At 44.2% G+C, this 106,718-nt stretch overlaps 10 protein-coding genes across 15 annotated transcripts; 3 read left to right on the top strand and 7 right to left on the bottom strand.

Moving 5' to 3' along the window:
- The first annotated feature begins 2,738 nt into the window (after positions 1-2,738).
- pkmb (pyruvate kinase M1/2b) lies at positions 2,739-12,011 on the top strand. Its single transcript, XM_079743114.1, has 11 exons — positions 2,739-2,814; positions 3,912-4,066; positions 4,530-4,621; positions 5,818-5,949; positions 6,267-6,453; positions 6,776-7,046; positions 7,301-7,451; positions 7,927-8,079; positions 9,540-9,706; positions 10,904-11,085; positions 11,395-12,011. Exons 2-11 carry the CDS (start codon positions 3,922-3,924, stop codon positions 11,499-11,501), a joined length of 1,587 nt encoding a protein of 528 aa, XP_079599240.1. The 5' UTR covers positions 2,739-2,814; positions 3,912-3,921; the 3' UTR covers positions 11,502-12,011.
- A 3,071-nt stretch (positions 12,012-15,082) lies between these two features.
- Positions 15,083-26,312, bottom strand: LOC307080160 (potassium/sodium hyperpolarization-activated cyclic nucleotide-gated channel 3-like; the record flags this gene model as incomplete). Its single annotated transcript, XM_079742792.1, has 8 exons — positions 15,083-16,686; positions 16,853-17,017; positions 17,808-18,048; positions 18,356-18,502; positions 19,996-20,214; positions 20,723-20,884; positions 21,601-22,024; positions 25,651-26,312. 8 exons carry the CDS (start codon positions 26,310-26,312, stop codon positions 15,083-15,085), a joined length of 3,624 nt encoding a protein of 1,207 aa, XP_079598918.1.
- A 3,492-nt stretch (positions 26,313-29,804) lies between these two features.
- Positions 29,805-41,259, bottom strand: nptna (neuroplastin a). Its single transcript, XM_079743627.1, has 9 exons — positions 41,010-41,259; positions 37,096-37,443; positions 35,918-36,092; positions 35,241-35,335; positions 33,796-33,929; positions 32,680-32,953; positions 30,460-30,481; positions 30,087-30,163; positions 29,805-29,914 (listed from the first exon to the last, which is right to left on the bottom strand). The coding sequence occupies exons 1-8, from the start codon at positions 41,098-41,100 to the stop codon at positions 30,103-30,105; spliced, it is 1,200 nt and encodes a 399-aa protein (XP_079599753.1). The 5' UTR covers positions 41,101-41,259; the 3' UTR covers positions 29,805-29,914; positions 30,087-30,102.
- A 1,745-nt stretch (positions 41,260-43,004) lies between these two features.
- On the top strand, positions 43,005-49,985 carry LOC307080760 (ubiquitin-conjugating enzyme E2 Q2-like). 2 transcript variants are annotated; one of them, XM_079743632.1, is made up of 13 exons: positions 43,005-43,233; positions 44,743-44,847; positions 44,975-45,097; positions 45,187-45,243; positions 45,386-45,526; positions 45,671-45,755; positions 46,055-46,115; positions 46,212-46,302; positions 46,403-46,461; positions 46,696-46,744; positions 46,879-46,974; positions 47,126-47,192; positions 47,284-49,985. In XM_079743632.1, the coding sequence occupies exons 1-13, from the start codon at positions 43,075-43,077 to the stop codon at positions 47,313-47,315; spliced, it is 1,125 nt and encodes a 374-aa protein (XP_079599758.1). In that variant the 5' UTR covers positions 43,005-43,074; the 3' UTR covers positions 47,316-49,985. The 2 variants fall into 2 exon arrangements, with proteins under 2 accessions (XP_079599758.1, XP_079599757.1); XM_079743631.1 differs by having other exon boundaries at positions 45,386-45,541.
- A 363-nt stretch (positions 49,986-50,348) lies between these two features.
- Positions 50,349-61,382, bottom strand: LOC307080763 (secretory carrier-associated membrane protein 5). Of its 2 annotated transcripts, XM_079743636.1 has the most exons (8): positions 61,126-61,382; positions 57,417-60,676; positions 56,313-56,381; positions 55,972-56,091; positions 54,961-55,117; positions 54,464-54,565; positions 53,864-53,981; positions 50,349-53,105 (listed from the first exon to the last, which is right to left on the bottom strand). In XM_079743636.1, the coding sequence occupies exons 3-8, from the start codon at positions 56,317-56,319 to the stop codon at positions 52,890-52,892; spliced, it is 720 nt and encodes a 239-aa protein (XP_079599762.1). In that variant the 5' UTR covers positions 56,320-56,381; positions 57,417-60,676; positions 61,126-61,382; the 3' UTR covers positions 50,349-52,889. The 2 variants fall into 2 exon arrangements, with proteins under 2 accessions (XP_079599762.1, XP_079599763.1); XM_079743637.1 differs by having other exon boundaries at positions 59,714-61,382.
- A 9,995-nt stretch (positions 61,383-71,377) lies between these two features.
- Positions 71,378-79,289, bottom strand: chchd3b (coiled-coil-helix-coiled-coil-helix domain containing 3b). Its single transcript, XM_079743624.1, has 8 exons — positions 79,117-79,289; positions 76,278-78,303; positions 75,693-75,786; positions 75,217-75,397; positions 74,346-74,429; positions 74,139-74,209; positions 72,388-72,526; positions 71,378-71,973 (listed from the first exon to the last, which is right to left on the bottom strand). Exons 1-8 carry the CDS (start codon positions 79,195-79,197, stop codon positions 71,950-71,952), a joined length of 2,700 nt encoding a protein of 899 aa, XP_079599750.1. The 5' UTR covers positions 79,198-79,289; the 3' UTR covers positions 71,378-71,949.
- A 338-nt stretch (positions 79,290-79,627) lies between these two features.
- On the bottom strand, positions 79,628-83,147 carry slc35b4 (solute carrier family 35 member B4). Its single transcript, XM_079743633.1, has 10 exons — positions 82,912-83,147; positions 82,547-82,660; positions 82,331-82,433; positions 82,183-82,232; positions 81,978-82,059; positions 81,768-81,828; positions 81,489-81,598; positions 81,114-81,189; positions 80,896-80,971; positions 79,628-80,470 (listed from the first exon to the last, which is right to left on the bottom strand). Exons 1-10 carry the CDS (start codon positions 82,986-82,988, stop codon positions 80,215-80,217), a joined length of 1,005 nt encoding a protein of 334 aa, XP_079599759.1. The 5' UTR covers positions 82,989-83,147; the 3' UTR covers positions 79,628-80,214.
- A 546-nt stretch (positions 83,148-83,693) lies between these two features.
- Positions 83,694-85,897, top strand: golt1bb (golgi transport 1Bb). Its single transcript, XM_079743638.1, has 5 exons — positions 83,694-83,828; positions 84,152-84,243; positions 84,445-84,623; positions 84,729-84,810; positions 85,343-85,897. The coding sequence occupies exons 1-5, from the start codon at positions 83,804-83,806 to the stop codon at positions 85,379-85,381; spliced, it is 417 nt and encodes a 138-aa protein (XP_079599764.1). The 5' UTR covers positions 83,694-83,803; the 3' UTR covers positions 85,382-85,897.
- A 3,065-nt stretch (positions 85,898-88,962) lies between these two features.
- Positions 88,963-94,070, bottom strand: ldhbb (lactate dehydrogenase Bb; the record flags this gene model as incomplete). 2 transcript variants are annotated; one of them, XM_079743635.1, is made up of 8 exons in its annotated part: positions 88,963-89,130; positions 89,291-89,414; positions 89,651-89,768; positions 90,189-90,362; positions 90,796-90,969; positions 91,209-91,323; positions 91,698-91,834; positions 94,019-94,070. In XM_079743635.1, 7 exons carry the CDS (start codon positions 91,824-91,826, stop codon positions 88,963-88,965), a joined length of 1,002 nt encoding a protein of 333 aa, XP_079599761.1. The 2 variants fall into 2 exon arrangements, with proteins under 2 accessions (XP_079599761.1, XP_079599760.1); XM_079743634.1 differs by lacking the exon at positions 94,019-94,070 and adding an exon at positions 92,278-92,338.
- Positions 94,071-95,760: 1,690 nt separating this feature from the next.
- Positions 95,761-101,704, bottom strand: tmpob (thymopoietin b). 3 transcript variants are annotated; one of them, XM_079743628.1, is made up of 6 exons: positions 101,134-101,704; positions 100,826-100,943; positions 100,332-100,493; positions 99,204-99,307; positions 98,834-98,940; positions 95,761-97,744 (listed from the first exon to the last, which is right to left on the bottom strand). In XM_079743628.1, exons 1-6 carry the CDS (start codon positions 101,368-101,370, stop codon positions 97,315-97,317), a joined length of 1,158 nt encoding a protein of 385 aa, XP_079599754.1. In that variant the 5' UTR covers positions 101,371-101,704; the 3' UTR covers positions 95,761-97,314. The 3 variants fall into 3 exon arrangements, with proteins under 3 accessions (XP_079599754.1, XP_079599756.1, XP_079599755.1); XM_079743630.1 differs by having other exon boundaries at positions 100,332-100,415; XM_079743629.1 differs by having other exon boundaries at positions 100,826-100,940.
- Between the last annotated feature and the right edge of the window lie 5,014 nt (positions 101,705-106,718).

Here is a 106,718-nt window from a genome sequence, read left to right as displayed (position 1 = left end):
CTTGCTCTACCCACTGCACTGAGGACAGCTGATGCCAACCACCACATATGAGGCTCAGAGCGAGACATGTAGCGGGGGACATTGTTCTCTTAAAGGCACACGCAACCTTTATCTTCTTTGAGTCATGTCTGTCAGCATGGTGCGAGTTAATTTTTATGGTGAGTGGAGGGTGGTGTTGGAACCTTTAAGGGCTGAGAGACATATTTTTCTGCGCGCTAACTAATTTGCATGGCTGATTAAACATGAGTTCATTTGGTCTAACGAGGCATGTAACTGAAACAATGCTTTGTTCTACATTAGTTTCGCACCCGATCGTTCTGTTATCATAGCATTCGGAGCTTGCCTTCTTGACCCGTGAAACTATACAAATACGACATAATTATCAAATGAAGTAAGGTGCGACAATTAAACCAGCAATGGTTCTATAGAAAATGTACAGTGTATGGTTTATAAGACAGACCTCTCCCCTTGCTGTATCATCAGAGAGCCATATGGTCTTTTACAAATGTGTGCCTGTGGGCTAGTGCACCATCCACACAGTTCTCCTCCCTTCAGCCCAGTAGGCCTATTGGGCTGACCCAGAAAACGTTTGCCATTTAATTTGTGTTGAATTCCACTTCCAATAGCTTTCTTCAAAATAGACAGGCTTACTGTGAGTAGGAAACCGATATTTTAAAAGCTTTCATAACACAATAATATTGCAGAAAACCTTTAAAGGAAATATGTGTTCTAGGGATGTATTGGTCTTAGAGTTGAGAGAGGTGATAAAGAGAGAGTTGGTAAATGAAGCAGCCGTTGTGCTCATATTTAGGTCCACTGTTTTGCATTCCTACCTATAACTAGTCTGTTTCCCTGCATTGACCCCTGTTAGCCGTCTCAAAGTGATCACATTTGACACAAATTTGACCGACACTTCAGTCATGCATGCTGAGACATGCATTGGGTGTATAATAAGTCCACTTATTTTGGACATCACTGATATGTCACTGTACCTCTGACATTGCCAACAGAATTTTTAAATTGACAAAGATGTTTGATTACAATTTACTTCTTTACCAAACTCATCTGTTCATTTTGTTGTCTATGTTTGTGTTTGTGTTTGGCCTTGACTTGATCGACATGCAGTACAATTTAAATAAAGTTGTCTCTGGTTTCTTTCATTTGTTAAAATAAGCCAGTAATACTTGAGTCATCTGAATAAAGTATATGTCGAGTTTAGATTTATTAAACATGGATGGAGAGGAAAGAAACAACACCAGTTGCCAGCAAACGGTCAAGTGGGATAGCCAGGATGGTTAAAGGAGATAGCCAGGGTGGCCATCTGGCTGTCACTCAGTGATCCTCGGCCCTGCTTCCCTTTAACAACACCAGAGAGACCGTCTTAGAGCTCGGAGCAACGTGATTGGTTGGAGGTATCGGGAGCCTAATTAGTATAATGCTATGGTCAGCTTAGGCCCTATAGAGTGACATACATCTGAGGGACGTTGTTAAACACTCAATTTACCCACACAAATAGAAGAAAATAGACTGCAATAGAAAATAATAGGTGTATTATATTGTCTAACATTGTATTGTCTTATATTGTAATATAATAGACTTTGGACAGGATCCTCATCAAACAAGATACTATGGTATTCAGAGAGTTTTTGTAGATATCTATTTTACTGATTGTACTTCTTTAACTCCCCAAAAGATTTAAAGTATGTCCATGGCATTTGTATTAACGTTATGGTACCATTTCGTCCATAGGGGGCGCTGTAATTCACGTTCAAAATGCCAAACGACCAGCCCTGCAGCCCTGCTGAAGGAGCATTTCTAAAACTTGGTATACATGCCTTTTTAGATGCTAAACATTTTTGACTCTTCGACCAATTCTGTCTATAGGGATAGAACTGTCTTTACAATTAAATTATTGGGAATACTTCTAAAATATGCTTCTAAATTACCACAAGTGCAAATGCCACACAAGTTATTTGTCACACAAGTTGTGTGACACAACTAATACGTATATGCTCTATGGACGTGTCGGATTCAAAACTTACAAGGGGTTTTTGATTGCAAAAAACATGGTAATTAACGAAAATGATTCCATGATACAAAAGTCCGCTGCATAACGTGCCAGGAACTGGAAACTTGTGCACATAGGACACCTCATCTCCCTTAACAAGTGTAGGAAGTCAGTATATTTAACAATTATTCGCCGAAGATTATTCGCCTACCTGAGATAGCGAACCAATCAAATTGCGCAATCTTAGGAGGTTCACGTGTATCATATATTAGAGAGAGAGAGAGAGAGCGAGAGAGAGAGAGAGAGAGAGAGAGAGAGAGAGAGAGAGAGAGAGAGAGAGAGAGAGAGAGAGATCAATTTTGAGAATAATTTAAGAGAACATCTAAGACTTAAGACGTACTTGTGATCCATCTTATTCAAAAGACATCTAAAAAGCTAGCTGTTGCCTTATGTTCATAGCCCAACATATCGATTACGCTCATGGCATGTAGGCCTACAGATCCCTCTGGAGCCACATGCCAGTGTTTTTTTTTTGGTCAATAAGACAGCGTACTTATTTATTTGACTTAGGATACAAACTTGTCCTACCTGGTATTTCAGGTTTCAGATGTGAACTTTTACACGAAACATTCAACAAAACAATTATAGGGGCATCGAAAGTGAGTCCCTCCCAAGAGCTACTCCAATATCATCGGATGGATACTGCTGCCCCCTGTCGCAGTTGAAAGTAGTCCCGGCCAGTTGGGTGAATAACTGTGAAGCGCGCCTAAGCAATCGGTGCATTGGTCCCTGCAAGTTCCCAGTAGGTGAGTCCATCTCTTATATCACTTTTGGGTTCACATCTTTTTTGTTGTTGTTGAAGGACTTTTATTTTATTCCGAGGAATGGCTTTTATACCTCTAATTTCTTCCCTATGCAGGTTTGTTTAATAGCGCATTTATTATGTCAAAATCAATTACTAACAATGAAAAAGAAACCCGCCGTCTCTATTAAGAACATGATCCTTATCTCACCTGTTTATGAAATATGGGTACATAGTTTGGAGAAATTGTAGTGTATCTATGTATGCGCTAAAATAAAAACTTCCTCGTGAGAAAATGTAGACATATGTTGAAGTAAACTGTTGCCCTAATCCAAAGATTCACAGAAGGTCGCCAGTACCAACCATTATGATTTTCATTGGGAGATCTAACGGTCTCTTAATACTCTTACTAGCTGAACTTGACTTTAATCTCGATAAAATATAGATTTATAGAACTTGAATTGTACAACTTGATAGTACAGAGCACTTGCATTATCACTTTCATTTAGGCCTGTGACTGCAGTATACATTGGATTCGTGTGAAAGGTACATATTATATTTTGCGTGCAAACAAGTCCCATATTTCTTTGAAGATGAACATCATATCAACAGACATTGTGTGTGAGTCTCCCTTAACCAGCACTGCTCAGCTTACATGTCCAGTGGAATGCAGAGTAGCTTGTCTGCAGTCATGCAGGCCAGTATAGACCTACTGTTTATGTTGCGCTTTGCAAAGGGCATTTCTGTCAGTCACCTAGGTGAAGTCATTTTAATGGCCTGTTTATGTTTCATGCATCTGTAGCATCGACAAGATCTTTCCGAACTCATTCTAGAGCATCCCTGGTTTTCTGGTCTCTGCTGGATGCCATAATGACACCTTTTCACTCTGTGATCATTTCTGTCACATCCTGGACTGGGAATTTAGATAGAAAGCCATAGTAGTGGTCACTGTCAACATCAAGCCTTTAAGAAGGGGCCTGCCAATAAGGCCTCAGATATCAAGGTTTCAATAGTTCCATGTCTACAAATAGTCCTATACCGACCTCAGCTCAGCACACCGTGGGTCTGACGGCACCCTGTGGTCTTCCTGTGTCCCACCAGGTATCCAGTCATGGCTAAAGAAACCGGCGCCGCCATCATGAAGACCCAGCAGCTCCTTGCTGCCATGGCCGACACCCACCTGGAACACATGTGCCTCCTGGACATCGACTCGGAGCCGGCTGTGTCCCGCAACACTGGCATCATCTGCACCATCGGTACACCCCCATGCACACATACACAATCACACACACAAACGCACGCAAGCAAGCACGGACGCACACACAGACACACACACGCACAAACCCAAGCACACACACACACACGCACAGACCATCCCCCCCCCACGTGTGTGTCCGCACACGCGCGGACACACACCCTCCTCTGTTTGAGTACCCAGTTATAATAAACCCACACTTATAGTAACATAAGATAATACTTTAGTCCCCAGCATTGATAAAGTAAAATAAGAATACACATTCAAAATGGAAAACAAAACGCCATGTGCAAAATAATTCTAATACAATATACAGAGGTAAATAAATACATTCTGATTCATGACAAAATTACAAAAAGGATGCCCATGTACCTTACATTCCCTGCCGCCATCCAGGGTCGGGTTGGGTTTTGGAGTGTGTTTTATTTGCGGACACCTGACCTTTCCTCCCCGTCCCCACACAGGGCCGGCCTCCCGGTCTGTGGAGATGGCCAAGAAGATGATCAAGGCTGGGATGAACATCGCCAGAATGAACTTCTCTCATGGAACCCATGAGGTCAGTCTGGAGTGATACACTTTATCAGTCGACATTTATCAATTCAAGCATCATTTTGTTGATGAGTTTGTTGATTTCCGGCGGTCGTCAATAGCATCATCACTAGTATCGCCATAAAGTATTTTTTTTAATTTCTCCATGAAGTTCTCTCCAAAGTTGACCTTAAGCATGTCCCAGAGTCCAAATCGGTGGCTGCGAGTGAGAGTGCTATTCTTACATTTGCCCTTCAGCGTCTCGTGTTGGATGTAGCTTAGCAGTATCCAATTGGATAGGAGCAAGTATCTGGATCTAAAACCACCCACCTTTAGCCTTTAAAAGTCATGCCTTTTTACCTTTTTAAACGGGGTGACACTGAAATGATGATACCACCACCAGCTGTGATACTACTAAAGAGAGTACATTGAGTACTTGATCATCAACCCTCCAAAACCATTCGCATTCCATGATACTTAATGTATTATACTTGATAATTAAGTTTAATGAATTATTATACTTTTATTTATATCTGGCCCAGCTAATTTCCACACTCAGTATCTCTAAAGCACAACTGAATGGGGAAAGTATCAGTCTAGGACCCCACAATAATGTAGATGAAAAAGTTGTTAAAGGAGGACGGATGAAATTGGACCCCCGTTTCCTTGGTGTGTCAGTTGTCGGTACGGCTATTATTAGCCTAGCTCGGCGGGTAAGCAGTGTTCAGTGGACCCAACGGCTATCCCTCATTAGCCAGGGACATTATGAGCTCTTTCCAAACTACTAATTAGGTTTAGTTTCAGTTTTGTAAATTAGCATTGTGCAATTATTTGTGATCTGAGGTTTAGCCTTATGACCACACAAAGGGATCAACCACACCTCTTAGAGTCTGTTGAAGGCTGTTCTTTGAGTACTAAAATTAGACAATGGCACGTGCCAATGTCATGTGTCGCAGTTTCCTAGGCTAGCGTTTTTTTGTATGTTGTTACGTGATATGACCTTGAGCAGCCGTGTCTGTTCCTCATCTAATGAAGAAACTTTCAGTTTCTTGAGTCAGTTTCTCAATAGTTAAACAGTACATCTGTGTTTCTCTCTCATACCTGAGTCTTTAAGAAAGCTTAATAGTGCTCATGATTCAAAAAGGAACTGTTACATAATCTATGCAGTCAGTGCAAAAACCAAATCAGCACGCAATTTAATAAATCCTTTCTCCAAACATTTAGTACCACGCCGAAACCATCAAGAACGTCCGTGACGCAGCAGAGAGCTTTGTCCCCGGCTCAAACGAGTACCGGCCCGTGGCCATCGCTCTGGACACCAAGGGACCCGAGATCAGGACTGGACTCATCAAGGGGGTGAGTTCAACAACCACACTTAGAGCACTGCTTGAGATAGCTCCCGTGGGCTAGCTACACACAGCTACCACGCCTGATGCTGTTCTTCATCACAATCTCAGAAATAAATACGTTCACTATCCCTGTGTCCGAGGGCTTACTGTCTTTTGTTCTGTTAAGAGAGGAACCAATAATAACAAACAAAACAAAATAATGATTCCATTTAATGGTGTAAAATGTTGCCCAGGACGTGCAACACACTGAAAACACGTGAAAACACTGAGCTTTTTTACCGCAGCCTGCTGTTGACTGAACGTTGTTGTTGTGCAATGGTTTAGAGCGGTACTGCCGAGGTGGAACTGAAGAAGGGGGAGACCATTAAGCTGACGTTGGACGAGAAGTACATGGACAACTGTGACGAGACACACCTGTGGCTCGACTACAAGAACATCACCAAGGTGGTGGAGCTGGGCAGCCACATCTTCATCGACGACGGCCTGATGTCCCTCAAGGTCAAGGAGATCGGTAGGTCACGTGAAACCCATTCCTAGCCTTAGCAGCTGTAACTCTTTCACAATTCCACTCAAATCAGAATCGTAATTGCTTTTATTATATCTTATATACAGAGTCAAATTATTATGCTTCGTTCCTCAACTGCCACATAGCAGCAACAATACAATATAAAGTAAATAGATACAAATATGTAAATATATGTAAAAATAAGTGATCAAGTGGTACCAGCCACCAACCATTGATTCCACTGCAAAACGCAGAAAAGTGGGACATTGATTAGTAGTAGTATTATTATAGTTGTTATTAATATTGTATATGTCCCTGTGACTAAAAGGCAGCAACTTCCTGCTGTGCGAGATCGAGAACGGCGGCCTGCTGGGCAGCAAGAAGGGCGTGAACCTGCCGGGCGCGGCCGTGGACCTGCCCGCCGTGTCGGAGAAGGACATCCAGGACCTGCAGTTCGGCGTGGAGCAGGGCGTGGACATGGTGTTCGCCTCCTTCATCCGCAAGGCCGACGACGTGCACGCCGTGCGCAAGGTGCTGGGCGAGAAGGGCAAGAACATCAAGATCATCAGCAAGCTGGAGAACCACGAGGGCGTGCGCAGGTGGGGGCCAAAGGTCAAAGGGTCAAAGGTCACGCTATAAGATATATGGAGTCACGGCCCCCGGGGCAGAGGTCAAAGGTCACACCTGATATATGGAGACACGGCCCGGGCAGAGGTTAGCATGTTATTGACAAGTGTTCTCAAGAAGGACGCCCATCCCCCTACCTGCTCCTTTGTAACATGTATATGAATGTAAGTTGATGAATGGAAGATGATGACATCGTACGCCATTGATTCCTTATTGATTTGTAAAGGTTTGACGAGATCCTGGAGGTCAGTGACGGCATCATGGTTGCCCGCGGCGACCTGGGCATTGAGATCCCCACAGAGAAGGTGTTCATCGCCCAGAAGATGATGACCGGCCGCTGTAACAGGATCGGAAAGCCCATCACGTGTGCAACACAGGTGTGTGATCGACGTTATCCGCTGTCGTGAACCTGGAACCTGATTGGCTGAGGACAAGATAATGACTTACAAAGAATAAGACACATGGGCTGCACTCGAGAGTAACGCCTCGTGCCCACTGCACCGTCAGTCAAAGGACGTCGGAAGGCGTGGCTGGCAGATGGGGAAGCTTTCCAGGGTCATCAGAGCCCGAGTAGTGTCACAGTGCTTAAATTTGCATATGCAATCTGATTGGATGACGGATCCGTCGCTGCCAAAAAAGTTGAAAATTTTTCAACTTTTTGACGGTGCCAACGGATCCAACGGAACGGATGGATCCACAATGCATTGCGCGTCCGTCCCCATTCAAAGTCAATGGGGATCCGTCAACAGACGGTGCAGCGGGCACGAGGCGTAACAGTGTGTGACGTCACTGTGATGTCACTGCTGCTCACTAAGCTGCGAACATGTATTTGTCCGTGTCTGGTTCTGTTAGATGCTGGAAAGCATGATCAAGAAGCCCCGGCCCACCCGCGCCGAGGCAAGCGACGTGGCCAACGCCGTGCTGGACGGCAACGACACCATCATGCTAAGCGGGGAGACCGCCAAGGGAGACTACCCCCTGGAGGCCGTGATGATGCAGCACAAGGTACGCTAGGGCGCACGCACACACCAACACACACACACACACACACGCACACCACCACCACTCACACAGCACAGGGTACGCTAGTGCACACACACTCAGACGCACACGCACATGCAAACGCGCACACACATGCCAGCGCTGATCACACAGCAAAGGGTACGCTAGTGCGCGCACACACACACACACACACACACAGACACACACACACACACACACACAACCATGTCAGAATAAGGGGCATCCAGAAGTAGCATAAGTGCTGATTAATGACTACTGTCAGTAGGTGGTGAGGGGGCAGGTATTAGTCATTAGGCAGAGATGTTTGGCTGAGATCAATCGATTCATACAACGGAAATGCTGCATGAGCATGTGTCTAAAAACAACTGGCCGTAATGCAGAGTGGTTATGAGAAACAGGGAAGTGAGGTTGGGGGATTTGTTTTAAAAGATTTTCAGAAACGATATGCATCAGTATGATTCATTACTTTGGTATGGGGTGTTTCTATTGATGAAAGATGCAAGGCCGAAGCACTTGAAGGCGATGTAAAAACCAAACAATGCATCAAAAGAAATCCTTAGACATTTGCATCCTTCTTGCTGAAAAGTTTCGTATTTCTAGATTATGTGATAAAAAACACATCATCGTTACTTACCTTGGTGCGTGCATGGAATGTTGACTAATATTTTCCACTGGATTTATGACTAAATGCTCGTACATGATGTGTTGAACCAGCTTTGTCTCTGTTTCTCTCTCACCACCGCCTCACCCCACCTATGTGTCCACTACTGTCCACTCTCACCCATGCTTGTGTGTGGCTTTGTGCTGCTCGTTGGCTTTGTGTGGCTCTCTGGATCTGCAGCGCAGAACCACAGCGCTACCCGGACGTTAGTCTCAGGGTCCGCTGTGCATCCCAGGTATGCAGGTTTCCCCAGCAGCACTTACTGACTGTTTTGTGTTAACCTAACCCTTTCATAACCAACTGTCCTTATATGTTGCATCACTAAAACCAATACTAGGACAACTACAACAGTGGTGGGATTGAGGCAGTACAAGGCATATTATAGGTTTTAAAGTGTGTTACAATGGTATATTGTATTAAACTAACATCTAAATAAGTTTAAGATAGGGGTTTATTATAATTCACAAGTCCTCTCTCCCCCTCCTTCTCTCTCTCCCCCCTCTCTTTCCCTCCCTCTCTCTCTCTATCTGTCCCCCTCCCTCTCCCCCTCTCTCCCACTTCCTCTCTGTCTCTCTCTCCCCTCTATCTCGCTCCCTCTCTCTCTTTCCCCCCCTTCCTCTCTCCCTCTCTCCCCCCTCTCTCTCTCTCTCCCCCTCCCTCTCCCCCTCTCTATCTCTTCCTCACCTCCCCCTCTCTCTCTACCCCCCTCTCTCCCCCCTCTCTCTCCCTCACCCCACTCCCCCTCTCTCTCTCCCTCGCTCCCTCCCTCTCTCTCCCTCAGATCGCCCGTGAGGCCGAGGCGGCCATGTACCACAGGCAGATGTTCGAGGAGCTGCGCCGCACCTCCCACTTGACGCGCGACCCCACAGAGGCCATCGCCATCGGCACCGTCGAGGCGTCCTTCAAGTGCTGCGCCAGCGCCATCGTGGTGCTCACCAAGACCGGCAGGTCCGTACCCCCCCCCCCCCCCCCCCCATCACCCCGAAACCCACTTCCAGGGCAATTCTAACCCTCCGGCTCCATTCCAAACCGTTTCCCTACCTCTCGCTCCCTGTGGCTCGTTCACTTTATCTTCGAGTGTAGGAGCAGTCAGTGAGCGGAGCAGTAGGTAAAGTAGAACAAGCAGCTTGGAATTGGGACAGCTAAGCGGTGGATTTGGGACAACTTTCAGACTTTCTTTATGGCCGTACTTCTTTATGGCCACATTTCTAATGGCCTGGTTGAAAAATCCCCAAAACACTTTCTGTGTGGGAATACATAAATCGCAGAGTAACATTAAAGTAATCAAAGGGCTTGTAAATCAGGACGTGAAAATCGCAATGACCGCCTCCATTTCGGCAGTATAGGAGCATAGGAATGTTATCGGTAATGATTGTGTTTTCAGCATTGAATTGAATGATTGATTGATTATGGGGAGACATTGTTGTGTTTGAAAGCACCCCAGGGTTTCTCATTCGAAGCACGGTAAAATAAATAATAATAATTAGCTAATAATTAGCCTAGGTTATTTACTACACTACTACTACACATAACCGCACCACGAGGCATCAGAAAATAGCGCAGTATCGCCAAAAGAAGTCCCATGATGCATTCTGCTGTACGAGCCTTATTGGAATGCATCCTCTGAGTCGCGGTCTTTCCTCTGACGAGTGCCTGATCATAAGTCCCCAGGCCCCCTAACAGAAGGCTGGCACAGGAGAGCTGCTACATGGCTCCCACGCTGACCTTTGGAGATCTGAACCCTAGCATTTCCCCAAGCTAATTTTATCTCCCTCTGTATATCACCCTCCCTATTGAGTTCACGCATGCAGACACAGCCTGTCCAGCCTGCTGGTACACGTTATTCCACAACAACAGATACTGCCGTATACATTTGTTTTGTTGCACTGAACAGTATGCATACATGCTTTGAATTATTTCTGCAAACATTACAAATATGTAAAAATACATATATTTTGTACGTTCAAATGTGTATCTAGGCACTGCTACATGCATTTGTTTGGTTGCAGTGAATAAGGTGTATAAACGCCTCGAATCTATTTCTTCGAACATATATCATTACATATATATAAAAATACATATATTTGAATATGGACTAAAATGTGTATCTAAGCAGTGCCTCCCATTGGCTGGTTTGGCCCACAGGTCAGCCCACCTGCTGTCACGGTACAGGCCCCGCTCCCCCGTCATCGCCGTGACCCGGTGCGGGCAGGCGGCCCGCCAGGCCCACCTATACCGCGGGATCTACCCCGTCCTCTACACCAAGCCCGCCAACGACGTCTGGGCCGAGGACGTGGACCAGAGGGTCAACTTTGCCCTGGAGTATGGTGAGAGAACGTCGCCATGACAACCACCACCGCTGTCCTATGCAGCTTGTTCAAAGGGGAATGGTTTTACTATTAGCTATTCAGTAATTAATCGGAATTTGGTTAACCAAAGCGAATTACAGGGAAATTAGATACTTGAGATAAGTAATTTGAGAAGCAAGTTGCTTTCAGACGCGCGGGATCGAACCCAGTGCCTTTCGGCTGTGGGTGGAACATCGTAGCAGAGACACTGACATGTCTAAGTTGGGAATCTTTAATTGCGTTTTTAACATCTCTCTGAACTCTCCTCCTCTGTTGCGTGACCTCCAGGCAAGCACCGCAACTTCCTGAAGTCTGGTGATGTCATCCTGGTGGTGACAGGCTGGCGCCCGGGCGCAGGGTACACCAACACCATGCGCGTTGTCCTGGTGCCTTGAACCACACCCTGCCCCCCCCCCCCCCCCCCCCCCCACCCCCCCCACCCACACACCCACACACCCTCCACGCCCCCTCCTGGGGCATTAGAAAAGCCCTCCGTCCCTCCTCTCCCTTCAGTCCAACTTCTATAGAGGACCACTGTCCCCTCCACCTCCACCAGGCCGGTCCCAAGCCTTCTGAGACAGTCACCCCACACAGCACGACAGCACAAGGCCCACCCGATTGTAACCCGCAGTCCTCTTCCACCTACCCACCCTGATTCCACTTGTGTGTTCTGCAGATGTGTTACTCACTGTCTGGGTCCTCTTCCATTAGTGTGTGTCTGTCCTGAGGCAAATACATGCAAATTATTTTATGATGTTCTGTCATCTTTATTTTGTCCTGTTAGTTTGTGTCTGATTGAGTTTGCACTGTTACCACAGAATGCCATGTCAGACCTTTTGGTTTGGAAGCTGGGAACTTGAGGGGAACATGTGGTTGAGTTCTAATGCAGACATTTGTTCAGTTCAGTGGCCATCTGGATTGTGACATGTTGACATGACATGGATTTAAAAATAAACATTGACATCAAATGCTTTCTTGTTGTTATCTAACTATCAATCTCTCTGTGTGTCTATCGATCTATCAATCTCTCTGTTTGTCTACCTATCTATATATCTATCGGTCTGTCTTGTCTGTCTGTCTTGTCTATCTATCTGTCTTTCTCTCTATCTATCCATCTATCTAGCTATCTATCTTCCAGTCTTGTTTAGACAACACACTAAGTGAGTGTTGATATCTGAAATACATAGTTGATGTTTTGAGTAAACTTCCCCCTGCGGACTATTGATTCTACATTAAGAGAGACACCGGATCCACCGAACCTAAAACAAACACACCATCTAGTGTTGAGTTCAGGGATCAGTCGTTCAGCTCTGCATCCCAAGGCCCCAGCATTTGTACGAACCAGCTCTGTAAATTAATCCCCGGTGGGGATCGCTGTGGTAGCGTGTCCGAGCAGCTTCTCTGTAATGAACCACAAAAGGAAATTGCATGGAATAACCCAGACTTTGTCCATGTCAGTGATAGACAATGCTGTAGCTGAGAATTGCTCCTAATCCACCCTAAGCTTAGGGACCTCCGCATGATACATGATTCTCTCTCATGTAACATGTTATAATACACATGTCGATATATTTAAATACAGAATAAAATCTGGTTCGGCAGCCGTATGTACCATATGTTATTTTATTGCATTGAATTCAATAGCTAAAATAAATGTATAAGACCGACAACACACACTTGATGGAATAATGTGATTTGGTAAGTCAAAAAGGCAGCCCAAAATAATACAAATGAAATAAGTGCTCGAATAAATAAATATATGTTGACTTGTTGATACCGAAAGCCAAATCCCACGACACGGGCAGACTCTCCCAGTTGAAATAAAAAAACAACACAACTAATAAATAAATAAATAAATAAAAATGGGCTCAATGTAACACAATATTAAACTCATGCCAAAGCCCTCTCCAGATGCTGCAGGGAGGAGGGGGAGAGCGAGGGAGAGGGAGAGAGTGGGCATGGAGGGGGGGGGTAATGAGGAGTGAGGGATTGATCTGGTCCACTGGTGGTGACCAGCTCCTGACTGATTTGATCACTCTATTCACTGCAGGGTCACCCGCCGGCCCCTCAGGCCCCGTCGCTTAGCAACCAGGAGCCGTTGGTCCCTGGCGGGTCTTCCCCAGAGAGAGGCCTGACCTTTTGACCAACTGATGGCGGTTCCTTAAGTCAATCAGCGGCGCCGGAACAGACGCAATGTTAACGACATGGAATTAAAGATCTAGAATAAAGGTGTTAAGGATGTGTGCAGTTTTTTGGGAAAGCGGGACTCCTTGAGAAAAATAGTAATCAAAGTAAAAAAAAGCTATCAGAGTATAGACTCAACATATCTTGCCAGGCGTTTTTTTTTGTTTTTTACAGATTTCAACTTTGTAAGATGAAAACAATATTATACAAATATGCAGCAGGATGATTCATAGAGGGGCCTTTCTCATGAGCGCTACGTCACTAAGTCACCAACACTAGCCCTTTAGATTGGTGCGAGAAACCATTCAGATCAATCACAGTGCAAAGAGCTGGCAGCAACCGGACGGTTTCTTTCCTCCATTCCTCCCGCACCGACCCCTCTACAATTTCCCTCTTAAAAGGAAATGTGCTTAATTTCACAGTATAACATATTTTTAATTCGAAAAAACAACCCAAAACATAAATATGCTGATTATTGCATACAGTGCTCACTGGACACCAAGCTTTGGTTCAGGCATATATATTCTATTCCTTCGTTTTCCACCGGGACATTACCTAGTAACAGTTATGGAGTAATCTCCCACGCCACAGCGAGAGAGAGAGCACTTCAGCCCGACGACAAGGTGACGTGTGCAAGTGACCTCCCTGCCATCAACCTACAACCTCATATCATTCAGCCTCTATCATACAGCCTCTATCATACAGCCTCTACCATCAGCCTCTATCATACAGCCTCTATCATACAGCCTCTATCATACAGCCTCTACCATCAGTCTCTATCATACAGCCTCTATCATACAGCCTCTATCATACAGCCTCTACCATCAGCCTCTATCATACAGCCTCTACCATCAGCCTCTATCATACAGCCTCTATCATACAGCCTCTAACATACAGCCTCTATCATACAGCCTCTATCATACAGCCTCTACCATCAGCCTCTATCATACAGCCTCTATCATACAGCCTGTACCATCAGCCTCTATCATACAGCCTCTATCATACAGCCTCTATCATACAGCCTCTATCATTCAGCCTCTGTCATTCATTCTCTCTCACACTTCCTCTATCATCAAGCCTCTATAATACATCTTCTGTCATATCATCTCTATCTATTAACCCAACCGGAAATACACCCACCATCACCTCTCTAACACATCCTTAGATACCACTTCTCTTCTCTTTTAAAGTGCATAACCATCTGTCGACAATAAGTGACATTCAAAACTTCAATGCCGTTGGTCTTTGAAAAGTGAATGCGCTACCAAAGCATTTGCGTCACAGCTATTGCAGTCAATACGTTGGAAGACATACCATCGCCAACAGAGTCGCAGTGGGTGAGCTCTGAAGTTGTGGAGCAGAGGCGCACAAAAGTCTGTTTCTCTTTGAACCTCCATTCACACCACATGAGAGGACAGAGGAAGGAAAGCAGGGATTCCTGATCATCCCTAAATAAAACACCGTAGCTCAAAGGTTACACCAAAAAAATAATCATACAAGAGCATTTTTAACAAATAACATACAACATTAGCTGGCTATGAGTCAATACATTATTTCATGAGGGATTCGATTTATATACCTTATTACCATATTCAAAGTAACAATATCCTGTAGAAAAATACCCAGCATTGTCCATTAATTTCCTCTGTCCGACCACTCTGTATAGAAAAAAAGAACAACGTTGCTTTGTAATATAGCTCACATCCCACATACCGCCACGTCCTTAAAAACAAAACTCGAAAAACAGTTGAACAAAACATCTCACCACGACACGGGAGGGTGCGTTTCAACGTCACAAGTTGGAGGGCAGTTTTGAATGTGTGTGTTCTATTTCTATGGTCTCTGAGGGTGACGTGCGTTCGGGCGACCGGTGGACCCCCAGGTACTGGTTGTGTGGCTCGGCCCCTTGCTCCAAGAGAGCTCCACACACGGGGCTCGCCTGACCGCTGAACTGAGCTTTATTGCTGGCTGTTGCTGATGTAGAGAAGGTAATGTACGACGGACCCCCGGAAACGTCGGCAAAAGAGCTCGTTCCGACAGCCCCCTGGTATGAGCCCGAGATGGTCTTTATCTCCTGGCTGTGGAGATCCACCAGAGTGGACTCTGGCCTCTCTCTGGGGCCGCTGGCCACCCAGGGGGGGGATAAGGTCTGAGGAGTCAACAGGGGGCCGTAGGAGCTGGCGGGGCTGGAGGGGGAGTCCGCCGGGGGCCCGTTCCTCGCCCTCACGGGGCTCTGGATGCTGGGACTGGGGACCGGTGGCGTGCAGCAGGGGGATCCCTCCTTAGAGCCGTACTGGGCCAGCGAGGCGAGGGCCGAGTGCTCCGGGAGAACCTGGGGCAGGAAGGCCGACTGGAGGCCCGTCAGACCCTGGTGCGTCAGCAAAGCAGAGGCCCCGTACACATTCCCAGATCCGGCCAACGGTGGCTCTGCCGCCACCCAGTGTCCACCTGCGGCGTGCTGCACGTTGGTGACGATGGGGAAGGGAGAGACGCTCAGACCACTGGACGTGCTGCTGGCCGCCCTCTCGTGACAGGCGGCCGTCTGGGGAGTGCTGGCGTGGTAGCTCTGCTGGTGGCGAGAGCTGTGCTGCATCTGGCCCAGGACGGGGCTGACAGGGCCGGAGATCAGCGGGGTCACGATGGAGGTCGAGGGGGCGGGGAATCTCCCCGGCAGCCTCCCTGGTGGGCCGTGCAGGTGGAAGGAATCCGAGGGCCGGGGATGGGGGTGAAGCTGAGCGGTGCAGGAGATGGACGTCAGGGACGCCTGGCTGATGGGGAAGGCTGAGGGCATGCTGCACTGAGGGGCAGGAGGGTGGTGGGGATAGGTCTGGTGGATGGACTGAGGTAGAGGTGACGATAGAGGGGTAAAGGCCTGAGATCCGGACGTGTAAGCGGGCCGAGAGGGGAGTGTGGGCGACGTGGGGGCCACCGCGGAGAGATTCTGCACCCCGAGGGAGGCCAGGACCGAGGCACTCACCCTGGTGGGTGACCCAGAGACCACAGCGGCACCGGCCACATTGGCGCCGGTGAGGTACCTCCTGGGAGGTCCCGAGGGGTCCCCGAAGGAGCCGCAGCCCTGCAGAACGGGGTGGTGGAACACGATGGGGGGCAGCTGGGGATGGTGGGCCAACGCCAGTGCCAGGGGGGTAGTGGCCGCTGCAGCCTGCAGGGGGGCTTGGAGCAGCGGGGCCCAGATCACGGAGGTGGGGGAGGGGGAGGCCGGGAGGGTGCTGAGGCTCTGGGCAGCGGCGGCTGCCTTCTGGATGAGCTGGGTGCACTGGGCCATGTCTCGGTCGTGCTGGACGATCCTCTGGATGATCTCGTTCTCCTGCAGGTTGAGGGTGCCTGCGCTCTGGTGGTGCAGGACTTTGGATTGAAGCACAGAGTTTCTCTTACCTGTGGAAAGAGAAAATAATGACACGTTTTTTAAACTGGGCTTTATTTTAAATACCATGAGGTATTACTAGCTTGGTTGCATTCAGGCCTGTTGGGAGGCATTATCGCCACAAAGGATCAGCAGTGTCAGCTGCTAAGCTTTGTGATGTTATCGCTGAGATCTTACCGATGCGGTCTAGGCGGTCGAGAGCCACGGTTTCAAAGGCCCTCCTCATCATGGGGTACTCCTCCAGGACCTCGTTGAAGTTGTCCACGGACAGGGAGTACAGGCGGCAGTAGTTATCGGCTCGCACGCTGGCTGTTCTTCTGCCTCGAGTCAGCAGGCAGATCTCTGCATTGAGGAAGGGTTATCTTTAATGGTAAAATAGTGAATGAGATGACATTCTCCATACTGAATGTTCTCTCTCGATATTTTGTCGGTATGCCTTATCACCTATTCATACTTCGGAAGCGGTGAATGCGAGGCAAAGCGTGTTAGATTGTCGTCAGTGCTTTTCACAAAAAAAACTTTTTGGTGTTAACTTTTCATCGTCGTTTGCCATTGCTCCTGAACTTCGCAGATGGAGCACTTAATACAATTTTAACAGCTTACAGTTTGTCCTGACCTCATCTGTCCAGCCAGCTCAGAAAATAAATAAATAACTAATGGAAGACTGCTCCATTTTGAAACGCGGACACATTTCCAAGGACAGATGTATTAAAGAGTAAGGATAAAGCCAAAATTAGCTTTCTCTTTTTCCATTTACGTTCACCAATGCTGTACATTTAAACTGTATGTTTTTTTTGTTCAATACTGTGTGACAACTTGCCTGTGAAGAATAGCTTAAATGCACAGTGTTAACATTCTGAACCCAAATGGAGGAGAGAGACTTCACAAAGCTTCACTCTGCACTAAATCCCGCTTTTAAGGAGATGATGGCCGCTGTTTTCCCACAGTCCGACAGAAGTTAATCTGCCGAATCAATGGCTTATGTTATGGGAGGAAAGTCCCCTTGCAAGCTTTGGGAATCCTATCCCCTGTTCGCAGGCCATGCAAGACCCCATGGATCAAATCCCTAGCTCAAAGATAACCGGGATTGCAACTCTTGCAGAGTCAGGCCAGACAAAGACAAGTCAAATACCTCCGAAGTAGGAGCCATCGGACAGCTTGGTGTCCTTGCTGTTCTTGGTGAGGACGCTGACCACCCCGTGCTGGATGAAGTACATCTTCTGGCCAATGGTGCCCTCCCTGATGATGTAGTCGGCGGGCTGGAACACCTCAAAGCGGAGCTTGGTCAGCATCGACGTCACAAAGTTGGGGTCAGCGTTGGCGAAGAGAGGCATGGACGCCACCAGCTTCCGGCAATTGAAGTTAATGATCTCCTGCAGAGACAGACCCGGTTAATGTGGGGACAGACTAGTTAAGTCGAATGTTAACATAAGATCAGGTTATTCCTATCCAAGAGTGTTGCGACACCTAGCGAGCTCGCCTCCTTGCCCAATACACACTGGGGTTGATCACAAATCTCTGCAGCCTACCTGTTGGCCTTCTTGATCAAAGATGGCCTACCTGCTCCTTAATGTCATGGGTCTGAATTGACTGTCAGTCTCCTAGGATACAATTGTCCAAACAACTCGATGATGTGATGATGAAGAAGATGAGGATGTGGATGGATGGATGACATCGGACCTCTCGCAGTGGCTCGTTCAGCTCCTCCAGGATGCTCTCCTCGTCGAACATCTTGCCCTGGTAGCGGTGTTCGTAGTAGTCGTGGATCCTCTGTCGCATGCCGGCGGGAAGCTTGTGGAAGGACATGTACTGCTCCACCTGTTTGTACTGAAGCACAACAACACGTGGTTTGAAATGATTTTTGTTGATGGTTATTTTACCAACAGCAAAAACATACATAAATATATACATAAATAATAATATAAATTGACAATGAATGAATTCATTGATAATAATGAATATTTGTATTCATATTTGTTTAAAAAATATTTTTGATATAATTATATATCTTATATATCTTTATAAATAATGTTTGAATTAATATTGAGGAATAAATGCTAATTGAGAATCTGAAAAAAGAAGAAAAGAAGATTAAAGGAAACAAAGAATGAGAGAAAGGAAGAGATCTGTTATATTAGTGAAATCCACCTGATTTCTGTATGAGTGAAAGTCTATTTGATTTCTGAATTAGTATAAACTGCTTGATTTCTGTGTTAGTGAAAGTCTACTTGATATCTTTATAAGTGAAAGACTTTCACTGAAAGTCTACTTGATTTCTGTGTTAGTGAAAGTATACCCAACTGCAAACATCTTGAATCCCAGCCCAGTTTAGGTGTGTGCTCCGGTGACATTTGAACACAGTATGTAGGCCTGGTAGTGGCTGGCAGACGGCTTTAACCACCGCGTTCATCAGCCTCACATCGGGTCAGTAAAGACCTAACAGCTGTGGTTCCCTCACTGTCACCTTTTTTGGCCTGTGACCCAATTCGATTTTTGCTGGATCAACACATGACGTTAATATTAATGTTCTGGCGAAACCAAAAAAAATGGTTTGCTAAAATGGAGATTCAAAATCTAGTTCATGTGAGTAAACTTATGCAACCCCATAAGAATATAAGGGGACCCCAAATGGGCCCTGTCCCCAAGGTTGGGTACCATTGTCTTAGTATTCCTCTTGCTCTACCTTCCTTCCTTACTAAGACTCTTTACATCTCTGTCCTTGTTTACAGGCATCCCACAGCCTGCCTCATTTAAATTCATGTCTCATTTACCCAAATTGGACCTATTTCATATTGGTGTAACGGAAGGTGCGCACAGATTCATGCACATTAATAGACCCATAATTAATGGCATGAGTGACAGCCAAAGGAACACCTGTGTATATCGCTATGGAAATCCAGTCGAAGTTTGGATTGCATTTGGATATTGGCTGAATGTTTATCGTTCCTATTTGGCAGAAATAAAGTTGATTTATTTCCCAGAAAACCTCCATAAAAAGTGGCTTATCTCCAGACAACTGTTGGACACATCTGAATAACTAGATAATTAAAAAATAATAAATGGCTAATCATTGTGTTTGAGGTCCTAACAGAGGTCTCAACAAACATACTCATTTGTTGAGTCACTGTCTTTTATTTATTGAACTATGAAACAAGTATCAACTTATATATAATGTGAGTGAGGGATATAACACGGTCGAGACATTTTAATAATAAAGTCTTCCTGGTGACTTGAAAGAATCTCACTGTGACATCCAACAAGGATTAGATGTCGGATATTGATTGGCCATGTTTTCCACACGGCATAACCCAGAGGCTTACCTTCTCCTGGTACTGACGCCGCGATGAGTCCAGGGACTGAATTAGCGCGGTGGCGTGCCCCACGAACATGGCGAAGCAGGTGGCGCCCACGATCATGCTGAGGATGGTGAGCCACACGTCGGCCATGCCTATGGGGGGGTAGAGACCGTAGCCGATGCACAGCATGTGGCTCATGGCCTTGAACAAGGCGTACGAGTACTGCTGCCCCCACGTATCGTTCTGCGGACAGAGGGGGCGGGGTGGGGCGGGGAGAGGGTACGGACAGGAGGAGAGTAAGGCTCTGGTCGTCTTTGCGCTAATGCTACTTTTCCAACAGGACAAAAGTGACTGAATGTGAATGTTTGTTCTCTTAACGCCACTAAGCTGAAAAGCACTGCTTTAAAGCACTGCTTGTATTGTATTACAACCAAAGCTTGAGATTAACATTTGGATGCTTTCAAATTGTGCTCCGAAAATTGGTCACTTTAGTTGAGCTCGTCGGTTGTGGTAACCCCACTTTAATTGCAATTGCCTGATATTGTATGATATATGGGCAAATTAATTGTTTCATTGGTTTCCTTGGTGATCCTGATTGTTTCTGAAACACTCCTGCAACCCTGTTAGTTTACACAAGAGGCTTATAGCAAAGAACTGCATCGCCAGTGTCGTAGTGCGTCATAAGAAGAGGGCTGTTGCTGTAACCACTACATGTTCAGGAGTCGGCCATCTCGTGACCATCCACACTGACCACCATCTTGTTTCTGGTGACCCAGCAGTCGGCGGGGAAGTCCTGCAGCATGGGCACCAGGAACTGGAGGCAGCCGTCCCAGTGGCACAGCAGCAGCATCATCCCGATCAGGTTCATGATGCGCACCATGGCGCTGGCTAGGTCGTAGGTCATGTGAAACACCTGGGACACAGTCACAGACCATACGGATGAATGCAAGATTAATACCAACCGTACGACAAATCAGAGCAGCATGTAGCGACGCAAGATTAAACAAATCGTGTTCATCTTCTGTGCTATGTCGCAGATGTTATATAATCATCTGCAATCATCACTAATGGCCGCCCTGCTTGCATTTGATTAGAGAGACCCTATAGAAAGACCATAAAGGGAGGGAGGCGGGGTTGGGGGGGGGGGGGGGAGCTGGAGAGAGATATGAGACAGACAGTACAATATAATAGAACTGTCATGTGACTAGTTCCATTGAATGGGGAATCCTTACTCCCACCTTTACTCTCAGTGGTGCATTTCTCTCTTTCCTGAACTTGCATAGCAATAGTCGTATAAAAGGGATAGGGCGAATGGGATAGCAAAGATTATAGCTATAGCTTACCTCTACAGGTCCTCCTTGTGCCTATACTTTAAGCCTGCTCTGCCCCTTCATTGACATGTATCTGAATGAACTGTAAGGCGCCTCAGATAAAAGCGTCCGCTTCCCTGTAACAGTACACAGCGGCATAATACTCTCATACAGGATTCAGTGTTCCCTGTTAAAAGGCACGGTTGTTGAGCTATTCATCTTGGGGCGAGACAACGAGAGCTGTCACTGTTTAACAGAACCCCAAGGGCCGACTAAACGGCGAGCTACCCCGTGACGCCCAGGCCCAGGCACCCCTCACCTCCTCCCACTGGTGGATGTAGCGGATGAGCCTGGAGAGGCGCAGCAGCCGCAGCAGGCTAAGGATCTTGGTGAAGCGGACGATCCGCAGCGCCCGGGCCGTCTTGTAGAAGTCCGAGTCGATGCGCGTCTCCACGATGAGGAAGATGTAGTCGACGGGGATGGAGGAGACGAAGTCCACCACGAACCAGCTCTTCAGGTACTTGATCTTGATCTTCTGCGGGTCCAGGATGATCTCCGTGTTGTCCTCCTTCACGATGCCCGTGCGGAAGTTGAGCACCAGGTCCAGGAGGAAGAAGGTGTCCGACACCACGTTGAAGACGATCCAGGGGGGCGTGTGCTCGTCCTTGAAGAAGGTGATGCCCACGGGGATGATGATCAGGTTGCCCACCATCAGCAGCAGCATGATCAGGTCCCAGTAGAACCTGCAACACAGAGGGACACGCACTCTGAACACGATGCGGCATGGTTTCCCTCTTTCTCTATCTTACACATTTTTGTACTTGCTGTAAAAGCAGTACTTGCTGTACTTTGCTGTAAAATATTCGGCGTGATAAGTGATCTTAAGTGATCGGCTTGATACCATCCGAATCATCCGTAGACACAGAGTTAAAATGAAGAAGAAGAGGCGTTATTAATCGAAGTATTGTTGGCATGTTTGGTAGTCAGTCGCGTGGTGCACACAAATAAACACAATGTGATAAAACACAAAACTTCACGCCTTGAGACGACTCAACAGTATTTGGTGACCAGATGTCGTCTATTCCCGTCGCAAACATTGAGAGCCTTTGTTTATTAGCATTGGCCTTATTAATAATCGCTGAGATAGAAGGCATGAAGATTAACCAAAAGGGGTACAATCATTCATATACTCTGTAGCCAACAGGTTCATTATCATGCTGAACTTGTCTCATGGAGAGCTGTTGTTTTCATATTCTGTAACAGATATGGAAGAGCTTGACTGCAAAATGTGTGCCTTCATAAAAGCATGCATTTCACTACAGCCGTGCAATCATGATCCGAACCGTTCATCACTTAAGGTGTTGAATGGCATTGATCCTGCACGCCAACAATATATGAATCAATGCATTCATCAGAAGGCATCTAAAATGTAATTTGACAGCCCCAGTGAAAGCTAATTCGATTGAGTGCATGCCTTTGCGTTCGGCCGTGAGCTGTTATTAGTTCTATTATTTAACCAGAGCCACAGTGATAGCGGTAAACAGACAAGATACTGACCTATCAGAGGGTTTCACTGAATCTGGTTCACTGTAATTCGATAGCAACCGTGTCGACACACACACCTTAACCACATTTGTGCTGACAATGTACTAGTGTACTATAACGCAGAGTGATTCAAATTTTATTGGACTTTATTCCCTGCGCTGAGACATAAAACAACCGAGAGTTAAGAATTAAAAGCGTCAAGCACTCATTTAGAATGCGGACCTCGATGTTCAAACCACCACATTAAAACTTCATTTAATGTGGATTGCCCCCCCCCCCCCCCCCCCCCCCCCCCCCCCCCCCCCCCCCTCCCATCAGTGGAGGCCTCCATTAGCGCTAATCAGCTTTCTGTTGTCCACTGCCAAACAAAGCATTTGGAGTCCTGCCTCTCGTTCATCCGACCCGTTGTCTCTGTGGTGACACACTGGTCCTAATTGCACATCCCTTCTTTGGCTAAATCTACTGTTATCTCCCTCGGGAACCCGTGTTATCTCCAAGAGTCAGCCCGGCATCGGCCAGATGTTGGGTAGTTAGCGGCATTACCCCCGCCCCGCCCACGTCACCGTGCCCAACGGCACACACGGGAACAGCTGGAGCTCCGCGAGGGGCCAGAGGGTGCATTATACTGATGTCCCAGGCAGTCTGCCCTGCATGCGGGGACACCCGCTGACAGCACGCATTGTCCTGCTCTTTTGTAGCAGCCACTCATCACTGTGCGGACTAAGGCCGGATCAAGCTCAGCAGCATCAGTGGGACCTGCCGCTGTTGCCGTACGCAGGAGCACTGGTTGCACTGAGCAAGACATCCAGACGTAGGTGTCTGTAGATGGACCAGTCGCTGCAGAACCACCGATTGTTATGTGCTACTGAAGAACAGAGTGCGTTTCAATGTTCCAAGTGTACGGGCGCGCAGCCAGAGAAGGCCGTTTAAAACAAGTGAAGTGAAAACAAAAAGGCTTAAAACTGGGGAAAAGGAGCTTAGATCAATCAGGACAGCTGAAAAAGGGATCACATTTGTACAAGAGATACTTAACTGGGGCTGCCAGAGAGCAGTCAGAGCACGACAGCCTGCAGTCGGCTCAGTGGCTTACCACACACCTGGACAGGCCCAGCTGACCAGCAATCACATTAACAATGTTTGCATTAGTGTGCCAGCGGAGCGCTGCGACTGGTGCTGGCTGCAGGCAAGGGACCACTTAACAATGGACAGTGGTTGCCCACAAATGAATGAATGCTGTTACATTACAATGCTCTCCTCATATATCATACATATTAAGGTGTATTAAAAAATATACATGCATGCATGTGAAATAAAACAAATTCATAATGTTGATAAGCCAGCACTTAACAAACCCCCGGGATAAAGACATTTGGGGTCTCAGCTGTGAAGCCTGACCTGAAACTAGGTAAAGTAATGACACCACACACTCACACATGCGGGCGCGCACACGCACACACTCAACATCTGGTCAGCTGGACGTCCTGATTTCTCGTTTTCATTTCAATCCCTCACTTTCTCTCTCGCCTTTCTCTCTCTCTCTCTCTCTCTCTCTCTCTCTCTCTTTCTTTCTCTATCCCTCTCTCTCCCTCTTCTGTGTGTGTGTGTGTGTGTGTGCGTGTGTGTCTGTGTGTTTTCTGCATTCCCCCCACCCCCACCCCACACCATCTCTGCTCCATTAGACTAATTGCGGCCTAATAATCTGCAATGATGTTGGGCTCTAATATCTCCGATGTTCATGCTACCCTCTTTTGATTACCCCCCCCCCCCCCCTCTGGTCTCCCACTGTAATCCTGGGCAGTCGCACAATGATCAAAAGTCTCATTCAGATGAGTGCACTGACAACTGTGCAGGTGGTGACACACATCTGCATGTACGACTGGCCAGCGGTACATGATGACGGTGATCATGCTGCTGATGATGATGAAGCTGCTGATGATGATGATGATGCTGAAGATGGTGATGAATAAGATGATGATGATGATGCTGCTGCTGATGATGATGATGATGAAGACGCTGATGAGGAGGATGATGATGAGGATGGCCTCAAGGTTAAATGTTATGAAAAATCCCTTCATGGCACTCATGAAAAATGAAACGAAAAAAAACATGCAATGGGATTCTGTGCAGCATGCGACGAAATGCAGATCATGGGAGATTGTAGAGCAATGCATATGCACGCATAGTGACGGGCACAGCACAGCAGAGACGCACACACACACAAACACACACACACACACACACACAATCATGGACACATGTCTACACATACAGAGCCACACACAGGCAGATATCACACTCACTCTCAATATCACTATGAATTATGCTCAATACCACAATGGACACACATGCAATTTAAAACACACATATATACACACACACGCACACACACACACACACACACACAAATGGAAACAGTCATAGACATACAGACCCACACACACAGGCGGATATCACACTCATTCAATATCACAATGAATCATGCTCAATTACACAATGGAAACACATGCACACTAAAATACACAAATGTACACACACACACACACACACAAACACACACACACACACAGACAGACACACACACACAAACACAGACACACACAAACAAACAAAACTCGTCATGGAAAGGAAATGCTATAGCTTGGCTCTAAATGTGACTAAGAGCAGGGCAGATTCTTTACCATGGTCAAATTAAAGAAGTCACACTGAATATTTTTTAAGGCAATAAAACCAATTGGCAATAATTCTGCATCCCTGACACCTGTTAACAGATTTGATGTCAGCGAATGTACTGCACTATATTTGCATATGATTCTTTACCAATTACCTAAAATCACTGTAGGGGTGGATTATCCAGAACCCAGCAGACTTTACGCGTTCTCTCTCGTGCTCCACGGCCCGCTCGCTCCCCAACATGCGCAGGGAGAACTTGTTGACTCCCGGTTGGAGCATCGCTCCGAACTGCCGGTGCATGAAGCCGGCTTGGTACAACCTTTCGTCCTCGGCGGCGATGTTTTGCTCGGACCCCTCCAACTTGATGAAACACGTCTGGTCAAATACAGACGACGAACCCGGCGTTGCAACCGGGTCCCCCAATGCCTCTTGCCCATGGGTCCAGGGGCCGTGCTCCCCCGGTAAGCCCTCGGTGATGCTGGCGTCTGCTTCTGGGATGAGGCGCCGGTGCTCCGCCGGATCGGGTCCGAGGGGGTGTCGTCCAGAGATTGAAGAGATGCTCGCTCTGAAAAAGCGACAGTCTCCATTCAGGTTGGCCCTCACACTGACGTCTGTCTCCATGTCTACACTTGTGGTCTCTTGGTTGCTTTTGCAACTGCTTGCGGGAGACCGAGAGGGCATGTGTCTCAGACCAATACTTTTCCTCTTCATGTCCTTGTCGCCGTTGTCTCCTTCGTACACCACGCAGGGCTTTTGCCCAATATTTTGCGGCAAGCTATAAAGCCGTTTGCGCATGGAATTCTGAAATTTCTCCATCTCTGCCACCACGGACACGAGCGACCCTAAGGAGAACCTGTGAAGACACAGTGATCGATCATGAATTGAGTCTGGGAGCACTGAGGCACCAAACAGTGACGGCGCATCCGCAGGACAGGTCGAATATTCCTGGACACTTCCACCCCTCTGTCTATCCTAAAAATAGTTCAGACGTGCAGATGTGTCCTCCAGTGCACGCTGGGCTGCTTGAATCTTGAACGGTGGTCATGTAGTGCTGGACACGGCGGCAGTGGGAACGCATGTTAATCCAGCAGCAGGTGTATAGTCCGAACCGCGTGCGAGCGCATCGGGATGCAGCATGCTGAGCATCGGACGTGCTGAAGTGGGACTTCAATGACAAAGCATGATCCCCCCCGCCCCCCCTTCCCACCCCTCTCCTAACCCGCACAAATACCAGAGCTGAGAGCTGTCATCAGCACTGTCACTCACACACAATCACGCACGTACACAATCACGCACGTACAAAATCACACACAGAGACACACACACACACACACACACACACACACACACACACACACACACACACACACACACACACACACACACACACACACAAAGACACACGCTGGTATCGGCATTCAAACAACGCTGCTTTCATCACCGTGGTTGCTCCTCCAGAGAATAACTTGAATATCAGCAGCTCTCGTCCATCGGGTTGCCATAGGAGACGTCCGCGCACATCACCTGGCTGTCTGAGAGGATGCTTCAAGGATGAGGTCTAGATCTTTAGAAACTATGCTTTAATTGTTGTCCGACATCAGCTGTCACATAACAGCTCATGCAGGCATACTGGTGTGTCCGATGATCTGGCTAGTCAATGTAGTCAGGGTAGTTTATCAGAGACGTTTGGAAATCATTTGGATTAGACCAAGAAAGCCCACACATGCCTAAGTGAAGTGTTCAGGTACAAATAAACAGTATGCTAAGACACAGGTTTATCAAGTAGGCCTATAGGCTGCTTGCCCACATTTCAAACGATTATTTTATCACTCATGCATATCATTGTCATAACAAGGTGCATGACAATGATATGCATGTTCTAATGGCCAATAATGATTGAACAATTATAGCCTATAAAACAATACTTTCATCCATGGTAATCAGCCATAAAAATACCTTTCGTTCTGTATAGACCTAAATGGTGTCTGATATATGGATATATAGCAATCCATATGTTTTATGGATATCTGTAGGCTTAGATCTATGTTATACGGATATTTTCTAGATGTCACGTGGGTATTAGTAGATCTGAATGATACATGGATATTTATTTAGAAATATATTTCCAAATTAATCATGCCTTAACTTCCTTTATTTATACACACATACACACACGTTTATCTATATATATATAATCATACATATATATAAACATACATGCATACATATACAGCATATATGTTTTATTTTGCATAATTGAATCACCAAATGTTGGCCTAAGCCTACACTAAAACCGATTATAAGAAGACAAGTCAGGTTTGCATGCTATGCATAATGCAATTCACTGTTTCAATTCTTTGTTTACACTTCATCCTGGCCTATCGGTTACTTACCATGCATCACATCCAAATGTATAACCTACATCGCCTCTTTGAGACACTTTACAGAAAAAGAACATGTCTAAGCGAGGCCTAAATAGTGACCTCTAGTGGTAAATAACAGCAAATGATTGCGTTAGCGTAAAGGTCTACCACCTGCAGCATATAATGCTGATGGTCTACTGATTTGGTGTTAGTACTTATGTTCCTAATATGCCAACCAATGCGTTATTGAGGAGATTTAAACCAAAAAAATGCAAAAATAACATTTTAATTTGTTATAATTGTATAATATATATGGTATAATAGTTGAATAATTGAAAAGGCCTGGAATATCTTTGTCTCTGATTGTTTAAATTTGTCTGCTGAGTCTTTTGAGAATTGTTGTGTAAACTTTTGTTTTGCTTCATATTAACATCTAATGCCCTCACTTAATCGTAAGTATACACTGTTTAGGTTTGCTAATTGATAAATTGATAAATGCAGAGTATAATATGACTATTCTCTTCACCCGAGTACCATAACAATAATAATTTTAGTTCTTTTACATCAAATGTTCAACAATTTTAAATTGGCTTATCTGCAATTTAGAAAAGCAATTACACTAGAGAAGCCTAATTGCGAGATACTTTCACCACAATCACAATTAATATGAACAAGATGTATGATCAATGTTTGTTCTATAGCTGACTAGCTATTAGATAATATTATTGCTCAGAGACTCGATTTCACTTTCTCTATTTCCCTAGAAATTTGGATATCGATAAACAAAATGGTTTCCCCTTTGCTTAGCAAAATATGCATGTTCAATTATACATGTTTGGCCTAGGGGGCGCCGTTTCCACATATAACAAACTAAAGGTTAGTACTCAATACTACTTTAATGGGGAACAGACAGCTCTTGTTTTCGTTTCCCAGTGTGCAGAGTGTAGTAAATGTTCATATCAACGTTCAAAACAACATCACCCATATATACACACACATTGAGAATGCATGACACAATATATTTTTTCATGTTTTATTTTTAAAAATGAGATCTCGGGAATGATTTACATTTGCCAGCCCTGACACGGGTCCTCTTAAAACTCTTTCCTTATAGCTAAAGAGAAGTCATGCAGCCGTGAAGTATGTCGGCGACGCTCTATCTAACTAGTTTAAAGCTTTATCACGGATAATTAAAAGCTGCAATGTCATTTATAATATATATTGATATGAGCCCTAATTGCATAGGATAATCGCCATGCTATACAATACACATGATTTAAAAAACTCAATATGTTTGCATGATATGAGTACAGATTTTCTTAAGTTTATACTGTTTTCTACTATTCTCAACATTTAAGTGCATTACCTGCATACTTTTCATATTAACCGCCAACATAGTTATAGTGATTTAATACATACAGTGTGTTCATGAAGTAAAACAAACGATGGTCAGAGGGACAATGCAAAGCCCTTAAAATGTAAAGGTAACAATCGTATGATAAAATGAAACAGGTAGCTTAGAAGTTTATAAAATGGTATGCAGTGAAATGATAAAACTGTACACAGCTGTCATACCAAGTTACGGTGGCCTCGTGTTCTCACGCGGTCCGAGCTGACCTTCCTCTACGTTGCCCGGTACAGATTATCTTAAATGAGCCACTCTCGAAAAAATAAATAAATAAGAAAAAGCCTTTTCTGTATCAAACAGAAGGTCCAAATCTTGCATGCATTATTCCTTTAGGACTGGTCCAAAAAAAAAAAATGAAGAAAATAAAAGGGTGACAGAAAAGCAAACCTGAAGAAAACTCTATAAATAAACATCAACAACGGCATGCAGCAACCATGGAGTGAACATGAACAATGTCATGACAAAGTAGGCCCCCCCCTCACTCAATAAACTCATAAGGCATGCCTTGTAAAGTACAGCCATTTAATCTCCCCCCCCCCCCCCCACACACATCCATACTTTAATGGCAGATATTTATTATTAACTTAAAAATCCTATGCACTTTCATCTTGTTTACCTTCATGTGGTCAATACATATTTTATAATATCTGTAAAGAAAACAGGAGACGAGAGAAAGTAACGTTAGTATAGTGTTACATCGACATCACCAGCCAAGCTTTCAACCACAACCGACGGTGAACCGGCACCCGGGGCCGGTTCATGTCAGGCGGGGTGTGGGGTTTATGTGTCTCGGTGCAATGGGAGGTTTGAGAGCCTTACTTGGGGGACATTCGGCTCAGTTAGTGTTCCTCTGACGGAGATTCTTGTCTTTGTGGTTGTTGGTGGAGTTTGTTTTCCTGAAACCAGAAGCCATCGATACGCATTTCAACAATCCGTAAACACCGAAAGTGGGTTCTATTGGTCGCTGATAAACTGAGCAGAAAAAAATACTCTGGGTAATGACTCTGTCTCGGGCTAACGGTTGTAACTTCTTTCAACACAATTTAGAGAAAAAAAAGTAATGAAATAAATACATTATTGCTGCTTGACCAAACTACAGATGGAACGTAAGAGCAATTCAAACTGCGACAGAAATAAACCGTCACGGACCAAAAATATTAAAAGCAGGTTATTACTGTTTGGTTCCACTTACATTGGCCCGGCTGGTTCGTCATCTGAAGCAACAAGGGAACACAGGGAGAAATGAAGACCACACATACAAACAGAAAAGGGGATATAGAAGAGTTACCAAAAGAAACAACTAGAATAATCATAAATAATCAAACGTCAAAATAAACAACTCAATGAATATATAAATAATAATTATAATGAAAAACAAAAACAATGTATGCATGAATTTACTCCTTATTTCTGTACTTTAGCTCAAGCATGACACACGGCAGCATGCTACAGCAGGGGCTGTAACAGCGCACACCTGGGCTCAATGCCCTCCGTCACTCAGAGGTTGCCTTCATGCTCATGGGAGGACAATGTTCAAAGGAAGAGGCTGTACAGTGAACAGGCCTTGTGTATGAAGACACCATTAAACTGGCATGAAGTCACACACAAGCGCCGCGGATGAGTGGAAAACCAGCACAAAAAGCACAAGTCAGAAACCAATCAGCATGTTATGCACAATTAGGCTCAGGGCAGGCAGAAGAAGGTGTAGACGTTTAGAAGTCGTTTTTCTTTCTCATGCACAGACACTCATTGCTCACAAAGCGATCAGCCGTTTGTATCGACGACGACGCTCTTACAAAAGTCACCATAGATATAGTGAATCAATACGGAAGTTGGTAAAAGCAAAATACTTGCGGCTTATAAGAATGAGCATGCTACCATGTTGAGAGGATGTAGAAACATTGGAGAAGCCGCTAATGTATCCAGGTCTGGAATAAACGTGTGTTCTGCATTTTATCTAAATATGTAAACACTAATGTAAGGGAATTTAAGTGTGGGATCTGTTTTCTGAGGCGCTAAAAGCAGTTCTATGGATTATGATGTAATGCAGTCAGTTGAGAGCAGAAGATGACACTGAAGGCTTGTTAAGAAATTCACGAGGCATGCACAATCTTTCACTTACCACAAAAATGAGTTTTGGGTTATGCGATTTGGGAAGGGGGGAGGATGGGAAATAATATAGTAATCTGTTAAAAAAAATGTCAACACCCAAAGCCATAACCTGATTACTATTCCTAGAACCACAGCTAGAATGCTTTCTAATGTGCTGCACTTCTGAGAAGAAAAACACAACGAAGATCCTCCCCCCCCCGCCAAACCGAAGCAAACCAGTCTACCAATCTGGCAACAAACTGGCGCTGCCCATGAAATCAATAGTAATTCCGTTGAGGACTACAATGAATCAAATCTTCTGTGATGCATTGTGTCTCCTACCCACTGCTCATCATGTGACAACGCTGCAATGCTGTTTGAAAAGAAAAGGTCATCAAAGTATCACTAGTGCATACATTTAAAACACGGCCAGGGGCCTGAGAGGCGAGGCTTGGGGCACCCAGGGCCTACTGGCGGGGCTGGTCGCACTCAGAACGCGGTCCCACTTGGATCACTTGTAGGGGGACGGACGGACGGACAACGAGTCCCTTGAAAGCCATAAATAATTGAATTCTGTCCGCCTCTCGCTACCGTGGGGTGTCATGTGTCTGATGAATATTAAATGGATGAAACAGGTTACGAGGCATGACCTGATGCCGCTGTCCCTCTGTGTGTGCATGCGTGGGTGCGTACATGTGTGTGTGTCTGTCCCTGTGTGTGTCCATGTGTGTGTGTGTGTGTGTGTCACTGCTTGTGTCACTGCGTGACCCTGTGTGGGTGTGCGTCCCTGTGTGTGGTGTGTGTGTGTGTCACTGCATGTGTCATCGTGTGTACCTGTGTGTCCCTGTGTGTGTGTTGATCGCTGTGTGTGTGTGTGTTTATCCCTGTTTCCCTGTGTGTGTGTGCATGTGCCACTGTGTATGTGTGTACGTTGTGTGTTTGGTGTGTGTTTAGCCAACATGGTCAGACCGGATGATTGAGTGCAGAGCGGGGCGTGTGTATCAGGTGACGGGGGTAAGACGGCATTCCACTGTGGAGGAGATTACATCAGTGGACACCATAAGGCGGAGCTCCATCGCCCGGGGCCTCACTAGGGGCCCGGCAGAACCAACACACCCCACTGGCTTCGGAACCAGAAGGGCCAGTTACGCCCTCAGTTACGCAACACATTATACTTGCACTGTGTGACTCACATTTATGTCTTTAAACGTTTCGCTGTAATGTCTGCAAGAGAACACCATCATCATCATCATCATCATCATCGTCATCGTCATCATCATCATCATCGTCATCATCAAGAACACCCCTATGAATCACTCACCATCCTGAATGTCGTCGGGCTTCTTGCGCTTTTCGTAGACCACGATGATGACCACCAGGATGATGACCTCGGCCAGGACCCCCAGCAGGGGCCACAGGGGGGCCAGGTGGCTGCGCACCCGCAGGATGGAGGTGATGGAGGAGGTGCCAATCATGTTGGTGGCGTTGCACTGGTACTCCCCCGGGTCCAGGCTGATGTCCAGGTTGTCGATGCGGAGCTCGGTGTAGTTGTCCTTATTGCTCACGGAGAAGCGGCCGGACGAGTTGTCAATTTCCTGGGAGGAGGAGGAGGATGATGATGAGGAAGGTTAACGCCGGTAGCTCAAAGGGAGCTGGAGGCAAAGTCTTAGATCAGCTGGGAGTTTCTCTGGGAAGCGCAATAGTGTGTGTGTGTGTGTTTGTGTTTGTGTGTGTGTGTGTGTCAGAAAGGGTTAGGGTTGATTAGTCTTAGTTAAAATAATTACCCATTAAAAAAAAAATAGAAATATTTCATTGAGCTTTAGAGAGATTTTTTTGATCCACTTAGTTTTACCTACATTTCATGCAGCGAATCAAATGGTAAGTGTGTCTGCTTAATTTGTTTTTCCAATTGAGCTTCCGACATAAACACAGCTGGACTCCAGTTTACTGCAATCTACTAGAGAAGTGCTCTGTGTTGTCTTCTAAAGAAGTCAAACTTTAAACATGAGAAAATTGTTATTATCATTATACTGCACCGTTCCAGTGTTGGACAAGCATTGATTTGACACTTGAAACAAAACACCTCAACAAATATTACTGAATACATACTGTGCTACTAAATTGTACATACTACTTAACTTCTATTCTACTCAATTTCTACACTCATACAGTGCTTTGTGAAGTGAACACATCTACGCCCTTGAGCGTTCAACATGTATCATAAGCGGCGTAGTGATACGCACAACACAAACTTGTGAACCGGCACACCGCGTCTCGGCGCTGAAAGCCCCTTCATGCTTATTTTTGCCTCGGCACCTGCACCACAGTGTGCTGAGTCACACCTCTCGCGTTACATAAAAGAGGGAACATCTATTTAGCAGCGATAGATCGAGGCCAGTGTGGATAGCATGTTCCCCTTCCAGAAGGACGGACGTACCATGAAGGATCCGCTGTCCAGCTTGCGCCAGGTCCAGTTGGGGTAGGGGAAGCCCACCGACTTGCAGTAAAGGATGGCGCGCTGGCCCTCGTTCTTGTTCTCGCTGCGCTTGTGGCCCGTGATGTCGGGGGCGGCTGAAACGAGGAACGTCGCGATTAGCCATGTTGGTTCTTGAGGCTGAGGTTTCATTTCATTTCCGGGTGCAATTCGTTCATTTGGATTGAACTATATTTTCCCAATTCTTCGTGATTATGTGATCTTTATTAGCATGATTGCAATACCCCTTATAAATCTTTGGGGACACAGAGGACCCAGCTAACTTGTCTTGTTTGTGTTTGGAGTGTAATGCAACCATCGTGCATTTCCTTAAAAGGAGTTGCATATCTTGGTAAATCAGGAAATGGTGAATAGGTAAATAAAGGAGGTTATAATTAGCAACTGGACTTGGCGAATGCGCTTAACATTTTGGTTGGTCTCATTTTGTTTGGAATGGAATCCATTTAAGTTTTAACACGAATGAGGTATCAACATTATTCCCACAATAACATGACACAGGGACACTACAGGGTGGGACAACGTCATTCCGTTCAAGCATTTGGTTTGAATGGAAGCCAAATGGTGGCAGTGTTCGCTTTGTTGTTTGCTTAGATCCGAGTTACAGCTATGGAAGCTGCTAAACACTCGTTTGGAATGTAATGGATGACAGCGCTTGCCAACTGCCCGATTTTGGAACGCGTGTACACTGCGAGAGGGGGTGAAATGAACAGAAATCATGGCCGATTTACTTGACATAATGTCAAGACAATGTCAACAATAAACAATGGTCTTCACAACCCGGCCAAATCCTGAAGGAATGGACTGCGGTTTTCAATATTATCATGTTAAAAAACTGCCTTGTTATCATTTGAAATACCCTTTTCAAATATATTCACATGTTCCCTGTAAGTAACGTTTTGCAATATGAGCATTCGAACTATGGTTTGAATTATCCTTCAATATTATAAATTAATACAATAGTATAATATTTCCTTTATGGCTATCGGGAACAATACACCCTTACAAAACCCTTTCTACATGCACAGGCAGAAGAGTCTGTAAAATGGAAGCTGGCACTATCAGAAATCCAATTTGCCTCCAAATGCAGGCAGTGCACGTCTGACTGCAGGAGAAAAAAAAAGGCTGGGCAGATTTGACCACTGAGACATAATCCCCTGGCCATCAGACAGACAAGGCACCATCTGGCACCAGACAGCCAGGCACAGTGGTCAGCGAGAGGCGGCAAGGGCGATGAGATGCCCCCTATTCCAAGAAAATACATAAAAAAGGTCTGCGCTTGACACTCGGCTGCCCCTCTTCAAGGTGTCAGCACTGCTCGTTCATTTACAACAGGCTGCTCTTCAATAGAGAGCAGAGAAACCAACAACAGTGGTGCAAAGTCTTAATACCTTTAACCTCAATGGTGGCGTTGGCCGGAGGAGCGGTCTCGAACGTGTAAACGCACATGTAGCTCGCGGCGTCGTCTCCTCTTGGTTTTAACAGCCTGCACAGGACAAAACCAAAGGAAATCTCACACAGACGCATTTCTGAATGCTAATGCTAAATCTCTCACACATAAGACCCCTTTATGTCGTTAAACAATAAGGTTTTTTAGTGGGCGGGGCTTATCCCCTTAATCCCTTAACACGTAGCAAACATCCGCTATGATGCATTTTTATAACGTTGATCTGACTATTACGATCTTACTATATTTGAAAATATGGTAGTTTCCTCAAAAGGTATTCTATCATACCAGTTTTTAACAAAAGTAAAACAGTAGGATTAGGTGGGACTCTGCTGTCTTATGAACGTTTCATTTGCCTCATGCGAACACTGGGACATAATCATGTCGATGGCATAATCAATACTATTTATTATTGGGATATTTACACACAGCAGAGAGTGGTTATAGGTCACATTTCTCAAACATACCTACAGGAACCATGCATCAGAAATTTGGGAATTCTAACCCAGAACCTTCCCCCTTGGAGGAAAACACACTAGCAACCCCTAAACTTATGAACATACGATGCAGCCTATATCGTGTGGCATTCCGTAGGGTTGTGGTCGCGCCCCGAGCTCTCACTTGTACTCTGTGTTCCTGTTGGCGGTGCGTGTCTCCTCGATCTCCTCCCCGTTCTTCATCCAGAAGCTCTCCTCTTGGGCGCCATGGGCGGAGCTCAGGTTGCACTGCAGGGTGATGGGGGGGCTGTGGGAGTCGGAGGGAAGGGTGGTGTGTTCTGAGGAGGCGATGGTCGGCTCTGAAACGTCAAACACAGGCCGTTGGAGGACGAATCCGTGGCTCCATGAAGAAAAGTGAAAACGTTGAGAGGGGAACTAAAAAGGACAAGGGTGTAGCCCTGAGGATTGCAAGGGTCGGGATGTACAGCTAGGCCTTGGATCCATGGTTGGATCCAAAGGGTCAAGTAAAAGATACGTTGTTACATACCACTGGCACGGTAACTGGTGGAGTCACACATAAAAAACACATAAAGATTGAACACTTGAGTTACATGTCATTCGATTGTCATCCAATTAAATAATTTTAAAAAAAATGTCATCCAATAAAACAATTTCTTTGTGGTATACACTGAATAAAGCAAACGTAAACATAATAATTTAAACAGGTAAGATAACCTAGCCTTCCATCTTTGGCCTTCTTTCAATAATAAACTGTTCCTAGGGGATCCCTTAAGGTTTGTCTTCTGATGCAAAAGTTCTGCAACACACACCTATTCAATAATGTACAAGGTGTCGTAGAATACATATCGATTGCATGTAACTGTAGTCTTGAACCACAACATCAAGCTACTTCCAATACAACGTACATTACAGTAAATCACCAGACACAAAAACTAGGCAAGATATTAAATGAAATGGCTGCAGTACGGAGGAAGAGATCCAACGGGAGAGGATGCCCAGGATGGGTTCAACAGAAAGGAGGCTAAAGGGAGCGTTGGTATAAGGAAATGGAAGGAAAAGACAAACCTAATACAACTCTACTCCGGAGAAGAAAGGTAGAGTTAGTTAGGTGAAGGTGACAGGTGGATATTCACTTTGGAGCGTTGTGGTGGCAGCGCATTGCTTCAGGGGGGGGGGGGGGGGGGGGGGGGGGGGGGGAAATTGAAGCTCTAGTCTACGCAGGTATCTGAGGACGGGTGGGAGGGGGTCAACACGAAACAGGTGCTGTAGGGAGGGGTGGGGAGGGGGGTTGGGCTATGAGTCCTGGGGGTGGAGTCTCTCCCCTACACTGACACCACTCACTCTGCAGGACCGTGATAGTGGCCTGCGCTCGGATCCAGGTGGTGGCGGGGTTTTGGTGCAGGTCGTTGCGGCGCGGGTCATTGCTGGCCCTGCACTCGTAGGTCCCCGAGTCGTCCAGGCCCAGACGGGTGACCCCCAACACGCTGACGGCGTTGGCGCCGTAGGCCGTGTTGATTGACACCCGTCGCTTGCGGGCGCCGTCCCACAGCTGCCTGAAGGAGTCCGCTCGGTTGATCTCGGCGTACCACCACTGGATCTCGGGGGTGGGGTTGCCCACTACGTCACAGTACAGCTCAAACGTGTCGCCCGTGAGCTTCACCTCGGACATGGGGGACTTGATGAAGCCCGCTGGTGGGGGTGGAGGTGGGGGTATGGGGTCGGGGGGGGGGCGTGGGCGGTTGTGTCGGTAGCATGGCCGAGGGACCGAGCAAACGAGGGGGATGGTGTAAAAGACAGAAAGAAACAAGATCAGAAAATGTGAACCGAAAGCGGGGCGGTTGGAGAGGAGGGCATTCAATGTGGAGAAAAGAAAGATTAAGCAAAGCAATTTAAAAAGAAACAGGACAGTGATGGAGAAATGATATCGAACGATAGATGGGAGTGTCTTGATCGTTTGTTTCACAACCCCGCGTGTGTCGGGAAAATGTTGAGCCAAGCAGAATGTCAAACAGGGTAAAGCAACGTCAGAGGCAGGATGCCAGAAGACAACCCATCATGGCTGGGGGACAACAGGGAGACGACTCTTGAAGCCTGACATGAGGTTATACTCCTTTAGCGTGATATATCCTCCAACTTCAGTCAAATAATATTTTCATGTGTTGGATCCTCCACTATGTCCTTCAAGTGACCTTGTTGTCTTACAATACGTACAAAATGTCTGTCCATCCCTTAATTAAAAAAAACGTTTTTTACACTTAATATCTAAAGTATTATATTCACACTGGACAATAGGAGCATAGTCCATCTAAAACGAACACGTAATACGGCAACCAAACAATAAAAGGGCATGTTTTTATCATTTGAATTTTATGCACAGCGTGTTAGACGACGTAGAGTCCGGCTAGAAGGTAAAGGAAGCCTGGGGGGAGTGTATATAGGCAGAGTGGACGCGGCATTAGATTGAGGGGAAGATTTATAGAGGCTGCCGATCCAGGTCCCTGGGGAGAGTGTGGGCGCATGGCAATAGACCCTTCTGTTTCCATAGAAGCACTCCACAGCCAGCCGGAGAGAGTCAACCAGCCAGGTCTGGTAGGATTACAGCGAGGGGGGAAATACCCACGTCACCATTTCCACATGGCGCCATAAGAGCCGTGTTGTGCCAAACCGGGAGCTTCATCTTGATGATAAAAAAAAATTGATGGCTTAAAATAAAATTAATCTGAATGCTCTGCTCGCGTTCTGGCCTTCGCGGGGTGACACAACACCCTCCTTGCACACCTTCCCCGACGGGCTGGCCAGGCCCCTCACACCCAAGCCAGGGCAGCCTGTCTGTCCTAACACCTGTCGGAACTCACAACAGTGCGACCATGGTCCTGTCTGCCATGCTTTTAAGTCTGATATTATGAACTGATTTAAGGGACATGTCTGTACATGTTTGTAACTTTGGTTAAGGCTGGGCAATTAAATTCTGTTATTACATGATTGTTGCAAGAAAGCAGTCTAACCTGTGATTAAATTAATAGATGTGAATAGGATTCATTTAATTTCAACGTACTGAATACCACTACAGCAGATCAGAGTGGCCCTGAAACTGTTGCCAGTAGAGTAAATCTGGTTAACAAAAGGCGATAGGGTAACTGACACTGCAGATGCATCCCAATGCTGGGAAGAAACTAACTTAAGTACTCTCTCTCTCTCTCTCTCTCTCTCTCTCTCTCTCTCTCTCTCTCTCTCTCTCTCTCTCTCTCTCTCTCTCTCTCTCTCTCTCTCTCTCTCTCTCTCTCTCTCTCTCTCTCTCTCTCTCTCTCTCTCTCTCTCGATAATTAAAGTAACTTAATTTACATCCACTGTTGAGACTTGTCTCTTGAGCAACACGATCACATGTGCAAACAACTTGTTAATGGCTTTCAGCTTAGCGGGAAATGTGTAATTAATTCAAGCAAACATACCCGCACAGCCCTTGGCTAAAAGACCAAGTCTATCAGTGTGCATTCAGGATAACTCAAACCTACATCCTCAGGGTGTCTGCTTTACAAATGACTGGCCATTAACACAGAAAATGACTCATCCCTGGTGGCTAGTGAACACACACACACACACACACAAACACAGACACACACAGACACACACAGACACACACAGACACACACACACACACACACACACACACACACACACACACACACACACACACACACACACACACACACACAATATGTGTACATGTTGATAGAATGTACAACCCATTCCCTAGATTGAATGTAGGGCTTAGATATCCACCAGTCTTCTTGATAAGAACATAGAACATTAGGAAAGTGCAAATAATGTATCACTGCATTATTTCCGGGGGTCGATTTGGGTGCAAACAGTAGTTAACTTATTACAGTCATCTAACATTTTACTACATGATTATGCAACGGTCAAGGAATTGTGGTCCTTACATCAAACCATTAATGTAGGCCAGAGGACTTCGGGATCCTCCGTGTTCAAGAATAGATTTCCTTTTTTCATATGTTACTGTTTCATTACCACGGATCGATCCGAATAGGGCAAGGGTGAATTATTTCTCTCACTCGCAGAGAAGGCGATGGAGTGTGAGAAAGACAGAAAGGCAGAGAGAGAGAGAGAGAGAGAGAGAAAAAAAAAATAGAGAGAGAGAGCCAGCGAGGGAGAGAGTCATAGAGAGAGAGAGAGACCGATAGACGGAGAGACAGAGAGCGAAAGACAGAGGGACAGAGATGGGGGGGCTTAGCTGAACTAGTTCAGAACAGCAGCTGTCTTATTATACGTTGGGGTCTTGATTCGTGAGCTCACGTTCACCTGTCAATCCTGGAAGTCCAGTGTTATTATCCACCGATACCATAAACTGTAGCTCTACTACATTGCAGCGAAGAGTTCACAGATTCAATCTTGCAAGAAGCAACATTAAAGCCATGGTTTCACGGTGCAGCATTTCGTCTCTAAAAATAGAAACATGCCGCAAAACGGACCGGTGCTATTTAGAGCCCCGGTCTATTTGATCTAATTGCTTTCATGTTAGGCCGCTCTGGTGGAATGTCCGACTTGACGTTTCATACTCCGTATCCCGCGACCTGATTATGAATGCCATCGAGCGTAGGATATAGGCTGAAAACCATTGCTGGGTGGCTGTGTAGGTCAGCTCAAAATGAAAACAGAGATTTTAACGAGCGGATTATTCAGGGCTCCACAAGACACCGCCACCCCCGCCCTCTACCTCCCTCTCGTTCCCTAACCTTATGCACAGGACTCGTCCTTGCTCAGCGAAGGGCCCGTGCCCAGGTCGGCATCCAGCGCCACACTTCAAAGGACATTTTAGGGACAATCGCAGGCCCGCGCGCGGACCCGCTCACACTCACAGAGTCCCGTACACGATGGACGGCCGACTGTCTAACGCATTCCGGCTCCTGGAGACCATTTCATAATATTAATATATTCATGCAAGACGCATTCGATTTTATAGCCCCCCTGTTAAATGTCTTCTTCGTGTATACAAAAATATATATGGAGTACAGTTATGTATTTTTTTGTAAACGGAGGATTGGTGGTTACAGCTTGCATTCGTGATGCATAGCCCTCTCAATACTCAAATATATGAGCAGCCCTAGATCGATTTATTTTTTATTGAATATCGTCCATAACTGAGATTTAGGATGGATTCCACGTTTAAAAACACACACTTGTGCCTCGGTGAAAACACTGCGATCAAAGTGTGCAGGCTGAGTGCGGATCCCTACCGTTCTGTGAAGAAACGGACTGCAGCATCACTGCTCCGATTACCGCAGCCGCCAAAGACATGATCGCCGTTCTCCGTTTGCCAGGTAACATCTTCGATAATGTATGGTGAAGGCTGTCGACGGACGAGAAGGCTGTCGACGGGATCCCGGACTAGATATGGTGAGGGGTTGAATGCAGCAGGCAGCCGATGTGACCAATCGGGTCACGCAAGGCGTCGCTAGGTAAAGTAGTACTTAGCTAGCTACCTGTGCTACAGTCTTCTGTCATCCCGGTGCAACAGGGAGCTACCTTTTCAACTGAAGTCAAATCCCGCGATATTTACGACGCCTCCACCACGAGCGTGCACAATATTGATTATCTTTATACCTACTATACATCCATGATGCAAAACAAATATTTTTATTATGACGCGCCGGTGTGACGTGTGTAAATTTGCATTAATAAATAGGTTAAAACAGTGGTTAAGGAATAGCAGACCTATGGTGTAGGACTGTAGGTCACTCAGTACACCTGATTAAACTCTGACCTCAACAGCCACTCTGGATTTAAGAAGACTTTAAATCCTATTTCGCTTTTAACCAGCTTTGGGCTAATATGGTGGGGACAACAACCAAGGAATAGCCGACCAATACATAATACCTTGCCAGACCTCCGATCAAGTGGTTTTAAAAAATAGATTAAAAAGAAGAAGAAAGTTGAAGTTATAAAGCTACATTAGTGCATGTAGGAATTTATGTTTTTTTGGTGTGTATTATTGTTGAAAGATGACAAAAATTAGTTATAAAAAAAGTAAGGGCATTATTGATGCAGTATTACATAAATAGTGACTATTATTATAATGAATTTCTCTGTATCGCAGACTATGACTCTACACGACATTCTACTGCCCCCTTCTGTTCAAACCATTAAATTACCAGAGATCGACGCCACTGGTACCAACGGGAATGGACAGCCTGGCTGCCACTGTCTACCTGTTAAATAGGTAATTTGTTGACTTGGCCTCAAAAACATACACAAATAAAGATTGGTGGAATAACTACTAGACTCACTGGAGGGGGGTCAGGGAAACATACATGAAAACATTTGCATTATAGTGTGAGAGCTGGTGGCTTTTGCCTACTGGCCGATTCTGGATGCCATTTTTCAATTGTGGGATCTTTCATATGTCGCAATAGAAAACGTTATTTTCTTCTAAATCCTGCGGGAAAATGATCTTTGTCCCTATCAAAATCTGTAAATAGATATTCTTATATGTACACCGTTCACTATTGTATCATTGTTTCTTATTCAGATGTAGGTGTTTTGAAATGTTTTCCCAACCTATTTTCTTTGACTTCCTGGTTTCCCATCACTGGATATTTGTGTTGAGGAAAACAGTGCAGTTATATTACTCTGACTAGCTGGTTTGTGAAATAGTGCTATCACCAGGTCCAATGGCATTTATGTAGTGCATAGTGAGAGCCATATGCATAAGGTGACACCTAGCACTATTTTTCGACCAATCAGTGACAGACCTGTGTTTTGTTTTGTTTGGTTTTGTCCCTGTAGTTTGATTAAAGGGTTTGGTTACTGTCTGTGTTGATGAAATGAAAGGTAAGCCATTGTGCACACACATACAGAGACAGACACACAGACAGACTAGTTCTGTAACACAAACAATATATTTTCAAATAGGGATATGTATTATAGTTTTACAGGGACCTACTAGCAATGAACGTAGGCAAAATGAATATGTTGTATCTGCTATAAGGATTAAACATAATTGCCACTCAAACAAATCACCCATTGTTTAATCTAAAAAGTAGTCAGCTGTTGTATCCACCCCCAAATCAATGGACGAACCGTATTACATAGTCCATGCTATCAAACTAGTCTCCTGGCTGAATTAATAATAATATTACTGTAAATAGCTGAAGGGGCTGAATGTTAGAGAAAGAAAGAAAGAAAAAAAACATCCAGCCAGCCCTTTGTTGTTGCTCTCACGCTGACGTGCGCAGGCTGCGCGGTCGCACTGCGCCCCAGCTCCCCCTCTCTCCCCGCGGCCTGGTCGGAGATGAGTGGAAGATGTCGGTGTCGGGGCTGAAGGCCGAACTGAAGTTTTTGGAGTCAATCTTTGACCCAAACCACGAAAGATTTAGAATTATAGACTGGAAGCCCGATGAGCTTAGTTGCCAATTTAACGTGACGGGGGAAAAGCTGTTGATCATCCACTGCAACATCACGGTAAGAGCGGCAGGGCGAGTGGCGCACATAAGCTAGCGAGAATCCCGGACTATCCACCGCCGACACGAAAACACCGCACACACCGCTCTGTTTACACCTTCTACCCCTCGTTTTTCTGGGCTCCGGGCCTCTGCCCTTTCCTTTTTGGTTAATTTTCCAAGATCAAATGACCTCCCCCTGGGATAAAAACGACAGCACAACATTTAAAACATTGCGTTTCAGTGCCTTAGCTCTTCTCGTGTAGCAACATTAGCTCCCCGCTAGCTAGAAAATGTGACGCTACAAGTTTGGTTAGCTGGGGAAATAAACTGCGTCGCTGTTGCGGGGTTGATGTCGGCCCGCGACAGCAGCTCTTTTAACCCGCACTCTGGTGGATTTGGTGTACATGGGTCGTCTGTTTAAGAGGGGTTTCACGGAGAGAGGGACGGTGTGCTGCAGATGAACATGTTTGGAGGAAGAGTTGCACCATACACGCGTTTATCGTCCAGTAAATAGACTCGTCCCGTGACGGGTGGTGTGTGTTATCGTTAAAAGATGTAAACATCGTGTTGTGTGCGTTAAAATTCACCATCGACTTTTCGTGCGCCAGCGTGTAATCCATACCCCACGGTGGACGTTGTGGTTCATGACCATTTGGTGGATGACTGTTGTGGTTATTGTCATGTAACGTGTTTGGATCCTCAGTTTTAATTATATTTTTAGAAAAATCCTTTTCTAGCTTGTAGGATCTGGTTGGATTTTTTCAATGCAAAATCACAGAATGCCACCGAAAGGGTCATGCAACTTGCATCCATGTTTTAGGAGCCTTTCGCGGCAGGACACATCAATGACGCTTTTTATGTTCTACTTAAAGCGACTCTCTCTCCTCGTGTCTAATGTTTGTTCCGGTTTTTAGTCTTTATTTACATAGCCGAGGCTATTAAAATGTATGTAAAAATAAATAAATAAAATGATGTCATGTTTGCGTTTACGTTAAGTTGGCCGACTACATATTTTGGGCAGCAGCCCGAATTTACCGGAATGCATCTTGAGATTCAGTCCATGTCCTCTCTGGCTCTATTGCATGTCACTGACACTACGCATCTTGTGGGGTGACGCACTAATCATTTTCGATCAGCATCATCTTTTGCATAGTGTTTACAGAGGCGAATGGATAACTTGTTATTCTTTAGTGATTATTCCACATTGCAAAACAAATCCTAAGCCCACATTCAGCTTTGCAATCAGAGAGATGTGTAATTATCACGTTGATTGCTTATAATTGAGCAAATACAGAAGCAAATTTTATTCATAATTGGTGCAATTAAGGCAACATATCGACTTTAACATCTCTAGCAAACAGTCAACAAGTTTAATAAATTGTTTTTTCAGGTGGGTACTTCATATTATACCGAATTAACCAAATATGTATTTCAGTCTAGGTTAGGGTATAGTTTCTATTGGTATTCACTACATCTTTAATGACCTAACAGTTACTGTTGACCATTGTTAAATGTTCTTGTTTTTTAGGAATCCTACCCCTCTACTCCGCCGATATGGTTCGTGGACTCTGATGACCCTAGTCTGGCTGAAGTTCTGGAGCGGCTGGAAGATGTGAGGAAAGGCAGCACATTGGTAAGTCTGTGGGAAAAAAAACTAAATGGGAAACTTGATTCCCGAACTATGCAAACGCGAGAATCGCATCACACTGCGACGGTTTCACATGGATTTTCTTACCCTTCATTCCTGTCTCCTGCCACAGCTTCTTCAGCAGCTGAAGCGTCTCATTTGTGATCTCTGTCGGCTTTATAACCTCCCCCAACATCCCGACGTAGAGATGCTCGACCAGCCTCTCCCCGCTGGGCCCATCAACCCCGAGCGAAAGGTAGGCATGGCGCCCCCGGTGTAAACGATGCAACGTACTTCAAAACGTCGGCCCTCTCAATCCCGCCATGCTCTCTGCCCACACAACAGATCGGTCCAGCTGATGAGGTGACGTCCGAGGAAGAGGAGGAGGAAGAGATGGGAGAGGTGCTTAATATTTACATTTCTCTGCTCGCTCTCGGGGTCCACGGCATTAGCGGCTGAGTCCGCCTTGATATGCGGCTTTTCCAAGTCGATCGTAATGGTCCGTGTCCATGTGTCTTTGCCCCCCGACACTCCCGGACAGCAGGACATCGAAGACCTGGATCACTATGAGATGAAGGAGGAGGAGCCGGTCGACGGCAAGAAGTCGGAGGATGACGGCATCGAGAAGGAGAACCTGGCCATCCTGGAGAAGATCCGCAAGAACCAGAGGCAGGATCACTTAAACGTAAGTGCTCATTCGGTAGGTGCACTTTTCTTTATTTGTTTTCCCGTACACATACACACAAAAAATTGCGTAATTTCCTTTGCAGGTTTAATTGGCATCTGTGGTTCTGAATTGTGCGTTGTGTCATCTTGTGCCCTGGCACAGGGTGCAGTCTCTGGCTCGGTACAGGCCTCGGACCGCCTCATGAAGGAACTCAGGGAAATCTACAGATCACAAAGTTACAAGACAGGTGAGCGCGCAGACCTGCTCCATTATTGATCCTTTGTATCGATCCCAGATGGGAAATGTGGGTGTCATTGCAGCAGTATAAGACAGCAATAAGTATTAAAAAGAGGCCAATGCATAGTAATAGGAATATTTAATGATCTGTATCTATACACAGTACGAGTAAAAATTATTACAATCTGATAGTTGAGATTGACCTTTGTTTGCTTAATGATTGACATACATTATAATATTAATTGTCCGGCCAGTGTTATTGTTTTATTGTTTGATATTGAGTTAAAAAAAATTCTGTCTCCCTTGTAGGTATTTATTCAGTGGAGCTAGTCAACGACAGCCTTTATGAGTGGCATGTCAAAATAAGGACGTAAGTTTTTCGGCGGATAATAAGCTTAGCCATATTTTATAAGCTGCCACCTGAGCTCATGTCTAACATGTTCTCTCCTTCCTTGTTCAACCCCAGGGTAGACCCTGATAGTCCCCTGCATAGTGACTTGCAGGTCTTAAAGGAAAAGGAGGGGGTGGACTACATCCTCCTCAATTTCTCTTATAAAGTGAGTATTGCGGTTTAAATGAGAACAAACACATTCACCGATGACCCACATCTCGGCGAAGAGGGATCTAACCACCCTGTGTTTTCCCCTCCTTCTCCAGGATAACTTTCCCTTTGACCCCCCTTTCGTGCGGGTAGTGTCCCCTGTGCTCTCCGGTGGGTGAGTACATTGAAGATCTGTGCAGTAGTTTATTATCAGTGGCTCTTGCTGCTACTCTTCAAGGCGAATGCACCAGCCACGGTACCTCTCGGTGGCAAGATAATTAATAGTAGTTGGAATTGTAGTCCTTATTTCAGGAAATAAGGACAATGTTCCTCATGGGATTTAAAATGAGGAGGATGAAAACTAAAGAGATCTTTTATTATTGTCTAATGCTCCTTGTTCTCCTTTCAGCTATGTTTTAGGAGGAGGGGCTCTGTGCATGGAACTTTTAACAAAACAGGTATGTTTGTTTTATTTTACATTAAGTCAATCTTATTTGTCTATACGATGATATGCATTGGTACATTAGGTACATCGTTGTTTGTTCATGTCCATCACGTGGTGTAATTCCTGGTTTCTCTTCCCTCTGATAAGGGCTGGAGCAGTGCCTATTCCATAGAATCTGTCATCATGCAGATTAATGCCACCCTTGTCAAAGGAAAAGCCAGGGTGCAGTTTGGAGCCAATAAGGTACGTGCACTTTTGCGCTCATAAATTAATTTGCCAAGTCATGCGGATGCTTTTCATATTCAGAAGCTCATGGATCATCTCACTATTGCCTGTGCTGTAAACAATATCAAGCACTCCAACCTGACTCCATTTATTTTTTATTTTTCAACAGAACCAGTATAATCTTGCCAGAGCACAGCAGTCATACAAATCTCTTGTGCAGATTCACGAAAAAAATGGTAAGTACTTCTAGGATGACTTTGTACTCTGTGTCTGTGGTGGTTCTAGTGGTATAGAGCTGTTGTGTTTTTGTGTCCTTCTTGATTGCAGGCTGGTACACACCTCCCAAAGAGGACGGATAAGGACCTCGCACCACTATGCACTGGGAACACGTGTCAGCAGGTCAAAAATATCTTGCTTTTCTTTGGAATATCCTCCCACCCCACCCCTGCTCCTTCTGACTCATTGGGGATATAACATTCTTCGCTTGGAACCAACTGGCAAATATTCCCCCATCTCATTGTCTCAATAAACAAGTATTACTCCCCCACCCTCTCCCCTTCCACCATGGGACTGTGTACTCTGCCCCCCCCCGTCCCCCCCTGGGGGAGATATAACATGAGGGAGGCATCATGTTAGTCCCACTTCTGTCCTTAAAAACGTGATCGTCCTTTTCATTTCCCCATTCTACTGCGGGGTGGAGAAGTGTTGGTTTGGTTCCTCTGCTTTCGACCTGGTGGGTGTGACAAACTGGCCGTTCAACTCGTGGCCAGGGGGGGTGTGGGGGCGTAACTCTGGACTCATAGTGCTGACCCCAAAGAGAAGCAATCTTTTTTAGTTGCAACACCCCAGACCTCTGCAGCCATAGCATGGGCTTCTGACCGAATATAAACAGGTTGATTATGGAAGATCTTTAAAGAGACACGTCACCGCGCCACTTGTTGATCACTATCGGACCGCCCCTCCACCCCCTTTATTATTTTTTTTCTTTCGTGGAAATTTGTAGTAATGTAGGCTCTGCTTCAGAAGGAAGATTTGGGTGAATGGCCAATATGATTTGCCCAGATAAATACGGCCATTTTATATCTAATGGTTTAAGCTATTTTTGGGACACAAATGTTATTGGGTCGAGTGAGGCCCTCATGGTCCCTAAGAGTACGGCAACTTGTGTTCACTAGAGCCGAATGAATGGACATCCTGTTTCATAAGAGCATACCAATAGGCTGGCTGTAGATAAGGGTTTAGGACAGCAAATGATGTCTTTCTGGCGTCCTCTCTCAGACAAGTGGAGGGCTCATCTCTCTGGAACTCACCAACCGTGCAGTGGGGTTTTAATTCAAATAAATTCTAGTTCTTCAGATGTTGGCCATCTTTGAGTGATAAAAAAGCCTAAAACAAAGATACAAGAATCCGTCTCATATGAGTGTCCACCAGGGAGACCAACAGCATAGGTTGGCGATTCCAACGTTGACCTCTCCAAAGATTCCAAGAGTAATCCGGGATGGGTTCGCTTAATCCCGCCAACACAACACAATGTTGAACTCTTTACAATTTCTGTAAAAAAACGGTTGTAGTGGTTTGCCCGATTTACGGTTTTAGCTCTTCTTGCTGTTGCATTCTTACATTCGGTTCGGTCCCAACCCAACCGCTCCGTAACCGCTCACTCTGTGGTCGGTGGTCATTTCAGCAGCAACGGCTTTATTCAAATTATTTTTTATTTTTTATTGAGGACCATGGCGTGACTTGACCAAGAACGAGAAGATCCTGTGGTCAGGAAGCTCGCCGTTTGGCTTGGCTTGGAGGCCGGCGGGGAAAGGGTCAGCTCTCTCTCCCCCCCTTTGTTTTAATTTGGACATTCAGTTGAGGATACCTTTTTATTAAATATACACAACGCAAAATCATAAGGGAGACATGAGCTGGGTGTCCCCAAGGCGCTGTTTGGCTTTTATCGGTAAGCGATGGGATAGATCATTGTGGTGTAACCAAGGCGAATCGGCCCTGTACTGTTGAGTCTGACGTTAACCTCCTTCTCCCCATGCAATATAACCCAAAATGAGTATGCTGGCTCTTCTAAAACGAGGGCAGATACTGTATCAATTTATGAACACTTGCAGTTATTTAACACTGTCTGCAACAATTTGTTTTAAATGATAACTCAGGTAAATAAAACCATGTTATGGAGGGGTAATGTGTGCATAGAAAATAAAAAGGTTTGATCACAGTTCATTTGATGCATAAGATGATGCTCTGTACCTCGTCTGAGTTAGACCTTTATTTCCTCAAAGAATTGACTGTCAGACCTTTATAATCTTAATGTTATGGGTTCCATTTCACCCGAGGTTTCCTGTGGTGTGTTTCATGCATTGTAAAAAATAAGATAAGATGGTGGGCATTTGCAGAGCATTTCTTCTTCTCTATCGAGTGACCAAACATTAGCGGGATTGTATAAGCATATATGTAACCCATGCTATGGCTCATTGAAATCCACTGTAGTATTTTCTTTTTTCCTTTTTGTTTCTGTTTATGGTTCTGTATGGTTGCATTTCATAGTCTGGGAGGTCTTAAATATAAATGATCCTTTTGTTTTGGTAACCAGTTTGCACACATGGTAAGGATGTGCCTATGGAAGTCAATACAATTTGTAGAGGCAGTGTAATGATTTGAAAAATCTCCCCAGCTTCATGTGCTAGCATCTATTTGTTACGAGTCTGATCACAATAACAGTTTGCCAAAATGCCAAAACGGGTTCATGGGAATAATTAAATGTTGTTCACTCTTCATCCTCATGCCACGATGAATAGAATTGCACGCTTCTCTTTAACTGGACAGTGTATTTGAAATGGTTAATCATTCTCTTGTGAATTCATTTTTCGGGCACCAACGTATGGACGATGGACTGAGTTTGGCACTGTTGGCATGCTTTGGTTTTTGTTTTATTTTCATTTGTTTCATTTTCCATTAAAATAATTTTGACCATGTACAGTAATTTGTAAACTTGCATCAAGTTTATAAATAAAGAATTTTAAGATTAATGCTGTTGTATCTAGTTTTTTCTATTCTGTAAAGCCGCCATAAATAATGACACAAATGCAGTGTAACGGTTGCTTAATGACAGGAAAATGCCAAATGCCAGTTAATTTGATCATTCAATTTAGGGATTTTGGTGTAAAAAGTATGTATATTGTTCTATGGATTAATTGAAATGTTGCTCTGGGATTACTTTACTGAGCATTAAACGTGAACATTCTTTTACTTGGAAAAACAACAGATTTTTAGTAAGGCAATTGAATCAACCCAATTCATATTAACACATTTTTCATGTATTATTCATACTGAAAAATGTGTTCCTCCCATGTCTGAGATATTGCAGTTAATAAAGAGTCTAGACGACAGGATGCAACAAGAACTGTTTAATATCTATTAGGGTAGGACCAAATTATACAAAAGTCATACACAAAAATGTAATTCCCTTTTTACGTCATTCGGCTTGGAGACACAGTCTCCTCATACCAACCCAACCACGGGGATCGTGTTCCTTTACAGTGTGTTCTATCCATGGCAATAACTCATCTCTTACATTGCAATACATATCAAACCACACAGTCGATGAGAGAAAACAAGGAAGGTTCGGTGACATCACGGGTCAATACAGAATGAGCGACTACAGGGTTACTTTGCGTACCCACGTTAACACACGTTTAGATGTGGTGTAATGGTTCAATACGTCTTTCTTACGTCTGGAATATCTTACTTCATACGATTCAACCAGGTTCTCCTTGTGCATGTCAGATGTTTATAACCGGCTTGAGCCAGTCAGATGAACTTTGTGGGAGTAAAAGTTATGAGTTATTCACCTGTGTACTGTTGCTGGTGCAAATACTATGCGACGTTTGCATGATGTTCACAGTTTCACACCTAAAAGCACAGCATGTTAAACAAAAGTAATATTAGCGCCATATTTCTGGTCACGTATACATTTTCATACACTTATCCCCCCCGACAGGAAAGGACATTTATTATTTTATCCTTACATGTATTATTCTAAATAAAGATTTCGGTTTGTATTCCTTTACTGCATATGCGTCATGCCGAGTTAGGTTGGCACTGAGATCAGCAGTTTTAAGTTCACTCAGTGTAAGCATGAATTCTTGAAAAAACTAAAAGGTGCTTTAAATCTGTAGCAGGTAGCTATGGGAAGACACAGAGGACATGTGCCACAAACACACCCACACATCATACGTAACACATAACAAAGTCTATACCAAACAACAAAGTGGAGAAACGGAAAAATAAAAATTCAGTTTATATACCACAGCACAATCAGACAAGACAACTTACAGGTTTTGAATTCACTAGCAATCAGACATGTCGCTTCACGGCTGTGTCGAGCCTAACACTGGATTACTATAATAATCATGAACTTCTCAAAACACTTCTCCAAGCCAACTTGGTAGCAAAGAGAATTGAGTCTAACTATTAACTCACTGCAAAGGAAAGCCGTAGAGTCTTGAAATTAAAGAATCGAGTTTCACCTGTTCTAGTTTTTTGGGCCAAGATTTTAGTGGATTTATACCCTTTAATATTATCATATATACCATACTACATCTATTCATGGAATAACAACAGCCATACATAGACGCCCAAAAAATCCAGAGGTTGAGAAATAAGTAGCCATGTAATAATTTACAGTTGGGGTTTTAGGTGGGAGTTAAGAGAGAATTAGTCAACAAGTATAACATCCATCACTTAATACACTGCTTGGACCACGCACAACATCAATTACTTGTACCCCACTGCCATTCAGAAGGCAGAAGTGTCTTGGTTACTCCTCAACTTCAAACTGTACAACATTAATTTGGAATGTTATCCAAGGAACTACACACGTCAACATGTTGTGGGCCTCACTTTTGGATGGATTCTCAACTGTCATTGGTCTGCATCCTGACATGCTTGATCCGAACACAAAGTCAGTGTATGATGTCGGTCAAGACAAACATGTCACTATGTAATCACAAGGTTCAAACTATAAAACAATAGCCCACAGGGCTGGAATTTAAGGACGATGACAGACTGTGACTTCACACGTAGATCTAAAACCAACTCACACACTTTCCTGAGAAAGTAATTGATGCTTTAAAACAGAGGAATACTAGGGCTAGGACGATTCTTATTGGTACAGAATTAACACATTTAAATGGCTGTAAAATAGTGAACCTATTTCAGCCTAGCTCTTGAACATCTACATGATCTAACTTGGTCATCATATAATAAGAGACATTAAGAGAAATGTCAATCTTTATATATATCTGTATATATATATATATATATATATTGACTCTAAATTTAGAATTGTTTACACATCTTAATGTATTCATACGAGACTAATTGCAAATTTGAGACGTTTTTTAATAAATTCTCTAGTTTCTATTTGTAACAATTGAAAAATTAGACTTCAGATTTTCACAAAATGGAAAGAAGGAGGACGCGTGTTTAAAGGGGGGACACAGAGAATAAATGTTAATCTTGGCAGTAGGTAATGCTACTAAACATTCTTCTTTTTACAGCGTTGTGATTGAAAAAATCGGATTACCACTGTGAAGCATTCAAGGAGTGTGTTGGACTAAATGACCTGTCGTTGTAGAACAGTAAACCTAAGTATTGTGTAGGGGGCGAAAGGACGACCCGCCCCTGTCCCCCTTTAAAACCAGCGGTCGACTTCAAAACAAAACCCAGTAAAGTATGACTGACACGTTTGGCATCCCCCTCTATGCATAGCCACTGCTCTACCTGTGTCGTTCCCACGGAGGCCTCTAGTGGCAGGATGAAGGGAGTCTAACTGTGAATGGTGTTCTTAATCGATCCCGCTGTGGCTCCCATACCGCACCCCCCCGCCCCTAACATCCCGCCACGTCTCTCCCCCATCCTCCTCCCCGCTCCTACATGGGCTCGTCGTAGTTGTAGGTGGGGGCGGCAGAGTACTGGTTCTGCTGCGGGTTCTGCTGCTGCATGTTCTGCTGCATGGCGCCCTGGGCCGCTCCCATGGCTGCGTGCTGGGCGGCCTCCTGGACGTGGGGGTTCTTCCAGGCGCCCGTGGTCCACTCCTCCTGGGCCTTGCCCATACTGCCGCCACTGCCGCGGTATAGGTTGTGGACCTGTGCAAAGGCATTGAGAGTTGAATTGAATGGAAAATATGTATATTTTCTAAACTAAAAGAAAAAAAGGAGCAATAATAAACAATAAAATAAAATGATGAAACAAGTGGACAGTTAGAATTAGGTAATATTTGCAAACAATGAAAACCACAAATGAAAGGAAACTGTCTCACACTTGCTTTACCCGTTCAAAAAGGGGTGTGAAGAAGAAAAACTTGTTTAATCTCACCCCTTCTCCCTAAATTATTGATCAATAATGGTTTATCAGCTTCCTAATTACTGATATATAATTCCTTGTCAAAAATATACATTAGTTATCAATAGTTAAATTCCTTAGAACATCATTCATCAGAGTGCAGGAGTTAGATGCTGTAGACGTATCTGCTCATCAATGACTGTTCAATGAATGTTCAATGAATGTTTTTAAAGCGTTGGTACATGATCCAGCAGTGAATTATTAAACGATGTATGAATGTGTACAAGTACATGCATTGGAACAACTGTGGTCCCACTGCTTGAATGAGTTGAAAAGAGCTTTCTAGCAGAGCCACACTAAACCCTGCTCCGGGTATGAATAAAGGAAGCGTGTTTTGTTTGTTTTGAAAAGAAAAACGGCCTTCACAATAGAGTAGGCGTAGCCTTTGCAACACAATCAACGAAACTTGATCCAAGGTTTGTATGACTGCGCCGATGTATGACGGTACATTTCAGCCATGGCCAACATCGATCTTGTTAAGAGGTATTTAGCGATGCCCTACCCTGGTGAGTGCGATGAAAGACAGCACGGCCACTGCAGTGAACATTATGGTGGGAATCAGCATGACCACAGCTGAGCCCACGTTGGTGCTGAAGAAGGTGATGGTAGCCAGCCAACCGCTGGGGAACAGAAAAGGAAGTGGAGGGAGGCGTGAGAATCAAGACTGCACATTATCAAACCTAATGATGGTGCAACATTCAACACTACTTGTGTAAGCCTATTTGGAATGGGTATTATTTATTATTTATATACATTTCAGTGTATGTCACACACACACACCAACTAACACATAATGATTTGCAACGCCTAGTACTTTTTAATATATAATATTTAATATATGTATTGATCTTGAAGGGCAATAACAACATCACCTTTTGAAAGTAGTCTTATGTTTCCTTCTATGTTTTCATTGTACCCTACAACATCCACACAGCACAAGTTCCACTCATCCCTCCACCACTAGACTCACCACTGGTACCACAGCTGAAATGTTATATTCTTACATAATTACTTGATCCTTTAATCATGAGTGTTCTCTCACTGAGCCTAGTGGCTCAACACCAGGGAAATGCAGAGACCATTGTCTGGTCTGAGTGCTTACCAAACCCCCCAGCCTGGGATGCCCACTGTCTGGATGATGCTGATCACAACCTGGGCCATGAACACGAAGAAGAAGGCCATGAAGTTGAAGGAGCTATCCGTCCTGCGATGTGAGGAGAGCAGACATACAACAATATCACAAAGGGTTGCAAGAGACATATTTTAAGAAACATAAAGGGATATCGTTTTTAGAATTGTTTTTTTATTTTACATATTAAGCTTGCAATGAGTCAGCAACATTAAGGAATTCAATGTTTGTTTGTTTGTTTGTGTAAGGCTTCCGTAGACCTAGAAATGACATCATATCTGCAACTTTATTACTCATTTCTGCATTGCCTGGTGGAATGCTAGATTCTTATTGGTCCATTTCTGTATGTTATTTCTCAGGCCGCTGCTATGAATAACATATACCTTTGTTACAGATGCTAGTTTAAACCGTAAAATCGAATGGACTGTTACGACAGACTACTACACAGAGTAAGTCCTATGGAGACTTACTTGAAGGCCTTGTATATAGGCCTGAACCAGCACACATAGGAGCAGGGAGTGAACAGAATGAGCCACAGGATGGCCATGCCGAAGTTGGTTGCTCCGCCTCCACCGCACATCCATGCCAAGCAGCCAATGAGATTCACGGCCAGTGTGGCACTGTTCACTATGGAGGACGAAAACCGAAAGACAAATTGAGTAAGTGTGCTTGATCATATTCATATATGTTATCTGTAGCTAAAACTACAGAAGGGTTGTAAGTCTGCCACTATCTGATATACTACTAGATTTACTACTAGAATATAACTACATGACTAAGTTAGGTGTATATATGCTAGTGCTACATGCTACCTTTTGTACACGCAACAAGAAGGACTCTACAGTAGGCGAACAAATGCTGAGGTTAATTCTACAGTCAAACATTAAACTTACGTTCAAGAATAGAATCGTGGAACCTATGTGATGATGAAACAGATATTGAATGCATTATGTAAGTGTTCTACACATATGTAATCCATGATAGGTTGATCTGCTACTAATCCAGGGAAATCATAAGGAAGAGAGGCTTACAGGTTACACCATGTTGGCCTTAAAATTCATGTTCATGTTGAAACATGTTCAAATATTTCAAATGTTTAGGGTTTCTTGTGCCATCTACTTCAATAAATAAATAATGGAAAGCCACACACCCTTTATTGAAATACATAATAAGAAAAATGGAATCAATGTGCGGATCAATCAAGTGTATCTTATCTCATCTTATGTTGCTGTCTTTGCTGAAACATGGTAAGCTGGCTATACCAGAATGCTTCTACTGTTTGCGCTTCATGATATTTTGGGCAAAACAAAAAACATGCTTTGCATAACAAAAAACCACAGTGAGGGAGCATTAGCCTATACTGGGCAGGACGATAGCAGTTCTCAAGCTGAGATAAACATAGATCATCCATACTGGCTCATCAAATACAAAACGCCAACAACAGGCACAGTAGACAATGGAGTTGTCTTGGATAAACTCACAGATCCAGAGGTAGTAGAGCCTCTTGCACATGGTCCGGTGCTGGTCTGGGATCTCGTTGAAGTCCTGGTAAAAGCATGGCTTCAGAGGGATGAAGCGAGGCAGGGGTGGGAAGTTGTTTTCTGGGGCAGGCAAACACAACATGTATGGAAATTAGGATGAGCCAAAGTCAATTTAACACCACAAACATACAACATTTACACGTATGACTTTCATTGGTTAACATTCTTAACATGAGTTGCAAGTGTGTAGGTATTCAGAACAGTACTATTCCAAATCCATACATTGGGCTTAATGGAAAGCATCAATATTGTTCCTACTATTGTTTCACGGTGGTGCTTACCTGCCATTGTGCCTGTTGTGTACTCGTGGAAAAGGCCACTTCTGTCTTTAGGTAGTTTGTTGGATTAAACTGCAGAGAATTACACAATTGGTTACAGCCATGCCTTACCACAGGATCCAGTAGTAAACATATATATATATATATATATATATATATATATATATATATATATATATATATATATATATATATATATATATATATATATGTATGTATATGTGTATATATATATATATAGCATTACACAGGCCTTTAGCACACAATGAACACACGAATGTGTTCATTTGGTCGACATTTCTTCCTTTTTTTCCAGCATTAACTACACACAATACATCTGTGATATCACTTTTATGCAGTACGTTATAGAAAAACTTTTAGAAAACACTAAAAATAGAATCGATATGACATATACATTATATTTCACCATGCACAAGAGCTGCCTCATGCAATGCATTCCTATGGCCTTCTCGCCACCACGAACAGATAGATGAATGAGCTGTTTAAATAACCAGAAGGTTATCATTATGCCCTCTTCGATTAGTATAAACCAACCTTTGTTGTGGTAAACCTACAGGCCTAAGCTAAAAAAAAATAGCTTTGTTTTCAATCGAATAATCTCCCAAATCTAGTCGAGTGATGGAGTATGTAGCCTATAGCCTAATACAACCACGGGCTATCAAGGACATTGTAATATTCACTGATCGGAGGAGGGATCTGCCGCCACACGAAGAACTATATCTTTTAGAAAACAGTTGATGAAGGGATCGTTTCATAGACGAACGAGCCGGTTTTAAATGCATTTTTCCAAAAGGGCTGCTGTCGTGATGCTGCAATGGGATACAGGGCATCGTGCAGGCTGGTGTCAATGGAGAAGCGTCCTTCAAGAGGAGCAGCCTGCGACCGGGCATGTGTAGACCTTTATACCATCTATATTTTGAACGCTTAACAAATCGAGCACTTGCATTCTCGTGACTCGGTGAATCGATCGTTCGCGATGAATGTATAGCCAATAATAATAATATAGAATCGCCACAACCATTCGTTCGCGCACTAGAAATCAAGTAGGCCGTATAATTGTAACAATTTTTTTAAAAAAAATCTTACCTAAATGATCCCGCGGTTTGGTGCCACAATATTTCTGCGGTTTGGACTTGAATTCGATGCGATATTTTGCAGGAAATGCATTCGTGTAAATGCTCTCGGTTCTCGCATCAACTCAATCTGTTCCTTGGCGGAATGGATGAGTAGGACGGTCACGTGACGTGTACGCACCCTCCTACGAGGAGATCAGGATGTTGGAGCTGCAGACTCCACCCTCTGCTGCCTCTCCGATGCTCTCCTCGGTGCTGAAGCTTCAGAGAGGGCCTTCATCTCAGCCTAATAGACCCACACCGTGGTACTGGTTCCGTGGTACAACTGTTCGACTTAGTAAAGGTTAGGGGTTTTAGGGTTAGGGCTTGGTTTGAAGCTTAGGTTTCAGGGTTTTGATTGAGGGTCAGGGGTCTAGGGTTTGGTTTCAGGGGTCGGTTTAAGGGGAGGTGGGGTTAGGGTTAGGCTAGGATTAGGGTTTGGTATAAGGGTTAGGGTTTAATTTTTAGGGTTAGGTTTTAGGGTTTGGTATAAGGTTGTTTTAGGGTTTGGGTATAGGGTTTGGTATTAGTCAGGTTATAGGGTTTGGTTTTAGGGTTAGGTTTAAGGGGGTTGTTTAAGGGTCAGGGTAGGTTTAGGGTTTAGTTTGTGGGGTGAGATGTTAGGGTTTGGTTTGGGGTTAGATTTAAGGGGTATGTTTAAGGGGTTAGGGCATGGTTTGGTTGAAGGGTTAGGTTTCACAGTAAGGTTTTAGAGTTAGGTTCTATACAGTTAAGGTAAGCTCAAGGTTTGGTTGTAGGGTTAGGGTTTCCTATTAGGGTCAGGTTTTAGTGTTTGGTTGGGGTGAGGGATCTTATCAGGGTTTTGGTTTAAGTTCCATGTTTTGATACTAGGGTTTCCTTTAGGTGAGGCTTGAGGGTAAATAAAAACGAACTACTACTACCAAAATAATTACAGTTATTGTAAGTCATAGTGCTACATTCTTTGAGATGTATTTACAGGAGCCACTATACAAATGTATACCCTCAAAGTGCGTTTCTTTCTCCTTTATTATTAGGTATTTGGTGTATTTTCTTTTAAGATGGACAGACCACGGTCTGGGTTATTGTTGCTTCGTTCTTCTCCACCAGGGGGCGTGCTAGACAGCCTATACCTGGAGGCCTGGCGAATACTTTACTTTATATTCCTTATTTCAATAAAGGATAATATTGCAATTAAAATTGTCCTTCACTCTTTTTTTTTAAATTTTAATCTTGAAAAAACTCCATTCGCAGGAACATGGCGGAACATGAACTTTTTACTCAATATAAAATAATCAACCACCATATCACATACTTTACTATTGATTAACGTTGTAACCGTCTGTTGGCATCGACTTTGCTCGGTTGTAAACGTTGTGTATTGGTAAACCAGCTCTAGATAAGGGCAAGTGTTGCCTTCAATACAGTGGCAATACTGTATGTGCTTCTCATAAATGAAACCAAAAGGATAGTAGGTGATAGGCATCAAGGAAATAAAGGCATACAAACTTAAAACTGATCCTACTAAGTTCTGTTTAGTTCTTACTGTTTTTTATCGGATTAAAAAATCCTGCTGTGGAGAACTTTTAGATTCCCAACGCAGTGCACATGAGCGGTCGCTGTCAGGAAAACGCTTAAGCGTGAGCGTCATCACTAGCGAGCCGTTTCGTTATCACCAGGACGATGAACGCGCAATACCCACATCAACAAAATATCTATTTTTAAGTATCTCTCATGAAAACAATAAACAAAATCATACTTCGGCCTACATACTGATAATATAATACAACAGTCATTGTGTCAGTTACACAATACAAACAGCCTGATGGAAATGTGTTCCATATGTTATATTTAATTATATAGGTGAGTTCTGCATGCAGCGCTCAACTATTATTCTTCTTAAGTTTTATTCTTTCTTTCTTTCTTTCTTTCTTTCTTTCTTTCTTTCTTTCTTTCTTTCTTTCTTTCTTTCTTTCTTTCTTTCTTTCTTATTTATTATTCTCTACAAACGTTGGGACCTATCTCCTTCCTCAATCTTTCACCTAGAGACTCCATTCCAATTTTAAAATGTTCATAATAGCTTGGAATCGCGCTTTTTTCAGATTTTTAAAATATTTCATACTTTTTAAGATATTCAACTTTTAAAATAGTATTTTTTACAATAGAAGTCAATGGGAGGACTTACTACTTCAGACGTAACTTGGTCAACATTTTATCGTTAACCTTCGTTCAAAGGTTTAACAAATCAACACACTTGTATCTTCAATAATCTGAAAACAGATTTTCGATTACCTTTATACTTTTTTAAAAATCACAGTTTAAATTCCATGTTGGCTTGTTTTCAGTTGGTCTGATTGATTTAGGCTGAGGTTAGAGCGCGAGGACGTGCAGGCAGTGTTGCCAGATTGGGCAGATTTTCTCGCTCAATTGGACTACTTTTTACGACGTTCAGGCAGCGTTGCCAGATTGGGCGATTTTCCCGCCCAATTTGACAACTTTTAATAACGTTAGGCTGGAAAAATGAGCATAAGGCGAGTACATGCAATTTATGCTATTTCAGATTCTTCAGTTCAATTCCTTTTACATTTCTGCATTTTTAGCAATGCTTTGCACTTTTCATTCAGCTGCCAATTTATTTGTTTCGAACCATTTACATTTTTTTAAATGGTGTGCATGTTTACTACATTAAGACTTTTGAACTCTGTTAACATCCCTTCACTTGATTTAAGCCATTTAACGTTTCTTTGTCTTAATCTATGTGGCTTTATTAAAAAATATTTTCAACCTCACTTTGTACTACAGCACATTTTCTAGTTATAATATATTATATCAATTTCTTCTTAGCTACAAAACATAAACTTCGTTTTTATACATAAGGTAAGACATGTGATTTGATCATTTCCATTCATGAACAAGCAGGTGGTGCTAAATCAAATATTGAACGCATAATAATTTTAATTTCTTAAAAAACAAGTGTGATAGTGTGAATTGTGAGACTGCTAAATCTAATCCATCCACATTTATTGATCAACCGTTATTCTTGACATTGAAGATTCGTCATCCCGGGGGTAAGGGGGCCCTGGTATGAGATGAAGGGTGTCCTTGGAGCTCATCTCCCTGGCCTTCAGGAGAGGAGACCCTCCTCCCAACCAGGGCCACATGTTACACTTTAATCAGGACTTATGTCACTCACCTGATGGATGGTGGCTGACATCATGCTACGAGCATAGTGGCCCTTTCTACTGTCATGGCAGCCTTTCAGTTACACACACACACACACACACACACACACACACACACACACACACAAAGACACATCATACTTAACAAAGCTTTATTTGATATGTTTATTTGATGATTCATTGAATTACTTGAGTTGATATGGTAATTACAAAAAGTAATTTATGCAAATTAAGTTAATTCATTATATTTCCTATTATTTAATTAATTAATGGTTTGAGAAGATGCAAATGAAATAGAAAGGATACATGTGTCTCAATAATGTGAAAGAGGAACCCAAACTCAGTGTTTTAAGGACATCATTTGCTACTCAAATAGTGAGGTTAGAGCCTGCTTGGGAACTGGCTGAAGGGGTGGTGCTCTCCTTAAAGGAGTAGCAGCCACCAAGTCCCAGCAGCTATCTGTCAATCTAATGTTCTGGCAAACACACACAATTCTACAATCAGGGCTGGTTTTGTACCTACCAATCAGGAAATTCTCCATTTCCTTTGGCTTCTGTCTCTTCAAATTCTTGTCGGTTTGTGGAATTTCCTCCAAATCCTGCCTATTGCTGCTAGCTTACTGCTCCTTGAACTGCTATCCATTGCAACAAACACAAACTAAGCACAGAACCAACGGCATATCATATCATACAAACACGCTTCTCTTTGAGCTACATCCATTTCTTAACATGTAAATGTATAGCCTTTACTTATTAACATTCATGTGCGCTACCTGCTGATAGTCCAGCAGCCAAGAACACTGATTTCATATGGTGCTAGACTGTAATAAGCAACACCTAAACCACCAGAGGAAATCAGGTTCTGGGTGCAGAGGGCTTTGTTGGGTACTGCACCTGTTATGGAAATGCATAGTGAAAATTCTATACCTGTGCTCATGTCCCAATACTTGTGGAGGTCAATGGGTTGCAAGTTCCTGTTTGCTGGTGCAAAGGTCAAAGGGAGGTCATAGTGCAGGGGGGGTTAATGTGCAACCAAGGTGGACAGCACATGTCCAACGCCGATATCATATGGCTCACCTCCTCAATGGCTCCTTCTGGAAATAGACAGGGGCCTGTTTTTTTTTTCCCTTGCTACATATGGAGCATCACTGCTAAGCTTGCTTTAAAGAGAGTAATAACCCAATCATAATAACAATAGTCCTTATTGTCGTTATCATCAACATAATAACACTTTGTGATGAAGGAATAACAAAAGAGAATCAGACCAGAGAAATACATTGCAAAATGAAGAATAGGTTTTGTTTCCTTTATTAATAAAATAACCACTATGTGGTTTCGGATGGTATTCTTTTGGAGAAAGGGTTAATCAAAGACATCTTCAATACACTGCCACCTGTTTTAATGAGCAAAATCAGTAAGCTGGCAAGGTTTTCTCAGCTCACTGACGGCACGCACAATGAGTAATGTGATCTAACTCAACACAATTATACTACTGCCCATTCAAGGAAAACATTTATTCTGATGCAGTCATCTTGGCATCTGCACCACACAAAACGATAAGTCAAAAAAGAGAACGAGAAGAGACAAAAACGATAAGAGACATTAATATAAAAAACAACTCTGGTCATATTCTTAAATCCACCAAAAAAGAGGGCAATGGCTGGCATTCTAACTGAATACAGATATCTGATTGCCTTTCTTATAGCTAACAAACACGAGAGTTCCTGGAGACATCAAGCCAATGGTTACAAGCACTGTGAACCCCTCTTCCCTGCTCTCCCTGTGTCTGTGTCCTTCGGCTGGGGGGGGGGGGGGGGGGCATACCTAATCAGCCCTGAGAGGTACGGGAGTCTGTGGGCTCTAGCTTTAGCAGTAGCACCAGAGGAGACTCTGTGGAGGGGGGCGCGTTAACAGCGATTTATGGGCGTCCCCAGCGTCGGAGGATTATGAATCCTGCGCCCACCTTTGGCCATAGCTCATCCTGAAGGTAATGTTGGTAATGCTGTGGCACCGGCGAGTTCATACATGGGCCAACTAGAGTGATTATCCTTAATGGGGGGCCTGATAGCGCCATGAATATGCATGGACATGTACATGTGTGTGTGTTAGTTAGTGTATGTGTATGTTCCCACAACAGAGACAGAGGACAGACGAGGACCTTGAGAAGGAGAAAGGGGAAGTGGGGGTGGGGGGTGGGCAGGGAGAGGTTGGATGTTTATAGAATCTGCTAATCTGCTAATGGGAGTTCTATTTTTTTGTCTCACATCAAGCGTCATTTTAAATATCACCCAGCCGCTTAACATATGCACAGAGACACAGTGACACACATTCTGGGGAACTTTTGTGTGAAGAATGGCATTTAGCATTGGCATTCATCACCTGGGTGCATGTCTAGTATTGGCGCAGCGTTCTCCCGATGCTAATTCTTGCACGTATGAATGTGAGATACAGTGTTTATGACTCCAATTAACAGAATCATTCAACACTGTACAATTAAAGCCATGGGTCACATTGAGGAAAAGTGGATTATGATAGTATATATCATAAGGAATAGGGTATTAGGAGGTAGAATAGATCATAATTACGGAAAAGAGAAGTCTTGGTTGTGCTGGTTTTGTGTTATGAATGCTGTGGATGGAGGGGTATTTGTAGACTAGAGCAGTGCAGCCTTCATCTCCTGCAAGAAGCTCCTCCAGCTCCTCCACCTGAGATGAGCTGTCAACACCATGGCAACAACCCCCACCTCCTGGAAATAATCCCAGGCTGTCATTACGGCCCATCGTTCACGATGAGACCCATCGTTCCCAAGAGCTGCTTTTAATTTTCGCCCAAGAAATCATCACAAACCATCTTCAAAATGACTAATTATATACTATAATGGATCCCAACGCGCATGTAAGTTGTTGCAGAATACATAACCCACGAAGGGGTGAACAGAGAGGGAGTGTAGACCTCCATCACACGCTTGAATCGAGAGTGTGAACGGGGGAGAGGAGGGGGGAGTCAAAGGGAAAGTGAAACTGGTTAATTTCCATGCAGAGCAAAGAGGGGGGGACACAGCTCGCAGGCCATAAATCTCACATCCCTCCAAGGCTGGGACGAAACGTAATATCTTGTCACAGAACATATGTTACAGAAATACACGAGCGGTCATGCCGAAAATATGACACCCTGTGTCAACGACATCATACTCTGCGTGTGGTAACCCCGGTTAGTATTTGACTTTGGCTTTTGAATTTGGCTTTCCTCTGACACCATTTTTACCCAATGTTAACATTTGTGTAATGTGTGTACCTTTGCACTCTGTATGTATGTGCTGGTTTTACTTTTGTATCTAAATTGTGGCGTCGTGTATCAAGAAGCATCAAAAGAGTGCAACAAACTAATTTCTGTGAGGGCGTGGAGAATCATAACCACTCATTACTTTTTAACACTTTCTCTCGCGTAACACACGTCATACCTGTGATTAAACCACAGGCCAATGGAAAGGCGGGGGCTATGCGTGCGACTGAGGGTAAACACAGGCAAATACAGCCCACAGGCCCGGAGGGAGAGAACAAGGAAAACATCTCAGGGGTGTGCGCATGTGTGTGTGCGTCACCAGTGATGACATCGTCCGGTGACACACAACCTGAACTGGACTCAAGACAGGAGTCGGGCTCAGTGGATTTCCTGCTGAGGAATTCTACTGCACACGCAGAGGGGAGGTTGTAAACCACATCCTGCTCCACAGGGCTGGCCTCAACGTGAGCTTGTTGACATAGGGATTGGACTTACTTTTTTTTGGGGGGGGGGGGGGGGGGTTGGGGGCTACTGGTCATGATGACAGATGTTTCTGAAACCTGAAGCACTCTGGAGTCACGTGTAAAGAGCTGAATATCAGGGTATGGGGGGGGGGGCATGTCAGACACAAGTGTTGTCCGACATGTTTACACATCAGCGGCGTTCCATAAAGCCATTAGTCACTCGTCACTCTACCGCAAGCGTGCTGAAAGACCAATCAATGTACATCGATTCTGGCTACAAATGTCAAGGGGACCAGAATTCCCTGAAAGCACCTCCATTTTAAGGTTTAGTAGGAAAAAACAACAATAACACTTCAATAATAAACAAACATAAAAATGGCTTAATACACAAAACACACACACACACACACACACACACACACACACACACACACACACACACACACACACACACACACACCAAACAACCAAATAATATATTCCCTAAACGTAGACAAGCAGAAATAGTCACTGACAAAGGGTCAAAATCAAACAACCACATAAAACACTTAGGGATACAGACAATCACACACAAACACAGAAGACACATGCACAAGGTGGACCTTACTTCTAGATCTCAAGATGTCCTCTCCTTTGACCTACGAGACGTCCTCCTGCCCGCTGGCTGTCGGTGGGCGACGGTCTTCCATCCACAGGCCCCCCATCCCCTCCCAGTGTTCTGCGTGCTGCGCTCTCCCCTCCTCTGTGAGGACCAGCACTCTGACACGCACAAGAGTTATGAGATAAAGGTGCTGGAGACAGCACTGCCCCTTCACACAGACACCCTCCTCCACGCACACACACACACGTACACACGCACACATGTACATGTGCACACACACCCACATGGTACGTGTGCATACGTATATACACACACACACACACACACACACACACACACACACACACACACACACACACACACCCCCCACCCACTGTCACCTCTTTACAGTAAAAGGGAGTCGCTTGTCTGGCGTGACCACCGTGACTCGTCGTGAGTCAGCCAGCCTCCACGGTGCTCTACGTCGTCCTCCTCTGTTCATTCACCTCACCACGCGTGTGCATCGGCTGTGCACACGCACACCAAGAACGCACAAGCACACCTGTGTGTACTCTCAGCCTGCGTATCCTGGGTGGATTTGCGAGCATATTAACCCTAAAAAGTTTAACATTAAGAGGTGCGGGAGACATTAGTTCCTCTTGCACACACACACTCCTCGCAGACACACACACACACACACACACACACACACACACACACACACACACACACACAAGCAAACTGCACACCTAATATCTATCTTATTATTATGATTAATTATTATCATTATTAATAACAATAAACATATATAGACACACACACCACACCTAGTGACCTATTATTATTTATATTATTTAACACACACACACACACACACACACACACACATACAGACTCAAACACACAAACACGTGCCTTGATTTAGCTGCCACAAATAAGCCTTTGTAAAACACCTTTCTCTTCCGCACCATCTTAAAACACTTACAGTACGCCCATTCGCCTCGTACCATGTGCTGCAATCCACACGTCGTCCTTCTACACCACAGCTCTTGTAAACAGCCCAGGAAAATACAAACTGTAGTCATTGTTCCCTAGAAATACAATGTCTTCAACCAGTTCATTCATGAGAACCAACGCTATCCGGGGCTTACCACAAACACTCAAGAAATCTACAAACCTCACTCACTTCCTCAATCTCGGGCCACGCAAAGCACCGGGAAAGTCCCGGGTTCGGGGAAGGGAGGATGAAACAGGATCTAGGTGGTGGAGACAGGTGACACGGCCAACACTCAGAGCACAGGAATCTCGCTCCGGCATTCCAACACCAGGAAAAGGAAATTAAATAATTGGTGCATCCGTCAGGAGCACTAGGATACAACACACACACACGCACACACACACACACACACACACACACACACACACACACACACACACACACACACACACACACACACACACACACACACACACACACACACACACACACACAGCACGTGCCTCTATCTCCTCAGCCATTCCTACCGGTGAGTCAGCTGACCACAGCTCCATGACTCCTCTACTCCACCTCCCTTCCTCCCTTTCATGTCTCCGACTGGAGGACGCCTCGGACATGATGCTGCCGGCTGACTCAAAGGCAGCTCCCAAACCCCCCTGACCTCTGGCCCGGATCACAGCCCCCCCTGCCCCTGCAACGCTATACTTTCCAGCCCTGTAGCAACCCTCCCATCCATCCTATTCTCCTCAGTTGTCAGGTTTTTACCAGGGCATGCATACTATAGATCTATCCATCCGTGTTATCCGTGTATTCACACATCCATATTTACATTTAAATGTAGGGCTTTTGCAGAGGCTTTTATCCAAAGCGACTTACAGTAAGTAAATTTTTCAGAAGAAGGTGAAACAATATATGGCTGTCGGTAGGCTGCAGTAAGATATATACAACAAAGATGGCTAGGATAAGATGCTACACAACTAACTAAGTCGGACATACCATGAGTGCGTACATTAAGTGCCAGGACGTACAACATACAGAGTCTAGGTTCAACTCTGAACAGGTGAGTCTTGAGTCATCCATATACTGGGATGAGATGAGCGTAGGTGCTGTGATACCGTCCAGCTCGGGTGTGTATTGTTTATACCTGCTGCTAACTTCCCCCTGTGCCATCTCCAGTTCCTCCCATCTAGGCTCAGCCACACAGGGTTGCCCAGGAAACACCTGTCTGGTGGTTAATGTTCCGTCCCATGCGGTGAAACCTCTCGCCCAGACAGCCCTGCTACCGATAATTCCTCCAGAGCAGCTGTGCGAAATGAGCTTTCAGTCAGGGGAAGGCGTTTCCGACGTGCTTCCCCGTTTTCGTACGCCATCCATCTTTGAGCCCCGCCGTCCGCCCGCCACAGCGTGCCCAAAGACAAGATGTATCGGAGGGGGGGAGGGTAGGACTACACACGTTCAGACTGCTGCAGCACCATCAGCGGCTCTGTCGCTTTCCATAACAGCGGCGACGTGCATGTGCCAGGCGGACAGGGATCTATGTGTCGGCGGCCGCTCGGTTCTTCAGCGTGCGTGCGACAGTAAAGCAGGGGATAATCGAGCAGTGTATGGGTCCTTGCTTCCGTCTATTTGCATATCAATGTGTTTACCGCCACCTTGCTTGGATTAGAGCCTGCCTGGAAGGCTCTGCTTGTCCACCGGAAAGGTGGTTGTTTCTCGTGAGATTATACGTTCAAATGTGTCATCTATGTATACGGGGGGGGGGGGGGGGGAATGACATCTTGTCCTTATGAAAATGGTTGAATCTCAATGTATTAGACTACAAAATGCATTAAAGCGCCTGTAGGTATGATTCGAGAGTTGTAAAGTGAGAGAGCAGAAAGGAGCAGAAGAGAGCAAGTGTTGCTTTTCACATACTTGTGATTTACAGGCAGAGATGAGAAGGCCCGATTTGTCAGTAATGACATGGGAGCAGTGTCAAATCTAAATTGGCTCATACAGAGACAGGTTCAGTCAACTTCAAACAGATATTCCCACAGCGCATTTCACTCACTAATAGCTTGCAGACGGATATGCCAATTCTAACTAATTACTCTCAAATAATAGCTCCTAATTCCACCACAGCACCTTAAATATCGACACTAATAATACTAATAACCATTTTAACACTTCCTCCACTTGCCGCCGCTGCCAGGCTAGACGAAGAGCCACAAACACTGGTGTTATGTGATTGCCAACCAGGAGGTATGCAGTCTTTGGATGCATCCTTGGTAACAATCACTATAGCCACCAATGAAAGGGACAGGATTGCGTAACAGCTAATTCAATGCCTTGAGAAGGTAGCTATTCAAGGTAACAGAGTACCCCGGGGGACAGCTGCCCTGGAGGGCTGCTAATGACTCTAGGCTCCCTGCTATGAACCAAGTATCCTATGAACTTGGCTTACACTGTAGAAATATATATTTTTACAGATTTTTCCATAAAATGTTGAAATGACTGCGGCTTTACAGATATTTGTCATTTAAAGTTTTGCCCTTAAATTACAGTCGATTAATCATAATCTAAGACAACATCCATGTTATATTTTAGAAATTCAAATGCAATTAAATGTGAGGCTAAAGTTTATCGATGTTTCCTGCTTATGATGATGAAAAAATGCATGTAAAACTATAGAAACCTGCAGCACGAAAGTCAAAAGATAAAGAAGAATACAGATACAATAAATGCTGATACAACTTGACAAAAAGTGTTATTTTCCGTTTTAAAAAATATACATTCACAAGCTGATTTGTAGTCAGACCCTATTTTTCATCACTTATATCTGCTTAAACATCCAAGAAAAACACTGACCTGAAAAAAGCCTGTTTTCAACGTCTACAACCTCTGCGACACTGGCGCCATTAATCTCATCAGATCTCTGTTAGGTTTCTCATGTTACTCATGTTACTAGGCTAAACGTTTCCCAACTATGAGCTGCTGCACAACCGACACTTGCCATGCCAAACACTCTCACCCCAACCAAACACCTCGCATTGTCCAACACGTTCATGCTGGCTGCAACAATATCCCCCTGTTCGTAGAATCAAAAGATGAAGAGATTTCAATGTGGTTCATAGCCATCACAAAGGTTTAAGAGAGCAAGAAAGCTCAAAAGTTTTGAATAGCTCACTAAAGGACAATATATTTTAAGGAGACCTTTTTCAAATGAAATTACCAAAAACAGATTTACATACAAATACCAGAGGTTTACACACTGTTATTTTCAAAGAGCCTAAATTTTCCTTCTCAAATGCAAACTGCATTGAATTAACCCTGTAAGCATACCAATACACTGAACGTGAGTTGGATATTATACCCCATTGGGAACCTGGAGAACCTGAAGTCCATTCTTACTACTGACTACTTACTTACATACTCCAACTTCAAACTTAATTTCCCTGAATGCTTGCCCTGTAACGAGGTGCCATTAGCAGCAAAACTAACAGATATCTTATACTTCCTCTAGATTAATGTAATTTGTGTCCAAATGGTTTAGCAAAAGCAGAAACTCACATAAAATCACATATATAAACCAACAGCCAAACTGGAAAACATGGTGTTTAAAAATAGGTTAAATAAGTGGCCTACTTGGAATGGAAATAGGATGAGTCAAGACTCTTAACTAGAGAGCAATGATTACCAAACCATTATCTGTTTGTCTCGCTCTACAGACACTCAACAAACCCCAGCAAAAAACTGTAACACACACATGCACGCACTCGCACCCACAACACACACACACACACACACACACATACACACACACACACACATCCTGTCTTACTTTCAAATAACATGTTTTTTTCACTAGAATCAGACAAGGAACACAAGGCCATCATGTAAACAAACAGTTTGTTTTATCTAAATATAATTTGAGCCAATGTTGACATGGATTCAGAAATAACTGAAATATAAATAGCGGTTTGAGAACAGCTCTTACATATTCAGCTAAGACTAGATAATTGGTCCCTATTCAATCAAAACAAGGCTGAGAATCAACAAACAATATCAGGGGAAGTAAGGCTTGGAACATTATGGTATTTTTAGCATGTGTTAACATGCTAGGTGTTTTGGTTTATTTGTATCAAGATCCCTGGGGAACTTTAGTTCCTTTTTATAGGCGAGGAGGCGTGGTTGCCAATAGGTCCATGAGCACTGGTTGTGAAAGCTGCAGTCCACCCCCACTGCTATAATTGATTATTATTGGAAAGATGTCTGTGTGACGTTGACTGCATACGCAGCACCTAAATGTTGGCTTGCCATGAGTCAGAGCTATATCTAACACTTTTTCTACAAAACAAAAAAAACACCTCAATGATCATGAATCATTCAAGCCTGTCATGAGGTTAATACGGAAGCATATGGAAGCACTATATAACAGCCACACTAGATGCAAAAAAACTAAAACATAACCCAATTCTGGCAAATCCTGCATATGCTCAATTTCTTTTCTAATATCATTGTCTATCCATGCATATAGTAATCATAATGCTCCTCAACAAGCAAACAACATAGTCTGGCCTTTCCAAACCTTTAGACTAACAAATGAGGTTCAGATATTGTCAAATATAAGTTCAACATCGATCACAATAGCTCCACGTTAGCCTATGCATCCAAAAGTAATTAAATTATTTTCTTCTTTTGAACTACTGTTCAATATGTGTGTACATATATATATTATATATATATATAAATGAAGGATAAATAACAAAATGAGGTTATAATGCTAAATGAATATCCGACATCTACCAATGGCGAGCATGCAAACAAACATCCAACACCCAATTCGGTCTGAACACCACCAATATTGACAATTGTGGGATCCTGATCATCTACAGGTTGGGTCCCTCTCTCTCACTGACCAAATAACCAACATGTTGTATTTTCCCTCACTTCGAATCTCCCAAGCTGGACTTGAATCTAGCCGATTACAGATCATTAGACGTCGATATGTAAACTTACATTGTCATTGTACCGCACAAGCGCTTCCTTGGCAGGTGCGTCTTCCGTCCGCGGCGGTATGCAGTAAGAGTACGCTCGCATTGGAGACAATCTGGCGACCATATGTAATAGAACATTGAATAACCCCGACGGGAAAACAACCCGACAGATACCCAACCCAACAGGATGACCCAAATATAACCGAAACAAGCGCCTATATAATAACATATATACACTATCCTCTTGAATAATGTTGAACGTTATCAAAGTGTTGCCCTTTGCCGCAGGATAACTACCAAACCTTACCTCACTCACCGGCATTGCAGGCTACTTGGTCTGAACAAAAAACAATTCCACGAGTTGTTTCAGATCCACAAGAGGGCAGTACTATCTGACGTATTCAAAATAAAACCAAAATAAATATAGATTGATAACATTGACCGTGTTTTGAAAGACAATAAAGAACAAGGCTGCAGGTGTTTCAAATAATTTTCAATCAATCAACAAACGCAGTTTCCAATACATTGATCATAATAGAGGATAAGGCACAAGCGCAAATGTTGGGTTACAAAACATAAACACATACTTCATTTCATTATCATCAAGCAAACAAAATAAATGCCTATCTTAAGAAGAAAGAAAAATTACAATCTAAAACTCTTACACTTAGGTTTACATTTCTATTAATCATTCTCACTTTCTTCTGTCGAGGGCCGTGTTTGTGCAGGCCGTAGCTCTCAATGTAACAGGTGATAAGGGTGATGTTGTCATTAGCGTGGAGTGTATTGAATATTTACAGTGAGAATTAACAGCACACCATTATCACTGCACACAATAACCCCAGGAACGCTTGGGACTGATGGACGAGTGGATAGAAGTCTTTGGGTCGGCTTGCGTCACTATCTCTGTATCTAAAAGAATCTCGCCGTCGGCCGTCTTGTGGATGCGTGTCCTCTGTTTCCCTTGCGGTGTGAGAACCTGTGCTTGTTCTTGTTCTTGTGCACGCAAGGAGCGACACAAGATGTAAAGTCCTTACCACAGACCGCACTAACCTCCGGTGCTCAGCTTGTTCTAGTGGTGGAAAGAAAGAAGAAAAAAAAAGGTTAGAAACAATACAGTGAGAACAAGATGGTAACACTGAAGAGCATGCAACGTAATACTGCTCCTTCTAGTCATTTAGTGGTTGGCTTTGATCAAAAGAGACAAACGTGGGAATTCAGATGCATGAGATTAAAGAGCAGGGGTAAGGGGGGAGGAGGGAGGAGGGTGGAGGGAGGGGGCACGGCAGCTCAAAGAGGTCTACAGGTAGGCTGTGGACCCACTAGCTTTCAGCCGCGATGTTAACCCTCTACTACCCGGCCCCTTGATTAACCATCAGGGAGGGTACAAGACAGAGTAGGCTTCCATGTTTGATGCTGGACCCAAGAGGACCTCGGCAGTGGTCGGGGTGTGAGGGGGTACGTCGGGGGCGTCGGGGAGGCTCACCTGCAGCTTGGCGTCGGCCACACACTGCATGTAGGCGGCGGCGATGGGGGAGCAGACGAGGCTCTGGCCAGCGTTGTCCCGGTAACAGTTCATCACACGACTCTGCAGGTCACCACACGCCGGGCTGACGTTGTAACGCCTACAAGCAGAAGATAAGAAGATGGGGGGGGGGGAGTTCTAGGTTGAGACCGCTGTTTTTTTAGGCGACCAGCATCCACTTTCAAAACAGCCACACAGGAAGACTGAGCTTCAAAGTGCTTAAAAGATTAGATTAGATTCAACTTTATTGCCATTGCATAAGTAAGTAGAACAAAATGCAGTTTATATCTAAGGTGACATATTATACCACCAGTGGGGTATACTACGAACCTCGCTGAGCATACCCAGGCTTTCTTGGGAAAACCAGGCTAGACAGAGAAGCAACTCGCGATCAGAGATAAATGGTACTACGAAACTCACTTAGGATTCGATTAGTCAAGTCAGGTTTTCCGCTTTAGGTTCAATGCGCGTTCACGTGAAAGGGGCGTTTATCGCGTCACTTTACTCACCTTTACAAACTGGATAGATCAAGTCTATATAAATGCGTATAAGTGAAAAGATTCTGCATATTGTCAATAAAATAACTATGCCAAATGCAGAATTGTTCACCATTAATCCCAATAGAGTGATGAGGATTTCAAAATGGATAAGCAACGTCCAACCTGCCTCATTCTATAATTTGGGGAATCACTTTAAGTACACCCTACGTAAGAAATGTATTGCATATGTTTTCAATCGCTGAGGGGTAGCGGCGGTGGCGTAGTGGATAAGTATAAGTCCCGAACACCAGCGAACGGGGTTTAAATCTCGCCCGTCTATCATCATGCCTTTAACCCCCTCAGATGTACACAGCCTTTAGAGTATTGGTTCAAGTTCGAAATAAGCACAAAAATGGAATTCCATAACCTTTAGTGAATAGGTATTCCATATGCATGAGAGATGGGACTTTTTAAGCTTCACATAAATGCGCGTCACTTTGGAGACAAACCCCGCACGCAGAAATTCAAGACTGACGCGCTACCTCCACTCTACCACTCTCTCACGGAGACACAATGCGCAACGGTAAGCATTGCCTGCATAAGGTCCAACATGAACAATCAAATAGTGAATATCCTCTGATGAGAAGCTGTAGCTCTCATAAAGAATATTCTCAGGCAATGCCAAGGGATCGGTCCCGAAACAGCCTCTGTCGGAGAGACCCCTGTATTATAACGGCTCCGAGGTCCACGGGAACACCCAGTAATGGTGACGCCATTGTCAAAGGAGGGTCTAGGAAGCTGCGCACGCCGATCTAACCCGATAGACTTAGCTGAAAACCTGCTCCCGACCAGGTTTGGTTGAGAACATAAGTCAACATGGTGATACAGCGACGCTAAAAGAGATAGACTTTCGTGTCCCAGCTAACCCGGGCTTTGAGCGCAACATACCTCGCTAACCCACTTATCGAGGTTCGTAGTAACAGGCCACAGGTGTGAGTGTGATTAGCTGTTACAAGCTGTTATGAAAATCTGCCTCTTCTGACATCACAAGTGGGCGTGTCTGTGTATCGGTCATACATCTAGGTAAACACGCCCACTTGTGATATCAGAAGAGTCCGATTTACAAAACGGCTTGTAACGGCTAATCACACTCACACTTGATATAATATGTCACCTTTAACGTGTATCGGCCCCCCGAATAATGGAGAGTTCTGTCTTTGATTATGTACTCACGCAAAACGAGCGTGAGTCTCCTCTTGTCCCTTCTTGAAGTTCTCGGCGCTGATTTTGTAGAACTGAGACCTCTGTGTAAAAAGAGACGCAGACGAAAAACCCTTACTGAGTGGGATAAGACATCACTGAGACGGGGAATGTGTACGTTCAGTTTAGACACAGAGAGAATAATAGACACAGGGATATATTATGAGGGCGATCACTTACTTTTTCTTCCAGTTTGTCGAGATGTTCCCTGAAGCGTTGGTCTTGTTCCTTCAATGCCCTCTCTTTTTCATCGAGTTTATGGGCCTAAAAAAAAGGAATAAAACAGTTTTATAGTTATGATATTACTATATCACAAGCAGCTCATGCAAACACACCTCAAAATACTTAGAGCAAAAAGTAATCTGGATAAACGTGTGGATTTAAACGAAGACGCTCTGGAAATGAAACGCATGATGCAACGAAAAGTACCCTACCAAGGTTGCAATCTGACAAAAGAAAAACGGAAGGAGTCCGCCATGCATGAGTGAAGCTCACCTTCAACTCCAACAACTGAGCAATGGAACATGGCAAGAGAAACAAAGGAGGGTGGTGAGAAAAATGAAAACGAGCAGCTTTCCAGTTCAGAACACAGACACGCACCAGGGAGTAGACCTTTATAAATTATATTAGGTGCAGTAAGTTAAATGTGGTTGGATACATCCAATTCCCTGCAATTATGAAACAAGGAATACCAACTGACACCCTTCTGAGGCTTCCATTCTATGCGAGGGTAATGCTCTAGACAACGATACCGCCCCCTAGGTCAGCCAGTAGGAATGGAGCTATCTTAGGAGCAGTGCTATCTTAGGAATGGTGCTAGCACGCTTTTTTGCCAAATGCGAAGAGCTAGGAAAAGCTGCACAAAGACATAATTAAAATAAAGATTAAGAAAGGGAGAGAATAAGGGCGGCAGAGCTTCGTCTTGAACAAAAAACGACCTATCAAAAGGTTAGAAAAAACGACATGCACTTCCACAAGGGGGCGGGTTGCCATAGTGCACCCTGCCTGAACCAGCCTGAGGGACACCACTACCACACCCCTGTGTACTTACATACACCTGGGCGATCAGCCGCTCGTCCTCGCACTTCATGCGCTCGGTCAGGAGAGCGTTTCTGAGCTGCTCCACGTGGCCGGCCTTCTCCGCCTCCAGGGTCTGCCTCACCTGCTCTTGGATCTGTAGCTGGGCTGCTGCCCGCGCCTCGGACCTGGCCTTTGCCTTGGCCTCCTCCAGCCTGAGAGAGGAACGTTTAGACCAGACACGTAGTGTAAGACCATCGTCTAAAATGTACAACATTTATTATTTATGATTGCATTCCAACGTATTTGATTTTGTGCAAGAGCATTTGCACTTGACTTGGCCTTTAGAATTATCCAAACAACACATTACCTTAGCCGCTTTCACATGATTAATTCATGTGTAAAATATCTCAGGCCTTTACATAGAGTGACATGTGTTCATATGTAAAGGTCATAGAGAAGAAGTAACTCGTGAACAAGACCCAGGTTTGTGCCCCACTGTTTCCTTACTGTAGTTGAAGCTCCTGTTTCTTCTGGGTGATCTCCTCAGCCAGACGTTCCTGCAGCGCCTCTTTGACCTTCCTCCTGAGCTCGTCTTCATCCACTGAGGATAACAAAGAGGACATCATCTTCAGCCAGGGCATTCGATTAAATAAGAGTCCACAGGGTTATGGGGCTAGTGGCATCCTATCTTAATTTAACATGGAGTCTGTGATGGATACCACTACTGTGGTGTGCCTGTCTGGAAACAAGATGGCTTCCACCAGCGATGGCAACCTCCAAAAAGTAAACATTGCGTAACTCAAACATAACTCCCACAAAAAAAGTTTGCACACAAAAATCTGCAGAACCATGTACAATGTCAGTAAAGATGAAAATGTGTTACATGAAACAAAAGCTGTGTGGTAATTGTTTGAATTGGTTTGTGTGTGTGCATTGTATGTTGAATGTTTAAATATAACAAGCCGGTTCAGTATAGATGTGAGGAATGCAAGGCAGCCTTCACAGAGCCCGTGTCGAAACCAACATGATTTTTGCTGCATTGTTGCTACCTTACACAGGTTTGTGATACAAAATAAAGAAAGAAAGACGCACCTGTGACATCAGGCACAGGTTGCGGGCGCAAGATGAATACAGGAAACAGATCCTCAGTAACAGGAAGGGAAGTGGAGCTCTGGACTTCGGCCTCTGCATCTTGCGGGGGCGGCTCCATGTCTATGGGCTCCGTTGGGGGTTCGGCTGCCGCTGATTCATAGGTTGAGAGAGAAACCTCCATGGAGCGACAGGGTTGGGGTAAATCTGCAGGGGTTGGAGGCTCGGAAACTGCCGTCTGAGAGACCACACAGTGCTCGATATCGATGAAGGCGGGGCTTGGAGGAGCAACAGATTCAAAGGACAGAACTGGAACAGCAGTGATGTTGTCTTCCACAGATGGAGCAACGCTGGTGGTAACGAGGATGGCTGCAGAAGGCTCGGGGGGAGGAGTCACCACTTCAACTGGAGCCGGGGGGAGAATGGGAGGTACATTGAGAGTAGGTTCTGCCACTGGAGTCGCACATGGGGTCTCCTGTTGCTCTTCGACTATGGCGCACTGTTGCAATGTTTGGGGGTGAGGTGGAGAGGGAGTAGTGACTTCAGCCTCAGTAGGGTGTGGAGGTTCAACTGGAGCAGAGAGGAGAACCTTGGGTTCCACCAAGATCGGAAGAGCTGTTTCAGTTTGGGGAGAGGGTATAGTTTCAACTATAGGTTCCACCAACATAGGAAGAGCCATTTCAGTTTGGGGAGAGGATATAGCTTCAACTATAGGTTCCACCAATGTAGGATGAGCTGTTTCAATTAAAGTAGGTGGTTCAGATTCGACTACCGGTTCCATCAAGGTAGGAAGAACCACTACGGTTTGAGGAGGGACTATAGATTCGACTACAGGTTCCACCAACATAGGAAGAGCGGTTTCAGTTTGAGGAGTAGGCACAGATTGGGTTATAGGTTCCACCAAGGGAGGGAGAGCCATTTCAGTTTGGGGAGGCACTATAGATTGAACTATAGGTTCCTCCAAGAGAGGAAGGGCTGTCTCAGTTTGAGGAGGAGGAACCGATTGGACTATGGGTTCCACCAATGTAGGAAGCGCCATTTCAGTTTGGGGAGGAGGTATGGATTGGACTTTTGGTTCCACCAAGGTTGGAAGAGCCGTTTCAGTTGGAGGAGGCACTATAGATTGGACTATAGGTTCCACTAAGGTAGGAAGAGCCGTTTCAGTTGGAGGAGGAGGAGGAATATATTGGACTGTGGGTTCCACCAATGTAGGAAGAGCTGTTTCGGTTTGAGGAGGAGGTAAATATTGGACTGTGGGTTCCGCCAATGTTTGGAGGGCTGTTTCAGTTTGAGGAGGAGATAGAGACTGGATTATAGGTTCCACCAAGGTTGGAAGAGATGTTTCAGTTTGAGGAGGAGGTACAGAGTGAACTATGGGTTCCACCAACGTAGGAGAAGCCATTTCAATTTGAGGAGGGGGTACATATTCGACTGTAGGTTCCGCCAAGGTAGGAAGAGCTGTTTCAGTTTGAGGAGATAAAGATTGGATTATAGTTTCCACCAGGGTAGGAGGAGCCACTACGGTTTGAGGAGGCACTGTAGGTTCCACTATGGTTGGAAGAGTAGTTTCAGTTTGGGGAGGTACAGATTGGGTGATGGGTTCCACTAATGTGGGAAGAACCATTTCAGGTTCAGGAAGCGGTTTAGATGTTGCCTCGGGTTCGGGGACAGGGGAGGACATCGTTATGGCAACAGGCTCCATCATGGTTTCCATTTTAGGCTCTTGGTGTGCAACAGGGGGAGGGGCCGAATGGAACTTCACAGGTGGAGGAGTGGTGAGTTTTATGGGCTGGGCGATGGGAGGTGTTGAGGCAGCCGTCGGTTCCTGGGCAGGTAGGGTGGGGATGAGTGGAGCTATGGGAGATTCCGTTGGGGTTGAGACGTGCTCAGCAGAAGGTGCAGGGAATGTGGGCGCTGGTGCTGCTGCTTCTGGTTCAGGGTGTGAGGGCGCTTGTTGTTTATTATCAGATGGATGAGGTCTGGCCACCTTTTGAGACTCTTTCATTCTGTGGACAACTCGGTCCGACAGCTGTGAAAAATGGAAGAGGCCGTCAGATTGACTTATTGCCCAGGGGAAAAAAACAATTGAATACTAGGGAAAGAAAGGAATCTTTCAGTGGAAACTTGGGTGGATTATATAGATCAAATGCATTCAGACAAGATACATGAAAAATGAAATTTAGAAATTATCCTTAAAAGCGTGAGGGTTTCAAATGTACTGCCATCTAGGGCAGCAGAATTTGGTGGGCGGAGATTTGGTATTATTTCATAAGCATGTTTTAATTCCATGAAAATAGGAATCGTGTTTTCGTTACCTTAGAATGAGCCCTTTATATCTACATTGGAGCCGTTCCTCTACAACAGATCCCACTATGATGCATCCCCATGCATCATAGTATTCACTTGGTTGCAATATATTACCTCTCCTCTAGATGTCACGAAATCCAAAACACTGCACCTTTAATCCTCAATAGTAATAGATAGTTAACTTTTTAACCGTAAAGGGTCAGACCTTCGATTTAGGGATGAACCACGGTTCTGGATTATTCAAGTGGAAGGAATAGGGTTCGACCACGCAAAGCATTGGTTGGTTTAGTGTCATGTTATGGAATGTCGATGCATTCAGCAATTTGAGGTTATAGTTCATTTTTGTATTACTTGTTTTAGTTAGGGGAACATAGACCATATCAAAAGATAGGATTGTGCATATCAATGTTACTGCCTTGCAAGATGCAACGCACAAGGTCAGAGTAGTAGCCCCCTACACATTATTCCTGCTGGGAGTTGGGTTTTACTGTACTGTACGAGCATTTTGCCATTAAAGTTTTCACAACGAACTCACCCGAATGCCCTTCACAAAAGACACTCCGCCGCCTTCACCATCGCCCTCATGTGCAAATTGGCTAGGACCATTACCTCCCATATTCACCCGAAATAAATACAAATCGTTGACAGAAGACTATGTAAATGTTTTTTGCAACATAGGTCAAACCCATGCAGGCAGCGTCCACGCGAGTTCTTCATACAGCTGTGAAACAGCCCCTCCCACTTCTCAATATCGGAAGCATGACCCATTTCTATTGGACGACTGCAGAGGGTGTTCAACAACAGCCATCTTGATTGGTCGATAGTCACAGTGATGACGGAAGGGTCTGTGAACGTACATTGTGTTCCTAATAATCCTTTCCGTGTACTTGATAAAATAAAATAAATTAAGATTCATTTCTGCACACAACTGCAATTTATTATGTTCTTGTATTACTTGCATATTATAAATAACCCGGTACATGACCCCAGAATATATACTCATGTTTACCATAACTGATTATACAAAAAGGAACTCTTCTATTGACTATTGTCATGTTTTTTTTATTCTATTCCAAATACAAGGGTTTCACATGTACAAAAGGCCTAACCTTTGTGGCATTTAGTATGGTCTAATACCTCTGAGACACAACAGATGACCAGCGCTCCAAACAGATTGCCATGACTAAATGTTGGCACTTTACATTGTGCCTTTGTGTTTCCAGCAGCCTCCTCTATCTACAAAGAGAAGACACGATAGGAGCTATATTGGCAGTTAATCTGATACCAATTGTAAAGACGAGGGCTTGCTCATACAAAACAAATCTCAAGAGTCTCGCAATAGCGTCATTCAAAAGTCAGGTATCCAAATAAATATTACCACAACAAAAGAAACCAGCTGTCAACAAGCAAATGAGGAAGAACCAAAATAAGAATTGGCACATTTGTAAACAGTGCTGGTGAGGTATTGTAGCTACAAATCAATAATAGAATTGTGCAATAAAGCTAGAATTCAAAACCAATGATGGAACAACTCAAACAAAAACAAGACAAAAATCTCCTAAAAATAATCTGGTTTCCCAAATCTCCGGACATGACAGTGCAGGTCAGCAACGACCAGTCCCATGCTGCCTGATCACTGCCTCTTCTCCTCCACCCCCTTGACGTCGGCCCTCCGTAGGGCCGCACGCACGCTGGTCCACACCTCCGTGTACAGCAGTGTTCCCAGGAAGACCACCGCCGTGCCCACCCAGTGCCAGACCGTGAAGGGGTTTTGGAAGTACCACACGGAGACGATGAGGCTGAGGAACTTCCTGAGGGTCACCACCAGGGTGACGGTCAGCGACGCGCACTCCGTGGTCAGGATGAACACGCCGCGGATGCACACGTATCTGAGGGCCGGGAGTCAGGGGACACACTCAGGGGAATTACAGGGAACATTGAAGGGCTATTTGAAAGCTATCGTTTCGATATAACGTAGACAGTAATGTCCATGAACATGAGGGAACCTCTAGTTTACTTTGTGTTCAACAGGAAAAATTCGAGCAGCAGGGCGACGCAGAAATGATACACGATTAGAATGGGTACTAATAATGGTACTCTTGATGTCCTGTAGTTGGACTGTCATCTGTTAGCTCAGCTCTGGAATTAACACAGTACTTAACACAACAGTACACTAAAAGTATTGTAGCCTTAGCTTGTCAACATCACCTACCAACTGCAGGACACATTTATGCACTAGCCAAATCCACAGTGCCCCGACCAAAGGCAATGGGAAACTAAATGTCCACTTGAAATGCTATTTTTGTAAGGATACTGGGTGATGACATTAATCAGGAGATATAGCCACATCACAGGTACAGTTAGCCCGATCCCAGGGATCTCTGTAGGAGCTAAGGAAAGAAACATTGACATTTACATCGCACCTACAGTAGCTACATGATCATTTACAAAGAGACATACGCGTGCATGTCTATCTACTGCAGTATGGCAGAAGAATATTGAGCATGTGTGCGAATGAACAGATGGACTCACTGCTCTGGTTGAAGTGTATGCAGTGGTTATAGATGTCAGAAGAGAGAAGCAGGAACCCTGGTAACGGCAAGCAGTGCTGACGGGGAACAGATCATATGCCTAATCTATTTGTGTCTCAAGGGGAACCCTTCAAAAAGCGATTGGAAAAACTCCTCTAAACTTGAATCCTCATTAACATGAGGGATCCAAGAGAAAGAGAGCAGAATAATTGTACTAATGAATAATCAACAATGCTGGTTTTTCCAGTCAAGTGGCCTATTTGACTACCATGTCATGTTCATACAAAAAATGTAAGAGTGATCCCTCTGATAGCAACAATTTGATTTAGACATGTTTTTTTGGAGGAATGAACTGGAGAGAGAAAGTTTAACTCACATTATAAAAAAGTGCCTCTTTGGAGTGCTTTCCGTATTGTTTGTATAAAGTCTCTTGGAAGATGCCCATCCTGGCAGACATCAGTAGAGCAAATGTTAACATGGAAATCCCTGCAGGTAGAATGATTCAGAAGATGCATGTCACTGTCACCTGAATCCTTCAAAACCTTTTGACATTGTTAAGACTTCGCTCCATGGACACATGTCAAGTCAGTCGACATAAACCATGAACCAACAAATAGAGTGAACAGTATGATGAGACCACGCTAAAACCACTCACCTATCAGCCAGTGTATGAAGGTGTGGACACTTTCTTTACCGGAAGGATTATTTGCTACATTCTGTCAACACAACATTTCCCAACAGTGAGCATACAATGCAAAACAGATAATAACCAGAGTTACTTTGGTAACAGGGTCAGGATCAGGGATATGTGATTTTCGATCATGTAATATATATACTACAACAACAACGTTTGTGGAAGACTCACCACTTGTTTGGCAGACATTATGGTGCATATAAAGATCCCGGCAGAGATGAGTGCGACCGACATGTATTTGCTTGCTGAATACCTGCAAGGAGAGGAAGAAACAGTGAGATTAAATGAATGAGCCATGATGATACTAATTACGTCTCTGAAGTTTTCATTTTTCAAAAACGTAAAATCATTACAATTGAGATCGAAGTGGGAATACCTTTTTTTGAGAATGATAATTCCAAGGACCATGTTTGCTATTAAAGACCCCTGTAAACAAAGGCATGCAATCAATGACATGTATTTCCTTCTAGATGTTAGTTATGGATGGTAGAAAGCTTCTTTCGACCAGAAAAACAAATACTCACAGATCTAAAAATCATGTGCAATGGCATTGCAATGTTAAAGTTAAGGGCATAGTTGTTGATCACGCTGACTGCGAAGAACATGGCAACCATGATCACATAATTCCTAAAAAATAAAACAGATGAAACAGAGGAATAATTATTAGCATATCCGTTGTGCAACAAGGAGATACAATCGCATAGGTGGATTTGTTTGTTAACATCAGTAGACTTTAATACCGCATAGGGATTGTGGATTTCTTCCTCCCAAACTTGCTCTCGAAAATGAACCCCTCCAATGCAATGAATACAAACTGGGCAAAGGTCACGATGTTCCCACATCCTGGAAAATCTCTGTGAATAGCATAACAGTGTCAATTGGGGTGTTACACATAACCTATTACAATTATGCAACAGTGTGTTATTACAAGACTGCACTTTTAAACACTGCACTCTCTTCTTGTCCTCTGACAAGAAGAGATACAAGTAAGATACAAATCGACACAGCGTCAGATTTTAAATATTGATAAATTGCATAGTTATAGCTGGTATATGCATGATAAGGCAGAGAATAAATGCATATGATCACGTTAATCCACACTGACCTTACAAGTAGTTCCAGAAACACAACATTAGTGCAGCAACCGACAAAAACCAGAAGTATCGCTAATAGGGTACCCATAATTGACTTACAAGCTTATTATAAAAAGTTAATTTATAAAACAAGGGTTGGTTCGGTGCACGGGGAAACCACACATAATCTTAAAAGGACACCCAGATGAAAAACTAATTTATTTTAGTTGTCCACGTCTGAGTGTAGCTTCGTCCAAATCCGCGGTAGTTTCGTATGGCGCTTGCGTCGGGCTGACGTGCTCGTGCACTCTCTGTTGCGACCCCAGTTCACGATGCGCGTTCATGTGTTGGAGCAATGATTAAGTTAAGTTTAACATTTTAGGAATATAAAACACCCTTAATTCAAGTTCAGTTTATAGTTTGACTATTACACTTATTTAGAAAAATACCCATAAACCGTAACAATACCCATAAATCGTAACTTGACGTGTGGGCGCTAAGGAACTACAAAAAAAAGTACGTGCAGAGAAATGCCCTAAACCGTAAGTATATCTTCCGTAGCCATACTTTGGGAGTTGTAGTTCTATGGCTCCTCCAACATATATCGCAAACAAGTCACAGATAATTTCACGTTCTCATAAAGCAGCGGGAAATCAAAACGAAATTTTACATTAAAATAATAGATGAATCAGAATTGGTAGTTGAATTATCGAACAATGTGTTCATTGAGAATACATCGAAGGTAAGCGTGCAGTTCATACTAACTCCAACCGGGGGCGCTGTTGGCCCGTAGAGCGAGTCTGTGGTTCCGGAAGACGTGTTGCCAGCTTTGCTAGCTAGTCGGTTGTGTACTGTGGCTGAGAACTTCATCTGTAACTTGACAATAGTTTTATTTCTGTGATTTGCCTATCCATCGCATCCAATATGATTTCCCTCACAGATTCGCAAAGTAAGATCAATTTGCCTGGTTCCTGGTGTGTTATTCGTTACAAATGCCCAGTGTGATGCTAACTTATTATGAACCCGAGTGATGAATGAATGAATAAATGAGACTGTGTGGTGATGGAGCAGTCAACGCCAATCGGTTTTATTTTCTTATTGTTTTAAGGGATCATTTTTGGTGCTTTGATCTGTTAACTGATCAGCCTCAGATGCTAAACGAAGTTTATAGTCATACGTATTTTTTTTATTTTCACGTCCACATTGCAGTTTTATAATCCGAAATTGCCAAATAAAGCGTAATTGATTGAATCTCTTCCATGGAATCTACAGAAATCGGAATGGGGCTGACGGGGTTCGGTGTGTTCTTCCTCTTCTTTGGCATGATGCTGTTCTTTGATAAAGCTCTTCTTGCCATTGGAAACGTGAGTCAAAATCAAAACATTTCAAACAGAATAACGTTACTGCAGCATATTGTATCTGTCATATATATTTAATCCAAGGAGATCTGCTTTCAGACCATTATTATTTATTGCTTCTTAATCTAGACTTGCTTTAGTGCTTCACTGATGGAAGTCCCACAGACAGGATGTCTTACAGTGCAGGTGTATTATATTCTTCTGCAGATCCTGTTTGTCGCAGGGCTGTCTTTCGTCATCGGCTGGGAAAGGACCTTCAGATTCTTCTTCCAGAAACACAAAATAAAAGCCACAAGCTTCTTTCTTGGGGGCGTGTTAGTGGTTCTGATTGGCTGGCCAATCATTGGAGTTGTGCTAGAGATCTATGGTTTCTTCCTCTTATTCAGGTACTGTTATTTATCATGTTTCATTCAAGTTGTCCCATGACATTTTCTGCTAACTGGTACTAGCGTCCTCTTCTAGCTTTAAGTCCTCTTGTTCTGTCTTGACAGGGGCTTCTTCCCAGTGGCTGTAGGCTTCATCAGGCGGGTGCCTGTCCTCGGATCCATACTAAATTTACCAGGAATCAGTACTGTAAGTACACGTCCCCAGTGAATCATGCATGCAAGCTCCTCTTTACGGTTATCATCCCAGGTCACCCATCACATGGGCAGGCCTAAGCGGATGTTACAAGTCAATTAGCACTACAGTGCGAATGTGATGAATTTGCCTTGGGCAATCTAGCAGTGAACTTTGGCCGATGAGCGAGGGTCAAGTTAAGTGCTGTAGCCATTGCCGTAGAGAAACATGAAGGTAGTTGAGTTTGAACGAACCAAGAGAGCTACCACTGAGAATTACTGTCTTTGACCCAAGATTATGGCATGTTAGTCATTTTTCAAAGTCTGTCTAAGTCAGTCTATTGATATATTTTCATCTCATTGTTTCCCGTGCATCTTAAAATGGTTGTATTGAAAGATATATTTATATTTTCCTGTTTCTCATTTGCCTTCAATGTCTCTTAAACATCAATTTTTCATTTAGCTAATTCAATACAACATACAATTTGGATGTCTGTCATTCAATATATGAAAGATGCATTAATATCTGAATTTTCTTTCTCCTTCAGTTGGTGGACAAAGTGGGAGAGAGCAACACTATGGTATAACACAGTCTCTTTTTATGTATAAAGTAAACTATGATGTAACTGATCCTCGTAGCTATAGCCAAGTGCTACTAGGGTAGGAAAAAGGTCAAAACTCTCAGTCCAGGAGGGGAGAAGACATTTTTCATAAAACACTTGTGTCACACAATGTCTTCAAGGAGATTCCACCATTGAATGAAATTGGATCATAATCTTACTGCCAGTGGACATTGTTAAAAAAGGAGTTGGTTTTTAATGGCGGATGGCAATTGTCTTTTGTACCCTAAAATGGGACTGCTGGGACCAAGCGCTAGGCTGGAACAGAGGAAGGCAGGAGAGAGCTGTGACCGCCATTCCAACCAATAGACAAGTTACTGAGACAGCGTTTGTAGATGCCTGTCACCGACATGACATGTTACTGGATTTGCAATTATTTTGTTTCTTTTTTTTTTTTTAATTCTGCTTGTGACCACTGTTAAAAATAATTCCTTTGTTGACATTTTTCAAATATTTTCTATTTAAATACATGACTCTGTCGGAGAGAACTGTTTTATTTGATGTAACTTTTGTAAAGTTCCTATTTGGAATAAAGTGTATTTCCTTTGTATCTGGGTTGTACCTCCTAATCTTTGATGTGCAGCCCCAATATTAATTTCTAGCCTTTTGTTTTACATTCATAGGGTGTAAAAATATCAACCAATCAAATATAGGTGGGGAAGCCAAAAAAAACAGGTCTAAATGTTAATATTTATTGTATGATATTCCAGTTCATTCCTGTACATGGTTTAGAGTATTGTTTCAGTAATAAGGCATTTTACACAATATTAATATGTGTGTATATATAGAAGTATATCATATGCCATCAATAGCCTATTTATTTATATACGAAATCGTCTCCGCTATTAAGTCACTATGTTAAGAATTCCCTTCATTGCATTGAACTACATGGCAATTAACATATTATTTAAATGACATCTAAAGGAAAGCCTGTTTATAATCTGTCAATGTGCCATTGAAAGATCAACCATGTGGTGTGGAGCCCTTGGGCTTCTGAAGTGATGACAGAATACAGAACAATCACACACATTCTGTCATCACATCTGTTCCATTCATAAAACACTTCCCCATGACGCCATTTGGTGAACTTGTGAAAAATTCAAAATTGGCTTCTGTTCAACACTCTGCCATCGGCCTATGATGTTTACATTTTACCAGAAGTTATTAAAATTGATGAATGAAGGATGACACTTTTAACAGCACCTTTGATTCTTATTTTTGAATTGCGTACGAGATGCGTCTAAATATAAACTTCCCGGTCTCGTTAAAATAAGCCGTCCCCCCCGGTTGCAGTACTAGCACTAGCATTGGGATGCAACATCAAACCAAACCTGCGTCTCAGGAATACTTGGACAGAAATGAAGGTAAATCCAGCCATCATTTAATTTATATTCTTGCATCCTAATTCAAACTATTATTTCATAAAACTACTATCTATTTCATAAAACTATATGAAACATTTTTTATTATTATTATATTTGCTGTACTGATGTGTTTGATGTGATCTGTTAAAGTTAAGATATTAAAGATTATTGCAAATTTAAATTAATTAATCCTGCAATTATCACTGTCAGCTATTTCCTTAAGGTTTCTTGTGTTTTTTACAGAGTGCCCTAATGGTCCCTTTGCTTTTAGCTTCATTGGTCTCAAATTGTTGGACTGCCCGCCAGGTGACTGAATCACAAATAAATTAATAGATTACTCAACAAAGTTACAGCATCATGTAAAAGTATCCTCCACCCTTTTCAGTGGAGGAATTGGCCTCCCCAAGCAATGTTATATCTAAAAGGATCAAGTAAGTTACATATTAATTTATTCTTTTTGCCTTTTTCATGCAAACAAGATGAAGCAATTGTCCCAGCTGTCAACTGCATTTGAAACAGACCTTGATAGTCACAACAAATGGACGTTGTAGGGCAGAGTGATCATGATCGTTCTCTTTCAGCGGCACATCGGCCAATCATACAGCGTTCTGGCAGAGAGGATGTAGTACAGCCAGGTAGGTAAAGGGTCACGTATGGCTTTAATCTTTGCAGTTCAGGGACTCATGTTCACCTTAAAAACAACAGGAATACCTTACCTTAAGGAACAACACAGTAACCAATACGAATGAATAACTAATAGGACTATGAAAAACTTAATCTTAATAACTGGAAATAGTATGATTATGAGGAAGAAAATATATCTTAAGCATTTTAAATATGTATGAGTGAATGCATACTCCACCTAATGCTATACTTCTTCCTGGATGCCTTTTTATGTTTTCACATGTTTTTGTGTTTCTCTCTCTCTCTGCAGTCAAACAGAGTTGGAACAGAAATACACTGTCGATGTTTCATAATTGGTCCGTGCTTCTTGATATGCTACTTTCTAAGTACCACAAAAAGGTACAAAATCATATAGATTATAGTGATCCTTCTTTTCCTGACAGCTTCCACTATGATTGTGTGTCAACTTATATCTGTTATGGTATGCATTCCTGTTCTTGTGTTTAGGTGGAGAAAACTCCAGCCGGGTGAATCAATTGCAATTGAAAAGCAATCACTGTGAACCAAAGCCTTTGTACATCCTGCCTAGACTTCAAACATTAAATAAGATTAATCATGAATACAACTTGAACTTGAAGTGTGTTTTTACTGCCAGCAAAATCATGTACATTCTTTGCGCTGTGGTTTGTTATTGTGAGGTTATTAAAAGGTCCATATATTGTGTTAATATGCAAACTACATTTTTATTTGTGGCAATCTAGGGTTCCTGATGAGATTGTACCATTCATTAAATATTAAATATTTGAATTACATCAATTAAATTGTTATTATATCGATGATGTACTGTGCTGTGCTGCAAATTAATTGAATGTAGTATTTATTTATTTATTTATTCATGTATTATTAAAACCTTTGAGGCAATTTGACAGATATTGTTCCATTTCATTGCCATTTTTATATCGTAAAGTAAAATTCAAAATTGTTAAATTAGAGAGTAGATCCAGCACACTTAGCCAATGATGTGTGCGGGATGCCCTAGAGCCGAAATTATCCAAATGGCATCATCAACAGTGATGATTATTACGTCATTAAGATATTGTAAATTGCTTCTGCTGCCCCACACTGTAGTTGTGATTTCACTAGTGTTGGGCTGACATCTTCTCATCTACGTAAACTGTTTGTGTCAAACGAAGGTCATGTTTTCTTCTCTGAGCCCATTAATTTAAATAAAAACATAAAGCATGCTGCGTTAGGATCAGTAGGCGCATCACCAAATGAATAGCGTACCGCACACTTTCAATCTTTCACAAATTCACTTTATTCGACACCAAATAAGAATTTCTGATAGAAAGTTTCTTGCTTCAACAATGACATGCTTAGAGATTTTTACATGGTTAAGTCTTTGTACACGTTATATTTTACGCAATGAAACACATGAAAAAACCCTTACGGCTCGCTAATACTTGTTCTTTATATTCTACAAGAGACGGCAAATGAACGTTGCTTTTGTGTTGGCGATACAATCCAACAAGAGGCGCTTTGCTACCCCCTGGTGTCCACTCAGATGTCCCGCAGGTCCTTCTGGATTGCCCACAGAGTGCTGGCACTCGCCTGCAATTGGGCCACCTCCGCGGTGTTCAGCGTCATGTTAACCACACTGGACACGCCCCCATTGTTCAGCACACACGGCAGACTCAGATACACCTCGTCAGTGATGCCATACATTCCCTGTTGATTAACCCCAACCGTTTAGAGCAAGAACAACCAACAACTCATCATGGGTGTGTGTGTGTGTGTGTGTGTGTGTGTGTGTGTGTGTGTGTGTGTGTGTGTGTGTGTGTGTGTGTGTGTGTGTGTGTGTGTGTGTGAGTGAGAGAGAGGTCCTCACCTTGACCATGGTGGAGACGGGGTGAATCCGGTTCATGTTCTTGATGAGGCTCTCGGCCAGGTCAGCCACACTGAGTCCAATGGCCCAGTTGGTGTAGCCCTTCAACTTGATGATCTCATAGGCACTGCAACACACATACAACCCCTGCTCATGTCATCCACAAACACGGCTGTATTGATTGAACTCTGAAGGGTGAGGTAGGATAAAACTTATCGACAAACCTACGTCAATAGGGCGAAAAATAGTAAGTTGTGTGCGTACGGGACCCAACAGTAAATATTATGTAATACTAGGTTGGACTTTTGTAACGTACACTAGATTTCTAAACAGCAGTTAGCATTGTTAGCATTGTTAGGATACCTGTCTACCACCATCTTGTGGGTGTCCTTCCAGTTCTCGGTGTCGCCGTCCATGCCAATTTTAGGGTTCAATGTCTGTAGGTTGACTCCCGCCACGTTGGTTCCACTCCACACAGGAACTGGAAGCATGGTCATGGTTAATCACAGTGCTACTGCTAGAGTGCTAGTGGCTACATGAAAGTTTCCTTTATCCTCTGTTAAAGTAAGGTAACCATACATTAATTTTGAGAGGCAGAGGCAGAGTCCCTAACATGTCTCTAATAGAGTTTCGGGGATATAGGGTCTAATACAAAGCAATGCGGTGGTCTGGGGCTGCAATGTGACTAGGGATTGACCTCCAGATCGTCTCTCACACTTTCTACAGCGTGTCTATGATCTCACACACACACGCACCCGAACACGCACACCCATCCCCCTCCCAACAACACACGCACACACACAAGCACACACACACACACACACACACACACACACACACACACACACACACACACACACACACACACACCCACACCCACACCCACACACACACCACACACCGCTGGTGTCTCCGTGCTCCCCCAGGATCCAGCCGCTGAAGCTGCTGGAGTGGATGCCCAGCCGGTCGGACATCAGGTAGCGGAAGCGGGCCGAGTCCAGGTTGGTGCCGCTGCCGATGACGCGGTGCTTGGGTAGGCCGCTCAGCTTCCAGGTCACGTAGGTCAGCACGTCCACTGCGGACAGGTGGCGACACCAGCTGGGGTTTAATAGCAGCAGGTGTACTGTGTGCAGTCCAACGCTTCTCTGGTATTTCTGACGGTGGTGGAAATAGGGAGACTGCGTTCGTGCTGTTTATTTTTTGTTTTCTCTGTAGGATAGCGGTTACGGGGTTGGACTCCAAGTCAAAAGGTTCAGAGTTTTGAACCGTAGTTTTGCCTCCCCTCTAGGCAGAGGGGAGGCATTGCTCCTACCGGCACATTGTTGACATGTTCATGAAAGTCACTGTAAAACGCTTTGGATAAAAGAGTCTGCTGAATGGCTCATAGTAAACTAACACTAAAAAGACAAAGACAGACAAAACAGAGCGACAAATAGAGAGACCGAGATTGAAACCTAAACGTGTGCGTTCAACCCCCCCCGGCGCGTGACGAGAAGCTGTGACTCTACCTGGGTTGGATACCACCACGATGATGCAGTTGGGGCTGTGTTTGACGATCTGAGGGATGATGTGTTTGAAGACGTTGACGTTCCTCTGCACCAGGTTGAGACGGCTCTCGCCCTCTTGCTGCCTCACGCCCGCCGTCACCACCACGATGCGGGAGTTGGCGGTGACCTTGTAGTCTGAGAGGGGGAGAGAGGGAGAGAGAGTGAGAGAGTCACACTTCAGACTCATCTCGGGACATTCACAGACAAATGTGGTGTAGAACACAAGCGGTTGGTTCCTCTGCTAGCAGTCTTCTCCTTCAGCCTGTGTGTACCGGTATTTAAGGCCCGTCAGGGGACCAGTAACTGGTCACCACTGGTATTAACAGTCCCAACACCAGCAGCTGGGTGCTGGGCCAAATCGGGGAGCCACTTGCCTTTATCTGCGACTATCTTGGTCTTCAGGAAGAGGCTGCCGTGCTGCAGGTCCATCATCTCCCCCCTCAGCTTGTCCTCCATCACATCCACCATGGCCAGCTCATCAGCCAGCTCCTGCACATGCACAAGCGCATGCACACACACACGCACACCCACGCACACACACAGAGTTAATAATCAGTATTATACATTGCTTCACAGCCATTATGGTCAGTTAAGTAGATTAAAGTGTTTTTTAGATCGCAGCTTTGAATCACAGGATGACCCTGTCATAACAATATCACAATTGTACAGTGTCTGTGCAATAACCAACTCATTGACAGACACAGAGACACATACAGAGACAGAGACAGACAGAGACAGACAGAGACAGAGAGGTAATCCAGGCTCCCTTGTAGCAGGCCGGATCCCCGGGGAATTACCCTTTAAGTGACACCACAGCGGTAATCAGTCCAGTAATCTCAGCCCTGGTTGAAAGAGACTCTTACCCGGAGCAGGATGCTGACGGCACAGGCCATGCCCACCTGGCCCACCCCCACCACCGTCACCTTGTTCCTGGGGGGCTCCGCCGGCCCAGTGAACAGCGGCGTGATCAGTCTTTGCAGAATAGAGGACATTTTAAGTGCTGCAAAGACAAGAGAGGTTGGGAGAAGGAGATAGAGAAACAGGGGAGAAGGGGGGAGAGAAGGGATAAGGGAGGATAAAAGAGGTGGGAAGGGGACGAAGAGAGAAAGAGGGAAGCAGAAGAGAGATGATGAAGCAAGCAACTAAAAAACCAAACGACCGGACAGGAGAGATGACCTTCTGCATCTAAAGCCCGACTCGCCCAACATTAAAAGCGTGTCCTGTGATGAAGGACAAGCCAATGTTAAGCATATTGCTTTAAAGCAAACCTCACGGGATCCCAAATCGAGATCCCCAGCACTGCCAGAAGCCACCAGCTCGTATGAAACAGATAACCAAAACACAAAGTATCATCTACTACTACTACTGAGTCCCCTGCAGCAGACGAAGACACCGACACCCCCCTCCCCTGGCTCTCCCTCGACAACGGCAGCCACAACTTATACTTGCTTTCTCTGGCGATACTCCGAGCTGCGATGTACAGACACCAAACCGTAATCAGCATGGCAAACCAAGAGACTAAGAGACACACACACGCGCACACACACTCTGCCTCGTCCGCTACACACAGCGCTCAGTAGGCTTCCCCCCTTTGCGTTCGCATCACCCCCTCCCAGGCAGCACGTTGGCGGGGCCAAGAATGATGTCCGGTGCTTGGCAAGGTTATGAAAGCACCCGGGCAAGGAAAGCCGGTGTGTAAGTGTGCGTGCAAAACAGCGTGTGTGAGTCACACTCACTTTGCCGTCCTCCCCAAACGGAGGGAGGCTGTAATCGGAGGTCGAACTTGACTGAGCGCCCCGCAGACAGTTAGAGGAGTTAGTGTAATCTCTTAACCCGGCCTCCATCTGCCTCCGCCTGCTGTGCACCATGCATCCAGGTTTGGGAGTGGTATAATACAGGGTCTGAGACCCAAGATATTCGCTCCCGAAGCGTGTGTTCACTAAACAACTGTTTGTTTACACACTTGAAATGAAATCTTGCAGAGGAAAGCATGAATATCCATGCAATAACAATTGTTAAATCTCAAAAGCTGTGTTTAATATTGGGTTATATTAAACCAACATTATTTTTTATCTGAGATTAAAACTAAAATCCAAGTCCAGAAAGTTGTGCAATATTTGGGCATTCTATCAAATAGATCTAACTTGATTTTGGAGGCCAATATTTTTTAATATTAGTCAATAATAACACTATATTAACCCTGATAAAAACAAAAATTAAAACACAATCGCAAAAAACACAAATATAGCCATTTAGCAAAAAGTGCATTGAGAAGGCTGCACGCAAAAATGGATGAATCTACCAAGCGAAAGCAAGTGCTGCTCCAACAGATTAAGAGAATGACAGTTACTAATGTGGTAGATTAGTAGCCTGGGTCATCACAACTATCTAATGTTTCAGTGAACAATGTTAACAAGTCTTCAAAATATTCAAAAGCTATTTACAAACCCAGTGCTTGCTTCTCTCAACCGTTTCTGGTGGACTCTGCAAAGGACGGTGGTGATGGGACACTTTTATTCTTCACGGCTGGCTTGTGGACAAACGGTTGCAGGGGTTTCAGCTGATAAGACCCTTGAGCTTGTTTGCCTTGAGTCCATTGATAACATAATGTCATCACTCTGACGCATTGATGCATTAACTCATTCATAATTCAGAAGACCGAAACACGATTTTAATGCACTTTGGAAGTAAAACAGTCACGATGGGGACATGAGAATATCCTTCACTTTTCTTTGCCATGGTATTAGCCAAACGTATGTGTCCGACAATAATTACAAATGCATATCTGTGTTAAACCCACAGTGGTAGAGTAGGCTAACCAATGGCATCACATGAATTGTGTTTGCTTTAAAAGGTGTGTTTGCACTTTAAACAGCGCAGATGCGAGCACAGCTGCTCCACTCTGCTACAACGTGATACACAGTCAGCAGACACGACTGCTTCTGTTGCGACCCTAGGCCTGAGGAAGTTATATTATCGGGGGCAGGTTTTTTTCACAGACTATAGGTGAATGCATTTAATGAGATATGGGGTTACAATTAATTTAGTGTTGTTTCACGTCTACTTGACAAACATCTGCCATGGGGACTTCTTGTTTAAGAGCAGTGACATACTAACATAAGGCCTAGACTTATTCTAACCAACAGCATGTATCAGTACCATTCTTCCCAACAGTGATACTCACCCCTTAATGTTGTATTTGCTTCCTTTGTATCCCGGTGGATGCTGGAGCCTTCTGGAGTCGTCCTTTAATAAAGTCTGTTTAGCACAATTCAATCGGCAAGCCTTTCCCACCCAAAAAAATTCACTAACACACTGACACACAATGACCAAAGTTGTTGGTTTTTAGACCTAAAGAATGTCCCTTTCATTACCTAAAACCGCTCTGGCTTCCTGAAGGCCTTAGGGAGTGTGTGTGTGTGTGGGGGGGGGGGGGATTGGTTTCCATCTGTTAGATGGAAACTAATTTGTTAGATGGAAACCAATGTGATCCAGGGGTTGGTTGAACGGATATGAGTTTAAGGGCAGGTGTCTCATTCGGTCACGTGCCAGTTTGCCCTTCCAGGAGGCAGGCAAGTCCGGTAGAACTTTGAAAAGGAAACTTTGCAGGAAGAGGCACTTTGGGGCTGAGAGAGAGAGAGAGGTGACAGAGAGTGACTTTGACAACACTTGAGCTAGGACAGGGAATTTGATTAAAAGGACAAATCAAAGAATTCAATCAAATGAAGCTGTATACGCTAAAGTAGCAGTATAACACAGTCTATAAAGCTATTATAAATATACATACATTTTCATCATTACATAGCAGTATTCTTCCAAACACACATTTCCAGAAATATGCCTTTTCATCCATGTAGGACCAGTGAGTTCTTCTATTCTGGTCCGTGGCCAGTGCAGGGTCAGCACCTTGGTCAGCATAGTGTGTTGGCTGAGAAACAGACTTCTGGGACCATAGACTGTTTAAAGGTCTCGGCTCAATCGCCGGACAGCACAAGAGCACCCTCCATTGGATAATCTCAGAAGCACGTTCTGCTGGCCTTAACGCACTCTTTTCACTGTGAGCCCAGTATAAGCAAGGGTGTGGATTTCAGCGAAGCAAAAGCATGTTTTTGCAGGTAGAATCTGCAAAGGTCTATTTGAATGTGGACTTAGTGTTGTGAGGAGCATTGAATCATTTTATTCTTTTACTTTCTACATATCCAGGAACAAAGCTTTATGAGTCTTAAATCTTAACTCAAAGCACACTTAATCAAAGGGTAAAGACAAATCATCTGATCCATTCCAGCCACAGGACAATGAGGTGAGTATAACAACTGGGAATGAAACACAAGCCATAGTACAGCACAAGAGGCCTGTATATCCTAGTCTAGAGAGAGGCCTCTTGTGCTGTAGACTGAGGCACCAGGGCCAGAAGCTCCATAGCTGCTGAGGGGGCCCTCAGAACAGCTGCAATCAAGGCTTGAAGAGCCTCTCTTCTTAAAACCTGAGAGGATTTCCTTTAGCTCAGATGAGCTAAAGGAAGTCTCAGATGAGCGTAGCCTTCTATGGTGTTTTGTTACCGTTCATATTTCCCATTGTTGCAGTGGTTGTCAAATGCAGCATTTGTTATATTGATCAAGATATTACTTTTATGGCAAGTGTTTGGACTGTGAACACACTGCAGTGTGTATATATATTTAGATTGCACCATGATTAAATTTTAGGATACATTAACTATATTGAATTATGTTATCTGTAGTGACTGTTGTAAACCAAGTTAAAACTAAACCATAAATATGTAAATATGGAGATTTCAGTTTAGATTCTTAATATTGAATACATACTTTGTATTGTTTGCCTTTGTTCAACTTTCCTGTTTATCATTTGATGGACTCCTTAAATCTAGGCAGCAAAAAGATACAATGGCAACGAATGTCTCAATTACCAAGTTTATTTCATGATATACCATCTACATCATCATAAATAAAAACAGATTTGAAATCCTTACCCACATAATCCCAATTAGCTGCCATATGAAAGACCAAATCAAATGTGTTTCTCCGGGTCCATGTACATACTGCTTTCACTTAGTACATGGCTTTTATAAAATAGTCTCAACACACCGCATTAGAAAATTATGAAAATACAAACAAAGATACCTATCCTTTTGGAACGCACCCTCCGTGCACCCAAACAAGCTCTCCTCTTTGTGGGGGTCCAGGACCCGTGTCGCCGACAATTTGTTACAATTGTTCTGATTTACATTAGGCAGCATCAGTCAAGAGTGAAAGGGAAAGTCCACCGTGTGGCGCTTCCACCGTGGCTCTCTGGGCAGGGAGATGGATTATGTGGGTGCACTGCACAGCCAGTCCTGCCGATGGGACTGAAGGATCAGAAACCTTTTCAAAAAGCACAACAAAGCACTAAAACCAATGCATGTCAACTCACATGGGCACGCAGGCAGGGCTTCACATCCTGTACGTACCGCCGCGTGGTATGGACTCAACAACGGGTTTCCTTTAACCAATGGCATCTGGGCACATTATGAGAATGTATGCGTTCAATTCAAATCGAGATTTTGCACTGCCAAAAGGCGATGCCGTCGATCCCTCGCCTGTGATCACACCGTCCGTCCGACGGATCGACGGCCTCGCCTTTTGGCAGTGTAAAATCTCGAGCCCTACACGCCGATACTCACGTCCTACACCTCTGCTCGTCCTATCAGGCTAGCCTTGAGGCCAGCGTTCAGCTGAGCGTTGCCGGCGACTAGTCGCCGAACGTAAAACATCACATCTCGTACATCGGTTAGTATGCTCCCGTGCCCCGCCGGGCGCAGGTCAAGCGGGGCCGGCTGGCGCCCGGCGGTGATAATGAGACGTTCTATCTAGCTCTACAACTACACAGTAGATTCAAATTATGGTCTACAGAGAAAACACATGTAGAGTCGCTGTGGTTAGTAGCATCACGGTGTGCTTTGAAAATAGGAGGCGATGGGGAGGGGGGGGGGGGGGCACCAGGTGCCCACAGTGTCCGGCGTCGCGCAGTCAGAAAGAATAAGCCTCGACCCGGCCGTTACAGACCGATGGCCTCTCAAAAAAATACAAACATGCAATAATAACTGCCATTTTCCTTCTCCGCCTATTTCTACACATACGGGTGAGATGGACACAAAGACAAACAATTCACACGGATTAAAAACATCGTAAAATATGTGGTTCTTTCCCCCTTCCCGTTTTTTTTTTTTTTTACCAAAAGCTGAAAGAGAGAACAGGAAAAAAAAAATAAAAAAATGAAAAGCTTGCACAAATTAGCCGCGTGAGAAAAGAGTCCACCCGCGTAAAACGGTGTCCTTGATTTAACGATTTATCAAATGAGGTTATCCAGGTTAACTGCTGCGCTGCGGTCGACGCATGGCAGGAAATGACACAGGGTGTGGTGATGGAAGGGAGGGTAGGTGTGTTGGCGGCGGGGCAGGGGAGCTGGGCAGGGGAGCCGGTGTCCTTACTTGCCGGCTCCGTCCGCGGCGCTGGCGGTGCCGAGGCCCAGGTTGGCCACAGCGTGGTCCACCGCCCCCTGGAGAGGGGTGACCACGCTGTCCAGGAGGCCCCTGAGCTCCGTGCTCACCCGCTTGGCGTCCAGGTGGGTGTAGGCGTAGTAGACGGCGCCCGCCACCGCCACCAGGAGCAGCAGCCGCAGCAGCGCCCGCAGGACGCCGCACAGAAGGCCGGCGCCGCAGGCCGGCGCCGCCTTCCGGCCCGAGCCCTCTGAGGCGGCGGCGGCGGAGCCCCCGCAGCCTCTGGAGGCGGACTCTGAGCTGAAGGTGCGGCTCTCCCTCTGGACGCTGCGCTTCAGGAGGGACTCGTCCAGCCAGTACTCGCTGGGCTTCGGCGGTCGGCCCGCCGCGCCTCTTATGGGCCGCCTGCAGGTGGCGCTGAGCGGGAGAAGTAAAGAACACATGGATTAAACGTGCTGCACGGAGAAGGAGTTGTTCTTATTTTAGGATATTAAAGTGTCTAAATAAGTGCTCTACAATAAACAATTATTGTTATGAACAGTTAAAAAAAAAAGGTAGGAAAGGCAGTGATTTGTCCAATCATTGCAAGCTACCGCCTATCCTACCTTTAAATGTAATATCGGTTTATGGTTTTCATAAACCCAGCAATAAACATGTATAACCATAAACTAACGTTCAGTTCCTAATCCACACTCACACCAATAAACTAAAGCCTATAAACTACTAAGTGACCATGAACATGTGCACCTCGGCACCACCCGCCCTGTTTGGAGGACACTGAACACTAAATACTGAAACTAAACTAAATTATAATTACAATTAAAACGGTTCTCTCTGCAGAACCCTATGCGAGGAACCAAACCTAAATCCACCCCTGACTGAGAAGTCTTGAAAAAAAAAACAACGTAATTCCAACAATTAATCATGTAATCATAACAGGAACTCCTAGAAGAAGTTTCATTCTACACACTAAAAGACTAAAATTAGATAACGCCGCTAAGTACGTAATTTGTATCAGCCAAATTAGAGGGTTAACAGGCAAATGCTGGCCTAATCTCCACCGGCTCGAATAAGAGTTCTCATTGGGACACACACAGGCTGACTGAGGAGTGAGCATAGAGTGGAGGCAAACCAGCTACACTGCCAGAGCAAAGCTATTTTCCTACTCCTACTACTATTGCAGGTTACAACAGAAAAACAAGACAATTAACTATAATATAAATATATTAAATACCCACCACACTCATAGTTAGGAGGAACACCATCTATTCGACCATTTTCTGTTATTGTTTTTCTTCTTGAAAACCAATAATGGCAATATATTTGTATAAAATAAATATTCTGAAACCCACTATTTGTGCTTTGCCGAATACCGCATTCTGCTCCACACCTACTATAGACACATGGATTATCCGTCTGAATCAGTCCACTCTTAATGATGAAATAACTGTCTGGTATGGTTTCATATTTAACATGAGGTAAGGCGAGCATATGTGAACTCATTACCTGATGCCCATGGGTGTGCTGAATTCATTGGCAAGGATATCTTCCACCACACTCTCGCTGCCTTTGGTAGGTGTCAGGTCCCCGCTAGCAAGGGTCTCCTCTACCACCTTTCAACACATACAAGACAATATGATTCAAAAAGGCATCTTCCTACAACACCACAGGAGGGTTTAACATGAGGTACAGTGCAAGTCGCAATCTTAGTATTTGTTCACGATATTAATCCAAACTTTTAATAACTGGATGCTTGGTTATTCTAGAATATCTGGTCAGGAAGTTCCAATATGGCGGCTTGGAATGTTCTTTTGGAACTTCAGATCACATGATATAAAGTCTCCTGTTGGCAGAGAGGCACCAGAACGGTTCCAACCTTGGTCTGCCTTCTGCTGCTGGTCCTGGTGGTGACGGGGATTTTGCCGCGGCTCCTCATAGCTTTCTCTACAACAGGCGGTGGCTCAGGAGCGCCTATCTCCTCTGACGGTTATAAAGGGCAACAGAAAACACAGCATTGTGAAATAAAGTCATACAACAGCACTGGGGATCGTCTTTGGTGACTTACGGATTTCACTGAGTTTTCTCCATTTTAAAGCACATTTATTATTATCCGTTAATGGCCAGCTAACAAATGTCGGTTACATTTAGAAAAGTATTAGGAATAAGTCCTGAAATAAGAATAGGTATCCACAGATACACAGAATACCTAATTAGCATCCCCAGACAGTACCTATCATTTAAAGCACAGGGCTAAAAGGAAAAAGATGGTCAAACTCTATTGAGCGTTTAGGTATTGGGCATAGTAGGATACTGAAATGGTCCGGAAGTTTGACTCTCATACAAAAGGTTTAAACCCCATTGTCTGCCGCCGATCGATGGGCCTCCCAGTCTGAGCCACCACACCCACGAACCATATCCCTACACTTGCTGGCAATCGTAGTGAACATCACTACTCTTATTACTATACTACTACTACTTATGTGTATAAATACACAGTTCCACAACTATAAAAAATCTATACATATTAGGAACAATAGGGCTACAAAAAAAGGCATCAGCGAGTCAATATTAATATACAAATAAGCATAGCTACTCCCTTTACCCCAAGCAGAAGTAACTTTGCATAAGAGGGTTTGGCCAGCAAAGGTACTGCACGAAGTACATTTGATTTGACCAAGGGTACCTGCATCTTTCAATTAGGAGTTTCCTTAAGCCAGGTAAGGAACTTAGTTAGTAGACCCCATAGTTTATGCAAATTCTGCAAAGCGCTACATTGTATTAACTAGTTCTGCTTTGTTTATGCATGTTGTGCTACTTTGGTGCTTCCAGTTAAATTGTTTAAAACAAATACAGTTAAATCAAATTCTCTCACAAGTAAAATAATCCCTGGCCTAGTGAGGCACCAAAGAAAAGGATAATTTCCTACAACAGTCAATTTATTTGAAAGATCATGTAAATAAAATCAATGACAACAGGTGCAATGTATACATCTTGAGGATTTTACCGTCTTCCTTGTCACTGTACTGGTCAGTATGCGTGTTGCCGTTCTGGTTAGCGTCGGCCAGGGCGGTGATCTCTGGGACAGCCTCTGTAACAGTAGGACTGTCAGATGGGGGCTCATCCAAAACCTTCTGCAATTTCCTCTCATACAATTTACGAGTGGAAGCTGCACAGAGAAATGAGTCACAGGAAATGTTGTCACACAAGCAATATCCCCTCAATGCATTACTTGCTTTGCCATTGAACTCATTTGAGAATTCAGTTTATTTTACCTTAATTGTATACTTTATTTACAGGTAAATAAATATGTATAAATCATGTTACATCTGTAACGAAACAATTTAATTATCTTACAATCCAAGTACCGTAGGTCAATGTTGACATTTGAATAATGCCTCATTATGAATTAAATACAGTTAATAATTACCTTGCATATCTGATCATCACTGAAAATTAAGGATCAAACTGGTAGGCAGTAAAAATACCATCGGAACTCACCCACAATGGGTCCAGTATCCACGCCATGCTTGACCAGCTGTTCCCTCAAGTCTTCATCCGTAATTTCGGTCACGTCTGTCTCCTCAGTGCGAGGCCTGTCCGTCTTCCTTGCGGCCTTCTGAAACGAGACATTCACAAGTCAAGACACCAGCCAGGTCAACACACCAACCCACTCCAACACAACCCAACACGAGAGGAGGAGCGCATGTCACACATTAAAAAAAAAAAACGGCGCCAAATAAAACACACGTGATTCAGTCTCCACTTTCAATACAATACAATACAATATAAAAACAACACCAACGTACTCTCCCAGAGCGGCTTCTGTTGGAGACCACGGGGGTGGGGAGCTCGTCGTCGCTGGAGAAGGGGTCCGGGGGTGGCGGGCTGCTCTTGGTGTTCAGCGCGGTCAGGTTCTTGAGGTAGAGCTGGATGTACACTTCCTTCTTGTGCTCCCCGCTCGGCAGAGCCACATTGTTGGCCAGCAGCTCGTTCTTGAGCTTATCCTTGGTGAGGACCGACGGATCTTCAAGGAATTCGGCCATGGCTTCTTAGAGATTGTGTTTTGTTTTTTTTTGCGCTTAAGGATGTTGAAACCGTACCTGGCTCTTCTCTCAGACAACAACACAGACAACGTGCCCGAATAGCGCTGTTGTCAAACGGCGCCTAGTTGCTAACAATGTAGCCCAAGCCCAACAACAAACGTTTAGCTAATTAAAGAGCCACTTTCACTTAATTTTCCGCTAAACAAAAACCCGTGCGCTGTATTTCGAACGAAATCCGTCTCCGGCGAGCGAAACTTTATCTTAATTTAATAATAAAATAAGCAAAAACATGAATGAATTGTGTTAGCAACAAAGCGGCCCACTTGCTACTGTCTCTCCGTAGTCGCATCGGAGCTAAACAATAACAACGCCTGCTATTGGCCGCGTTGCCCTACAAACCGCACTCTGATTGGTTGGCTATGAATGGAACCCTGGCTAACAGTCGCCACAAAGAAACCACACTGAAGCGGTTTACAGCTCTGACCAACTCACGAGATTTGTGTTTGCTATTGGTGAATCATAAACATTTGTTTGAAAAGTAAAACCCCAAAAATGTGATATAAATTAACCGAGCAAGCATGACAATATAAAACATTATGAACCGAGTAGTTTTTCATAAATCTAGTCCGAGCTGACGTTTGGAGAAATATGTTTAACCTTTTGTTTTAGTGATTATCAATGCAGTCATATTGGAGGAAGTCACATTGACCTTAGGATAGACATTCTACTTTTGTACAGAGGAGGGCAGCATTAACTACTTCTTTACCCAAACTGATAGGACTACAACGTTTGAGCCGTGTGCATCTTTTTTTATCTCTCTCAAATGCATGCACGCACGCACGCAGTCTCTCTCGTCTGTCTGTCTGTCTGTCTGCGTCTGTCTGTCTGTCTGTCTGTCTGTCTGTCTGTCTCTCTCTCTCTCTCTCTCTCTCTCTCTCTCTCTCTCTCTCTCTCTCTCTCTCCTCACACTCTCTCTCCTCACTCTGACTACCTCCCCCTCTGCAGGCTTGCGAGTCCGGTCAAGTATCTTTGGGGTAAGCAGGCTCGTCAAGAACTCTGTGGCGGCGGGCCTCTGGTTGCCTCTGGGACAGGTCTGAGGTGGCAGCGTGGCCCACCTGTCTCTCAGACCTGCCTCTCTGGGACTTTATGGGATGCTGCTGGAGAAACCGAGCAATTGATCCCTGCCTCAACTCCAAACCACACTAAACACAGCACTTCAAGTATAGTTCAGCTTTTTCCATAGAGAATTTGCCAATGGAGCGCAAGCATAAAAAAAAGTGGAGCCCTCGAGAAACACCTCTTAAGCTTTCTTTGTGTGTAATTTATACAGAAAATAAGCCCTGAGCCAAGAATCATAGAAAGTGCCTCTTTAAGCATAACAGTCATGGCCTCTGAAAAATGATCAAAGTTCCCTCGTTAATCGTCAACATTCACATTCTCAGGATAAGTTTATTTAAGAATGGAAATGACACACAAATAGCCGGAAAGGGCAGTATACCGTGCACATGGTTTAAATACTGATTTATTAAATCAAGGGGAGGAGGAAAAAAGAAATACATCTCTGGCATGAAAATATAATGCAAAAGCAAACATGTTTCGTAACCATGTAGGCCATGTTTGTTGTGATTTTAATGATATATAGATTTCCTGTTTGAATGCACAGACCTTCATCTGAAGGCCAAGGCTCCCTATAGTAACATGTAAACGCTCTATTATAAGGAGAAAGGTGGCTACCTCTTTTGCCAGCCGTAATCTCCAACAACAATCTTTAATCCTCTGCGGATGTCATTCCTTATTGCCAGACTAATTAAACTCAGTCCCTGCCGGGCTTCCTGTGCCAGGAGGTGGGCAGGTTTCGGGACCAGCGGGTGAGGAGCGTTTCTCTGTGAGCGAAGATTTGTGTGTCCTGGCTTCGGAACAGCAGTAGTAGTGCTCACACCGTATATTTTCAGCCGTTGACAATCCAAACGGCGCTCACAGGACACACACTTAGTTGTGGACGTTACTCTCGGAAGGGAAAGTGAGACCCTATTCTGGCTCCTGGTTGATGCCCATTTGGCACGCGGTTGGCCTGTCGCTGCCATCGCAGCTAAGTAGTCCTCAAAAATATTTGCGTTATTTTTATTCTTATGATTTGAGCTTTCGGCCGTTTTGATTGGCGATGGGCGACAGAGAACACTGCTCATGTCTTCACATAGCCTTGGATTAAATATAAATGTGTGTGTGTGTGTGGTTTTGTGCGATTGTGTGTGTAACTCCGTGTAGTGAGGGAAAAAAGTCCCTCCGGAGGTGCCCGTGGGGTGCCATGTCTGATTATTCAGAGGAATACTTCATGTTGACCCTCCATTTCTTCCTAATGTAATGCAGTCACATACAATTATAATAAAGTCATGTTTGACATGCCGCCACCGCCAAAAGCGCCAAGCTACGGTGACCTGCACACTGGCACTGCGTGCGGGGAGAGGGAAGCTTCAACACTGCTGTAGATCTTTGCTCTCCACCTTGGAATTCAAGAGATCACGGACGCTATGTGCACAGCGAAGCAAAACCGGTGCCAGCAAGTGTCCATGTGTGTGCCAAACACAATCAGCGGCCCTGCCCAAACAGAAATCCATCCATTGTCCCCAAGCTCGGGCCTGAACCTGCAACCATAGGGCCTTCAGGAACTACCTGCAACCCTATACTTCAACTATTAGTGGAACAGGCATGCTTTTATACAGCCAGAAAATCCATCAAACTGGGAAAGTGTTTCTCATTTCAATTTCGACAATGGCGTGAGATTCTGTCTTCTGTGAGGTTCAACGTAATAAAAACTATAAAACAGCATATCAATTTGTTTTATAAAAGCGCAGGGCTTATTAAACATAGTTCATTGGCTTATTAAACATAGTTCATTGTGGAACCGCTATGTCTGTAAGTGTCCCTTATGGTCGGAGTGGCTCGGGATGAACCCAGAGGGTAACATCACACAGGTGACTGCCAGACTCTTGAGTTAACAGGAAAGGGATATTTCCGTGCTTGAGTTGGCCCAAGCCACGCGACAGACCTTCCTCCACTCAGACCGGTTCTGTCCGCATGGCTGAACCGCCGGTACCGGGCCGGCGCCGGGCCGGCCGAGGCGCTGCTTCTCAGAAGGCCTCCTGTGATGTGTGTCCGTCCCGGGACCGTCGCGAGCCCACCGAGAAGACGTCTTTGTCACGGATCCCTGAGATCACGTCCCTGTTGGGTGGAAGTGAGCTCAACCCTGTGAGCAGGAGACAGGTAATTAACCAGGACTTTTGAATGGAAAAACAGACTATCGGCAGACACCCACACTCCCTCGACTCCCAGATTGCCAGATCCAGGCGTGGGCCAATAGCCTAATGCGTTCAGCCTTTCTGTGCGATTGTTGGCGCAGCTTTAGTTTAATTTTCAATTAAGCGTGGAAAAGAATGGTAAGTGGATCAAACCGAACCGTACTGCAGGGCAACCCTCTGGGACCGTGGTGTGAGGTGTTTGGTCGTTGTAATTTCCCCGACACACTGAAATAATGGGCTCTTTTCTTATATCTGGGGCCTGATATTGAAACAGCAGCAGAGTTTATTACAGTACGGGATTGGATGTATATATTTCTTTCAGCCGCTAAACTAAGTGACCGAACAGCTCTCCCTCTCTCTAAACCACCAGGCACTAATCTAAAACAAAAACCCTTCACTTCCATCTCTGGGTTTTAACCTGAACATTCGGATTGGGGCAGTCGGCCCGTCTTGGCCGAACATTCAACACAACCTGCGGCTTGAGTTATTGCGGTATTTGGCAACGCCACTTATTGTCACGTTTACTGTCCTTCAAGACGGTGGGCCTGATGGGCTTAGAGTCGCCCTAACTCATGGTTTTGAGTGGTAGAGGACCGCGGAGGCTGGGGGAAGGGGGGCTGGAGACGGGCTCCTCAGTGTGTGGCTCACTCGTGCCAGCGGTGGAGGTCAAAACGTGCCAAAAGCTGCAGGATCTTGGCACCGCTCCTCGCCCCCTTGACTTCCAACACCTGAGGTATCCAGCTGAGGTACAATAATTCGACACCTCTTAAGCAGCAGGACTCTTTAGCGTGACAACCGCCGCTTTGTTTTATATTCCCTGCTTATTTTGAATAGCAATGATATATATATATATATATATATATATATATATATATATATATATATATATATATATACATATGTATAGTAAAAGAAATAATACAGTCAGCAACACCCAAACTGAGCTTTCGTCCATTTAGGTCATTTGGCCCTACAGCTCCCCCAAATCCTACCCCCCAAACCCCCCTCAATCTCCGTTATCCCCCTCTTTCCTATGAGGGATTTAACATACACTTTGTGGTAACACTGCTAAGTTATCTTTTTTCCCCTCCACCCTCCTATGTTCGCTCCGACGCTGAATAAAAGGCTTGTTTCTCTGCGCTTTGCTTGTTAAGACTTCAAGGACAGCTCGCCCCATCTGGCAGTACGTTTTCTGTGTGCCAGTGTCGGGTTAGCTGACACTCCTGTACTTAAGCTAATGGCAGCAAAGCAGTAGTCTCCCATGAGGTGCTCACCTTGGAAAAAATCTCCCTGCTCCCTCATCTCCAATCATAGGACTCCTCTCAACACCCACCCGATGGAACCAAGGGCATAGAAAGAGGGATTGTTTCACCATTGAGGCAAATGTAAGGGCAAATGAAAACATGTAATACGAATGCACTCCCCTGAGTTTGCCCTCCTTCCTGAATTCAATGAGACATTGAGAGAAGGGGAAAGAGTAAAACATTATGTGTGGTGCAAAAACACAGAATCAGCTGAGCCTTGATAGTATCACTGCAGCTCTCGGGCGTAAACATTCAAATTGATTATTTTCAGAAGGGAAGAGCCACTGGAGGATTTTGACTTTTTTTATTAACGTTTATCGACTGGAATACGTTTGTAGAAATGGTTTAAAAATATTTGGTTTACTTGCACTTCTTAAACGTTATTAAATGCATTGAGAGTATATATCGAAGTGGCTATACAAATAACCAGTAAATATTTGTTTTACTGGTTAAATTTGCCGTTGACTTAATACTGTGATCCGATTCACTCAGAAGGACTTGGCACTGCTCTTGTTTCAATATATGTTTAAACCATGTGCCTTGGTTTATATTTTTGTTTATATGAGACCCGACTAATGTGTGGTGTCCTTTTCCAAACTGATTATGTAAACAATGGCCTGAAAACAATATCCCTTAGGGTTATTTTAGAACTTGTGAGCCTATTTGTGTGCCTGTGACCTCACCACTCATCATGTATCATGTTTCATTCTTTCATCACCAGGCCTATCACACCTAATACTGGATGAAT

This window comes from Pollachius pollachius, assembly GCF_949987615.1.
Source record: "Pollachius pollachius genome assembly, chromosome: 9".
In the NCBI taxonomy this organism is placed as follows: domain Eukaryota; kingdom Metazoa; phylum Chordata; class Actinopteri; order Gadiformes; family Gadidae; genus Pollachius; species Pollachius pollachius.
This window is presented reverse-complemented; position numbering and strand designations above follow the sequence as displayed.

Excerpts from the sequence above, each read along its gene's own strand:
- pkmb (XM_079743114.1), top strand. The coding sequence starts at position 3,922 with ATGGCTAAAGAAACCGGCGCCGCCATCATGAAGACCCAGCAGCTCCTT. Across the intron at positions 5,950-6,266 it reads GGACTGGACTCATCAAGGGG|AGCGGTACTGCCGAGGTGGA; the intron begins GTGAGTTCAACA and ends GCAATGGTTTAG. Across the intron at positions 9,707-10,903 it reads GTGCTCACCAAGACCGGCAG|GTCAGCCCACCTGCTGTCAC; the intron begins GTCCGTACCCCC and ends TTTGGCCCACAG.
- LOC307080760 (XM_079743631.1), top strand. The coding sequence starts at position 43,075 with ATGTCGGTGTCGGGGCTGAAGGCCGAACTGAAGTTTTTGGAGTCAATC. Across the intron at positions 45,244-45,385 it reads AGGAGGAAGAGATGGGAGAG|GACATCGAAGACCTGGATCA; the intron begins GTGCTTAATATT and ends CCCGGACAGCAG. Across the intron at positions 46,745-46,878 it reads TGGAACTTTTAACAAAACAG|GGCTGGAGCAGTGCCTATTC; the intron begins GTATGTTTGTTT and ends CCCTCTGATAAG.
- nptna (XM_079743627.1), bottom strand. The coding sequence starts at position 41,100 with ATGTTACCTGGCAAACGGAGAACGGCGATCATGTCTTTGGCGGCTGCG. Across the intron at positions 35,336-35,917 it reads AACAGGAACACAGAGTACAA|GCTGTTAAAACCAAGAGGAG; the intron begins GTGAGAGCTCGG and ends TGTCCTGTGCAG. Across the intron at positions 32,954-33,795 it reads TGGACAGCGGATCCTTCATG|GAAATTGACAACTCGTCCGG; the intron begins GTACGTCCGTCC and ends TCCTCCTCCCAG.
- golt1bb (XM_079743638.1), top strand. The coding sequence starts at position 83,804 with ATGATTTCCCTCACAGATTCGCAAA. Across the intron at positions 83,829-84,151 it reads TTCCCTCACAGATTCGCAAA|AAATCGGAATGGGGCTGACG; the intron begins GTAAGATCAATT and ends TGGAATCTACAG. Across the intron at positions 84,244-84,444 it reads CTCTTCTTGCCATTGGAAAC|ATCCTGTTTGTCGCAGGGCT; the intron begins GTGAGTCAAAAT and ends ATTCTTCTGCAG.
- slc35b4 (XM_079743633.1), bottom strand. The coding sequence starts at position 82,988 with ATGGGTACCCTATTAGCGATACTTCTGGTTTTTGTCGGTTGCTGCACT. Across the intron at positions 82,060-82,182 it reads ATTATCATTCTCAAAAAAAG|GTATTCAGCAAGCAAATACA; the intron begins GTATTCCCACTT and ends CTCTCCTTGCAG. Across the intron at positions 81,190-81,488 it reads AAGAGGCACTTTTTTATAAT|CACTGCTTGCCGTTACCAGG; the intron begins GTGAGTTAAACT and ends GTTCCCCGTCAG.
- LOC307080763 (XM_079743637.1), bottom strand. Across the intron at positions 55,118-55,971 it reads GCTCTACTACCTCTGGATCT|TGAACAGTGCCACACTGGCC; the intron begins GTGAGTTTATCC and ends CGTCCTCCATAG. Across the intron at positions 53,106-53,863 it reads CTTTCATCGCACTCACCAGG|GTCCACAACCTATACCGCGG; the intron begins GTAGGGCATCGC and ends GCCTTTGCACAG.
- chchd3b (XM_079743624.1), bottom strand. The coding sequence starts at position 79,197 with ATGGGAGGTAATGGTCCTAGCCAATTTGCACATGAGGGCGATGGTGAA. Across the intron at positions 78,304-79,116 it reads CTTTTGTGAAGGGCATTCGG|CTGTCGGACCGAGTTGTCCA; the intron begins GTGAGTTCGTTG and ends CATTTTTCACAG. Across the intron at positions 75,787-76,277 it reads ACCTGTGCCTGATGTCACAG|TGGATGAAGACGAGCTCAGG; the intron begins GTGCGTCTTTCT and ends TGTTATCCTCAG.
- tmpob (XM_079743628.1), bottom strand. The coding sequence starts at position 101,370 with ATGGCCGAATTCCTTGAAGATCCGTCGGTCCTCACCAAGGATAAGCTC. Across the intron at positions 100,494-100,825 it reads GGATACTGGACCCATTGTGG|CTTCCACTCGTAAATTGTAT; the intron begins GTGAGTTCCGAT and ends TTCTCTGTGCAG. Across the intron at positions 97,745-98,833 it reads AGCACACCCATGGGCATCAG|CGCCACCTGCAGGCGGCCCA; the intron begins GTAATGAGTTCA and ends TCTCCCGCTCAG.